We start from the raw sequence: 122,104 nt of genomic DNA on the forward strand, positions 1-122,104 counted from the left end.
AAGTTGAAAACATGTGGCAAAAGTTTAAAATTTGGACACAACTTCAATATAATAGTGACACACGTGAGCATTTTCAGTTCATATCTGGTTTATATTGAGGTGATTGATGACCTGTATCCCGAGTATGAAATGCAATAATTACCTAACACCCTCAAATGATTTTTTCGAATATATGATCATCCGAATTCATTCAAAATGCGACCCTTTCAACAAAGACCCTATAGGCTTACAGCAAAAGAATGCTGTTAGAATCTACTATCTCCAATGTTTACAATGCTTTGCCGGTGTGCTGTTTTATACTGTATAGACTCATTTCGAAGCTTTCACTCCGCGAGTAAACATATGGATAGCTGCATTACTAAATTTCAAAATTTCAAAGATTTTCGGTATTTTGTTTACTTGTTCCATAATTTGCAAGGTGGCCCCTGATTTTTGTTGCTGATTTTGAAATTATTGGTTTAGAGTCCCCTGGAGGAAAGTTTGAGCAACATCTTAAATCTTTCATGTTCGAGGGGCGTACTACCTTAAAAGGCAATATCCATGCCTAAAACAATATCGGAGAACTCTCGATTAGTTTTACAATATGGTCCTGAAGTCTTTAGCATAATGACCTCAACCCCTTGCGTAAATCGAAGGGTCAATTTGAATAATTGACATTCATGGAATTTTCGATTTCTATAAGAGGAAGTAAACTCCGAAAACCCGAAAGTTATCAAAGTCTAGTAACAAAGCACTGAAACCAACCTTTATTCAAAATTGTCTTACTCGAGGCGTAGGCGGAGGGGCTCAAAATTCATTGGGTTTTGCTATTAATATATAATTTGAAGACTGTTGTTATTCACATATATATGTACAAAACGTGTGAACTGGCAGGCTGTCGAAATGGCATCCCTTGTGTGAGATGTAGGGAGTACTGTACGAACGACGCCGAGGGCACACTATACTCGAGATTATGCTTATATATGTACTATACTTAATAAACTATACTTAATTGGAATGATATTCCTCTTGGTATTTAATGAATTGGGAGTTTGCAATATTTTAAAATCCAGTTGTGTAATTTCCTCCACAATAAATTCATTAATCAAACTTTGAATGTTCTTTACTTTATTAACCTTTGGCCTTTTTCATGTTTCTCGGTTTTTGAATTAGTGTGCTACTCACCATTCCCCAGTGATGATATTCATCCTATTGTATTGCATTAGTGTCTTCTTTGTTTGAATAACGTCCTTCCTAAGGCCAAAAAATAATTGGTGTGTTTCTGGTCATTGGCGTGTGGCAAAAATGACGCGGCGACTCGATTTGTTTTCATTTTTTTAGGTTTTAGTGGAATTTGATACATTTCCCCCTCTTTTCACAGGGGCAAATGAGAAACAGGAAAAAAAGTTGACGTGTACACTTTGAAGTGATGCGGGCGGTGACCACAAACAAATCAATTTTTTGGCTCCAATGTAAAGAACAATGCTTTTTTTGTAACTCAGACTACCCTCTTCGAAATAAAGTATAACAATTTTGAAATCATAATTATAATAATGAAGTTCTTGTCCGTGTAATCCTATCGACACCAATATAATTTGTAAATGCGTATCTAAACAACAAAAATAATAACAATGACAACAACAAATACCTTAATTCTATTTGAATCGCGCATGACAACATGACAACGCTTCTTATACCCTCCCCGACCCCCACGATGGTACGGGCACTCGTGAAGTTGTGTTCGAAGTAGTGCAGTATACTCTTATCACACAAATGTGCACTCGACTTCACAAGCGCCTGTGCCCTATGTTTTATCAAAGAGTGGGACGGCGTCAATACAGGCTGAATGTGATCAACAACAGACCCGGAAATATAAATACTAAAACACGGAAGTAATACACGTACGGTGACACTTCAAAACAAGAAGTGTTTGCAATCATTTGCTCAGTCTCTTTCGATCGAGAATAAAGTCAGCCATGTTCATGATAGGTTTAACATTACTGTGGGCAGCCTGGATGTTGTCACAGCCGCCGTCAAGCACCAGCAGTACGACCGTGGAGATTGTGAACCGATCGCAGTGGGGAGCGAGACCACCTACGAAACGGGAATACATACCTATGCCTGTGCCGTACGTAATCTTACATCATACGGCAGGAAAGCGCTGTTTCACGTACGAGAATTGCTCTGCAGTAATGAGAGGCATACAGGTACTCAATCCTTTTGCAATTTTCTGTGACATATTGGAGAAAATATTGAGGGAGGGAGGGGGGGGGGCTTTAGCAAACGATCAGGCTCACTTCCTCCGAGTTGTGATATGGAGCAATCTGATTGATCAGCGTAGTCTATTGTTTGCCAGCTTACCTCCATTACAGCTTGCAACAACGTCAGTAACGTTTGAGAAAAGAGTGTACATGGCTGCCATGATGAAAATATAGTAAGGCAAAAACATAAGAAGTATGTTTCTCATCCTAGACATATTGCAAAAATGATGCGGTGACGCGGGGGGTTTTCTTCTCATTTTTTTTTATTGTTCAACCAACAACGCGCAAAAAACATCACGCAGAGATAATGCACAGCAGTGTTGCTTTAGTATTTTTGTATGGCAACAGTTCTGCCGTGTGACTTTTAATGCGGTAATGCACACTTTTGACACCTTAATATAACAGTGTGTACAGTTCTGAATGGAATGTTAGTGTCAGTTATTTTGTTCACAGTTCTGTTTCATACAGCTCTGTGTTATGCACTATCGTCGCGTATTTTTGCATTTTTTTTTCATTTTATTTCCTCTTGAGCAGGAAAAAAGGTTGACGCGGTGGATCTGAATCGACGCACGCCCGAGGATGAGAAACTAACGTTTATTTTTCTTGGCCTAGTCAACAATGTTGTAATTTAACAGTCCAGTGCACCTATTTTTACAATATGGACATAACTGAAACATAATTCTATCTTGACTTTTATCACTACAGTAAGAAAGTATTGAGCAAATTTCACCATCTTTTGCACAGAACAGAAAGCAGTCAGCATAGATACCTGCACATTAAATTTTAAAGATGTTGGACTAGAATTTTACAAAACATTACACGATTTTTTACTCTGAACATCCAACTGACACAGCAAAATACAGCAAAATGTAAGCTAATACTTGTATAGAAATTGACAATCATTATATGTCACACTCCCTCTCCATTTACATTTATGACGCACTTGTATACAAATCTGTAGACAAAACATGCACACTACTCTTCTCTCATATTGTTGAACTCTATGTTACAATACTGTGTCTTCTTCCTTTTTTTTCAAACTACATTAGGAACACTGAAGTTGATGTTAATGTTTTATTACATGCCTCGATGTGAGTGAAAACCAGTACTGATTTGAATAGGAACATCCGGGGAATTAGCGGGCTATGTGAAGGATGTGCGGACCGGTTTCCATAGTTACCCGGTCCGGTGAAGCCCTTCGACGTTTTCGACGTCAAGGTAGACGCTTAACGCCAGATGTAAAATATCCATGCGCACACTACTATTTTGACTTTCGTTAAAATCTGTTTGTTGCTAGTCGATAACGGTAAAATTGCTTGAGAATGCCCTGCATGTCACTAAATGTCATAAAGCGTTAACTGTGAAGAGGCATGTAATAAAAATATTATTGCCTGAATACATGGGTTTATGTGCTCTCGCAGCAGGAGACAATTTGCCCTCCTTGTGTCGGGCAAATTGCCACCTGCTCTCGGGCACATTAACCCATGTATTCAGGCAATAATATGTAATATCACTTGTGTGATTGATTTGTGAAGTTGTTTCCAAAGTTGCTTTAGCTGCACTTGTTGCTTATATAAATCACAAAGCATCAGAAGTCTTTGTCATAAAATCCTAGTAGTCGAGTACAAGACACAGGATGATTTAATGTTCTCTCTTCTGTGATTAATTTTTTTGATGGTCACCCTGCACTGTAGTTTCTGTGTTCACAAATATCAGGCGCAAAGCAAACTTTACTTGATTTGTCATAAACAGTAGATATCGCCGACTGGAATACACAACACTAAAAAATGTTTACATTTTGCTCATACACCAGATAAGACTTAAGTGATGAGATTTCAACATCGCACAACCATATTAAAACTGTGTAGAAACCCTATTGGGAAGAGTAAACATTGTCTTTGTTCTGTCTGCACCTCCTCTGATACATGCATCTAGAACAGAAACTTTTGGAACAACTTGCCAAGCAAATTACACGAATGTTAAAACTTTCAGATTGACTAAATAAGCATTGTAATGTGGCGAAATATCATAACCTTTCCATTCTCAGGACCCAAATCGGCCTCTTTAACTTATGATCATTGTTAATTGCGTGCAGGAAGCTGTGCGCATAGGTCATATGCCACTAAAGGTATAGCTGAAACGTCCCGGATTTTCATGAAGAAAATTGGATGCGGTGTGTTACAAAACACATATTGACGGGCAATATTCGGGCAACAGCATGCGTTTGTTTTCCCAAGGTCCTCGGGCTTTCGTGTCTCCCAAAACAGTCGTTTGTCCGAGTCTGCCAAAGGCCAAGTGAATCTATAACTAGTGTTTTTCGAAGGTCTATGATTTAACTAATTTTTTCTGTCGGATTTTACATTTTGTTTTCCAAATTTCTATATTTTTTTAAAGCTGACCGTCATACAGGCACTTTTGGTCATTTGAAATCAGCATGGCTGAACATATTAAAACAAATTTTGCTAGATATTGACCGATTTTTGACCATCCAGATCGAGTTGTCCAGTCCTTTGGCGTTTATGATTATTATAATTTGGCAGTGCTTGATTGCCACACTACTTTCTTGCGATTTCTCTCAATTTAAAGGACTATTAATTCAATAATTATATTTTTATGTCAAAGATATTCTGTAAAATGAATGCATTTCTTATCACCTGGTCAAAAGCAAACAAAATGTTACCGCCATTAACTTGCAGAATTTTCATATGGACGACCGGAAGTGGTCGGATATAGGCTATACATTCTGCGTCGGTGAAGATGGACGTGTTTACGAAGGACGTGGTTGGAATGTCCAGGGCAGACACACTATTGGGTAAAATAACAAATCCATCGGTAGGTCAAATTTCTACGATAACAAAAAACTAAAAATTGGGACTTTTGTATGTATGTGTTGGGAAGAAATATGACTAGGATACTGTGACTGTGTTCTCTTTGTTACAGGTCTTTGTATATTGGGTAACTTCGTCAACGTATCACCCAAGCAAGTCGCTCTTGACGCCGCCCAGGCATTTTTGAAATATTCAGTTGAGATGTAAGTTTTTTGTTTGATATTTGCAGTGAAATGTTTCTAAATAAACTTCTTCAACATCCAGTGACTATATATAGTGAAGAAGATATTTACTTACAATCTTGTATTTAGCCACTCGCCAGCACCCGAAAAACGAAATGTTTAATTTTTTATAATTGGTTGTTGTTTGATTTTACTCTAATATGCAATTTCATTTACGCGAAACGCTAGCTACATGAATATACACTCATAGCGAAATATAACTCGCGGGATATAAATTACTTGATGTTATGACAGAAACATGAACGACGCCCCCAGCGGCGGTTCAGCTGGTGCCAGTGTTTAATCATGTATTATTCGTTTAACAATTAAGAAGTGCAGTTGCTTTGATTGATTTCGTGTTCTAATGTTAGCTTTATTGTCTATATTATGCGTTCGCTATATTTATTTTAATGTAATTTTAGTCGAAATGGAAAGATTAAACACTTGTTCAGATTTTAACCCGGGAACTGTCATCGTCTTCGGCTTCATCGGGCAAAGTCCTAAGCCGCGCGTCGCAGTTTTACATTTAGCGAACCACGACACTACCCCGAATGGTAAATTACTAGACTAGATTTTGAATGAGAACAGTTATATTTTTTCCTTTTTTTAACAAAAATTCTTAAAAGAAAAAAATGCAACATAATATTATATGACTCGTGCGCACGTTCTACAGAAGAGGAGAGATATACCTTAATAGTTTGTCTTTGTTACTGGCTTATTTCCTTTGTCCTTTACCTAGCTTACGTAGCTTTACAGTCACACTAACATATTTATGAACCATGTCTCTAACAAGGAATAAACTGGCACCCGATTACATCTTATATGGTCATCGCCAAGCAAAGAATGGCACAGAGTGTCCTGGTGATGCGCTGTTCAAGGACATCCAGAAATGGCCACATTGGGTAAGTTATACCACTAAAATGAAGTAACATTTACAATGATTAGAAGGAAAGTAGCTCTACCTTCTGATAGTATATTCATCACTTTTTCTCAATCTCTAAATACCGATTATTGCAATTCAAAATAGCCGCCATCCCTGTGTTAACTATATAGGGAATATTAATTTTTCGGTTTACAAAATTAAGCAGGTGAAAAATTTATTTACGCCATTATTTCCAAAATGAATCTCTGCAAATGGTAAACCAAAAAGGTTTCTTAAAAGTTTGACAGTCCAGAATATCTGTCACTACCGTAACGTACGTTACCGTTCTTACGCTTTGTGCAGTGTTGAACATTATGAGAACTTTATTGCCTGCACAACCGCACATATGATTATCACAAATTTGAGAACCAGACAGTAGAGTAATTGTGCAATGCAAAACTGTGTAATTATTCAACAAGTTTCTGTGCCAAGTCAGTCCATTGAAACTTTGTCCTACACATTCATCAGGTTGGTCTTGCCTTCAATATTTTTGAAGAGCCGTTAATATTTCTGTATTCGTGATTACTAATAGAGCGTCATTGTTATGTTTATAATAGTTTCATTTATGAAATCAGATTTATAGTTACAAGATAGAGTTCAAGCCAAAAATAAGAGCTTTTCCTTTCGGTTGTTGAACGGCATGATTTACGAAAATTCAAACTCACAAAAATTTTTACTTACATAACTGTACTTGTATATATGTGTTTTGTTATTTTCCTCCACAGAAACCTGGAAAGCACTTTCCACCGAAAGGCAGTGAAGGAGATGAATATATTCAATGATATTCTGCAGTTACAAATTTTTTTTAATAAACTCACTGTCAATATTTTGTTTCTTTCAAGTCGGGGCATTTTATTTTTTAAGGACACGTACTTCAGGGACATTGAAATTTTTCTAGCATATTTCTGTTTTCTTGGCAATGTGAAGGTAGTCAGAGATTTTGGAAGGCAGGGAAGTGTGCTAGTAGTTTGTTTTTAATCACAGAATTTTGTGGAGTCTTGATGACGTAATGATATCAACCCGTACATGTACTGAAAGGTAAGCTAGCTCAATCTGTACAGACAGGTAGAGTTATCATTGAAAGGACAAAGTCGCTTTTTTAAGCCCTTTTCACGGATTTTGTTTGAAAAGCCTTTTTATTTGTATTATTTGACTTCTTGCTGAAATACTGGACAACTGTGCACAACCTAAACTTTGCTCGCAGTCAGACAAGATTTACTCTTCAGTGAAACTTTTTACGGTGTGTACCAAAAAATCAGTTCAAAAATTCACGTACAACTCTCACCATGCATGGCTGAACATACACTGCTACATAAAGTTTGACGTGATGCAAGCTTTTGTAATGAAATCTGAATAAGCGGTAGAGTAAGGCAAATCTGACTACGAAAATATTTGTTTGCATTTAGCAAGGGGTAGTTTTTGACACGTTTGCATTTATGTACAGTCATCATTAATTTTGTACCCTGAGTGACTCCATGCGAGTATTCCATGTTTTATTGATCTCATAGAAGGGTCAAAAAGAGAGGCTTTTTCCCTTTAACGAGAATAGAAAGTGTCAAATCTGGCCTTCTTGTCTTTCTTTCATCTTCAGTTTTAGATATCTCTTGTCCTATGGGAGTCTCTTTTTTGTATTTTTAGAAGTGATTTCTAGGATGTTTTAATTTGCTTTTCTCGTCTATCAGAGGCTACCTATGGCAGTGCTCTCGATTACCATGCAATAAATGAATAGTAGGCTACACGTAAATAAATACAACATACTAACTGAAAATGCTCACGTGTTTCAGTATATATTGCAATTGGCTATGAATTTAAAATTTTGGGAGAGGTTTGCAACTTGGTTGAAAGCATTATGATCAACACCATGAACAAATGTCATTAACTATATAAATATGCGATTATAGAAATACTACACTAAACTTCTTTGACTGCTGTCATTGTATCACCACTTTATATAGCAAGTGTAATTGCCTTTAGTCAAGTCCTTCAGGCATATATGCCAAACTGTGAAAGCTCATTAGATAACCAAATTATAATTTAGCTGACATGAAAATGCAAAATATCGTGCATATGTTTGTAAACAACGACCCCTACTGGTTAAAAGAATGCGCAGTACAAATATCTCTCTGCCTGAGATCCAGAGACATGTATTTCTGGTTTTTTACTGGAAAGCAGCGCGAGAAAGATAATATTAACAAGATAAATTAACAAAATCAACGAAATATCGTGCCTAAGGTCTTTAATTTGTTGTCATATATATGCATAGAGGGCTTCTGAATGTCCATCCCAGAGGGTAGAGGCAGGGGAAGGGGCATCTTAGTCTCAGCACAGGTTTCTTTATTTTAATACGTTTGACTATGATATGTATTGGCAATAAAGATTTATACTACCAACCATTGGTGACTTGGTCTCATCAGTCTTAGCACTGGTTTTGTAAAGACTTCTTTTCCTCCTTCACTATTTCTTAAATTTGTCCTTTGACAATCTTACGCGAAGTTTGGTCACCGTGTTGCGTCTGTTATCTGATGCATTTGATTTCCTAGTGCGCCAAGGCAAGCAAGGGTAACTTACTAATTTTTGGACGCTGTCACCAGATTATCACCGGATTAACTTTGACAAAGTAAACAACGAACGCACCAGCCTGGGTATAACAGATTATCTTCATATTTTCCCAATCGCTGCTTGTCATGAATGCTATCACGAATTGCAGCCGTTCTAACTATAATGATTATTTCTATGATTGTATTTATAAGAACATTGATAGGGAGCCATAACGAGAAAAAATCTAAAAGCACAAAAATGAAGAGTTCTCTTAGGAAGGCGAGAGTTCGTCCCACAATTTGGGTCATTCACAAAATCATGATAGCAAACGTCAAGAATGCTCCTCCGCCCCTTGAAGTGAAACTACAATCGTTTCCTCATTATGTGTACATACTTGACCAACCGCCGCTGAAATAGTTGCCATAATTATTTCAACTGCAACAAGACCCTGAACCCACAGTTACTCTAGAGTAACCGTGCTGAACCTGAAAAAAACATACATTACATGTGCCCGGCATACTAAGCAGAGAGCCCTCAATTTCAGCTGACGTGTTCACACACGTGGACTAATGTCGCAGCGATGTCTGTCCATCTGTCTGGCTGCCTGTCTCTGTCTGTCTGTTGGCTGTATATCTCAAAAACAGATCAGAGTCAAATCTGGTACACAGATTTAGTTTGCAAATAACAAGAATTGATTAGTTTTTGGTGGGTATGGCTTGCTTATTTTTTTTGCTAATTTGCGTAATTACGGATTTTGGAAAAAAACGGATATACATTGAGAACGACTGCACACAATTTTATGAGATTTGCTACAAATATTGATCAACCAAGATGTATCAGCCATGAAAGGTATCAAGGGGTGACAAGAAAGATAATTGCTAATTAGCATATTTAATTACTTTTCCTAATTAGGGATATATATCTGAATGGACTCCATCAAAGTTGACGAAACTTGCTATGTACATTCAAGATACTTTGATACAACATTAGTGAAAGTTACTAAACAATTTACTTCAGCCGATTCCTAATTTGCATATTTAATACACTTTTTTGTTAGGGATATATATTTGATAGACTCCATCTAAGTTGTCGAAACTTGCTATGTACAGTAAAGGTACCATGATACAACATTATTGAAAGTAATTAAACATATTTACTTCAGCCGATTCCTAATTTTCATATATAAGAAACTTTCTTAATTAAGGATATATATCTTGATTGACTTGACCAAAGTTGACAAAACTTGCTATGTACGTTGAAGATACTTCGATACAACATTATTCAAAGTCGCCAAGCATTTTTATTTCAGCCAATTCCTTATTTGCATGTTTAATGAACTTTCCTAATTAGGGATATATAAAGGGATTAGGGATACTTGCAATATAAAGTGGTGAACAATGACAGCAGTCAAAGAAATGTAGTATTTTTATCTCAGCTAATTACATATTTGTATACTTAGTGACCTTTAGAATGAATCTATGGTGAATATTGTTCATGACGTTGATCGTAACACTTTCAATGAAGTTGAAAACATGTGGCAAAAGTTTAAAATTTGGACACAACTTCAATATAATAGTGACACACGTGAGCATTTTCAGTTCATATCTGGTTTATATTGAGGTGATTGATGACCTGTATCCCGAGTATGAAATGCAATAATTACCTAACATCCTCAATTAGTTTTTCAATATATGATAATCCGAATTCATTCATTATGAAATGCGACCCTTTCAACAGAGACCCTATAGGCTTACAGCAAAAGAATGCTGTTAGAATCCTACTATCTCCAATGTTTACAATGCTTTGCCGGTGTGCTGTTTTATACTGTATAGACTCATTTCGAAGCTTTCACTCCGCGAGTAAACATATGGATAGCTGCATTACTAAATTTCAAAATTTCAAAGATTTTCGGTATTTTGTTTACTTGTTCCATAATTTGCAAGGTGGCCCCTGATTTTTGTTGCTGATTTTGAAATTATTGGTTTAGAGTCCCCTGGAGGAAAGTTTGAGCAACATCTTAAATCTTTCATGTTCGAGGGGCGTACTACCTTAAAAGGCAATATCCATGCCTAAAACAATATCGGAGAACTCTCGATTAGTTTTACAATATGGTCCTGAAGTCTTTAGCATAATGACCTCAACCCCTTGCGTAAATCGAAGGGTCTATCTGAATAATTGACATTTATGGAATTTTCGATTTCAATATGAGGAAGTAAACCCCGAAAACCCGAACGCCATCAAAGTCTACTAACAAAGCACTGAAACCAACCTTTATTCAAAATTGTCTTACTCGAGGCGTAGGCGGAGGGGCTCAAAATTCATTGGGTTTTGCTATTAATATATAATTTGAAGACTGTTGTCATTCACATATATATGTACAACACGTGTGAACTGGCAGGCTGTCGAACTGGCATCCCTTGTGTGAGACGTAGGGAATACTGTATGAACGACGCCGAGGGCACACAATACTCGAGATTATACTTATATATATATACTATACTTAATAACTATACTTAATTGGAGTGATATTCCTCTTGCTATTTAATGAATTGGGAGTTTGCAATATTTAAAATCCAGTTGTGTAATTTTCTCCACAATAAATTCATTAATCAAACTTTGAATGTTCTTTACTTTATTAACCTTCGGCCATTTTCATGTCTCCGGTTTTTGAATTAGTGTGCTACTCACCATTCCCCAGTGATGATATTCATCCTATTGTATTGCATTAGTGTCTTCTTTGTTTGAATAACGTCCTAAGGCCAAAAAATAATTGGTGTGTTTCTGGTCATTGACGTGTGGCAAAAATGATGCGGCGACTCGATTCGTTTTCATTTTTTTTAGGTTTAGTGGACTTTGATACATTTTCCCCTCTTTCCACAGGGGCAAATGAGAAACAGGAAAAACAAGTTGACGTGTACACTTTGAAGTGATGCGGGCGGTGACCACAAACAAATCAATTTTTTGGCTCTGATGTAAAGAACAATGCTTTTTTGAAACCCAGACTACCCTCTTCGAAATAAAGTATAACATTTGAAATTATAATATAATTAAAGCTGCAAGCAGCGTTGGCGGGGCCCAAGCAGATAACATGGTTGAAAGATCTTGCACTAATGATATTATGTGCAAAATTCGATCTTGGAAAAGTATTATTTTGAACATCATCTCATAGTTACTGTACGTGTCAGTGGGAATTGCATTTTTTACGTAAAACCAATATGGCGGCCAAAAATGAAAGGTGTAGCACTTGTTGTTACTGAATATTGACATATACTCATATTTAAGGGCAAAGGTCATCGAGGTCATGTGACATTTTGTCAAAAAAATTGTAATGCTAAGTTATCCCTATATACCAAAAATCAGACCTCTAGCTCTATTGGCTGGCTCAGAATTAGATATGCGCATAATTAATGAGGTACAGGATGTGGTGTCATGAGGTCTCCCATCATACCAAATATGAAGGGTGTAGCACTTGTGGTTACTGAGTTATGGACATATACGTATATTCAAGGTCAAAGGTCATGAAGGTCACGTGACATTTTGTCAAAAAAATTGTATTGCTAAGTTATCCCTATATACCAAAAATCAGACCTTTAGCTCTATTGACTGGCTCAGAATTAGATATGCGCATAATTAATGAGGTACAGGATGTGGTGTCATAAGGTCTCCCATCATACCAAATATGAAGGGTGTAGCACTTGTGGTTACTGAGTTATTGACATATACGTATATTCAAGGTCAAAGGTCATCGAGGTCACGTGACATTTTGTCAAAAAAATTGTATTGCTAAGTTATCCCTATATACCAAAAATCAGACCTTAAGCCCTATTAGCTGGCTGAGAATTAGATATGCGCATAATTAATGAGGTACAGGATGTGGTGTCATAAGGTCTCCCATCATACCAAATATGAAGGCTGTAGCACTTGTGGTTACTGAGTTATGGACATATACGTATATTCATGGTCAAAGGTCATCGAGGTCACGTGACATTTTGTCAAAAAAATTGTATTGCTAAGTTATGCCTATATACCAAAAATCAGACCTCTAGCTCTATTGGCTTGCCCAGAATTAGATATGTGCATATTTAATGAGGTACCGGATATGGCACCATAAGGTCTCCCATCCTACCAAATATGAAGGATGTAGCACTTGTGGTTCCTAAGTTATGGACGTATATGTATATTTAAGGTCAAAGGTCATCGAAGTCATGTGACATTTTGTTAAAAAATTGTTTTTTGTAGTTATCCCTATATACCAAAAATCTGACCTCTTGCTCTATTGGATTGCCCAGAATTAGATATGACTCTTACATAGGCCAGAATAAGCCATTGTATAGCTTAGCTGCAGAGGTATAGGTGAGGTCAAAGGTCATTGAAAAATAATAAAATAATACTTTAAAAATTTTCTTCTCAAAAACTGCCTGGTTAATTTCCTTGAAATTTATTATATAGCATCTAGTAGTATGGCCTATAAAGTTTGCGAAAAGATTTTGGTGTTAGTTCTGGAGAAGAAGTTTTTGAATGATAAAATTGCGATTTTTCGAAAATCCAATGTGGCGGCCAAATCATGTGACCGATCCAAATGTCTTTCGCAAACTTAAAAGAGATCACTCTAAGGATGACATGAGTAAAATTTCAGTTTAATCGGTGTGTTGGTTCTGATTTTTAATGATTAAATTGCGATTTTCGTAAAATCCAAGATGGCGGCCAAATCACGTGACCGATCCAAACGTCTTTCGCAAACTTAAAAGAGATCACTCTAAGGATGACATGAGTAAAATTTCAGTTTAATTGGTGTGTTGGTTCTGGAGAAGAAGATTTTTAATGATTAAATTGCGATTTTCGTAAAATCCAAGATGGCGGCCAAATCACGCTCAGGTATGTTAATGCATGGGCATAGGCATACATACATGTAAAATCAGTTTGAACATACTTTTTAATCAGACCTGGTCAGAAAATTCTGAAAATTGCCAAAAATATGTTTTGCATTTGATTAAGTTGAAATTTATCATAATATATTACCTAAGTCAGATCACGTGACCATTATCTATTATTTTCCCGCCAAAATTGTATATTGCAAATAACTGAATATTCCAACCGTTAAACATCAAAATATTTAAAATATTATGACCAATTAATGTAAAATGGGATAGGAACTTGTGTTGGAACTAGTGGCAGATGCAAAATTATTGAATTTTGAATAACATTTCTTCACAAAAAACAACAAATACAATATTTTTGACGTTTTACATGAATATTTTGAATATTAGAAAGAAGTATAGATAGAGTTTCATGAGTGCCATGTATTTTTGAAAGAATATGATAGATGTTGTTTCCAAAAGTGCAGAGAAAATCAAGAAAATTTAACGGGTTACGGTTGGAATATTAAAATTAATAAAGACATAAATTTTGGCGGGAAAATATCAGATTTGGTCACGTGACTCAACTCGTCAAGATTTAGGCAGACATTAATTTTAAAGAATTTAATAATTCCAATAATTAGGCCAAATATCAATCAAATCGCGTGGTTTTTAAAGATAACTGATCATTTTCTTACTTTTGGGCTTGATGGGTACAAACACCCATGCATTAACTTACTTGAGCGTGACCGATCAAAACGTCTTTCGCAAACTTGAAAGAGATCACTCTAAGGATGACATGAGTAAAATTTCAGTTAAATCGGTGTGTTGGTTCTGGAGAAGAAGATTTTTAATGATTAAATTGCGATTTTCGTAAAATCCAAGATGGCAGCCAAATCACGTGACCGATCCAAACGTCTTTCGCAAACTTGAAAGAGATCACTCTAAGGATGACATGAGTAAAATTTCAGTTTAATTGGTGTGTTGGTTCTGGAGAAGAAGATTTTTAATGATTAAATTGCGATTTTCGTAAAATCCAAGATGGCGGCCAAATCACGTGACCGATCCAAACGTCTTTCGCAAACTTGAAAGAGATCACTCTAAGGATGACATGAGTAAAATTTCAGTTTAATTGGTGTGTTGGTTCTGGAGAAGAAGATTTTTAATGATTAAATTGCGATTTTCGTAAAATCCAAGATGGCGGCCAAATCACGTGACCGATCCAAACGTCTTTCGCAAACTTGAAAGAGATCACTCTAAGGATGACATGAGTAAAATTTCAGTTTAATCGGTGTGTTGTTCTGGAGAAGAAGATTTTAATGATTAAAATGCGATTTTCGTAAAATCCAAGATGGCGGCCAAATCACGTGACTGATCCAAACGTCTTTCGCAAACTTGAAAGAGATCACTCCAAGAATGACATGAGTAAAATTTCAGGTAAACCGGTGTGTTTGTTCTGGAGAAGAAGATTTTTAATGATTAAATTGCGATTTTAGTAAAATCCAAGATGGCGGCCAAATCACGTGACCGATCCAAACGTCTTTCGCAAACTTGAAAGAGATCACTCTAAGGATGACATGAGTAAAATTTCAGTTTAATCGGTGTGTTGGTTCTGGAGAAGAAGATTTTTAATGATTAAATTGCGATTTTCGTAAAATCCAAGATGGCGGCCAAATCACGTGACCGATCCAAACGTCTTTCGCAAACTTGAAAGAGATTACTCCAAGGATGACATGAGTAAAATTTCAGGTAAATCGGTGTGTTGGTTCTGGAGAAGAAGATTTTTAATGATTAAATTGCGATTTTAGTAAAATCCAAGATGGCGGCCAAATCACGTGACCGATCCAAACGTCTTTCGCAAACTTGAAAGAGATCACTCTAAGGATGACATGAGTAAAATTTCAGTTTAATTGGTGTGTTGGTTCTGGAGAAGAAGATTTTTAATGATTAAATTGCGATTTTCGTAAAATCCAAGATGGCGGCCAAATCACGTGACCGATCCAAACGTCTTTTGCAAACTTGAAAGAGATCACTCTAAGGATGACATGAGTAAAATTTCAGCTAAATCTGTATGTTGGTTCTTGAGAAGAAGATTTTTAAAATTAAATCGGTATTTTTCGAAAATCCAATATGGCCGCCAGGTCACGTGACCAATCGAAATTTGTATACCCAGGTGCACGAGATCTCATAGGTACCTATTAGCCCTGCAAGTTTCAGAAGTTTGCGGTAAGCGGTGTTTGAGTTCTAGGTCGACAAAAAAAGAGCGGAAGAAGAAGAAGAAGAAGTAGAAGAAGAAGAAAGTTGAACTCCTATAAAACCAATAGGGGCCCAGCCGGTTGGCTTGGGCCCCTAATAATGAAGTTCTTGTCCATGTAATCCCATCGACACCAATATAATTTGTAAATGCGTATCTAAACAACAACAATTATAATTAAAGCTGCAAGCAGCGTTGGCGGGGCCCAAGCGGATAACATGGTTGAAAGATCTTGCACTAATGATATTATGTGCAAAATTCGATCTTAGAAAAGTATGATTTTGAAAATCATCTCATAGTTACTGTACGTGTCAGTGGGAATTGCATGTTTTACGTAAAATCCAATATGGCGGCGAAATATGAAGGATGTAGCACTTGTGGTTACTGAGTTATGGACATATACTCATATTTAAGGGCAAAGGTCATCGAGGTCACGTGACATTTTGTCAAAAAAATTGTAAAGCTTAGTTATCCCTTTATACCAAAAATAAGACCTCTAGCTCTATTGGCTGGCTCAGAATTAGATATGCGCATAATTAATGAGGTACAGGATGTGGTGTCATAAGGTCTCCCATCATACCAAATATGAAGGCTGTAGCACTTGTGGTTACTGAGTTATGGACATATACGTATATTCAAGGTCAAAGGTCATCGAGGTCACGTGACATTATGTCAAAAAAATTGTATTGCTAAGTTATCCCTATATACCAAAAATCAGACCTTTAGCTCTATTGGCTGGCTCAGAATTAGATATGCGCATAATTAATGAGGTACAGGATGTGGTGTCATAAGGTCTCCCATCATACCAAATATGGAGGATGTAGCACTTATGGTTACTGAGTTATTGACATATACGTATATTCAAGGTCAAAGGTCATCGAGGTCACGTGATATTTGTCAAAAAAATTGTATTGCTTAGTTATCCCTATATACCAAAAATCAGACCACTAGCTCTATTGGCTGGCTCAGAATTAGATATGCGCATAATTAATGAGGTACAGGATGTGGTGTCATAAGGTCTCCCATCATACCAAATATGAAGGCTGTAGCACTTGTGGTTACTGAGTTATGGACATATACGTATATTCAAGGTCAAAGGTCATCGAGGTCACGCGACATTATGTCAAAAAAATTGTATTGCTAAGTTATCCCTATATACCAAAAATCAGACCTTTAGCTCTATTGGCTGGCTGAGAATTAGATATGCGCATAATTAATGAGGTACAGGATGTGGTGTCATAAGGTCTCCCATCATACCAAATATGGAGGATGTAGCACTTATGGTTACTGAGTTATTGACATATACGTATATTCAAGGTCAAAGGTCATCGAGGTCACGTGATATTTTGTCAAAAAAATTGTATTGCTAAGTTATCCCTATATACCAAAAATAAGACCTCTAGCTCTATTGGCTGGCTCAGAATTAGATATGCGCATAATTAATGAGGTACAGGATGTGGTGTCATAAGGTCTCCCATCATACCAAATATGAAGGGTGTAGCACTTGTGGTTACTTAGTTATGAACATATACGTATATTTAAGGTCAAAGGTCATTGAGGTCACATGACAATTTGTCAAAAAAATTGTATTGCTAAGCTATGCCTATATACCAAAAATCAGACCTCTAGCTCTATTGGCTTGCCCAAAATTAGATATGTGCATATTTAATGAGGTACCGGATATGGCACCATAAGGTCTCCCATCCTACCAAATATGAAGGATGTAGCACTTGTGGTTCCTAAGTTATGGACGTATATGTATATTTGAGGTCAAAGGTCATCGAAGTCATGTGACATTTTGTTAAAAAAATTGTTTTTCGTAGTTATCCCTATATACCAAAAATCTGACCTTTTGCTCTATTAGATTGCCCAGAATTAGATATGACTCTTACATAGGCCAGAATAAGCCATTTGTATAGCTTAGCTGCAGAGGTATAGGGGAGGTCAAAGGTCATTGAAAAATCAGAAAAATAATACTTTAAAAATTTTCTTCTGAAAAACTGCCTGGTTAATTTCCTTGAATTTATTATATAGCATCTAGTAGTGTGGCCTATTAAGTTTGCGAAAAGATTTTGGTGTTAGTTCTGGAGAAGAAGTTTTTGAATGATTAAATTGCGATTTTTCGAAAATCCAATGTGGCGGCCAAATCATGCGACCGATCCAAATGTCTTTCGCAAACTTAAAAGAGATCACTCTAAGGATGACATGAGTAAAATTTCAGTTAAATCGGTGTGTTTGTTCTGGAGAAGAAGATTTTTAATGATTAAATTGCGATTTTCGTAAAATCCAAGATGGTGGCCAAATCATGTGACCAATCCAAATGTCTTTCGCAAACTTGAAACAGATCACTCTAAGGATGACATGAGTAATACTTCAGTTAAATCGGTGTGTTTGTTCTGGAGAAGAAGATTTTTAATGATTAAATTGCGATTTCGTAAAATCCAAGATGGCGGCCAAATCATGTGACCGATCCAAACGTCTTTCGCAAACTTGAAAGAGATCACTCTAAGGATGACATGAGCAAAATTTCAGTTAAATCGGTGTGTTTGTTCTGGAGGAGAACATTTTTAATGATTAAATTGCGATTTTCGTAAAATCCAAGATGGCGGCCAAATCATGTGACCAATCCAAATGTCTTTCGCAAACTTGAAACAGATCACTCTAAGGATGACATGAGTAAAATTTAAGTTAAATCGGTGTGTTTGTTCTGGAGAAGAAGATTTTTAATGATTAAATTGCGATTTTCGTAAAATCCAAGATGGCGGCCAAATCACGTGACCGATCCAAACGTCTTTCGCAAACTTGAAAGAGATCACTCTAAGGATGACATGAGTAAAATTTCAGTTAAATCGGTGTGTTGGTTCTGGAGAAGAAGATTTTTAATGATTAAATTGCGATTTTCGTAAAATCCAAGATGGCGGCCAAATCACGTGACCGATCCAAAAGTCTTTCGCAAACTTGAAAGAGATCACTCTAAGGATGACATGAGTAAAATGTCAGCTAAATCTGCATGTTGGTTCTGGAGAAGAAGATTTTTAATGATTAAATTGCGATTTTCGTAAAATCCAAGATGGCGGTCAAATCACGTGACCGATCCAAACATCTTTCGCAAACTTGAAAGAGATCACTCTCAGGATGCCATGAGTAAAATTTCAGCTACATCTGTATGTTGGTTCTGGAGAAGAAGATTTTTAAAATTAAATCGGTATTTTTCGAAAATCCAATATGGCCGCCAGGTCACGTGACCAATCGAAATTTGTATACCCAGGTGCACGAGATCTCATAAGTACCTATTAGCCCTGCAAGTTTCAGAAGTTTGCGGTAAGCGGTGTTTGAGTTCTAGGTCGACAAAAAAAGAGCGGAAGAAGAAGAAGAAGAAGAAGTAGTAGAAGAAGAAGAAAGTTGAACTCCTATAAAACCAATAGGGGCCCAGCCGGTTGGCTTGGGCCCCTAACAATGACAACAACAAATACCTTAATTAGGGGCCCAAGCCAACCGGCTGGGCCCCTATTGGTTTTATAGGAGTTCAACTTTCTTCTTCTTCTTCTTCTTCTTCTACTTCTTCTTCTTCCGCTCTTTTTTTGTCGACCTAGAACTCAAACACCGCTTACCGCAAACTTCTGAAACTTGCAGGGCTAATAGGTACCTATGAGATCTCGTGCACCTGGGTATACAAATTTCGATTGGTCACATGACCTGGCGGCCATATTGGATTTTCGAAAAATACCGATTTAATTTCAAAAATCTTCTTCTCCAGAACCAACATACAGATTTAGCTGAAATTTTACTCATGGCATCCTTAGAGTGATCTCTTTCAAGTTTGCGAAAGAAGTTTGGATCGGTCACGTGATTTGGCCGCCATCTTGGATTTTACGAAAATCGCAATTTAATCATTAAAAATCTTCTTCTCCAGAACCAACACATCGATTTAACTGAAATTTTACTCATGTCATCCTTAGAGTGATCTCTTTCAAGTTTGCGAAAGACATTTGGATCGGTCACGTGATTTGGCCGCCATCTTGGATTTTACGAAAATCGCAATTTAATCATTAAAAATCTTCTTCTCCAGAACCAACACACCGATTAAACTGAAATTTTACTCATGTCATCCTTAGAGTGATCTCTTTCAAGTTTGCGAAAGACGTTTGGATTGGTCACGTGATTTGGCCGCCATCTTGGATTTTACGAAAATCGCAATTTAATCATTAAAAATCTTCTTCTCCAGAACCAACACACCGATTTAACTGAAATTTTGCTCATGTCGTCCTTAGAGTGATCTCTTTCAAGTTTGCGAAAGACATTTGGATCGGTCACATGATTTGGCCGCCATCTTGGATTTTACGAAAATCGCAATTTAATCATTAAAAATCTTCTTCTCCAGAACAAACACACCGATTTAACTGAAATTTTGCTCATGTCGTCCTTAGAGTGATCTCTTTCAAGTTTGCGAAAGACATTTGGATCGGTCACATGATTTGGCCGCCATCTTGGATTTTACGAAAATCGCAATTTAATCATTAAAAATCTTCTTCTCCAGAACAAACACACCGATTTAACTGAAATTTTACTCATGTCATCCTTAGAGTGATCTCTTTCAAGTTTGCGAAAGACGTTTGGATTGGTCACGTGATTTGGCCGCCATCTTGGATTTTACGAAAATCGCAATTTAATCATTAAAAATCTTCTCCAGAACCAAAACACCGATTTAACTGAAATTTCTCATGTAACGTCCTTAGAGTGATCTCTTTCAAGTTTGCGAAAGACGTTTGGATCGGTCACATGATTTGGCCGCCATCTTGGATTTTACGAAAATCGCAATTTAATCATTAAAAATCTCTTCTCCAGAACAAACACACCGATTTAACTGAAATTTTACTCATGTCATCTTTAGAGTGATCTCTTTCAAGTTTGCGAAAGACGTTTGGATCGGTCACGTGATTTGGCCGCCATCTTGGATTTTACGAAAATAGCAATTTAATCATTAAAAATGTTCTCCTCCAGAACAAACACACCGATTAACTGAAATTTGCTCATGTCGTCCTTAGAGTGATCTCTTTCAAGTTTGCAAAAGATGTTTGGATCGGTCACATGATTTGGCCGCCATCTTGGATTTTACGAAAATCGCAATTTAATCATTAAAAATCTTCTTCTCCAGAACAAACACACCGATTTAACTGAAATTTTACTCATGTCATCCTTAGAGTGATCTCTTTAAGTTTGCGAAAGACATTTGGATCGGTCACATGATTTGGCCGCCACATTGGATTTTCAATAAATCGCAATTTAATCATTCAAAAACTTCTTCTCCAGAACTAACACCAAAATCTTTTCGCAAACTTTATAGGCCACACTACTAGATGCATATAATAAATTTCAAGGAAATTAACCAGGCAGTTTTGAGAAGAAAATTTTTAAAGTATTATTTTTCTGATTTTTCAATGACCTTTGACCTCCCCTATACCTCTGCAGCTAAGCTATACAAATGGCTTATTCTGGCCTATGTAAGAGTCATATCTAATTCTGGGCAATCTAATAGAGCAAGAGGTCAGATTTTGGTATATAGGGATAACTACGAAAAACAATTTTTTTAACAAAATGCTGCATCCTTCATATTTGGTAGGATGGGAGACCTTATGGTGCCATATCCGGTACCTCATTAAATATGCACATATCTAATTCTGGGCAAGCCAATAGAGCTAGAGGTCTGATTTTTGGTATATAGGCATAACTTAGCAATACAATTTTTTTGACAAAATATAACGTGACCTTGATGACCTTTGACCTTGAATATACGTATATGTCCATAACTCAGTAACCACAAGTGCTACACCCTTCATATTTGGTATGATGGGAGACCTTATGACACCACATCCTGTACCTCATTAATTATGCGCATATCTAATTCTGAGCCAGCCAATAGAGCTAGAGGTCTGATTTTTGGTATATAGGGATAACTTAGCAATACAATTTTTTTGACAAAATATCACGTGACCTCGATGACCTTTGACCTTTAATATACGTATATGTCCATAACTCAGTAACCACAAGTGCTACACCCTTCATATTTGGTATGATGGGAGACCTTATGACACCACATCCTGTACCTCATTAATTATGCGCATATCTAATTCTGAGCCAGCCAATAGAGCTAGAGGTCTGATTTTTGGTATATAGGGATAACTTAGCAATACAATTTTTTGACAAAATGTCACGTGACCTCGATGACCTTTGACCTTGAATATACGTATATGTCCATAACTCAGTAACCACAAGTGCTACACCCTTCATATTTGGTATGATGGGAGACCTTATGACACCACATCCTGTACCTCATTAATTATGCGCATATCTAATTCTGAGCCAGCCAATAGAGCTAGAGGTCTGATGTTTGGTATATAGGGATAACTTAGCATTACAATTTTTTTGACAAAATGTCACGTGACCTCGATGATGTTTGCCCTTAAATATGACTATATGTCCATAACTCATTAACCAACAGTGCTACATCCTTCATATTTGGCCGCCATATTGGATTTTACGTAAAACATGCAATTCCCACTGACACGTACAGTAACTATGAGATGATGTTTAAAATCATACTTTTCCAAGATCGAATTTTGCACATAATATCATTAGTGCAAGATCTTCAACCATGTTATCCGCTTGGGCCCCGCCAACGCTGCTTGCACTTTAATTCTATTTGAATCGCGCATGACAACATGACAACATGAAAACGCTTCTTATACCCTCCCCGACCCCCACGATTGTACGGGCACTCGTGAAGTTGTGTTCGAAGTAGTGCAGTATACTCTTACTACACAAATGTGCACTCGACTTCACAAGCGCCTGTGCCCTATGTTTTATCAAAGAGTGGGACGACGTCAATACAGGCTGAATGTGATCAACAACAGGTAGACCCGGAAATATAAATAGTAAAACACGGAAGTAATACACGTACGGTGACACTTCAAAACAAGAAGTGTTTGCAATCATTTGCTCAGTCTCTTTCGATCGAGAATAAAGTCAGCCATGTTCATGATAGGTTTAACATTACTGTGGGCAGCCTGGATGTTGTCACAGCCACCGTCAAGCACCAGCAGTATGACCGTGGAGATTGTGAACCGATCGCAGTGGGGAGCGAGACCACCTACGAAACGGGAATACATGCCTATGCCGGTGCCGTACGTAATCTTACATCATACGGCAGGACTGCGCTGTTTCACGTACGAGAATTGCTCTGCAGTAATGAGAGTCATACAGGAACTCAATCCTTTTACAATTTTCTGTGACGTATATGGAGAAAATATTGGGGGGAGGGAGGAGGGGCTTTAGCAAAAGATCAGGCCCCCTTCCTTCGCGTTGTCACATAGAGCAATGGGATTGATCAGCGTAGTCTATTGTTTGCCAGCTTACCTCCATTACAGCTTGCAACAACGTCAGTAACGTTTGAGAAAAGAGTGTACATGGCTGCCATGATGAAAATATAGTAAGGCAAAAACATAAGAAGTATGTTTCTCATCCTAGACATATTGCAAAAATGATGCGGTGACGCGGGGGTTTTTCTTCTCATTTTTTGCGATTTAATTCAATTTAAAGGACTATTAATTCAATACTTTTATTTTTATGGTATAGATAATTTGTAAAACAAACGCATTTCTTATCATCTGGTCAAAAGCAAACAAAATGTTACTTCCGTTAACTTGTAGAATTTTCACATGGACGTCCGCAAGTGGTGGGATATAGGTTATACATTCTGCGTCGGTGAAGATGGACGTGTTTACGAAGGACGTGGTTGGAATGTCCAGGGCGCTCATACTATTGGGTACAACAATAAGTCCATCGGTAGGTCAAATTTCTACCGTAACAATTAACTCAAAATTGGGACTTTTGTTCTGTATGTGTTGGGAAGAAATATGACTAGGATACTGTGTTCTCTTTGTTACAGGTCTTTGTATATTGGGTAACTTCGTCAACGTATCACCCAAGCAAGTCGCCCTTGACACCGCCCAGGCATTTTTGAAGTATTCAGTTGAGATGTAAGTTTTTCGTTTGATATTTGCAGTACGACAGATATTTCTGAATAAACTACTTCAACATCCAGTAACAATGTATAGTGAAGAGGAGATTAAGTTACAATCTTGTATTTAGCCAATCACTAGCACCCGAAATACGAAATGTTTTAGTTTGCATAATAATTATTGGTTGTTGTGTGATATTACTCTTATATGCAATTTCATGTAGGCGTAACGCTAGCTACATGAATACACTCTCACAGCGAATTATAACTCGCGAGATATAAATTAGCTGATGTTTTTACTGCAACATGAACGACGCCCCCAGCAGCAGCTTTGCTATCGACCAGGTGTCTGTCTTTTGGAATGGTCAGCTGATGCCAGTGTTTAGTCATGTATTATTCGTTTAGCAATTAAGAATTGCAGTTGCTTTGATTGATTTTATGTTTTAATATCGACTTTATTATCGTTATTATGCTTTCGCTATATTTATCTTAATGTAAAAGTCAAAATAGAAAGATTGAATACTTGTTCAATTTTGACCCCGAGAAATCGTATTCGGCTTCATCGGGCGAAGTTCTAGACCACGCGTCGCAGTTTTACATTTAGCGAACAACGACAGTACTCCAAATGGTAAATTGTTAAACTGGACTTTTTGAAATAAATTATTTTTTTTGGTTTCCTATTTTAAAAAAAAAATCTTAAAAGAAAAAATATAACACATAAAATTGTTTGAATAGATAACTCGTGTACGTTCTACAGAAGAGATCAGATTGATCTTAGTAGTAGTTTGTCTTTGTTACCAGGCTAATAGCTTTATTGCCTTCGTCCCTTGCCTGGCTTACGTAGCTTCACTGTCATATTAAATGTCTCTCTTCCTTGCCAACCGTCCCTCACACTAACATATTTATGAACCCATGTCTTTTACAAGGAATAAACTGACATCCGATTACATTTTGTATGGTCATCGCCAAGCAAAGAATGGCACAGAGTGCCCGGGAGATGCGCTGTTCAAGGACATTCAGAAATGGCCACACTGGGTAAGTTATACCGCTTTACCGCTAAGTAACATTTACAATGATCTGAGGGAAATAGCCATGTGTATCTTCTGATAATATATTTACCACTTTCTCTTCATCTCTTAATACCGATTCTTGCAATTCAAAATGGCCGCCATCCCTGAGTTAACTATATAAGTGATAATTAATTTTTCGATGTTCATAAAATTAAGCCGGTGAAAACTTTATTTACTCCATGATTTTGAAAATGATTCTCCGAAAATGGGAGACCAAAATGGTGTCGTAAAAGTTTGAGAGTCAGAATATCTGTCCCCTACCGTAAGGTACGTCACCTTTCTTACGCTTTGTGCATTGTAACATTTTGAAAACTAATCAAAATATTGTTAATCAGAACTTTATCGTCTGCATAAACGCACATATGATTTAGGAAATTTAAGAACTTGTCGGTAGTGTAACTGTGCAATGCAACATTGAAAATTATTCAACAAGTTTCTGTGCCAAGTAGTCCATATCAAGCTCAGAGAAGACTCGATGAGAATCTTGTAGAAGAGCAGTTAATATTTCCGTATTCGTGATTACTAATAGAGCTTCATCGTTATGTTTATAATACTTACATTTATGAAATCAGCTTTATCGCTACAAGACAGAGTTCAATAAAAAACTAAAAGCTTTTTTCTTTCGGTTGTTGACCGATTTAATTACGAAAATTGAAACCCAGAAAATCAAACAGCTTACTTACGAACCTCAGTGAAACCACCATATTTACCATCCTTGTATGTGTTTTTTTCCTTTCCACAGAAACCGGGAAAGCACTTTCCACCGAAAGGCAGTAAAGACGATGAACATACTCAATGATATTCTGTAGCTACATAAATTGTTGAAACTCACTGTCAATATTTTGTTTCTTTTTTGTTGGGGCATTTTATTTTTAAGGACACGTAGTTTAGGGACATTGAAATTTTTCTACATATTTCTGTTTCCTTGGCAAGGTGAAGCCAGTCTGAGATTCTGAAAGGCAGGGAAGTGTCCTAGAAGTTTGTTTTTAATCACAAAATATTGTGGAGTCTTGATGACGTAATGATATCATTTCGTACATGTACTGAAAGGTAAGCTAGCTCAATCTGTACAGACAGGTAGAGTTATCATTAAAAGGACAAAGTCGCTTTTTTGAGCCCTTTTTACGGATTTTGTTTGAAAAGCCTTTTTAACCTGTATTATTTTAGTTCTTGCTGAAACACTGTCAACTGTGCACAGCCTAAACTTTACTTGCAGCCAGACAAGATTTACTCTTCAGTGAAACTTTTTACAGTTTGTACCAAAAAATCAAGTTCAAAAATTCACATACAACTCTCACTATGTATGGCTTAAGATGCACTGCTACATGAAGTTTTGACGTCATGCAAGCTTTTGTTATTAAATCTTAATTAGCGGTACAGGAAAGCAAGTCTGAATAGTAAAAATAGTGTGCATTCATGTATCGTCTTCATTTTGTACCCTGAGCGACTCCATGCAAGTATTCCATGTTTTATTGATCTCATGGAAGGGTCAAAAAGAGAGACTTTTTCCCTTTAACGAGAATAGAAAGTGTCAAATCTGGCCTTCTTGTCTTTCTTTCATCTTCAGTTTTAGATATCTCTTGTCCTATGGGAGTCTCTTTTTTGTATTTTTTAAAGTGATTTCTTGGATGTTTTAATTTGCTGTTCTCGTCTGTGAGAGCGCTCTCGTTTACCATGCAATAAAGGAACAGTACATGTGAATAAATACCAGACATTAACTGAAAATGTTCACGTGTTTCAGTATATATTGCAATTGTCTATTGATTTAAAATTTTGCGATATGTTTCAGCTCAATTGAAAGTGTTATAATCAACATCATGAACAATATTCAACACAGGTTAATTTTAAAGGTCACTAAGTATACAAATATGTAATTAACCGGACAAAATACGAAATTCTTTGACTGCTAGCGCTGTTATTGTATCATTACTTTATATCGCAAGTGTAATTGCCTATGGTCAAGTCCTTCAAGCTGTATATGCCAAACGGTGAAGGCTCATTAGCTATGCAAATTATAAATTAGATGCTGTGAAAATGCGAATTGACTTTCAATACTGTTTTAACCTGGTATCATCAATGTACATAGCATGTTTTGAGAACTTTGATAAAGTGAATCCCGATATATCCCAAATTAGGAAAGTCCATTAAATATGCAAATAAGGAATTTGCTGAAATAAAAATGCTTGATGACTTTATATAATGATGTATCCATTGTATCTCCAATGTACATAGCAAGTTTCGTCAACTTTCATGGTCAAGCCAATGAAGATATATCGGTTTTTAAATTAATGTGCTACTCACTATTCCCCAGTGATGATATTGATCCTATTGTATTGCATTTGTGTCTTCTTTGTTTGAATAACGTCCTTCCCAAGGGCTCTGATGTAAAGTACAATGCTGTTTTTGTAACTTGAACTCCCCTCTTTGAAATAAAGTATAACAATTTTTAAATTATAATTATAATAATGAAGTTCATGTCTATGTAATCCCAACGACACCAATATAATTTGTAAACAGCGTATGTAAACAACAACAATTATTACAATGACAACAACTAATAGCTGAATTCTATTTTAATCGTCCATGACAACATTGCAACGCTTCTTATCCCCCTACGATGGTACGGGCATTCGTGAATTTGTGTTCGAATTAGTGCAGTAACCTCTACCAAACAAATGTGCTCGACTTCACAAACGCATGTGCCCTATGGTTTATCAAAGAGAGGGACGGCGTCAATAAAGGCAAAAGTGATCAACAGCAGGTACACACGGAAGTAATGCGCGTACGCTGACACTTCAAAACAAGAAGTGTTCACGAACATGCGCACAGTCTCTTTCGATCGAGAATTAAGTCAGCCATGTTCATGATAGGTTTAACATTACTGTGGACAGCCTGGATGTTGTCACAGCCGCCGTTTAGCACCAGCAGTATGACCGTGGAGATTGTGAACCGATCGCAGTGGGGAGCGAGACCACCTACGGAACGGGAATACATACCTATGCCTGTGCCGTACCTAATTTTACATCATACGGCAGGAAAGCGCTGTTACACACACGAGAATTGCTCTGCAGTAATGAGAGGCATACAGGTACTCGTTTCTTTTACAACTTTCTGTGACATGTTTGAGGGAACATTGATACACTTAAAAATATTTTGTTTAACTTTTGCCAAAGATCAAGCCCCTTCCTCCTTGTTGTTGAATAGAGAAATGAGATTGTATTGACACATCACTGTACACTCTATTGTTGTTGTCTGTACCTTCTCGTCTTCTCGATCTATCGATCGCGTACTCCTTGCTCTACCATCCACTGCAACCTAAAATACGATTGCGATGCAGATCGAGTACGTGGTCGATAGTTCGAGCAGTACAATCGATAGATCGATCAAGCAGAGTACCCAGCCCACATGCGCCTGTGTACATACAACCATAAACTGTTACCCTATGGAATAGTAAACATTGTTTATATGTATGTTCTGCCTGCACCTCCGCTGGCACATGCAACTAGAACAGCAACTTTTTTTGATCAACTTTCAAAGCCAATTACACATGTGTTAAAACTTTCAGATTGACCTAAAGCACTTTTACTGTGGCGAAATAACCATAACCTATCCCATTGTCTGGACTCAAATTGACCTTTTCAACTAACGTGGCCTATTCAACAAAGTGTGCAAGAAGTTGTACCAAAGAGACACTTGTTTACTGAAAGAGATACAAAGGCACAACATTGCCATGAATTGTAATTCTCCGAAACTTCTCGATGAGGTGTGTTACAAAGACATATTGACCAGCCGTATTCGGGCAACAGCATACGTTTTTTCCCTATAGGTCCATGGGTCAGAGAGTCGCTCAAAGCAGTCAATTGTTGTCTGTAAAGGCCTCATAGGTATTCCTGACCTCAAAGGTGTCTCCGTGCTAAATTGTCGTGTGATAGGGGGTTAAACTGAAGTCTTACAATATGGAGAGGACTGAGGACTAGAGGACTAGTGTCTGTATAAAATATACCTTCACTATAAAACGATGCATTTGAAGTCATGTGGACATTTTTGAAGTCATACTAATTGCTGTTACTTAGTAATTCAAGTTTGATATGAAAACATGGGATTAGGGCATGGAATAGAATTAACAAAGGGAAGGGCTAATATTTTTGAAAAATATACCTACTCTGTATAGAGATGTTGTTGAAGATATGCACAGTTTTGAAGTCATAATAGTTGATGCTGATTACTTCTTAAAAGTTGACATAAAATACAAGAGTAAACAGAAATACCAAAAGAGCTAATGATTTTCACAAATACTCCTACCCTATAGAGAGGTGCCGTTGAAGACATGTAAATTCTGAAGTTAAATAGAAAACGAAAGGTTAAGGTTATTTGTAGAAGAAAAATCTTGCTTACATAAGACAGAAGTAGTTAGATATAGCAGTGGGAGCACACAGTCACTATTATTATCATCAGAATGATCTTGGGACACTTTTGAGGTTATGGGACACTTTTGGAAACAAAGATATTTGCTGAAATCAATACTAAATGTTAGGCAAAGCAGTGCAAGTGTAACAATAGTTCTTTAAGTGACTAAAACTTGTCCAGTCGCCTTGCACATTGTTGAAGTCAAACAAATCCTCTCAAAAATTTGATTTAACACTGTAATTATATAACCAATAAATATTATCCTGCGACACTTTTGAGGTCATGGGACACTTTTGGAGTCAAATCTATTGTCTTAATTCAATACTAAATGTTGGACAAAGCCAAGGAAGTATACCATAGTCCTATTAGTTTATGACACTTTACATGTCACCCGGCACATTTTTAAGTCAAGTAAATCCCTTCAATTCCATAAAAGTAGATGGATATAGCAGTAGGAGCATATAACCATCAGAATTTTCTGGGGACACCTTTGAGGTCATGGTGACACTATTTCAGTCATATTTATTCTTTTCATATCAATACTAAATGTTGGACAAAACCATAGAAGTATACCATTATCTTATTCGGACATTAGCTCAAACGTGTGAGCACATGAGCTCAAAATGACTCAAACAACAGATCACTACAGAGGAAGTTAAAAAGTTCTACAACTTCATACCTCAATATGAGTAGACAGCAAGAAAATCAAGTTCAACTGAAAACATCGGGAAACCCTTGAGGTCAGGAATACCATAGAGGTCTTAAGGGTCTCGTAAAAGCAGTACTTTTTAGGGTCTATGATTTGACTTATTTTTTCTGTAGGATTTTAACTTTTTATAAAATTGCATAATGTTTTAAAGTTGACCGCCATGTTTACACTTTTGCTCTTTTCAAATCAGCATAACTGCATATTTTAAAACAATTTTTGCTTTTGGATATTTACCGATTTTTGATCCTCTTGCCCAAAGCGAGTTGTCTAATCCCTTGGCGTTTATGAATATCATACCTATATGTAACATAGCTTGATTGCCTAACAACGTTCTTGCTATTTCTCTTAAAAGAAATATTTATTCAATATTTTTTGTTTTATGTTATTGAGGTTTGCAGAATGAACGCATTTCTTATCACCTGGTCAAAGGCAAACATAATCACGTTACTTCTTTTAATCAACAGAATTTTCACATGGACGACCGGAAGTGGGGGGATATAGGTTATACATTCTGCGTTGGTGAAGATGGTCGTGTGTATGAAGGACGTGGCTGGAATGTCTGGGGCGCTCACAATATTGGGTACAACAACAAATCCATCGGTAGGTCAAATATCTAGGGTAACGCGACGACTCAAAATTAAGCATTAACCCCTGCCTAAAGCGGATGTACACGAGAATTGTACAAATTCTCTTATATACCCAACTGCAGCTGGGGTTATTGCTATTATATCATGTAATCTTATGTATCTCCCCTGCGCTAAAAGTAGAGAGACATTTCTAAAACCAGGTATAAACTCAAAATGTTAACCTGTTTCAGTATATATTGCATTTGCCTGTGAGTTTTAACTTCTGCTACATATCTGCATCTTTATTTTAAGTTTCAATCCAGATTTATCCCTAAATAATAAAGTTAATTAAATATGCAATTTAAAAATTGGCTGATGTAAAAATTGCTAAATGACTTTCAGTAATGTTGTATAATATTCTCTTCAATGTACATAGCAAGTCTCGTCAACTTTGGGCTGGTCCACCAAGATATATAACCCTAATTAAGAAGGTCATTAAATATGCAAAATAGACATTAGCTGAAGCAGGAATGCCTAATGATTTTTAATAATGTAATGTCATAGTATCTTTAAAGTACATAGCAATTTTCGTAAACTTTGGTCAAGGCAATCAAGATTTATATCCCTACTTAGGAGAGTTCATTAAATTTGCAAATTAAGCATTGGGTGAAGTGAAAGTGCTTAATGAATTTTAATAATGTTGTATCATAGTATCTTCAATCTTTATAGCAATTCTGGTCAACTTTGATCAAGTAAATCAAGATATATAACCCTTAGGAAAGTTCAGTATGGGCTGAATTTAAAATGCGCAATTGCTTTCAGTATTGGTAAAGCATAGTATCTCAAATATACTTATAAAGTGTCGTCAATTTTGATTGAGTCAATTCAGATAAATATCCCTAATTAGGAAAGTTCATCAAATATGCAAATTAGCAAATTGAATTCATTTTCATGTTGCACCTTTATGTCTTTCATGGCGGATAAATCCTTGTGTAATCGACATTTGTACGAAATGTCTTCGAATTCTCGTGCAGGCAAAATATCCTGCCTTTCATTTGTTTCCTCGTTAACCCTCTATGTTGGTTAAGGGGTCCGATTTAGCACTGCTAGAACAGTACTTTAGCATCGACGGAACAGGCTTTAGTGCAATCAGAATGACGAATGACAGCATAATATATTATAATTGTGATTTTTGCATGCAAGTGTCGAGAAGAAATATGATTCGAATACTGTATTCGCTTTGTTATAGGTCTGTGCATATTGGGCAACTTCGTAAACGAATCTCCTAATCGAGCTGCTCTTGACGCTGCCAAGGGATTTTTGGATTATTCAGTCGAGATGTAAGTTTTTTAGCTCATGTGTATAACGCACGTGAGCTGATGTCGTACCGATGTCTGTCTGTCTGTCTGTCTGTCTGTCTGTCTGTGTCTGTGTGCCCGCACGCGCATGAGTCTGTCTGTTTACACGATATCTCAAGAACACCTGAACAGATTCAAGTCAGATTTGGTACATATATTCTGTTTGAAATTGGCAAAATCGATTAGTTTTTTATGGTTGTTTCTATAGAAAGAAAAAATCATAAATGAGAACTTCCCCCCAAATCGGATGAGATTTAATAAAAAAATGTAGCTCACGAAAGGATTGATCTGCCATGAAAGACAAAGTTGTGACATGAAAGTTAGTTGCTAATTTGAATATTTGATGAATTTTCCTAATTAGGGATATATATCTGAATTGACCCCATCAAAATTGACAAAACACTTGTATGTATATTGAAGGTACTATGATTTAACACTACTAAAAGTCATTTAGCATTTTTACTTATTATGATCCAATTTCTAAATTTCAGATTAAATGAACTTTCCGAATTAGGGTTATATATCTCGATTGTCTTGACCAAAGTTGACGAAACGTGCTATGTAAATGAAAGATACTATGACACAAGATGATGGAAAGTCATTTAGCATTTTTACTTAAGCCAATTCCTTATTTGCATACTTAATAAACATTCCTACATTCCTAATTCGAATGATATATTTTGCTTGACTTTACCAAAGTTGACGAAACTTGCTATGTCCAAAGAATAAAACCATGATGCAACATTGGTAAAAGTCATTAAGCTCTTTTACCAAAGCCAATTCCTAATTTGCATATTCAATTAACTTTCCTTGATTGATTTGACCAAATTTGACGAACCTTGCTATGTACATGGAAGTTAGTATAATAGAACATTGTTGATAGTCATTAAGCTCTTTTACTTAAGCAAATTCATAATTTGCATATTTAATAGACTTTTTCTAATTAGGGATAGATACTTGGATTAACTTGATCAAAGTTGGCTTAACATGCTATGAACTTTGATGATACTAGGTTACAACTATTAAAAGTCATTTCGCATTTTCACTTCAGATAATCACTAATTTGCAAATTGATCAAACGGCGGCTTAAAATTTGCTATCGTTAAGGCGATGTCCTCGGGCTTCTTCATGGCCAACCATACCTCACAATAATATTTTTATGTCTTTTACAAGGAATAAACTGACACACGATTACATCCTATATGGTCATCGTCAAGCAAAGAATGGCACAGTATGTCCTGGTGATGCGCTGTTCAATGACATCCGAGAATGGCCACACTGGGTAAGTCCTACCGCTTTACCATGAAGTGACATTTACAATGATTGTAGGGAAAATAGCGGTACCTTATGATAATATTTTCCTTATTTTTCATTGTAAAATACATTTTCTTATTCAAATTGATCCTCTTGCGGTATATTGAATATAGATATTCGTTTTGCCAACACAAGACATTGTACAGTTTGAGATGTTATTATTGTATTATCTGATCAACTGATCACAACTGAAATTCAACCGACGAAAATATTATTACATGTTACCCACGCAGTTGAACACTACTTTCGACATGATGATAGTAGAACGGAGAATTTATGTGTTGCAGACGACATGATAAAAATATCTGAAAAAACGTCAAAAACGTATGTAGCTAATGAAACTTGAATTAACTGCGAGTCTAAGCAGTAATATCGAAACTGAAAGACAAAGTCTCGTTCAAACTGATCGCAAGGAAACTTCAAATCATACCCTTTCGAAATCAAGAATAAAAATACGGATCAATGTGCAATAAAAAAATACGGGTCACAAAATTAAGGGTTGAAAAGAATATTTACTACATACTTTTCAAAATGAACCCCCGCAAATGGTAGACCAAAATCGAGTCGTAAAAGTTTGATCTGTCGTCGAGGCGCATTCTACCGTAACGTATGTCACCTTTTTTACGTTTTGCACACTATAACATTTTGAAAAGTAACCACAATATCGTAAAATAAGAACTTCATGCCGGCATACACTCACATATGATTCTAGCAAGTTTGGGATTGAGTCGAGAGAGTAACTTGTAACCCAACACTAATTATTCAACAGGTTTCTGTGCCAGGTAGTTCGTGGGAACTTTGTTCTTCACTTTCATCAGGGTTGCGTGTTTCCTTCATTTTATAGTGACAACATATAGCTCAGAAAACGATCTACGAGAATTTTTTTGAAGAGCAGTTAATCTTTCCGTATTGGTGATTACTCAATTGAGCTTAATTGTAATGTTAACAATACTTTCGTTTCAACACGATTGGAACTAATTTGGGATAATTGGATTTTCATATTTTTCAAATGTCTCAAAAGCGTTAAGTGCAATTTAGCTGAATGTTGCAATACTGCAAATTACTCATAAAAACAAGTGTGTAATGTAAAAAGAAAAGCAGATAAGATTACATTTGTAGATTAAATCCGCATTACTTCACCATCCAATTATTCCAAATTAGTTCCAATCGTGTTTTTCTTGGCGATGAAATCAGCTTTTTGCTAAAAGATAGCTTTCAAGCAATACATTTTTCCTGGTTGCTGTTCGGCATGATTTCCGGAAATTAGAAAAGAAAAAGGCAAACAGTTTATTTACATTAATGTCATCATTGTATATGTGGTTTTTATTTTCCTCCTCAGAAACAAGGAAATCACTTTCCTCCAAATTCCAAAGGCTGTGAAGACCATGCATATCCTCTATACTCAATGGCGTGCAGAGAAATTCAAGGTAATACTCAAGTGTTCATACCTTTTTTGTTAGTAACCTGTGGCGATGTTAGGCTTAATCCCGGCCGTCCAAAATCTAAGTTACTCATAGACATAAGTGTATAACTTAAAAATAAAAGTAGATTAGCTTACATTTGCACATCACACCGACATTACTGTACGATCTAATTATCCCAAACTCCAATCATGTTTTTAGTTTCAAGGGGTTTTAGTATAATTTGGAACATGCACACAGTAGGTTAGGAGTATATCTTCTTGTCTGAAATAAAACAGAGAACACTTGATATAAGTATTCAACGATGGAGAACGAACCTAGAAACATATTCATAGCTAGACACATATCGCTTTTGATGCTTTAGGAAACCACTGTGTAAATTTCGAGTATCCAATCACAGTTTGAATATTGAAAGTGGACGGATCGAAAAGTTACCAAAGGCAAATAGAGTATGTATGCTATGTACAAGTGCATTAAAAGTGTATTAAACCAAGTTCAAACCGAATTCCGTTTTTGTCTCATTTGCCCCTTGTATTTGATTCGCGCAAAATATTTATATCTGAATGTTACGACAAAACCCCTACACTATTGAAATTAAAAAGATTAGTCAACATCCAAAATCCTCAAGCTCTCATATATGTGTTCCCGTATGGCATAGACTTTTCTCGTATATTTACCACTTAGACTCTTTTCAGTCAGGTTGTGTTTCAATTGCAACATTGAAGAAACGCTATGATATTAGAAAAAGTGTGTCAAAATCAGACAAACTTCAGCAATCCCTTTCCGGTTGATTAATTTAGCTACATTCATACTAACATGTAACTTTTGTGAAAACGATCGAGCACAGGTAGAAGAAAGTGGCCGGCGTTGGCTACGTATACATTCAGAATGACCATCAGTAATCTGACAGAACTAATTCCGCTAATCGAACCTGGCACACCAAATTTGTATATAAAGGTACTAAATATTATTGTGGAAAATACTCCAATATCGCCAAACGAAGCCATTAAATGATTCGAAATTTATACTGAATGCACATTCGTCCACCATCTTAACGATTATTAAAATCTGTTGGTGTATTTGCTCTGAAAATTTAGGAAATTTCTTCGCGATCAGATATTTTAAATGTCGTACAATATGGATCTTTGCACGTCATATTTTTATCTTCGTTTTTGTTACAGAAACAACGACGATGGGATTTGACAACAGTAGCGAATTAGTTCACATATCCGCCGGTAAGTCATCTTCTTGTTTATGATTTTACTTCATCGAGTATATTTGAAGGCAATTCTTTCTTGGTCAAACGATATATATTCTGAGCAACAAGTATGCAAACATAACTTCTTATTCTCTTCCAGAATCAGTTAAATTATAGTACACGATGTATGGTTTATAATAACCATAATACAACGTCTACCCCAACGAGTTGGCTGAAAAAAAGACTATAGGCTTATAACATGCATAACTTATTTCAACGTCGGCTTTTATATATCAATATATATATTTAGTACAAAGATCATTGCGATTATTTGAACATTTACCTTGTAAGTTTGAATATAATTTAAGATTACTATATGCTCATAACTGTAAATAATTTAGTCCCCTTTGTAATCTTCAAACATAAGCAAGCACTAAACTGTACGTTGTTGACTAATACTGTCGTTGTGAGGTCCAAGGCGAGGAGAAGATACAGCAAGCATCTAGTCAGCTACTCATGGACATATCTGTTATTATATTCTATACAAAAATTAAAAGAAAAATTGTTCTTTGGTTTTTAATGGTCAGTACCTAGCCTAAACATAGAAGACGACAAGATACAAAAATTCATGTCTTAACAGAGTAAAAAGCGCTTTAGTATAAAATTATTAGAGCTATGGTAATCAGTTGATATTGTTTCTCTGTATAGCACAACGATTGTACAAAGCGTTAGGAGTTGTCTTTCCACTGGTAGTCATTGTTGTGACGTCATATTTGAGTAATATGGACAAAATTGTAAGTAGTTTGACTTCATCACAAATTTCAAATACGTGTGTCTATGATTTAGGCGAAAGCTATTAACAGACAAACTAGCTTTCCATAACAGTGCAAGTAACGTTCAATCATTGTAACATAGAAATATGTTGACTGCTAGAGTAACCAACGAACTTACCTTGCACACGCTCTTCTATTGCTATCGCTATTGTACTTATAAATGAGAAAATGGGTAGGCCTATAGCAGTGTGCTTCTCAGGGCATATGCTAACGCTCTTGTAATAATTATATCCGTTCTGTGTAAGTAGTAATTGTTTTTGGCCTCTGAGAGGCTGCCAAACCTAACCTAATCTCAACGAAGAACGCATCTTATAAACTACATTGCCATAGCAACCATGTCGTTATTTTGCTACTTACACAGGCGCCATGTATGCAAAAAGGCATCACATCCGCGCATATAAACTACCCATGCACACACAGGTGGTAACCTAGAATGCATTATGTTACAGTGAATGTTGATGTTTACGAGGGTGTCATAAATTCAGTTCACATATGGTATTTTTCTCGAACGAAAAGCACTCATCGTTGCAAATTCAAATTATACTCCATCCTTGGTACTTATTATCTTTAATCCATTTCCATGAAATTAAGTGCGACACAACGTACTTAAAATTCACTTCACAGCGCTGACTCAGCATTCTAAATTGAAGACATACCCTATTTTATTACTCATGCACGCCCTTGTTGTGTTTATACTATGCCTTCCGTTCAACTACGCTCATTATCTTAATGGAAATATCTTCAAGCATGTATATTTCTGACGTTGTTCACTGTGGCTTCTCCGCTAGGTGACTTGGTGCCATATGTTGTGATTTCAAACGTGATTGAAAGGTGGTGGCATACAAGAATGCATGTACACATCCAAAGAACAATGTGAATATTTTTTTCGCCTCGTCATGCATCAATGCTGAATGAGAAAATCCACATGTAGGTCCTATGGTGCATTTTGGAGAAACCTATATTTCAAAGCAGTATCTTTGTGGCATGATGGTGATGGATTTCCTTCAGAATTGAATTCTCCGAATCCACCACAACTTGATACTTGATCAGCAAAAAAGTGGGTACCAGAAAGAAAAGTATAATGAACTTCCTTACTTACCTACTAACTACCACCAAACAACATTATGACATTGGAAGATCTCAAGACTCGCATTAAACAGGAACTTCCCCAGAAGCCGGATTATCATAAATCTATGCAAATGTAAGAAAGCCACGCTACTGATCGGAAGTGCCATATTTCGTTCCAGGGTCCCATAATTTTTCCATTTGTCATTGTCATTTTATCTTGCATATGATGTCTGTGAATACATAGCGACTAAACTTGAGTCGAAAATAAATTGAAAAAGAGTGTTGGAGAGCGCATGTTTCAAAATGTGTTTCCTGTACGACCATTTGACCCCTTTTTTCATATGTCACGAAAGTGCCCATCATGATTATTCAAATTTCTCATACGATCAAAGCGATGCTATGAGAATTCAAAAACTCCTGCCCGGTGTATGAAAATGGCTGTGTCATCAGCAATCCCAGTATTGTGCGCCCAATGTCCTGTAGCTTCCCGTTTAAGCAATTTAACGGTGATTTTAATGCATTTCAGTGCCGGAGGTTACAGTATGTCTTCTTGTATAATCAGTGTTTGGATACAATTTTTACCCTATTCCGTAGGGAGAAGAAAGAGAAGAAGGTACAAGCAAATATTGTTAAATGGATTAAAGGGAACTGTGACATAAACATGTCGTGCGACCCTCTTCAAAACCTTTATAGGAATTTCAGACATTATCTTCAAATTTTACGTTGTAAATTAAGTTTTGAATGTTCCTAAGCAATTGTAAATATGTGTGACGATATTTTGAGGAGCATAAATTTGATATTAAAGTGAATGCATAGACTCACGGTCTTCAATGCTCATGTATAGAAAGTAAAACTATCAAAGAGTGACCCTGAGATGTCATAAGTTTCCTGTGAATTCAGTGACCCTGTGACGCCATGATAATATCATGTAATTTTCAATGATCCTGTGGTGTCATTACATATCAATGTGATTTTTTAGCTTTGTTCGCCAGCTGATCTGCCAAGTTATAATATTAAAAGTTTGGTCTTCTCCACTCAGAATGGTTAGGAAGACTAATATTTCAAACAAAAAATACGTTTAAGAGTGACAGTACTAAAATCTAAAGTGCAATTACTTGCATCCTTACGAACAAATTTAATTTCACTATTCTGTAACTTGTTCACTTCAGCACAGAATTGAATATTCATATCTTTCGTGTCTCTGTCTCCTATCTACTTTTATGATAACAGAACAATTGACTCTATTTTCTGGTTTGATACAAATTTTATCAACGAGATCGTTCTATTCATCTCTTTAGCTAATTTTATGCACTTAATAAAAATGTACCATTCTGAAGTATTTTCATTGTGTCTGTCATCTGTTGATTGGCTGTATGTAAAGTTAATAAAGCTGAGCCATTCCCCCCCGCCGCCCTCAGCCCACATTTCTTTGAAGTACGTTGTATCCCAAAATAAGCTTGCTCGACCCCTGCTATTTAAATAATAACACATGAGAGCGAGGGCAGCGAACAAGCAAACATGCAAAGACACAAAAGCACAAAAACTTCGAGTTCAGTTCGCCTTTCTGAGTCCGAACCTCAGCGCACAGTCCCTCTATCCACAGGGACTGTGCTCAGCGTAAAAATGTTGTCAGTGCCGAGTCTAGGGTTGCCGCTGAAAGTTTACCGATCTCCTCGGTGGCGTATCCAAACTTGTTGATTGCATAGTCGCTGAACACAGAAATTGCCTTGTTGCCATTTTCGTTCGTTTGCTGTTTACTTGCATCTAAATATCGTCTAACTGTGCCGGTGACAGCTCGGCATGACGTTTCGCAGCCATAGTTGCCGACTGCAAGTACAAGCGAACGACAATTTGTTAGGCGCAGAAAGATGCGCAGTAAGTAAAATGACGTCATCATGTAATATCAAATGCAGAGGGCATCATGAAGTTCTTTTATATGTCACTTGAGTCGTGTTTAACCAATGGCAGTGCACGCTGAATGAGTGAGGTGTAATAACAGTATATGAGCAATGATTCGTTCTGTAGTTTATCCATCTCCGAAGTGCATTATCTGCTTTCATTGTAGTATAAGGATTGATCTTGAGATGAATTGGTAAACCGAGTTACATAATGTATGGATTCTTAGGCGTAAGCCATTTAAATTACACCAAGTCTTCCTAATACATCTTAGATGTTATGCGGTATATTATTGCTCTGTCTCGTTTCATCCCGTGTAAGAGCAAAGGGTATGGGGTTATCTGTAGCTTTCGTGCCGGCTATACTTTTGTTGACATCCAACTAGAAGGCTCAAAGACAAACTGTTTCTCCCATCTTTATATCGGAAGACATAATCCTTATTATGGTTTGTTGAGATCTTTAAACCATTATTAACTTTAATATCACACAGATCTTGAGCTCGAGATTTATACTAGTCAAACCTAGACCGTAGTTATTAGCTGCCGTCATTGCGTATATACAGGAAATTTCGATATTCTCAGAGAGATGATTGGAATGATGCAAAAAATCAAATTTAAGAAAGTTACACCGTCAGGTTGCATTTATGTATCACTGCCATATGCTTGTAACATCTTTTTAATGCTACAGCTAACTTTGTTGACCTCGTCAGATTTTAGGAACCCTTGCTGGAAAGAAGTTCCAGGAGTCCAAAACAAACAAATTCCATCACAGTTACTTAATACATAGTTCATTCAGATTCTATCGATGTCACCGGAAATTATGCTACAAGCGGCGCGAGTCTATTGCAGACCCCATGCATACATTGGAAAACCTCAGACTGTCTACAAATGCTTTCCATCCACAATAGAAAAGAAATAATAAAAGAAATAAGTGACAAGGTAATCTATGACATCGAAAACAGGGCTCAATTTCTATGCCATGAGAAGCGCGGAAAACCCTAGTTCAAAGCATACTTGGAAAACAGATCAAAACAGAGATATAGACAAACTTCAATGACTGGCCCACAAGCTTTTTTATAGAACTTCTATACCGAAGCTGCCTTAACTCATAACAAATCATCCAAAAATTAATCTTCCGGCATTATAGATAATTCATATTTTTGTGTTCGGGGTTTGGCTGATAATAATCCGAGACATTTATCGCAGTCGCATTATTAGTTGAAGCTTCAACATCTGCAGCTCTTAGTTGAGTTCCTGCATGTGTTTGATTCTAAATTTCCCAGTCAGCCTGCAGACGTATTTTTTTCCGACGAAGCAGCTCTATCGTGTTCAAATTTTCCGGGGCTTAATCATGTGTAATTTTCTCTTTATTCCTACTGCTGCAGCCGTATTAGCTGTACATTTATTACAGAGAATACGGTTCCGGAGTAATAAAATATTTTTCTATTCGACGACAGCTTTATTTACAACCTTATTAACCTGTTTTTCATTCCACATTTCTACTTGTTCTACTGAACACTCCTTACCAAAAGTAATGTGTTTTGACCACTTGCAACGATATAGAGTATTTTTATCGTTTCTTTACTGTTTTGGTCGCAACCAATTGCTGTTGGAAAGCCCTGCAGCTCCTGCGTTTAGCCCAGCGGATTGTACAGTATCGTCTATTGTATTCAACATGTTGTCTTCTCTCAGGAAAAAGTAAAAAAAAAGTTGAAATCTGTACCAAAGAATCAAAAACAAAGTCAGAAACAAAATCTATGGCACGAGATATCCTGTGAGCGCAGCTATGATATATATAGAGAATCCATAAAAATTTGTCTGCATATAAGGAGTAATGATGTCATTCCCGATCGCCTTTCAGCTGAATAAGAAACGTGTACCCTCGTTACAACATGCTCAAATAAGCCCTGAACTGGACATAAAACCCCTTCTCATGAACTTAGAAATATACGTAACGCCAACAGATAAGTTTACTATCTGCCGAATGGACATATTCAAAGATAATCACTCATCGCTTGGCTAAAGCAAGCAATTTTTGCTAGACGGCCCGCATATGGAATATTGGGACCAGCAACTGTATTTCGCTGTATGGTGCAACACCACTGGCTGTGCTATTTCCTTTGCCCATCTCTACGACGGCAACTTCCACATCAAATACGATCTTTTTTGTCACTACAGTATGTCGGATCCTTCATGAAATGGAGGTTGCAATCCCAGCCGATGAAATTTCAAAGCCACAGACAATCAACAGATACAAATACAAAAATGAAAGAAAGAACCCATCATGAGGCAATGGAGACACTATAGGGGGTGCTGTGCAGTGGCGGGATGGTGCAGCTGACACTGGCGCCGGAACGAAAGTGGAAGCAGCCCTGGCGGCAGTAGCTGTAGCCTGACTGTTGCGAAAAAAGCACCAGATGCTGTCGCAGACCCAATTTATGAATGTAACAAGAATATAATGAATATAACAAGATGGGTTTGTTATCTTTGGCCGTATTCATTGGATTTATGTACAGTACATAAATCTATACTGTATGTAGTTAAAAATGTTATGGGTCGAGCCGCTGTTCAACATGATTATAAGTGGACCGACGAATTGTGGCAATACAGAATATGTCATGAATCTCCTCACCGGACAGTACTTCTGGAAATTTGAAGATGTAGTTTCATTAGTCCGACATTGATGAACAGCAAAACATATAATGGAAAAAATGTGTTTAACGATGAACATGTGTTTGTGTTTCCGGTCGGCCTAGATACCGTGGATGATACTCTAGCCTTCGTACTTGAGGAATGGACCGGCACTAACACTCTCATAATCCTCGACGACTGCGCATCGTCCAAAGACATGAAGAAGCGCAGTGATGTTTTAATTAAACTCGGTTCCAGTGCCAGACATTGTGGATTATCTGTCTAGTGGGTTCTGACTCAACAATATACTAGTGTCAGTAACATGATTTTATCTAATTTTTGATACTTCGATTATTACAATTTCTCAATATTACACCATATTGGCTTACCATCTTTCATTTTCTATTCAAATTTGCGATGTTGTGCAAATGTTATACGTAAGAATCATTGTATGACACCATCTCATGCTATACCATTCCAAACATGTGAACAATATTTCTATTTGAATAAAAATGTGTCAACTTGACAATACTATCTCCGTTACTGAAATACTATTACTAATCTTGATTGTTACTTTGCATCTACGAAAATGAAGTTTTTCGATCGATTTACAGTTAAGTTAGCCGGGGTCATTTCAAATGTGCGCCCGTGCCCTGACTATATTAAGTGTTTATTCAGCCCTAGATTGACGGAAAAGTAAGGGACATTTCAAAAGTGCCCCGACTTGAAAGTCATCGATTACAGAAATTATTTGCATTTTGTCTCGTTTCTTTATAACATGAACAAAAAAATATGACTTTCTCATAGAAATTAATCCGATTAAAGGGATAAACAATAAACAATGTGTTTTTGTTGTTTTGCTGAATGAAAACATTATTTCGATTTTTACACTATTATATCAATTTGTAAAATTTAAGCTGTAATAAATTGATAATTAAAGTCATCCAATTTTGTCAATTTAGTTCCAATCGTGTTCAGTATACTTGTGGTGTCCAAAATTATTCCATTCTCTCTCCTCTTTTCACAGATGATATAGGGGAACCCTTCAAGGTGACTTATACAATAGTGCGAATGTAGGCATGTTGAAATGATTGTATTTATCTTTTGCCGATGACCTTTCTCTTACGAGTAGTACTATATAATCTGTGTACAGAGACAGCTTGATAAACTTTGTTTGAACTTTAAAGAGTGAAAGTGAAAGAATTAACACAACAAAACCAATATAGTTGTCTTCAGAAAAGGAGCAATACCAAAAAAACCCCCCCAAAAAACAAAAAAAGTAAGGGAAATGAAATTTGGAGGGAGTCGGAGTTGAAAGAGTTTCGTACTTTAATTTTCTTGACCTAACATTGTCTCCTACTGGGAGCTGGAAAATTGCACCGGAAAACATTGCCAGCCTGAGAAATGATATAAAAGCCACTCACAATTTAAGAAATATCTTAGCAAATTCCAAAATTTAAATGTTGAAAAAGCTTTCAGAATATTTGACCAAAAAACTCCCAATATTGATGTATGGTTGTGAAATTTTGGGATGTCATGATTGTAACGGTATAGAACAGGTCCAGGCATCTTTTTGTAAATATAGAGCTCCACGTTAGCTATACCACATGCAAGTCTACTGTATTTGGAGAACTTGGCAGACATTGCCTAAAACAAACACACTTCGTCGCAATATGAAATACTGGTTAAACTTTTTACAAACAGAAAATGATAGTTACATTAAGCAAGTACTATAACTACAAGTTTGAGATGGCAGAAAAAGGCTTTATTTTTGGCTAAAAAAGTCAAAGACATCTTACTTTCAAGTGGTTTTGGTATAATTTGGAACATGCACACAGTATAGGCCATGAGTCGATCTTCTTGTAGATAGCCAATCACAGCATCGTTACTTTTAAGTGTACGGCAGCCAGGACTGATGTCCAAGGGAGGTCCACCACGTACCTAACCATAAGCGACTATTAGTCAATGTGGGGAAACCTATAAAAGGGACCGTAGGTCATTACACGCGCATATCACACCTTGCTTTTATGGAAGAGAGTGTCGAGCTCCACACTTAAATTTATACTAGATGTAAGCTGCGGCTACCGCATGGTAAGCGTCTAAAGCAACATCCTGATTTTGTATGGAAAAACTTGATTTTTCACAATTCTGTCAGCAGTTTTACCTTCTGGTGCAGGAAATAAAAGCGATTCATCACGTCGGCGGCATTCGGATTTTGCATAATGCAAACCTCCGTTTACAGGCGATGGGGTTGAGGTCAAACTCTATTTCGCTTTAATCTCGCGCGTTTTAATTGCCCACGTTCCCCAGTATAGGGAACACATGACTCCGTGCACGGAACTAGGGGTATACCGAAAGTGAAAGCTTATAAGAATGACACATTTTTTAAATTTTCGCTATAGCAGGCGGGAATGCATACTCCCACGAATTTAGCGCCTTCACTTTTATATCTGCAAATGTCGCATCATGCATCAGCCGCATGTCTGATCAAAAGATGCATTTTTTTCTGGCATGATCCCCACCTCAAGACCGAATAGGAGTGTCACAACAACACAACGATTATAGTCGCTGCACAGGTATATATTGTAGTAGATAGACTGGCGTTGGACGTAATATTTGCGACCTCCCCTGCACACAAACGAAAGTAATAGGGACAAATTCATCGAGTTTCTTCTTAAAGCGCGGAGTCAATAAAATGGTGTCAGGTATCATTTGTTATTCATGCATACATGTGACGTCACTTACGGGGAATACCCTTTGCTGTTAGGGGATTTCCCAGAAGTAAATGAAGCCCGGGAACAAAGCAGTCAAAAACCAGCTTGATAATCCTCCACGTTGGTGATCGGTGGAACAAAAATAATGTAGGGATCAGGGAGGTAATTTACAGATATGGACCGTTTTATTTAAAATGCTATACAGAGGTAGCGAGTGTAAAGTATATAGGCATACACACGACGGAGATATAGGCGTGCCGTAGTGTCTACGGGCTTGTATAATAAACACGTTTTAAACTCCAAGAGGAATGTTGGTTGCAATACCCTATGGTGAAACCTTGAAATACCCTGACACAATGAGCTGGAAAAACCCGAACGCTGACCTCAGTACTGACAGTAATATTGCCCCGGAATATTGCCAGCCGAGCAGTGAGAGTCAGTCTTTTCCCTGCCTTGCTCTCCTTGACACCAGTTTTGCTAACCTTGCGTTGAACAGAACCAATCCGAGTCTAGCGACATGGCCGTTGAGATCGTGAGCCGATCAAAGTGGGGAGCGAGGTCAGTTTCGGAACACGACAACATGTCTATGCCTGTGCCGTACGTGATCTTGCATCACACAGCCGGAAGGCGCTGTTCGACGTACGAGAGTTGCTGTGCTGAGATGAGGAGCATACAGGTAACGTCAACTATTTTGTTCCAGGCTATCGACTGGATTGTTGAGAAAATATCAGCGTAAGCTTACTTCCGTCGGGTGAGACTAAAACTGAGACTAAGACTGAAGCACAGCGGAACCTCTAAAGAGTAACGTGATGGACTGTGGTATTGATACAAAATGAGGCCAAAATTTTCAATACTAAATGAGGTGAAGGACACGTTTTCACTTAAAATAGGGCGAAGGACAATGTTATTTGTTCAGAAGATGGTGAAGAACACCATCAGTTTCAGGACAGTGTAGGTTGAGGGCCATTTCCACTGCATAACAGGTGAATGACTGTCGGCGAAAGACAGTGCCGTCAGTGCATTTTGACAGTATAAGTGGGCGAAGGACAAATCCGTCAGTACAGAATATGTCAAAGGACAGTATTTTCTCTGAGTTGCACGAATATATCGTCCTTCGCCTGATTACGAACAGAAAATACTGTTTCACCTTTCTCCGCGCCGTACGACAATCGACCGCGATTGAAACAGGGAGAGGAAAGTAAATTGATCGGTTAAGATTTAATATAATGAAATACTGCGCCATAAAAGGTTCTTCCCGTGCGACTAAGGGAGCGTTCAGTTATTATGGCCGGGGTGGGCCAGCAAAATCCAAGGGGGGTCACCTCAAATTTAAAGTGTATTTTTAAAACAGCTCAAAGGGGGGGGGGTCACTTAATTTTCATAAGTATCCGTCCCGTCAAAAAGCAGTTTCAGTGTTCAGAAATTTTCTTGGAGATACAAAATGATTCGTTGCATGATTTCATTCATTGAAGTTATTCACCTGTAAATCTGAACAAAAGTATAATTATCTGTCACATGAACATCTTGACTTGACAACTCTGAGGCTTGTCTTATTGTAAATCAAGCTCACTGCACTGAGGGCAATGAACAATTCCTATTACTTACATATTAGAGATATAGCAAGTTTTGTCAGGGAAATTATTTAACAGTTACCTGTACTGAGACTACTAGTACCATGAAAAGTTAAATAATACTTTTAGGTGAAATTCCAATATCATAATTGTTGTCCACATCTGAACTCTTAAATACCCTATGTGAATCAAGTACATTTGTATCAATTATCAAACACCTATAAAAGCACAAATTAATTTAGTTTAGCATTGTAAAAAAATTATTCTTAGTTTTCTCATAGACTCCAGAGTATAGTGAATCAGCATTTCGATGAAATTCCAGTATCTAATTTCTTGCACACATATCAACCTTTAACCATCCTAGGCTAACTAAGTACTTCAAAATGAATTATCAAATGTCTATAAATACACAGACTTTGATAGTTTTGTATCGGAAAAAAATTATTCGTATTTTCCTCATAGACTCCCATGCACAGTGAATCTACATTTTGGTATAATTCCAAAATCCAATTTCTGGTTAACACATTCATTTGTTACCACCCTAGTCTAATCAAGTACATTGATATCAATAATCGAGAGAACATAAATACATGGGTTTACCTATTTTTGTATTGGAAAAAAATTATTCATACTTTCCTAATAGACTCCCATGTATAGTGGATGAACATTTTCAGTGAAATTCCATAATCAGATTTCTTGTACACGTAATAAGCTTATTTCGAGCCCTGAACCATTATATTCTATTCAAGTACATTTATGTAAATTATCAGATATCTATAAATGCATAGATATAGTTTTGCATTGAGAAAATATTACATAGATTCTTCATACATGTATGAGAAAATATATGCATACCATGTATAGTGAATCAACATTATCAACAGCTAATTTTAATTAAATCCAAATATCAAAATATGTACACACACGCTTGCGCAAAAATATTTCGATCCACCAGTAATTTCTGTCAAACCCCTTTGAGGGGTAATTTCAAAATTATAGCAAGTCAGAATGGGAAATCTGAGCATTAACACCTTTTGAGTTTGTAAGGAAGGTCATTTGAAAAAATCTAAGCTCTTTTTTGGGGATTCTATCGCTCCATATCCCTGAGGTGTTTCTGTGTGCAGCTAATTTACTCAAGCAATGTGTGTGTGTGTGTGTGTGTGTGGGAGGGGGGTCATGAAATGTTTGTCATCTTGAAAGGGGGGTCATCAATTTTTTGGTACAGTGGGTAGGGGGTTCACTTATTTTGACTGATGTGCAAGAAGAATTTGCCGGCCCTCCCCCGGCCATAATAACTGAACACTCCCTAATTTTGAATTCCGGTATAGTGTCATTGAGACATGGAGGATTTGTCGCATGTTATTGACTTTTGGGTATAGTTTATGAATGAATCCTATTTACCCAAATATTTCCATGACAGTTATATGTGCATGGTTGGATAAAAGTGAAACCTCAAAATTTAAGGTTTTACCCATCATTCGTTAAATTTTTGGCATGGTTATACGATAAATCGGTTATTTAAATTAGCAATAAAGCGCACCCAGGGATGGCATACCACGAGATTTTGACCAATTCACGACATATATGCACGAGTGATAGCGAGTGCATATATGAAGTGAACTGGTCAAAATCGAGTGGTATACGGTTGCTGGGTGTGATTTATTACTTTATATCATAAGAGTATATTGAAATTCTGGCGTTGAACGTCAATTTTGTTTTTTTGCTCCAGCTGACAGCTCGCGCGTATGTCAGCCGTGGTATATCGCGATTATACCACGGTTCTTTTCTCGTCTCGAAAAATCGGATCGCTGTATTTGCGCCATCAATATACTGGTATGATATAATACCATTATCGCGTGTTCCTTGCGTAGTATCACCATTCATGTTATTTGTGCTGCGTCAGACACTCAGCTTCGTTTCTTGTATGACGCAGCACAAATGGCACTCACGCTGATACTACAAGGAACAGGCGATATTATAGAAATAACGGGCGACGCGCTGACCATTAACGTTTATTTGTGGGCAAGGGCGAGACGAAAGCCAAAAATTAACGGGCCAGGCTTGCCGAGCCTGTTAATTTGGCTTTCCTCGAGCCCGCGCCCACAAATAAACGTTAATGGTCAGAGCGGAGCCTGTTATTTCCATTATATTATCAGCGAACCCAAGAAAACCGTCAAAATATTCCGAAAATTTCAGGAGCGAACGACAACTGGGCCCCAGAAACTGAGCAATACGCGACGCACTGTCACGCGCACTGTAAAAAAAATGGCAAATCCGGAGATGTTTTCAGAAAAAAGTATCTCAACTTGACCTACAAGCGCTCCATATTATCTTGTGATTGATTATGATTTACGTTTGAGCTATAAAGTTTCTATACTTTGAGTTGCTAATCTTAGTATTCATATCAACAAACCATTACTGTGTATTTGTGGTCAGTCACGTGGTTCAGCTCGCCCAATCAAAATGCGACGGGCAGGGCATCGTAATATAATGGGTAATAACCTCTACAAATTGCCCGGCTAGTTTAACTGATATAGAAACTTAAATGCAAGCTCAAAATCATCGAAATCATTGCTGTACATGTAAATAGCCGACAAATCACATCTTCTTAGTGTTACGCGGTATACACAGTCTCCAATTACAGTACCTTGTATGTTGAAGGACATGCTTTCACAACAGTTCCGATGTAATTTGTGCCAAGCCTGTTTAAAGCAAAAAAATATTATCACCCATATAACTAGAACTCGACGCACTTCTTTCTTTGCATGATGGATTCCGTGGCAAGAATGTTTTCAGGTCACCAGAGACTTTCCAAAATTTGAAGCATTGCCAGTGCTACTAGCTACCGTAGGCGTTCACAGAATTTTCTATGCTTGAAGCACAAAACCCCAAAAGTATTGCCGACATACTTACTGTACCTTCTTTCGTTTTGTTTTTGGCTTGATTAATTTTTTTCCCTGCATGCAGAATTTTCACATGGACGGTCGCAAGTGGTGGGATATAGGTTACACATTCTGCGTTGGTGAAGATGGACGTGTTTACGAAGGACGTGGTTGGAATGTCCAGGGTGCACATTCTATCGGCTACAACGCTAAATCAATCGGTAGGTCGAATTTCTAGAGCGACAAATACAGATTGGTGCACGTTATAAGACTGTTGATAGTCCCTAATGCCTTCTGTGCCCAAAACATTCACGTATACTGCGTATAGCCACTGTGGCTAGTGCCCTGTATTGTGCTTCCCAAACAACCGACAGCCGAAGGCTCAAGGGCCAATGCCGATGGATGCCCTCCGAAACGTACTGATTGGCCACGGTAGTACATGCATCTGTCGACAGACAGCACTATATTTCTGGAGGAAATAACTGAAATATTGTATGCTTTTCGTTGCAGGTCTGTGTATACTGGGTAACTTCGTCAACGATTCACCAAATAAAGCTGCCCTTGATGCAGCACAGAAATTTTTGGAGTATTGTGTTGAGAAGTAAGTAATTATTGTTTTGATATTTCGCTTCACTCAATGTCGACAGTTACCGTAGACCTGCATGGTCGCAATGGAAATCACATGACAAACCACAGGGGACTGTGGACAAACCCTATATATGTTACGTAGCTGCCGATGAAATTTGGCTTGAAACGTCAGAATTTTCGATGCCCGTTTTCCAGTTTGTATTCTACTCATGTTGATAATGTCAGTTATAATGCCAATGTCACAATTTTGGCAAAAAATTTATGAACATGCCTTCACTGCACGATTTCGACGAGATCACCGCAGCGACACATACGCATACACTACAGCCGTTGGGGGCGTTATGCATAGGTACCCATTTTTTTTCATGTAAATATAAACACAGAGTAACATATAGGGCAGAGTCGCAGCGCTTGCATGCCTTTTGTTCAATGGTCGTCTCGGTAGACTATTGGCTTGTCATATTAAAATGAGCTCCAAAGGTGTTAAACTTTTTGGAGGCTTTGTTTGTGGTTGATAATTTAACGAGACTATGCGAAAAATACGACGAGATGACATCGTACTGCCAGTCGCGTAGCAACCATAGTTACTTTGTGAGCTCTCAGGCCAGAAACACTGCTTCACGCCAACACAGTCCCTCCACCAAAGGTGGAGGGACTGTGACGCCAATCAAAACATTAACACGCCAGCACTTTCATAAACATGTCCTTCCTTGACGCACGTTAAAAGAGGGTATGACTGACCGTAAACCATTGAGTAAAACCAGACAGTATCGATAAAAGACTTTCAAATTTGGTTCAAACATGCTGATTATATATTCATAAAAATATGAGAGGAATTTTTAAAACGGTAAAACTCACTTTCCTGAAGCTCAAAACACTCCCGTTTTCGCCAGCACGTCAATTCTGCTCAGCACCACACGAAAACAACAACACAAACTTTGCCGAACATACTTTCGCTTAACAATTGGCGAAAATCCGAAAATTACCGAAGGATTCATGGTCGGCACTCTTCGGAAAAGAGAGTCGACAGCAACCTTAGTCTGGTTCCCTGACCCATTTCCCCGGTAGAGGGCGTGGGGAGATATAGGGTCAGGTACCGGGTAGCCATCTTGAACAGAATTTTGTTCAAGATGGTGGAGTTAGTCACCTGACAGAACGATCTACAACAAATATGGCTGCTACCATGAAAACGCCGGTCAAAATTCGACTGGATCAGAATTATGTTCGAACACTGGTATCCGAACCAAAACACTGGCACACGAGACGGGAAACATAAACTGAAAGGATTAATCCAGAAGTACGGGGAAATAGAGGTGATTGAAGGCTGGCTGTGATATCGCAGCAGTACTTGTGGCGTGTATCGAACGCGCTAGGGTCATTGAGGTCATCGCCGACTGTGGCGTGACCCCAATGACCAGAGCACGTTCGATACACGCCACAAGTACTGCTGCGATATCACAGCTAATTGAAAGCAAACTTTGTTGGAACTGTGAACGACGATTGATTTCGGTGGATAGAATGGTGTCCGAATTTCCTGAAAAATGCCAGACATCATGTCGACGTTCTAAAAGTATCAAGAGGTGTGCTAAATCACAGTGGCTAAATCATGGAGGTAAAAAGTCTTTCTTTCTACCTCGACGGCTTTGTGGTACAAACAAGAAGTTGGTGTCAAGTGAGCCTGGAAGTGCGAAACCCAAGAAACATGAGAAAAACGTTACAAGTGTTACTTTAATCCAATCACAGCTTGTTTTATTTAACCCAATAGCGTCCATGTTAACATTAGCCGGTACCTGACCCTATATTTCCCCACGCCCTCTACCGGGGAAATGGGTCAGGGAACCAGACTAGAGCAACCTGAGGCGAGGCGAACATGGATAGGTTACGTAACCGCTTCACGCCTTAAACAATACCCGTTGCCACTCTATGTTTCTCTATGATATAAACAAGTCATTTTATTGGACTTTCCTGAGATACGAAACGTTTTAATGGCATCTGGAGGATCCTTTAACGCCAAGAAAATCGACGAGCTTTAGTTAAGCCCATTCCAGAAAGTCGATTGATAGTTTTACCGTTTCACAGAGATGTTCTTGGTAAAATTACTCAATTTTGATAACAGTGAAAACTAAGGGCACGCGTTATTACCCACATTCCCTGCTTCCAATGTACCCGTTAGAGGTGGTGATTACTTCTTAATTCTCATTCAAGAGACCACGCGTACGCATACGTATTAAACAAAATATTCCGCGATATTCCCCAAATATTCTGATGGTTTGTCACTCAATTTCCTGAAAGCCGACTGAAAGTAATGGCTCATCCCCACAGAGATTACTAATTCAAAACAAACGTATCCTCCCGGATGAAATGCTATCCGCAGTTGTTCTACATGGGAAATGACAGCTGTAGTATTGTAGTTTTTTTGGTACACATTGTTGCATTTACAAAGTCTGCCCCCTCCCTCCTCTCAACCGCAAGTATCGAAAATATCCTTGAAAAAGATGGACCGTGAAATAGAAAGATTTCATCAAAATCTGATTAGTATTGTGAAACACTTCAACAATTACAAGTCTAGGGTCCTCTCGACAGACAGAGAAAAACTGGTCAAGGTTAGTCTTTGGTAAATAATATAGTGCTGCCCATGAAACTCACGTTTTAACACCAATCGGTAGCGATGAGGTAATAGTCTTACTGCTGCGTTGGCCGGTCTTCAACGGCTTTGTCAAAGTAAGGTGTATGTGGTAATCGTCTGAAGTTGGACAGCTTTCGAATATTTTAATCAGATATTGTACAAGGTTTTCAGGGAACTTCGAGACCGGCTAAATTCCTATATGCCATTGGCGAGCGTTTCAAGGCATAGAAAATATATCAGAGCTTGTGTAATGTTTACTGTACAGCTACTTCCCTGTGGGAGATTGTCACACTAGCTCTGAGTATGATGAGCGTAATTTGCTTTGTTATGCTTTCTTTCCACAGAAATGAGGAAAAACCCACAAAATATGTCATGTATATTTGACTATAGACTAAAAAAAATCATTGTTTGAGGGCGCTGTCTGCGCTCTCCCCTTTAGAGGGCCAGGGAGAGCGTAGACAGTGCCCTCAAATTACGTTTTTAGCTCATATTTGGTATGAATATAAATACCAAAAAGAGCTTATATGATGAGTCGGTGGCGTCTGTATGTCTGTATATTTGTGGGTATGTATGTGCGGATGTATGTCCGTCACACGCAAAGGCTCCCATACCGCCAAAGCTACCATCTCAGTATTTGGTGTACAGGTAGACGAAATGAACATGTCAGTGTCAAAAATGTGCAAATGAGGTAAGAAAAAGGGAAATCCTGCAAATGTGCAGGAGTGGTGGCATGCCAGTTAAAGACAGGCTAACTCCACTGACTTGAGTCATTTCCTGTCATTGTTTATGAACTGTTACATATTAACAGACCTGCTCAAACCATAGACAATAGAGGGAGGAAGACCATCAGTAGAGGGGAGAGAAGACCGGTCAAACTAAGAGGGGCTAGCTGCCTTTCTGCTATGCATGTTGCTAAAGTTGACCTCCAGTACCTAAAGTTTCAGACCTTAATTACTTTTGTCATTCTTGTTTTTCTGGTTTAAATATTTCTTGTTGTTTTTCTGGTTGTACTGTGCAGAAATCATTGTCATAACATCAACGTAGAATTTTCCTGCACTGAATAGATAGAAACAACATTTATTGTTGATCTTTGGTACCCATACTCGCATATACCAATTCTGATCAAATCACACCGTATAATTGCGGTATTTTTTCAGTCTTCTTTTAATGTAATGAGAAACTTAAGGTTACTCATTGTACTGTTTTTTATACTTCAATTTAATCTTTTATCTGCTATGAACCCGATTTTAGTTATCTTGTGAAATCTTCCCGTAAAAACGCATTATACTTCATGCTAATGGGTTTAATAAATCCCTTTTCTTTCATAAGCAACAAACTGACACCCGATTACACATTGTATGGACATCGTCAATCCAAAAATGGTACCGTCTGTCCCGGTGACGCTCTCTTCAAACACATCCAAACCTGGCCACACTGGGTAAGTCACAAAAAGATATAGCGCTGATGAAAAAAAAAAACTGATGCGTAACTTTACTGATCAACTTGTGTACCGATCTGTTCGTCGTCAACACCTATGCATTTGGGGCTCTTTTTATATGCTTTTATTTAGGGTTTATGGTCAGAAACAGCTCTGAAACAAAATGTTACCCCTTCGCTATGAATATTAATTGCACAATTATATAACATTGTGCATAAAAAGTAAAACGAAGATTCTATATGGTAAACTGAACACAACGTAAGGTTCATCAAAACGAGGCTATACGATGTCATCGTGGCATTTTCCTAAGAAATCTCCACTGGCTGTAAACTTTTACTTATTTTCCATTGCTTTTGACATTGTTCTGGTGGGAAAATTGCACATTCTTGTTATATTGCGAAAATCATGTAGAAACGCTCATTATGTTTAATATGTCAAAATACTCTATATTTGAGAAATGTCAAATAATATTGTTTACACACGATTTTCAGTCCAAACTTGAATTCATTTGTTAAAAACGATATGGAATATTGCATGCATTGTGTTTGCCAAGGCTATATAGTGTGTACCTTAACGTGCTCTAGAGAGAAGCCGAAGAAAAAATATACTAGTCTCCTATAGAGTATTGATAATGATAATATCCTCAAGGTTACTGTCGTCCTTTTTAATGACTTAACAGTGCAAATGTTAAACAAAGTAATTATTCAGAAATTGATATATCTAACAAGTTGAAATGTTTTAAAATATTACATAGACATTGCATGCACATCCCATATTTCTAACTGCAAAATTTCAGAACTTGCGGCAACATTTGCAGGGCACTGTTGCGCTACAAATACTCCGCATAGTAATAGGCATACTGCCTCTTTCTAGAGTACGTATTCACCACTACATCATGGTGTATCTCACCCTATATTAAATAGATATGGGCAAATTTGTTATGACATCGTTGCTCGCGCGTATGGAAAAAAATGGTGCAAGAATGGTAGATATAGGGCTTAATTCTTTACAATGCCATTATTATTATTATTATAATGTCGCTAGAATGGTTGTGTGGACCGTACTTTAAATTATTCATTTTAACCCACTGCATTTAATTTGCGACAAGGACGTATGAGGATGTTCAACTCTTGTCCATCATTGTCGTGAGCGGTAGACAGTGGAGAAAACGATATCACAAGCCTACTTTTAATCATTACCTTCAATGGCATAATTCATTCGCATTTCATTTTACAGAAGCCTGGAGATCACTTCCCGCCGAGCAAATAAAGGTACTGGGGCGATACATATTCGCACTAAAGTTCTGAAATTAACCAAGATGAAGTCTTTAAGTTAGCTCAATTGTTAAAAGTTTACTGCCTTTCGTGTGGAGATCTTTGTTTTGTAGTTTGTCGATTTTGCTAGTTAGGAAACAGCGTAACCCGTTTTTTACATCGAGTCAAAAAATTCTGGAGAAAATTGTTTATTATCAAATAGATTTGTTAGCACAATGTAAACAAAAACATGACTAAAGTACATAATTGCAAAATCGAGAGCGGCTTAGAGTTTGCCTTGAAAAAATGTCTATCACATGCATCATTAATGAACGCTGTCTGATGAATAATAAATATAATCGAGAACTGTCAATGTAGTAACTGAATATTATTGGGTAATCAATAAAAACTAATTGCTTTGCTATATCAATTTTTATGCTTTAAAATGAATGAGTGCGTCTTATTTACACGAAACAATGCCACACGGCATTAACAGCAGTAATTGTGATTATCGACTAAAGAAATTCACTTATTACACTTCAACCTTAAACTGTGTTTGTTGAAAACTTGTTGGACTCTTCCCGCAGCACAATTAAAATTGTTTAGAAATTAAAAACAGCTAAACGCGCTTCGTTCGATAACTCTGTAAAGGCGGTGTCAAAGCGGGACTTCTCATCAAAGACGACATGACAGTCTCTTCTCAATGATTTTCAAAAAGCAGAGAATCTGACGTTTAGTTCTGTAGCAAAACTTTCCTTTTGTATTCCTGTCAAATAGCATAACATTATGTTCTCATATTCCTGGCCACTGGGAGTGCGGGATCGACGGTGTAGCAGAAATCGTCCCAAACTCTGCAGTACATACTACACAAGCTCTGATTGGATGATAGACAGCATTTCGTTCCACGCGGAAAATATTATCCAATGGCACGATGAGTAACACACGGACTGGAACTACAAAGTAAGCAGGTCAGAGTACGGGGACAGACGATAGCGTTGTCACGATTTTGGATAATGTTGTACGCTGTTGGTGACAAAATATCCCAAACTCATGTGAGAAATCACATCCCAGGTCCCTTGGGGTGTGAGATTCCATTATTCTCGAATTCACAGTGGTCTCGGAAACAATAAATCAAAAAAGTAATTTACAGTTCACCTGTAACGACTAAATCTCTTCCGAGAAATTACTGTATATTGAACGTCTTTGACAGTCCCAACTTTATGATCAACGTTGTGCTAACGACGGTCATTGTAATCTTGTGGATGATATTTGCTTTATACGATATCATATAATTTACATGCCCTCCTGCAGTGTTTCAGTCTGACTGTGAACTGCGACGCGCTGTCTTAGAGTACAGTGCTTTAACCGGTTCCTTGTCGTTACTTTGTAATAGAAGAGGAAATTAAAAGAGAACACATTTTAGCTAATAAGTCTCTAATTCCCGTGTCAATACTTAAGACTGAGCGCTCACATAATATAAGCTTAAAATGTTGCGGTGAGGGAATTAGAAGTGACATAAACACAGACACAACTTTTATCGCACGAAATAAACAGAGCGAGTGCGACAAAATGAAAGCCTTTACATGTTTGATGGACTGAAATGAGAAAACTAAGGTGAGTGGTACTATCCAATCTCTATTTACGCATTTCTATTTTCAGTATGATACTTGAAAGCAATTACTGTAAAGCTTGGTCGATAATGAGAACATGATCTCTTCAATTCTCAATATTGAGTTTTTAGAATTGCTCCTATATTCACTCTATGACAATACACGCATACAAGCTAGACACTAAATATAAAGAAAGCCATATAGAGACTGAAAGGGAGCGTTCAGTAATTATAGGGGTGGGCCGGGCGAATTCCGTGCGCACCTGTACTGTAAAATATGACCCTCCCTCTATCCTTGTGTCTAAAATGTGACCCCCTTTTTCCAACATTCTAAAACTTGCGGCTGACTTGCAGCGTGTTTGCAAGGTTATATCTGATTGGTCGATTGTCATTATTCACAGCAACTTAGGGAGTTTATTTTCATTATCAATTATAATGGTGAGATTCTGCCAAGCAATTGGATAAAAGCTTTCAAATCGCTGCAAGTCGCCCCAAAACTTGACCTTCCCCCAATCACTGCAGTGTTTTCCCTAGGAATGACCCAGAAACAAAATCAGCTAATTTACATTACAAAACGTTTAATTGTTATGTAAGTTACAGAAATTATAGGGGGAGGGCTGGCATTTTGGGAGGGAGGTTGCAATTTACCACGCAAGCATTTTTGAAGGGTCTTGCATTTGCGGTAGGGTCACCATATTTTGCGCAACTATAAGGAGGCAAGATGTGGCTGATATAGTGCTTCACCCAAAAATATCAAATCATAATACATGGGAGTCTATCAGGGAAGCTATTGACCATTGTACCCCACAAAACAAGCTATATATTTTTACATTTATATATGTTTGATAATATATGTAAAGTTTACAGCTAATGATCTACAAATACTTATTAATTTTAATCAGAGCGTATGGCAAGCAATTTAATGAGAAGAAGGAAAACGTACCTACACATACCAACCCTGCAAGCAACGCCATTATATCTATGAAAATGGAAACACGGGAAGGGTACGTGGTAAGGCAACTGTTGGCGAACTGAAAGAAATCATGAAAGCATTGTATAGGTACTTTGGACGATAAAAACAAGTCGAATACTAACAGATTACCACAAGTGACTTCATGGACGTGTGCCATTTAGAAACATTTCAATTTTCGGGCCGTTCAAAAACGGACTCGAGGAAACCCGCAAGTTATATTGTACGAGATTTCCACGACATTAAACGTAATACGTGAGTGGACTTTATTTTCAAGTTTGATAGAAAGGTATCTAGCTTGTAGAACGAGGCATTGGGGTGATTTTTAGTGAAGACAGATGCTGCGAACTAATTTGTCTTCCGTAATTGAAAGTTTGTGTGTCAGTAAAGATTTTTGACTTTGATGTTACGTAAACTGGCTATACCTAAAGGCCATAGTTCAGTGAGGTTGACTTCTGTCACGAATGGTCGTTATTCTCCCGTATTGCACCCGAAAGTGTTATTGTCAAACACATTTTCTGACACTTGAGCTATACCTCTTCTGTTCTAAAGGCCCTAGGAACCAGTAATTAAGAACTAAGATAAGTGCTCATGGTATAACCCATCCTCTCAGAACGAACAGTCTGAAATCAAAATTCATTTTCTTGAGTCACAAAATGTGAAAGTTGCAAAGGGATAAGTTCATGATATCAAGCACGGTATACAGTTTACATATTCATTTGAAACGCAAAGGAAAGATTACAAGCAGTATATGTGTATGCTAGAAATTGACGTAAAATTTTCACACAGATTAATATGATACGCGATAGTCTTTTACTGGCATGATCATTTCACATGTATTGGAGTCGTCAAGTTGTCAAGAGATGGCATCGAGAAAAATTATAAAAAGTACAAGATGAACAGTACTTGAGAGCAATTACCTTACACGCCCATGACGATATACATAGCAAGTTAGTCGTAGGAGGAATAGGAAACTTAAATTCATTAACCAGAGAGCATTACTGAGTAACACACCATGACTGAAGAGTGTCATCAGACGACAGGTTTCCTTTGTTCAAAATAAAATTAATAGTAAGGGAATGTGGCGAAGAACCATAATGAGTCTACGCTTAGTGATGCCTAAAGGTCACCTTCCGCCAGTAAAAGATGAATAAGGTTAAATCGGGCGGATCATTTCGCCTGAATGCAGCTCCATTGTTTCTTTGTTTCGAAAATTTACAGTCCGTCAGCGAAATATTGAATTGCCGATGGTAGGTTTGATACACGTTCGTGACTCCTGCGAGCGCACATTGTCTACAGCTACTATATCTGTTACGGAAGTATGTGCCTCGAAAATGAAAGACTTTGAACTTATGCTCGAACTTTCTCTTTCAAAATCAACAATCGAAATCAGAGGACAAGGTGCCTATTTTAGCACTTGAGAAATAAATTTACAGGTATTCAACGATATTTCAAATTCAAAATTGCCGCCATCAATGTGTTATTTTGTAGGGGAAATAAGATTTCTGATGATTTATCAAAGTTAAACCGGTGAATACTTTATTTACTTCAAGTGGTTGGCAAAATGAACACTACCTTAAGAAATGTTTGCACAAAATGAGCGGTGCAACACATCGTATACAATGGATCTAATACGTAAGAAAGATCAATCGACTCCGTTTTCATGAATATGTTGATGAAAATAGCTCTGAAATGTATGGGATGATTAATTTACTGGCATTGAATAACCTCATGTTTGGTTATATTGAGGCGTGTGTCAATAAGAACCAAGACCGGAAAGACACTCACCGATAGAAAGACATAAGAAAATACGATATAGAAGACTGACGTCATCCAGAGAATAAAATGCGGCCTTCAGAAATAACATAGATCTACGTCACCTTACAGTACTGCATGTCAGATCTAAGTGACAGCGAAAGTATTCAGTTACCATTTTTATAAACGATTTGTTATGGTTATCACTCAATTTTAATATGTGCGATTGTATTCTTGACCGCGGAGTGACGTCACTTCACCTCACGCACGCGAGTGAGGTGAAATGGGATTTGACTATACAGGACAGAGAACAATGCAGAAATTATGTGACAAAGTACAGAACTTAGTGTTTATCATTGACATAATGTTGAAACTTTGAATACTATTGTAAATGTTGAAAAATCCACACTTCATATTTTGTTCTCACGGCAGTTTGACGCAAAAATGACGTAAAAATCCGCAAGTTCCCGGATGTCCGCGGTCAAGAATATGTTCATTGTACTTTAGCATTAGATACGATTTTAATGATACGAAAGCGTTTTTTTTTTGATAATGCACGCAACATTTCTCAGTTGTTGAGTAATTAGGCGTGCAGCTTTAAAGACAGCTAGACGACGTGGGCATTTTACTTATATTTTATTTTATTTTATTTTATTTTATTTTATTTTATTTTATTTTATTTTATTTATAAAGATAAATACAACGTTAACAGTTAAAAAAAGGTCTAAATATGACTGGGTGACCGAATCAAGTGCAAATTACCAACACTACGAGCAAAGAGAAAAGCTTAACAATTTATAATTGAAAATAAAACAAAAATGAAAAAATATAAAAGACCAATGTTTATGTAGGTCTACATTTATTACAAAAGCAGCGGACTGTCCACGTACAAGTGTTTTGAGGATCAAATAAACTATGAAATTCGGTAAAATACCATTTTATTGCTATGTTTAAAGCAAGCGTTTAATTGATGGTCCTTAATGCTCTAGGTAAATTATCCCATAAATTGGCTATGCGAATAAATAAGAGATGGAGGCAAGAAAGAGTGTTAAAGCGATTTAATTAAGCGCAGGGTATTTGAATCAGCACTAGGACGGGTGTAACTGTTAGAAGATGAAAACTCAACAAACTTATGATTTTTTTATGAAAGAACATAAGGCTGAGCTTGACTTAAGCGGAATACGTGCAGATGAAAATCATAAAGACAAATTTAAGACGATTTGTATGAAGGAACAGTATCGGTATCCGGAGCATTTTGAAATTCCAAACATATCGTCATCAAAATACTACTTAGTGTCTGATTCTCATCATGGTATAGTGTGAAGTCATACACAGTATAAATTAACTTGAGGTGCTGTTGTCATTGGTCCTAGTTGATGTCTTTGACTTTTTGTGAAGCAAATTGTCTATAATCAAATAAATTTGTTAGCGTAAGGTAAAGAAAAAGTCTTATGTACATACTTGTAATCGAAAGGTAATATCGAAAGTGGGTTAAAGTTTGCTTAAAAAAATGAAACATTAATTAAGTGAAAATGCATACATCCCACATCATTGCATTCATAATTAATGAGAGCTATTTTATGAATTATAAATATAATCGACAATTGTCCAGATATTACTGAATGTTATCGAGTCCCACTGAAAACTAATTGCCTTCTAGTCATCAAATAGCTTTTTATAATTGTAATTGAATGAATGTTTGTAATCTACATGAAAAAACGCCATAAGGCATTAACATCAGTAGTTGTGTCGACAAGAGAAATTTACTCAAACACACTTCAACCTTTAATTGTGTTTTTTGAAAACGCTTTGTACATTTCCTACAGCACAGTTAAAGTCATTTAGGTATTAGAAAGAGTTAAAGGCGCTTCGTTCGAAAACTCTGTGGAGGTGGTGTCACATCTTACAGACAAACAATTTTTCAAAGCAGTATTCCTCAGCAAAGATCACATGACAGTCTCTTCACGATGGAGATTTCCAAAAAGCAGGGAATCTGACATTTAGCACCGAAGCAAAACTATTCTCAAAGAATGAAGGAGAACAAATTTTTTTGTAAAAAATAACATCTATGAAATATTACATTTTATTTGAAACGTGAGATTATATTATTGAAAAAAAAACAGTAGATTTGTTTTGAATTTCAATTCTTGAAGGGCAGGAATAGAAAAATATACTTTCAAAAAAGTGATTAAGTCATGGAAGGGTAATTGGGATTTCTCTTATTCTCACTGTAAGTAGTTTGCTGATGACAAAAATACCGTTCACAAACATAAAATTATAATTATTTCTCACCAAAGGGTTTTTCATACAAACAGGTAAACAATAAGGATATATCAATCAGCGATAAACTAATTACTGAAAACAGAATGCATTAAAGTAAGTGATATCTGACAAAAAACTCTGCATTTTGTGCAACAACCCTTTAACACTACACTTTTTAAACCCGGATATGTTGATTACGCAAAATAAACAAATGTGGGTTTCCGGTAACTTGACACTGAAAATTAGGGTAGGCAGGTCAGAAGAAATCTTTATTGTCTTTTCTTTTGTTGTTCGAGACCCAAACATATTAATATACTATTACTAAAATTCATTAACAAGAAAGCCATACTAAGTAAGTGTTATTGAAATATAGAAAGCATTATTGAGTAACACATCATGAATGAAGAGTGTATCAGACAACAGGTTTCCTTTGTCCAAAATACAATTAATAGTCGGGGATATAAATGTGGCGAGGAACCATAATGAGTCTACTCTTAGTGATGCATAAAGGTCACCTCCCGCCAGTAAAAGATGAATAAGGTTAAACCGGGTGGAACATGTCGCCTGCATGCAGCTCAAATTTTTTCGTTGTTTCCAAAATTTACATTCCGTCAGCGAAATATTGAATTGCCAATTGCAGCTTCGATTGGTATTTGCGAATCCTGTGAACGTACATGGTCTCCAGCTTCTATATCTATGAAGGTAGCTCGCGCCTCGAAAATGAAAGACTAAGACTTTTCCTCAAACTTTCAATAAGCAAAGTTAACATCAACTATTATCTCTCTTAATACAAAAACGAAATCAGAGGCCACAGTACTAATTTTGGTACTTGAGAAATAAGTGTGATTATAGTCATGATTATATTTATGTGATAGTTTTTATTAATTATTATTATTATTTATGATAAAGATTATGTTTATCTTGTTGTTGTTGTTGTTGTTGTTTTTTGCTATTGTTGTTGTCGTTGCTGTTGTTGCTACTGCTGCCACCACTGTTGTAGTCTTTTTTGGTCGCTGTTTTGTATTTGTTTGTGTAATTTACACAGCGTCAAAATGTCAGCTCGCATCCAAAAATATTCAAATATTTATTTTAAAAAAGGGACACGTACCCTGCCAAACAAAAGAGCAGAAAGCTTATATCCATGAATGATCTAGACAGTACACTGCAGTTCGTCAACACGGTATCTGCAGCATTTTGAAGAACTGACTGTTGAAAAATATGGATAAAATTCACTTGACACTCTTTTCAGATCAACTTTGAAGTTTGATTGAATTTATTCTCCTTGTGGGATTTGCAACGGCAGATAAAAATGAAGTTAGAACATGAATGTCCTACGGTTTGGACGGAAAATGCAGCCTCTAGCTCTAAACCAAATTAAAGGATGTCTAGTTTACAGAAAGAACGCCTCAGGAAAAAAAATAATCAAAAAGTCCTGCTCGTATACTAACCTTCGACTCCTTTCCAATGGCCATAATTGTTGCTTGACCCTACAACTAGTAGTACCCCATTGTCCTAATGAAACACGTCAGATACAAGAATTCTTGTTGTTAAGTGAACATATTAAATTATTGATGCACAAGAGCGGCAGGGTTTGACGGCAAACAACTGCTCAACAAAGAATCTATATGGGATATGAATACGTTTGCTCGTAAGATCGTGTAAAACTAATATTTTGCATGAAGAAAGATGAAAATGTCACGCTTTGAGACCCCGTTAACCACATATTTTATGTTTGTATGTATTTATACTCTGTCGAAGTGTGACACTCTCGAGAAGTGAGACATGTACATATGTATATTGGTGGCCGACGATTCATGACTATAGCTGTTAAAGCTGATTTCTGCACGTTGCAGCGTGACATAAACCGAACGGACAAGTGGAAATGTACTAGTTTACACTTACATTGAAACCCATTGCCAATATATTTCCTTACAGGAAGTTGCCAAGCATTTTACTGTCAAACTTACACATTTTGTAAAGATCACCATGCACTTTTGCTTATTCTTACCGTAGTCAGTGCATTTAAAGGTCAAATGCTTTATATTACAAAACTTCATAATTGGAGCAGGTAACAGTATAGCGCTTCCTGGATATTTAAAATTATATTACCATGCCCTATCCATCGCATTTTGATTGGTCGAGCTGAACCACGTGACTGACCACAAATACACAGTAATGGTTTGTTTACATGCCCGTGAATATGAATAAAAAGATTAACAACTCAAAGTATCGTAACTCTACATAAATCATAATCAATCACAAAATAAAATGGAGCACTTTTAGGTCAAGTTGAGATACTTCTTTCTGAAAAACATCTCTGGATTTGCCAACTTTTTACAGCGCGCGTGACAATGCGTCGCGTAATGCTCAGTTTCTGGGGCCCAGTAGTCGTTCGCTCCTGAAATTTTCGGAAATTTTGACGATTTTCTTGAGTTCACTGATAATATAATGGAAATAACAGACTCCGCTCTGACCATTAACGTTTATTTGTGGGCGCGAGCTCGAGGAAAGCCAAATTAACGAGCTCGGCAAGCATCGCCCGTTAATTTTTGGCTTTCCTCTCGCCCTTGCCCACAAATAAACGTTAATGGTCAGCGCGTCGCCCGTTATTTCTATAGTTTTTGGCCATCTTTTCTGTTGGAATTGATGTGAAACATTCTCCCATCTGGTCTCATTTCTCTTACTTGATACTGAAAAAGGAGGGTAATGACAAATTTATACAATATCCCAACTCCATCTCCATTTATGTCTGTCGTATACATTTATCTGTGTCGTATTGAAGGTATAAATATATATAATTTCCCCCGTGATTCCCCTAGTAGCCGCCATATCCCTCCGAGCCGTAGGCGAGGGGGATATGGCCGATACACGGGGAATCATGTGTCCGCGACGCAGCCACATGAGTAAGGATTACAGGGGGATGATATATTTATCATATGCATAGAATCAGTATTCCGTAAATAAATATTTCAGGCATGACATTTAACGCCAACGCGGGAAAAGAAGGATAGCTAGGGACTATTTTTTAAAGAATTCATGCGCTTGTGTAATGCAGTCGTGGCTAGGTCAATGAACACTTTCCTCTCGCTCTTGCCCATGAATAAAAGTGAATAGTCAAGGCGTCACCCTTTATTACTATAATGATACGTTCCCGGCCCGTTGTTAATTCAAGGTAGAATGCGCCCAAGGACAGAGATATTCGTATGATCAATATTTTCCTGTACTTTCTGGTCCACCACGTGGCAGGGCTCATCTTAAAGCTCTTGGTCTGAGAAAAAAAATTGCTGTCGAAAACGATATTTTCCCTGTTGTTTTAACACTGGGATGGCGACCAATATTTATTTCAAATACCAGTTATTGTATTACACCACCTATTGTGACATTATAGCCTTTACAGTGTTGTCATTGAAAGTTTATCGATGATTAAATGTTTGCTAATTAATGCAATTTTTTATAATACACAGACTAGACCTTCAGGGGATATAACTTTCTGAGCAATGGATTCAACCACAGAGTTATTTAGCCTGCGGTATAGTGCCATCTTTCCTAGTTCACAAACGCATCAGTAAGACTAATTTATTTTGTGTCTGTGTGCAGGTATAAAAAAGGGAGCCGAGTAACACATTTCTGCGGCAACCACGTTCCTGATCAAAGTTTACCGTTTCTGAGAAAATTGGTTGAAGCTGTCCTCACGATGTTGTAGTCTAGAGAAATAAACCACTCCTTAGAATTCCATGTGATAACGGCGAGGCTTTCAAGATTTCCTGTCATTGTTCTTACGCTGTCTACATATATGCAATATTCGAAAATGAAGAATGGCTCGCTCCACATCAATAACTTTGGTGAAAACATTTAATGACTTTGTTGAAAAGTTAATTTCCCCAATGTACGTGCATCCATTATTATTCATGATGCGATAGCTCACCGAACACTGGATTAGGGACTCTTGCATCTAGTTGGCTGCACAACACGTTCAGCGATGGCTAAAAAGCGGGGTCGGTATCTACGCTGCAGAGAGTTTTCGTTATGGGTTCTCTGTCTGTGCGATGTACTGGTTGTTCAAGTGGAAGGTGAGCAAAGTATACTTTAAATTTTTAATTTGTACATCCGTCTTTGACCTAAAACATAATCGTTATTCCCATGACATCACTAAATTTTTCCGTCAACTTGTGCATGATTATTCTACTCGTCAAGTCCTTGCTGGAAATGTTTGTATCCCAAAACATAATATCACACTCACACAAAATCAAATTACGTTCGCTGCCGCAAAAAATTGGAACTCACTTCCCTCCTCAATTAAACAGACAACACCAAGGCAAAAATTTAAAAAGGAGTTGAAACAATCCTCCTCCATTCTATGGTTGATTGATTTAGTTTTTCTTCCTTCGTAATTTGTCAGACTTCATTTCTTTTCCATAAGTATTTTCAGTTATAAGTGTTGTTGTACTGTTTCTTTTTTATTTCTTGATTTCATCCTTTTTCTTATATTATGATATTCTTTGTTGCTCTGTTTTCCCCACCAATTCCGATTATTTTTTGAAGCTATTTCTTTATGTATTCAGTATCAGAGTATGCACCTATTTTGTTCTAGGCTACATGTATAATATTTTTGCAACTCTAAATACCTTCATTATATAAAAATTATTGATTTCATATATTTTGTTGGGGCCATGAAGGAAGATTAATTCTGCTGAACTATATTTCATGGTCCCCACCAATTGTACATACAGTCATATTCATGAAATGTAAAATATTTCTTATGGTGAAATAGATTATTATTATTATTATTATTATTATTATATTTATGGTATTCTCTATTACCTACCTCCGTTTAGTAAAGGAAAGAAAGAAAGGAAGGATGAGTTTAGGAATGTATCGCCTCGCATTAAAGACGAGTGGTGAAACGGTCGTTACGCAATTAGTATATTCCAAGCTCGGCATTGAATATATCAGGACCATATATTTATTATACGCAAACGACGTCTTTATTTTTGCAAGATATATTGAATTCACTTACAACTGTTTTACGTTTACTAAAAAAATTGTGATGATAAGCAAACACAGTAAGTGGGCATTAGCTATTGTCGTGGTAAAATTAGAGTGTTCAAACGCATCAATTTTAATAAAACACACGAGGATTTTATTTATTTATCATATTAGTAAACGCTTGACGGCTATCGATGTCCGCTTTTAATCAAGTTGACGTGTCATCGTGTCAAAAGAGGTCTCTGTCACGTAATAAAATCTTTCAAAGCACAACTGTTCATTATGCAAATGATCTTCCTAAATTTCCTACTTTGATTTGAAGTTCAAGGACAAGTATTTGCCAAACATTGAATTCTTTGAAAACAAATCGAATGAGCTCATAACACCATTAAAGTGTACATTATCTGAAATCCTGGCTATTGCCATATGCTGAAATTTGTATGATATACCATTCTTTACACAGGAATCTGGGGGAAGTGAAATCGAAGAAATTCTTCACAAAATCGGTTTATCTTTTTTTGAACAAACTCACCAGACTCAACTTTTGCTCAAACAATCTGTACCGAAATTTTAGACCATTCCTCTTCGACATGAAGAATAAGATTTAGGGGCCACCGTGCAAAATTCGGTTCTAGAGAAACAAATCACCCAATTACCGACTGTAGAAAACGGCCGTCTTCTCTGTCTTAATAATCTGAAATATTCAATTTTTAATTTTCACAAAAGTATGCCAATGAAAACTTTAGTATCCGAATGACCTTCAAATAAGTGGTAGAAAGAAGTATGTTAGAGAGTAAAAATAAGAGGCGCATTGCACCTTAAACATTTTAAAATACTGCTGTCTTACTTATGAATGCGACCAATGTTTTATCAGCAATCGGAATCGGTAGCTGAGTGCAATTTGGTCAACAAATGTGTGTTTGAAGACAAAGAAGCTAGCCAAGATAAAGCTGAATCGGATACTGTCACGTATCTTGCGGTTAAAGAAAGCATTGTTACTTAGAATTACAGTATAGTTTGGAAACTACAGATTTCTGACCCTAAAATTGCTACACATGTACAACACATTTGCAGCCAGTCATTGCCCTTGAACTCAATTTAATTTTGAAAGATAAGTCACTATTAAAACGTCGTCTATCATGTACAACATCAATATTTCAAAATGCGTTAGCGGTTTTAGTATACCGTTTCCAGACAGTAAATTCGCAACAAAACCAAAAATCGGAATCTGGCAAGTGTACAGTAGACATTTGGAATTATTCATTGGCAATAATTATATTCAATTTCAGTTGTGACATAAGTTCGTCAGGAACGGAACTGCAATCGGTAAAAACTGCAAAGACGATGCGCTAGTATGGAGACATGGCCTTGAAATAGAGCATTTTGAGTTCGATCAAACTGTGTACAAGCACAACATAACCAAATAGAATGTCATTTGGGTTCTACCGTGGCGTAGTCCGTAAAGTCGAGACAGGTAATAGTGAACAGCGGAGCTTTGTTTACGTCGTATTTGAAAGGTAACGAGTTTTCAAAGTCTACGGTTTTTAACCTGTACATTACCAACGTTTCGATTACCCACAGGAGGTTTTCTTCATGGTCAAGAACAATAGAAAGGACATATAAAACAGACTTGACACCCACAAGCCGAAAATAACAACCACAATAAAGTGAAAAGAATCATAATTGGATAATTTCATTCCAGATTCTTGGAAATATTCTCAAGTTATTCTTAATTAAATTTATTTTAATTCATTCATATTGAAAGCTTTTTTGTGTCTGTTTATGTATATTTTATTAGTATCGGCATATGGTCTAAAATAAACCACTCATGACCTACTAATAATAAATGGGGGTAACATGGAAATTGAACTTTATGCTCTTTTATTGAAATGTTTAAACGGAACGAAAAATGCATATATATAATATATGTATATATATAATATATGGGTCAAGTCAAATATGTTATTAAATTTAGAGGTAATAAGATCTACTAAAATTAACACAGGTGCACGGAAAGAAAGATATTAGGAAAATCAATTTATATTAATGGAAAGCTGTAAAAAACTAATATTCGATGATGGTGAACAGAGGCGAATGGCTAAACTGATCATGATAATGCTCCTTACAGGGAAAAAAACACCTCAAAGAAAGGTTCCCTTGTTGAGTGAAAAAAATGTAAAGGGCGAAATACAAACTCCATCAGTATTTGAGTTCATCGATCATTTTGAGTTCTATGTGTTTTCTGATAGTATCTTTCTTCGGAAATATCTTGCAAGACGCACTTAAACGAAGCTGACTGATGTTATGTTTCTGATTTCTAAGATTACGCTGGACACTGATGGACAAAACACTCTAGCGCGTCCCGGCTGTGGGGTAACTCTGTTGCCGTCGAAACTAAATAGCATCATTGACCGTTGCCAACATTCTTGCTTTTGCTCGACCATTAAATCTTTAAAGTGGACGGTGGAAAGTGCAGAGACAATCTGCGAAGCAAACTTAAGTAAGCCTCTCTGGCTTTTAAAAAGTATGTGAGTCGTAAAGAGTGTTCAATCCTCGAAACAAAAGGATATCATGCACATAGCACGTGGTAAAGTATACTTGCCTAGACGAAAACTGAGCTATTATGTAGGCAGAAAAACAGAAAATCGAGACAGGAGAAATCCTGCACTCCTCTCTGTGGGCAAATAGTCAACTGCCCTCGCGTACAGAGTCCCTTGTCGTGGCTGTACCATTATATACATTCTGTCGTACTTTCATCTTCAAAGGCACTCAAGAATTTGGAAAAAGGTGGAGAGACGATTGGCGATGTGGAATGGACTACCCTCTCGAAGATGGAAACCAAGCAGAATGCAAACCGACTCCATATCCATGCTGTTCATCCCTTGACTGGTGTGGCAATACGACTGATCACTGCTTGTGCGATGGCTGCGTTGATTACACAAGTGAGTATGCATGCAAGCTGTTGAATATACACAAATAATATGACAGAACTCCATGACCTTGCCTTGACGTTTGTGTGTTACGGAAGTTATTTTCACGAGTGATGCGGTGTATCCTGCGGCCGTATTTTCACTCGCGAAGCGAGTGAAAATACAGCAAGGATACGCCGCATCACTCGTGAAAATAACTTCCGTAACACACAAACGTCAAGGCAAGGTCATGGAGTTCTGTTATTATTACATATGTTCCCAATTTACACACGTTAGTAACTTCGTCGAGCAAGTAAATTCTTCGGGTCGGCGGATAGATATTACTTAACCAATAGAGTTATTCGCCCCTCAGCTGGTACAATCAAACAACGTCACTCACACGTATGACACTACAAAATGTTTTCAAGCGAAACCGTTCGTATTTTACATCATTGTAATCGAAATTCATGTACACTGGAACAAGAACAATGAGTAAAACTTCAAAACGAGAAAGTCTAATTATGTTAACAATTGAATAATTCAATCTGAGTCGGAATCGGAGTAAATCACTGCAGGTCGGCGACGTTTGGAGGCTATGCAAGGTGGCATACAAGTGAAGACTGTTTGGATACGGAATTATTTCCGGTGATTTTGAAGGTAAAGTTGAACGATCCACCACTGATGTGTGCATTTGAGAACATCAGTGGTAGTTGCAGCAACTGATGGAGGGCATTTTGATGCATTGACGACAAGGGGCCTCGAATAGCATACGAAGGACCGGCCACCGGTCGCGGTGTATGTTCGGCCGGCGTCAGGCTTGTACTTCCGGTCGCGGTCGGTCGTGGATGCAGGTTGTGTACCGGCGAGTATGTTGTTCATCTGACGCTGCTGGTCTGCACTGGCCACAGAATAACGGTTGAGTTTTTGTGCCCGCTTTAGCTTAGTTGTGAAGCCACAGTTGGTGTAACGCCGGCATGCGGCATCGAACAGTCGTTGTACGCAGGCTTTACGAGTGCTGTGATTACTCAATTTAAGTGAGTCCCGTCGCTCAGAAAAAAACGGGCCAGCAATTGATCTAACTCAGGTGGTGGAATGTTCAGGACTTCGCAAGTTTATTGTGTCATGGTGTGAAGCCATTCCTTGAAAACTGCCACTTCGCGTCTTGTTTTCATTTCCGTGTTTTGGTTTTTCTGCGCTCCGACTTGGACGTCGACATCAGCTGTGTTGACATGGGCACATCTCCCTGTGCTCGCAGTCCCAGACGGCACTGTCAACGACGCTACCGTCGCGTTATCCTTAAAAAATACTTGTTTCTCCGTGTCACAAGGTGTTTCCATTGTGTCTCCGTAATAAAATTCAATTTCAAAATGATCAACATATTCGCAATTTTGCCAGTCGTAATGCTGGTCCTCAATCGAGCTGGTTTCAATATACAGCAGACGACAATTTTTACCAAAGTATAAAGTAGTCCGCCAAATTTGATACTCATTTGCATAATTTAACGTGAAAATACCGCAAAATTATTGAATGGGCACGTGACCAATTTGCATAGTTATCTGATGGCTTGTGACATTCTCCTTCAATCTGTGAGTACGTTTTTAGCTGTTTGACAAGGAGTTTATTGTTAACATTTTGTATTATTATGATAAAATTAATAAAGTGTAGGAAGCAACTGTGTGGTCAATATGATATGCAATTTATCCTGCCTAAAGACGAATTTTGAAAAGGAACTATTTTTCTCATATGCATATTACTGAGATTCAATACCAACTTTATGTGGTGGGGCACAATAGAATAATCTGCAGTACATATGTAATAATGTACGGGATATTATGTATGCACATGCGTCTACTACACGCGAAATGTAAAAAAAACCCCATTGAAACGCGTTCATCAGGACTATGCTTACAGCCATGCATGATTCCGCACATATAATGTTATAGTTATGTAAAGGTTTCACTGAAGACTTATTAAATCACACTCGTCACTTTCAGTCATATCATAAATTAAAAGAAAGGGCAATAAGCATTTTGTCACCTCACACGGCAATATGGTACGTACTCAACAAATCATAGCAAAAACCATTCCAACGATAAAGTTCTGTGTTCCGACTGATTTTTCCTCAAGAAGAACTGTTAAGTTATTTTTCAGACTTTGCTCTTTTATTACGTGATTTCTTACTTTTTTGATGGCGCAGGGCAATTTTAGGGAACTTAAATTCGCTTTAATTCTTCCATAATTTGCGATAGAAATGTGGTACATATCTGTGAAATCTAAATGTGACAACATGCGTGTATGTATCCAAGTGACAGTGAAAACACGAACAAACAAGCTAACATGGATACATAGAGTAATATATACAGAGAAAAAACATACATACATACATACATACATACATACATACTTACATACATACATGCATGCAGACGCATGTGCGTATCTCAGCAACGGTTGAGTAAACGTGAGTTAATAAATACAAAGGCTGCGTTCACAAAAAAGGTTAAGGCAGGGCTGGAAGAACTGAGGGCGATTCGAAAAATTGGGGGCAGAGGGGGGACTTGCAAGAGTTGCTCTGCCTATCGGGCGCCTGAAAATTTTTGGACCTTTTTTACGATTCCAAGGTTTACAAGTTTTTTCATATAATTCAATGAAATTTAATAACAATTTAATGTCATCCAATAGTTTTAATGGTAGTAATAATTAAACAAGATCTAGAACCGTTTTGTCTCATTCCATTACTTTTATCTCGCAAAATCCTAGAAAGGTATGAATTTTCGTAAAAAAACCCCAAAACAAATAAGTAGGCCTATTATCGGGGCAGAATCTGCAACTGTTGACATATTTTCAGTTTCTTATTGTCTCCCTGCAGCATGCTGAAACACACAATTCAACATTGACTTTTGTTGCCGACGAAAGCCCACATATAGGAATATTGGGTGATAATTGACTTAGAGTCAAGACTAATTTAGTCATTTGTCAATGATACAAATGCGGGGTACGTCTACACAGGCTGTGTCGGGCAAGTGAATAGTGGAAAGTTCAATACGCTGTAGGAAGTAGAACAAGAATGCAGTTGTGTAAAGTTAGCAATATTATTTTGAGAATTATCACAGCAACTGCTACTGCCTACTGGCAGTGTCTGGTAGTGTCATTGTTACTAGCACTGACGAAAATAGCTCTGATTATAAGGTTATGACCTGAAGGACAGTTCGGCTCATGACTGTGAAACATACTTGTACACAAGATCAGGCCAGAAAGCAACACATTGTAGACCAGAGAATTTGAAAATTATCAAGAATTTTGAATTCTGGCAAAGGAGAATAATCAAATATCAAAGAAAAAAGATGGGGGTCACCTGCTTAATTTTCTAAATTTTCACATTCTCATCGTAAAATAACACAAAAGTAAAACTTTGTACATTAAAGACTCTAATTTACTCTGGAATTATTTCAATTTTACCAAATTTACCATCAATAAACCAAAAGGTTCAGAGATTAAAATGTTTATTTGATGGAATATTTTAGCCTTCCATTATTGTCAATTTTCTGAAAACTTATAAATAGCATCTAATGTAACCAGAAATTCACAATTTGCATACTCTCTCATGATCGTCATTTTATATGCCCTTCAGCAGGTGCCATTGGCCTGGCCAGATCGAGTTGGATTTACTCAAGTCTGCTTTGACCGATAAATCAAAAAGGTCCACTGATGTGGTTAAAAATGAATCAATTTAAGAATTTGCCTTAGGGATATGGCTCTACAAACTAGTAATAATAGACAGGATTGAACATCTGTAAGCCGCACTGTCCAATACATGTTCTTTGCATCCCTGATAAATATGCGGCTATATGATAATATTGGGGGGACTTGAAAAATTTTAGCGGGTATTGAGGGGGGATCTGACAAATAAGATTTCAAACGCGATTCCTCCAGCAACCCCAACCGTTATTTGTGAACGCAGCCTAACGTACGTGAACGCTTATGGCATAGGTACTGCAAGTATTTGAAGAATACCCATGGCTCGTTTATTGATAAATACGTCGCGATTAACGGTGACGGGTACGTGTTTCTGGCTACGTGCAGCCGCAAGGGGTGCAGCCGCAAGGGATGATAAATGGGTGCTATAATCTAAATAGAGACAAGGTTATAGGGTTTTTTATAATATGCGAAGCCCATTGCCCTTTAATTACCCGGCATTGTATCAAAGTACCCACCATCCTGAGCGTGTGATCATGTGACCGAACTTCGTCTTCAAAGAATGTTTCCCTTGGAAAGAGTCTTTCAAAGATACTTTTTGATGTCACTTGTTACATATCCATCAACAGGGAACTAGATATATCTACCTTTCCGTTACGTCAGACGGGGAAGGAGCATGTTGCGTGTTATAATATTTAATACTCTCACACACACATCTATGTATGTTCTGATATTATAGATTTTCCTTCTACTGTCAAATTACAGCGACTTTGCCATGCTGTGTTGAGGACAATGCTGATCTACTCTACTATGATCTACCTGGCAATCCTAGACATAAGTCATCCCCTGAAGAGTGCTATGTGGCTTGCCTGGACACACCAGGATGTCTAGCATGGACCTATGGGAAGTCAGGCTACTTGGAGGGTTACTGCTCGTTGAAGTACAGTGTGGCACAAACGACAGTGAATAATGACTCAATGTCAGGATTTTTGCGAGGTATGGTCACGTTTCATTGGTCACGAAAGGACAGAGTACAGTATCTTTGGGTACGGAGTGTAATTCTGGATTGCTGAATGTACCCCTTTGCGGCAAAGTGATTATGAACTGGGATAGCAATATGAATGACAACCTATTAGCGCTGAACGTGTGTAAGACGACCATCTGACAAAATTCGCTGATCTGACAAATCCACCTTACTTCACTGTAACCCTACACCAGCTGAAGAACACATAGAATGACGATCATTATGAGAGAGTTTACAAATTGTGAATTCCTGACTACATTTTACCAGATTGTGAAAACTTAATACAGTGACCCACCAAAAATAGTTGTTTCCAAAGTACGAGACATATATGACTTAGATGCTGCTCAAAATTTACAATACTGGAAGGTTAAAATATTCCATTAAATAAACTTTTTTATTTCTGAACGTTCGGGCGTAATAATGGCAAATATGTTAGAAAATAAATAATCCCATTCAGTCACACATTTTTTCGTTTGAATTGTTGTCTTTACCCGGTCAAAGTTTTACTTTTGCGTTATATTATGATGAGAACGTGAACATTTAGATAATCAAGCATGGTGGCCCAATCGTGTTCAAATATTTGATCATATGCCAGAATTAAAAAATCCCTGATAACTTTCGAGTTTTCTGGTCTTCCATATCAAGTGTTGCTCTCTGGCCTGATCTTCTGTACAAGTATATTTCACTGTCATGTGCGTCATTTGACCCAAACTCTTCTCCAATTACATCCCTCAGAATCAGAGCTATCTCTGTCACTGCCTAGAGGCAGTGACAGTGCCACTGCAGTAACAAGGCAGAAGCTGTATTAACTTTGATTATTTTGACAATATTTTTGTTCAGTTTATGCAACCGTGTTCTTGATCTATCTACTCACGACAGCATGTTGAACTATATAGTATTCAGCTTGCCAACATAGTCTGTGAATGTGTGCTATGCATTTGTATCACTGACAAAGGACTTTCAATCTGGACTCAATTATCATCCAATACATATTTATATATGCAGGTGTTGTCGACAAACTGAATATTTGTGTTTCAGCGTACTGTAGGGAGACTGCAAGAAACTGTATTTGATATATTGCATAGGAATATCTAGACTACTCACAATTTTGGTGTGTTACAAGTGCTATGCTACTAGTACTAAAGTAAAGACTAACTGGTGAATATTTCATTTCTTTAGCGAATGCAAATGCAATTTCTGCGCTAATGGAGCAAATATTTAGTGAGGCAAGGACTGTTACTCCATGTCACATATTTCAGTAAACACAAAACGGATGTCATTATACGTTGATTCCTTACGCAAAGGTCACTATGTAAACGTGTTTCTGCATCACGTCTCTCAATTAGCTGCTGTAAAAAGTCTGGGATGTTGGACAGATGGCAACCCTAGGGCTATTGTAACCCTTGAAGGGCGAGACATCTCACTCGATGGTCACTACACAGAACGTGATGATCCGATAAGGAAATGTAAAGAAGCGGCCCTTTTTCGAGGGTTCAATGTATTTGCTCTTCAAGATGGAGGAATGTGTGCATCAAGTGCCGACGCAGAGACTACCTATCAGAAATACGGTGAGTCAACAGCCTGTGAAGATGATGGTGAAGGAGGTCCGTTAGCAAATCAAGTTTATGAAGTAATTAAACGTAAGTAAAATATATTTTGATAAAGTTGTGAAAGTTTTACAAAGAAATACTTTACTTTGATAAAGACATGTTTATCAATATTTGTCCATTGCAACCATTTAATTAAGCAATAACCCTCGTCGGAGGCGGATAAACATGAGATTTTGTTACAATGCGCGGCATATAACACGAGTCGATATTCGAGTGCTATATGATATGGAGCGCACTGTACCAAAATTGATTGTATACCCGACTGCGGCGGGGTTTATTGCTACATATACTATATTATATCAAGTTGTGTATCTTTGTCGTTTTAGTTTAATAGTTGCAACACTTTAAGCCGCAAATGTAGGAAACGGACGTCTTAGAGATCGAACGTCGGAAATTCAGCGCCCTAGACCGAACATTTTTATAAGTTGGCACTACGTTGACAACACACGCACACAGTATACGGAGTCAATATACGGATTTCGTTCATCAATATTGCATTTTATTAACATTTCAACGGGAACGATAACTTGTGATCTGCTGCAGACACAAAAACCGGTCAAGAGTTCAAAGCTAAAGAAGAAGGAACAATCTTGTTCGTAAATTTACATTAGAACAATAGTCCTTGCATTTTTGCTTTACACTAAAAATACATTTGTCCAACTGTACCGTACGTATCAATCGTCGTACGGTGAGATCACAGGCGCTATCTTTGAAAACATATAGCAACTGTGATTAACAGTTGTACATAGTGTGCAGTCCGATTGAGCGAGAGTTGGACGCTGACACTTCTCGACGCATCTGATGTCAACTTTCGCCGCAGTTGTACGGGGCCCGGAGTCATACCCTGGTCTCTTGTAGCCCAAAATTTGCGAAAGAATATCTGACATACTGTTAAATTAAGGCAGTGTCAACTGATTTGTCTATAAAAGCCCGGTGCCGGGTATAAAAGACAGTAGCTTAATTTTAAAGAGCGGCATTATAAAAGTACATTATGTGTCGCATCTCTACTCCCGCTGAATCAAGCAAAGAGCACGGTGCTCTGTGCTCTGTTGCACTATTATGTACATCATACCACATTGTTCTGCTTCGGAAATTTCTTTCATCATCGACCTGAACGTCTCTTCACTAAGAGGTGAGTTACAGATCCATACTTTAGCTGTGTATCGAAATTCGGACGTTGGTCTTTGAAACAAAGTGGACCGTACGTATACGTACGTTCAAATGCACCGACGGGGCAATTTTCGAATATACTGGTTTGGGGGCCCGTTTAAGCTGTCGTCCAATCAGAATGGCGCATGGTAGCATGATGTAATATAATAGAGCACATTCTTGATTTAACATTCATTGTGAGTGTAAATTTGGCGTAAATTTTGTATGATATAATTGATATTTCCAATAAAGGACTCTATTATTTATTAACGGCATCCTCTTTCTTGAAATTTGAACCCCTTCGGTCCATTAACAATGCCCACTGCAAATCTACCGTGTTGAATTCAAGCTTATCACGCGTATTAATCAGTTGGCCAACGCCTCTCAATATACTACTAACCTGAAAGAAGAAAATAAGTACATCGCAAGATGTTGATGACTGACTTTATGCCCTGATAAGGTCAACACTGTAGCCCGGGAACAAACAGCTCATGGACAAACAGCAGTGTCTGGTCAAGCAATCACGGCTTTCGATCAAATTGATCAGTATTACAAAGGTGGGGGGGGGGGGGGGTCAACTGAAAATACATATATTTATCATATGACATGGAAAATATCGTTTTCAATCGTAAAGTTTACCGCAAAACATCCCCATGCGATGGGAAATGTAATCAGATTTGCGTTGACCGGCAGTGCGACGTTCAGCTAGCACAGTAAAACCATGTAAACAGAACGAATTCTTTTTCCTTTTATACAAACCATTTAGAAATACCGTTAAAGAAAATATCTTCTTCAGAAAGGATGAAATTTTACTAAACGTGACGTCATATAACGTCATGGGTATCATCGCACACTCATTTCGCTTCGTTTGTGATGCGGCCTCTGACATCGCTCTACATAACCATTCTAGCATCTCTCTTAAAGTTTGATAAACAATCGCTACCATCAAACTAACATATGGGAAAACAAAAAAATGAGCAATGGATGATGAAACCGCACTTTGGTTCAGAAACCCCATTAAGACGAATCACTTTTACATATGACCGGTTTTCAACGGGACCCAGATCACATGGCCAGGGTTAAAGCCCCATCAATTCAACGATGTCTCGCCATATTTCCAGTTATCATGAAACCACACTGATCGACTCAATATACCGCATCACTAACAAAGGTAGAAACGATGTGTAAAGTGGCCTTGATTTATCTTCTATTTCAAAATCGTGGTTAAAAATTAGAGATTTCACTTGATAAATTTTGGTACCAGATAAACAGCTTACTAAATGTTTACCGATATTTGAAACACGGCCACCATCCTTTTTGTTATCTCTATAAGAAAAAAATAAATTGTTGATTTTTGTAACAATTTGACGTTAATAATTTTATTTTCTCCACGACCTCCAAAAATAAGCCCCTCGACACATTAGGTATATCGGAAATGTGTTGTACAAATTTGTGAGTCCAAAAAATATGTCCCTGAGGCTCATTATGCCTTGAAACTAGACAGGTGAAATAATTTCAGATAAATTATTAATGGTCTCAATTACCTAGTTCATGTTTATGAAAATAGTGTGTGGTTTAGTACCTGCACGATGAACTTCTATTTTCTAGTACCAACGCAGTGTCAAGTGGATCCCAACCGAACGTCTTCCACGATGATACCCCTAACTGCTGACGAAATTGAAACTATCACGCTCGATGCTTGCACTGTTAAGATGTCAGCGATACAATCGATGGATGCACCAAGTTCTGCCTCCTCATCATCAACAGTCAGTGTCTCGCCTACTACAAGAGATGCACGCAGTTTACATATCAGTGAGGTCGACCAAAACAAAGTTATTTGCTTATCCAGGAAGTTACCAGTAATATTTGTATGTCCTCCAGGCATGGAAGTAAACAATTCTGCGTCGCTTTCAAATTCCAGTACCTGTTTTGATGCCGATCAGAGGAAAATATGCATAGGTACGAATTACATAATTCCTTTCAGACAAAATCAAGGCAGAGTAGGATAATTATTATGTTTATAGATCACGCAATTCTACCAAAAGTTAATGGATCATCACACTTTAATCGACAGATATTGATGAGTGCAAAAATGAGCAAAATGGCTGTGGTTTTGAAAGAAAATGTCATAATACAGTTGGCAGTTACCAATGTCTCTGTCGGGATAATTATTTCGATATGGATGGTCTTTGTGTGCCAATACAGGCGGTATTAGACGATACAGATCACCAACACAACAATAACAACGGTAAGTCTCCCACTATTAAGATGCAAAATTTTTTATCACGTTGTTAGAATGACCTCGTGTGCAGTCCGAAATGCCAAAATAAACACTTGATTTGGACATCCACTGGCTTAAAGCATCCGTTTTGGCGGGTCAGTTCTCGAATACCTACTTAACGAATAAGGAAAACAATATTTTGTGCACATCCAACGATGCTACAAACGCACTTCCTGACGCTTTTCGTGTTTAAATACGTTACACGTTACACTTTTTTGCCTACGACATTGCGTTATTTTATATTAATTTATAGCATTGTCAATGCCAGTGAATTTTATGACATCATGCCCTCAGATTATTACTGATAATGTATCCGATTATCCAGCATTGTGGCCCCTGATGTTTCTCCACATCTACAAATACATTGGCATCGCCAAACTATAAAATAATGGCAATAATGTACCCCCTCCGATCCCCATAATGGACTCAAGAAAACTTGCATTCCATGACGTACTCTGCTTTGCCTCTTACATTATATAACGAAAAGTTTGCTTTCGTCCATTATTGGTCCGGAGGGGGTACATCATTGCTTAAATAGGCAATAAAGCGATAGCACGACGATTTTTTTAGATGGCAGAGATAAACATTGTTCAGTAAGCGAAGACGGACTTTGGAAAGTTACTGTAGTGAATCACTACTCAAAATGGATATCCTGTCCCATCGGTAGTGTAGGTAGGTTTGATGTAACTATAAGTCACTGTATAGTACTTGTAAAGTATAGATCAAGTATATCTCACTTTCTTTCACAACCAAGATCATTATTATCATCATGTTTGCCTACATGATTATTCTCACTACTGTCACTGCCAGCATAAGGAATAGTAAAATTACCTGAATCTGCTCCTCATAACCATTAAAGCAGACATACGACAGTTTATTAGAATACAACTCTTTGAAGACTCAATGAAATGTATTTCTATTTTTAAATTTAATTAATCCTCATATGATATGACAAAAATGACGATGTTTTGTATTTCATCTACTTGCCCCAATTTATGGTTGTTAGCTTTTATTCTGTTGTTGACTTTATATTCGGAATTTCTCTTTCTTGTAGTACATTAGAATTTCCCTGTACTGCAATAAATCATATAACAGTCACAAATTCTGTTGACCACTATTCTTATGCCATGTGTATGTTTAGTAAGCTTTATTTTGTTGTTATTGAAAATTGAATAGGTCAAAAACTTCAAATGTTGAAAATAGCGATGATAGCACTATTGACTGGCTTCACATACAGTAGTCTTTTTACAGTCCAAGTTATCATATTTGATGAGCTTTGATGAGTCTGGAGAAAATACCAAAGGAATCCTAATCTAAAACTACAGATATTTCCTTTCTTAACTTTCTTAAATACCTAAAAGGGAAGATTCCGTGCGTTTTGTCAAGGAGAATGAATGTGGGCGGTCTCCTGTTATTAGATAAAGGAGAAATCGGAATACCAGGCCGAGTAAATTTTGTGCAAGCAAAAAGTATGAGATCGACATTTTCATCATATTGTCTTAAAACTTAAAAGCCCATCTTAATTCCGCCAGTGAACTTAATTTTGATGTATATTCGATTACATAGTCTTTCGTTAAATGCAACATTAAGGTTCAATTGTTCAGGACCACATTTCATTTTGCTTCAATGTGTTGCTCATTTCTAGGAGTGATGAGACGGTTCTGTAATGCCAATGGAGAATGGGACGAGGTGGATACAACTGATTGCAAGACCAGGAAATTACTTGAACTAGCAAAAAAGGTGAGAACGATAGCATTAACAATATGATTATCCTGATATATTTATTTGTTTTCGCAGTGTGTTGCATTTTCTGTCAGAATTTTGACTCGAAAATGCGTTTCTGATATTCTTGTCATATAAAAGGGTATTGCAAAAGGCACATTTTCTAATGGTAAACTTGAAAATATACTTAAATGGACCATCTTATCAGACTATTTGAGAGAAACTTGTAAAAACAAAAAATAGACAATTGAAGTAACAATTGAAAAACAACATTCCAGAGTCTAATTGAATGCCTTAAAATGAGCATAATATTAATACACCACAGAGACACAGAACGTAGGAGGTAATTTTATATGGAATTCTGTCAATAGGGACAAACAGCTTTAAAGATTTGTCCCATGATAATTGTAGAGCAGTTTAAGAAAAGCCTGCTAAAGCCTGGTGATAAATGGTTGCTGAACAGTAAATGTAAGCACTGGACACCTAGTAGTGCGACTATTTGGAAATATAAATACCAGCAAAATACGTAATGTTTACCACAACCTTAAAACGATGCAAAGGTTGTCTAAAAACATTTTGTTGTTCATGCACAGATTGCTAACATAACTAGCATGGCTGATGCAGTGATAGCTCTGGATTCGCTAACCGATGTCACCGAACATCTCAATATAACCCATGGAGGCGATTTATTGCTCGAGAGTGACCTCATGCTAAACATAGCGACAACTGTATCGTCTCAAGAATTAGGAGAGTCTGTCCTTAACGTTACAAACACGTATTTTCAGGTAAAAAGTAATAGAGCACAAAGTATGAGATATTGACTCTTTGTCTTTATCAGGCAACTTGAAAAGAGTCGGTGGAAAATATTTTTGCAATACATGTATTGTTATTTTAGATGTACAAATGTATCTATACTAAATATGCTTTGGAAAATTGCACAACGTGTGTCCAAACTACCACGAGAGGTTGAGATAGGTTAAGGTGAAAAACATAACCAAGCGAAGAGAATTCACGAGTGATACTGTAGAGGTGTTCCCTCCGAGCATAGTACGGTTACCTTTTCAAGCATGTAGTCACTTCTAATGTTTTCATTAGCTTTGATCCGGCATATTTGATTCTTCACTTTTTGACGTCCAAAGCAAACGCTATCGGTCGATGAAGTATTCTGCCTTATTTCAACCAGGGATGCTTACTTTTTCAATAATAGATAGCTCAAAGTGTCAAATCTCTGAAAATGTGATTTACTAAAAATATATAATTGTCTACATATGGCTTTATCTAACCTTGAACAACACAAAGTCGTTGACGAAACTTGAAATAGCTGCTTTTTAATAACTGCATATTCAATAACGATTTTTGTTCAGACACTCCTCTTTGACCATCCCGGTAAGGCTTGTGTATTTTGCATTTATCGTAACCACACCAAACAATAGTGACGGACTGCATCCTGGGCAAATTATAGAAACAATTAACAAAAAATAAGGCGTTCATTTTACGTGTAAATACTTTTCTCCACAGCAATTCATGGATCAAATTGATCGACTCTTGGCAGTAAATTTGGAGGGAGTATGGGCACAAGTACATAAGGTGAGATAATTGATTGATTGTGAAATTATATGAAAGTATACGATTTACAGGCGTCTAAAACCATAAGAAATGTGTGCTTCCTATATATTAGCCCACCTGAAACTTTAAGAGGTACACGGTAGAAATGTAAAGGACGCAAGGTTGTTATTTTTCCATTCTCTTAAGATTAGGGATTGTTGTGATTTGTCATCGTGACGATACTAAAGCAGTAATTGACGTAAATGTGTGCTCCTGTCGCGTCATTCTGAATACATTTGTCATGTCCATTTCATTAAAGGAACACGGACCAAACGAGGGAGTGTTGAAGCTGTTTTCTTCTCTAGAATCATTCGGTGACACATTGTATGACTACATGAGAATATCAAGACAGGACGTGACCTTGTCAAGTGGTGCATTTGGTAAATAGACGGCTCTCATGTAATCGATTGGATTATATTTGAATATCTTGTTGACTTCCCAAAGTGCATTGTTGTGTTGAGATGCTGTCTAGAATTAGAAATGTTTTAGCATTCTCACCCCACTGTATAATTATTATATTTTGTAGATTTTAGAGGTGTTTTTGTGAAATCTCTCGACAAGCTCATGATTGATTTTACCACAAACACTGTACCGACGGAGAGGCGTTTATTAAAATGGAACAGCTCAGACTTTCAAGATAGTTACCTACAGATACCCAAGGCAACACTGGAAAAGATAAACGTATCTACGTCTACAGGTACTGAAAATTGACTAAATGGAGGCAAAATCAATTTTCCTGTTTTAGGAATAATGTGTTAGCGAAAATAACATTTACCTCATCATTGAAACAACATATTATTCGTTCAAGACTAATGATTTTTATTGTATCTGTTAACTCTAAGAAGAATCGACTTTACTGTGAATACTATACATTTTGAAAAAAATGCCAAAAATACTATTTTAGGAAATTTTAGCTGTACAAAAGTTGACATTCTCTGCCTCTATAGGATTAAACATAATACCCTGGATTATAATTACTTTCTTTCGATGTCGATCAATGCAAATGAAAGATGAAAAGTGATCCGTCAGGACGTATTTTACTGACAGATACAATGAAGGCTTACTATCGAAAATTAAGTAGAAGTTTTTTTTTTTGCAACGGGTAGCGATGCCGTTTGTAGTGATATGCTACATCTATCGAAATCCGGGAGATATTTTACCAGCGGACGCTGTCACAACAAGGTGAGAACATTGTAACGAAGTTGCTTTTTATAACATTTTGATTAGGATCTTACTTTTGTTGATTATTGTTGACCACAGTGAAAATACGTTTGCGGGCTTTCCTGTGTAATTTGTGTATGATTTTAATGTTATTTCTTATCTTGTAACTTTGATATGCGCAAAATGAATACTACAAATCAATCAAATCAAAACCTGAGAATTCATCTCAACATGTGATTCCATTGTTTTAATTTACTCGTGTACATTCCCATGATCTTTTCTCACTGCTGTACTGACTTCTATTTTTATCCCTCAACGTTATTTACAGACCGCAAAGAAGACAATCGGTAGACTCAATCACTGCTGTGCAGAAAATAAGGCGGGTGAACACACCTGTTTTCTATTTTTCAGTATATCCTAAAACGCGTCAGAATATTGATGTGGAATTTCAGATGAGATTCTATTTAAAACAGGTGAGATTTGTGGTGCTGTGTTATAAATAAATCTCTGTTTGAGACAGTAGAAGATATAATTTGAAGTATCTGAATTTACTCTTTATCAGTTATCGGCCTTTTACAAAAAAAATCCCATTTAAATAATATAAGTGTGATTTTTACTTCACAGGAAGGATATTCCCCAACCTGTTCATTCATGTCTCTTGGAACCAGCTATGGGTATGAGCAACTCTTATTAGTATAGATTCCTACAATGGGAATACGTTGTACTTCGTAGACCTATAACAACTAGTTGATAGATGCATTTACCAAGTAGAGCTTTGTACTATCAGTCTGTATAAAGCCAACCAGGACTCTTTACTATCAGTCTGCACATGGTTGCAACGGATTTCTGAGATTCACGAAAATATATGATAAAGTAGTACGCAACTACATTGTATTCAAGTGCACAGTGACACACAGCAAAAAAGTGACACACAGAAAGATATTGTGACGCAGATATTGTGACTTCATATTTATCACTGCATGGTTAATACCTGCTGTGATCAAGAAGCAAGTACGTTCACACTGGCTATAATATTCGCTAGGAAATCAGAAAGGAAAGGGAAAAGAAAGGATTTTCTAAAGCGGACAACACTGAAATCTTAACGTCTTCCTACAGGATGTGGAGTAATCATGGCTGTAGTGTCAGTGAACGTGGTGTCGACGAGGATAGGGAGTATGTAGGGTGTAAATGTAACCACATGGCAACCTTTGCCGTCATCACAATTATGGGCAAGGAGCCTAAGGTTTGCATATCCAATTCATAATGAATTATTTTTTGCTATGTGCTTCTGTATGTTAATAAAGAAACTGCACCCTGCCATTCCTTTCAAAGTAAAACTATATAAATAACGGTATATGCCTGAAAATAGGCGCCTGACATGGACTTTGTCATCCAGGCCAGACAGTTAAAAAAGTTTTTTATTGTTCTCACACTAGGTGAAAAGGTGACCAAAATACTACATAATACAGAGGTTTTCAATTATGTACCCAACTAAGTGTGTGATGGATACATTGTATGTACTCAGCAAACGATCGGCTTGGGTATTATGACATATTTTTTAAAGTCACTGACTAATTAATAATAGCAAACCAGCATGTGGTGTGGCAGTCGCTTTGTCTGGACTGAGGGATATAAAAACGATTACACTTTATCTACAATGTAGCTGTTTTTACAATTTCAGCTGAGAGTCGAAGAGCTGAAGAGGTTTCTTAGGCCAAGAAAAATAAACAGTGACTCATGTGTACAGTTCTGAATGGAATGTTAGTGTCAGTTATTTTGTTTTTACAGTTCTGCTTTATACAGTACTTCGTTACACACTATCGTCACATATTTTTGCGCCCCTTTTCCATTTTCTCGTAAGCAGAAAAAAGGTTGACGCGGTGGGTCTGAATTGACTCAGTTGAGGATGAGAAAAAATTTGTTTTATTTTCTTTGTCTCAGCTGACAGTAAATAAAAAACCACACATTCTCTTGTTTCTGCTTTCAATTGAAACTGTAACACCAACTACATTGTAGACAAAGTATAACTAACTGTTCAGTTCCCGGTCTATAGACAGAGCGGCTGCTCCATGCTGGTTTGCAGTCATCAATCAATGAGTGATTCCCGAGCTAATCGTTTATCGGACGTACACTGTATCTGTCTCACATACCGAGTTGTGGCACCGAAGTGAAATCCACTTTAAAAGATCAAGTGCGCATATGTTCGCCGTTCAAGGGTGATACAAATAAATTTACTTACGACGTCAAGTGTTGTCGGAAGTGCAGTGAATATGGACGGCAGTTATAAACTTTTATTGTGGATGCATGTACAACCCATTATTCAACAATGATTTCGAGCCTATGAGAAATTTATTACACAAAGATATTCGAAACTCCTGATTACACCTCATTGATTCACAGCCTTTTCTAGAAGCCGCCGCCAACGTTATTTTGACGATTTGCTGTGCTTTATCCTTGTTATTCATTTTAACGGGCGTCTTCGCTATATTTATGGCAAGGTAAGTATAGTCATGATATTGCATTAGATGTCTGATTTTTCAACAAGCAGATAGAAGTCTGAAAACGTGACTTCTATTTTCACGTGGAAAAGCAAAATTAAGAAACCAGTGTACTATTACATTCATTGTGTCTTGTCGTCGTCATGTACGTGTGTGTATGTATCAGAGCAATAAACTTACGCGAATGTATTACTTTGTACGATGTGAGAACTTACCAGAGTAACCATTCTCAAGTTCCCAGTACGCCGGAAATCGATCCCAACCACTTGGTTGGCATCGATTTGTTCTGCTTATGTCCTTTGCTATTCAAGCCCAAGCAGCGCTTATTATTTAACGACTTGTCTGTCGCCTTAAATAAAACCGGACCTACAGTGCGACGAGGCGACAGAGTGCAATGGGATTTGGTGATAATATGAATGATAATTGACCAAGCACAATGCCAACTGGTAATTCTTATTAAAACTTCTCCAAATTATTAATACTTATTGCTGTTAGTGCAGCGAAAAGAAAATGTTTATATGTATAATCATGTTTCGTATAGCATTACATGTGACTGGATTTGGAATATGTTTTTCGAAGTGAAATGATACAAATCAAAGATTGTTATTGGTGACAAGGATGTTTCTACAGTAAAATACGATCCTACAATAAAATACGATCAGTGCAGTTTGAAGTATTGAAGGGACGTGAGAATAATAATCCTACACCCAAACAGATATTTCACATTCGTTTGAGAATTTCTGTCTCACATGAACCGGAAAGAAATTCCCCAACTCTATTATTCTAATCATAAACAATTGTTTTCTTATGACAGTCGAGGAAAAATTACTTCTCCATTGGAGTATCTAAGCAAACCTATGACAAACATTTGCCAGTTAATACAGATTTTTCTTTCTATTTGGTCTCATGAAGACAAATGTTGATGAGCCACTCAGCGATATGAATCACACCTCACAGTCAGCCCACTCTTAAACAATAGCCACAAATCAAGGGGCATGAATGTACGTTCCGAACTTTTTCGAAACGATGCCTGTTCATCTTACTCTACCCCTATGGAATGCATACATACCTGTGTACCACATATTATGCCTACACCATATATCATTCTTTCTCTGTGTGATGTTAATGACAACAACCACGAGTTTGCGTCATTTAAGTATGTTTGGAAATTCCAGGCTTACATCGGACTTTTATGTGGTCCTATGCCAGGCTATCCTGTCACTTGGTTTCTATCCCGTCTTAATTGCAATTGAAGCCAACTTAATCGAAAGAGAGAATGAGGTAATAACCTTTATCTGCAATCAGTTGTAAGTTGATGGGTTAACTTTAGAACATGACATATGAAATTTACCTGTCGGAAGCTGTTGATAAATGTTGCACTGAACAATATTTTGGATTAGACGAACATATAAACAGACATCTCTAACAAGCCACTTCAAAGCTGCTGTAACCAGATAGCACGAGAGGGTAAAGAAATTGTCAAATTCTGTCTTCATTCTTATGATCAAACCTTTGGTGCTCAGATGAATACGATAAACATCAGGAAGTCATTTTTGATCGATAAAATTGTCATTACTTTTTTTGTCTTCCTGCAGAATACATGCCGACTTGTGGCGGCCTTCAGTCACTTTGTACTGTTAAGCAATGCTTCCTGGATGATGAAAATGAGCATTCAACTTTTCATCCGTCTCAAGCATTACGTATATCGAAGTACTGTGGCAAGGTAATTTTTGATTTAGGAGTCTTTACAATTGGACTGGGTAACAATGTATGTCCGTTTATGAACACATTTACTTTTGAGAGATGCTTTTATCGTTGATGTTCAAATTGAATAGAGTGTACATGTTGTGTTTTTCTTAAAAGGGAAAACAAGGTAAAAAGGACTAGGAGAGCGCAGGTATTACTGCAGTTTAAGTAAGGATGGTGTAGAAACCTTTCTATATATGTTACTTGAGTAATACACGTACTTCCTGCATGGTACATTTATTTTAAAGGCTTCAGAGAACACAAGTCAGGATAAAGTATTTCTTTAAATATCCTTAACATACGAAACATGTTATTTTCAGTGCGAGCAAAGGATTTAAAATATGCGATAATCCTTTCATATTTCTCATCTGTGATATATGCATAAAATAATTATTCGTCATCTTGCAGAATCTCTTACATCATTTGTGGTTGGATACTGCCCAGTGTTGCCTTTGCTATTTTGAAAGCAAAGTTTCCCGATCACCGAGAAGTGAACAGGTAACCAATGTTTTGTATTGATGGTAAACAAATAATTTAACGAAAATTCAATCTTTCAAAGGTATGTTTCCTGAAAGGCTGAACGTCCTGAGTTTAGGTTTATCAGTAAAAAAGTATTTAATTCATACGCGTATGACTTAAGGTCGTCATGTGAGGGAAGGGAAGTAGGAAGGAAGGAAGGGAGGGAGGGAGAGACAGACACACAGACTGACAGACAGACAGACAGACATGAAGAAACAGACAGAGACAGAGATGAGGGACAGAGACAGATTCTATTGCCAAAGGCACGCTACAATATGCAGAAAACCATTTTATTTCTCAACAGTTGTCTGGTTGTAAATCCATCAACTGATTATATCTTCACATCAACGTTAGCATCACTTATCGGAATGGTGAGTACCGTTCAAGGATGAATATTTTATGAAAGATTTTAAACAGTATATTTTTAAAATAATAACATAACACCACTTACATTTTAACGTCACCATGTCTCGTCAAAGTATAACGAGAACATTTTACTACATTAGAGTTATGCTAACTGTCGATAGCTAATGTGTATAGGAAAATAAAGTTAGTTGATGGAAGGAAAACTTCTGTTATGAGCTAATTGATAAAAAGCCAAAAGATCTGACCATCGGATTTCTAGAAGTTTTTTGCCAGGTATTGACCTAATGTTCACACTACATTAATTGTCAAGTATATTCACTCTCTCTGGTCAATTTTCCTCTCGATATTTACGATTGTTCGGCATATGAGCTATAAGAATGAATATTGGGGCATAAATCTTAACCTGCTTGTTTCGAGATCCCTGATGCAAAAGTTACCGAATAAGTCCACCTTCTCCGAAATTAGTCGAAGATATGGCGATTTTGAGAAAAACGTATTAACCATCGGCAGGGGAATTTTGTGGGTAAATCACTGTGAACGTTTCTCATAGTCGACGTCTTTGACATTCCTGAAGTTCAAGACTAAACGTGACAGTACTATTTTACTGCTTTTGACAATTCAGGTAACGTGTTCTATATACTGGTGTGATTACAAGATGTTCGTTAACTTGGCGAAGGTCATTAATGGCCCAGAAGAGCAGCTATTATGGTAAGAAATAAGTTGTTTGAAGTGTCTAATCCGATTGAAAACTATCCCTAGTTTTAGGACGTTAGTCACTATGAATTGATTACTTGAATGCAATAGGCTATTGAAGCATTTTAGATTTTGCGTTCAACTTTGATGTAACATGTGCAATAAATGATAGAGTTAAATACATTGCATTGTGTGGCATTTATTTAAGGGACAAGATAATTACTTCAATACTTCTCCACGGTATATTTATCTGTGGGCGAGGCGTCAATGTTATCGCAGTAGTGACAGATGGCAATCCATACCCGATCTATTTCTTAGCATTTCTCATTTTAGTGGAGGTAAGTTATGACATATTCAAGAAGTGCATAGTTAACCGAACTATCGAGCATTTTGTATAGGTTTCATGGATTAATTATTGACTGTTACACTCTGAGCTAATGAGAACACTTCCTAAAGATCATATTTTAAAATCTTAATTGCCATAATATGCATCTTTCATAATGCCTTCATATTGAGACATCGAAGATGAAAATCTACTGTCTTTTAGCTTTGCAGGCATGTGCAAGAATTTTGAAGCGAGCAACTACCACTACCGTATCTTAATAGAAAGATATCATTACTGTGGAGTTGACTTGTGTATGATATTCACGATCTACCATTTAGACGATGCATAATCATACTGAAATTCAAAGGAATGCAGTTTTGAAATGTACATTCGAGAAAACACTAAGCAAAATAAAGTTGTTTAAACCCTCTTTTCACCTATGCATCATGCATGATCAACACCAAGACGCAATACCATTGAAAACATAATCGACATGATGCATTAACGCCATTATGTTCATCGTATTTGTTTAAAAGGGATCTTTCGTTTTCCTTGGACATTTTGCCACAAATCAAGAGGTGAGTCTGACGATCGTTTTTATGAAGCTTGTATGAGAAGTATTTTACAAATAGCGAGGAATAAAAGCATATATTGAATAAATATACAAACATAGAAATAAAAAAACAAGTAAAAAAGGAAACAAACAAATCAATCAATAAATAAATAAGTACATAAATAATAAATACACATATAAATGAATAAATAACTTAATCTACCTTTATCTGCAGTGTTTCAATAAGTCATTCTTGTCTATTAGTACTTCTGAAGGCCATATTCTTGGCTCGTATGTAAGTTTGTATCGTTCTCTTCGATATTTGCAGCTGCTTATTGTCCTTAGGACCCGATACTTTGATTTGGACGAAGATCGAAAACAGGCTTTGAACGACTTTGAGGTAGAAGATGCTCAGCGATTGCAGATTCAGAAAGACGCCATATGCAAAAGGAGGAAGAGAAAGCAAAGTTTCTCGGAAACTCGACCGACCTGTTCATTTGTTAAGGTACGATTGCCAAAAGTAGCTGGCCTTTTAATGTTTCAGCATCTGAACGTTCTTTTTAATCATTACCGATAGATGTAAAAGATTGTATTCGAACTCACAATCTTGAAATTCTTGATCAATGTGCAATTAACATGGTCTTATTTTCATACCTGTATTATTAAGGTATCTCTTTGATTCACCAGCGATGGTCATATGCTTCATATTTTCAAGATTTTTTTCAATCAAACACTTATTATATTTAAGTGCATGCTTTTCTTCTCTTGTCATAAGGTCAATCTTGAAGTGAAGAAGAAAAACATTCATCAGTTGACGAATATGGGTGGCAATACCAATGAAGCGTTAGTGTTAGAAGACACTTCAGACTAAGATTGCATACTAGGTGACAAAGCTACATTTAGTATACGGCAGTATTCGACCATAGACTTCAGGGACGAGACTATTATGTATATCTTAACTTTCAAATTTACTTTGGTAAAAGGCATAGTTACCCACATTTTAGGAATCGCGTTACTTTATAGTTGTTAGATGTGATTAAAGGTATACCAGATAAATGAGAAAGATATTACAGATACTGTGTAAAACGAATAATTACTCCTCGTACTAATATATGTTTTAAAAATCTTACTTACGTAAGCGCTCTTCACCTAAGCTAGGCAAAACTGTTTTATGGTGCATGAATGATGAATACGTGATGAAGTTGTCATGGTATCATTCAATAGATGAATTTAATATTTAGATTTAAGCGTCGCTGTCTTTGAACCATGAGAGTCTTTCTAAGGAAAACAGTACACAACATTTAATTATAATTCCCTTCGAAAGACGACAAAAAGCATGACGAGTTTTCACTTCTGCTACAACTTGGATATGCTCATATTTTTGTTGCTAAGCGCACCTTCAACAATCAGTGTAGCACAAAAAGTGTCTCCATGAGCTGGTGCTTATGGTCGCCAATGTAGGAGTAATATTGAATCTCCTTCACGGTTATCATTATGACACCGCAAAATGTAGTAGATACAGTTCAACACCCAATACGACGATTGGAATTAAATTGGGATAATTGGATGAGAAAGAAAGTTTAATGAAATCGAAATTCTAACAGCTTAAATTTTACAAAATGATAGAATACTATAAAAACCAAAATATTGTTTTCATTGAACAAAACAAAAAAAACCACATCGATTATTGTATATTCATTAATTCATATTCTTTTCTTTGAAAATGTTTTATTTTTGTGTAAATGTCATAAAAACGAGACAAAATGCATAAAATGTGTCTAATTGATAACTTTGAGTCAAGGCACTTTTAAAATGTCCCTTACTTTTTTGTCAATTTGGGGCTTAATAAACTCTTATTGCGGTCAGTGCACTCTTAAGTGATTCTGACAGACTAAACTTTAAATTGATCGAAAAACTTCATTTAGGTGAAGCAAAGTAACAAATCGAAATTAGAACTAGTATTTGAGTAACAAAAAAACGTATAGACAAGTTCACACATTTCCATTCAAATATGAATATTATTTATACGTATTAAACAACATTTGCATTTGCTACAGTCATACAATTATTCTTACTTACATCATTAGCACAACATCGCAAATTTTGAATGCAATTTTAAAGATGGTCAGCAAATATGGCGTAATATTAAAAGATCCATAAGCTATTTCTTTTGGCTATTTTTTCAGAACTATTTTTTGTAGTTTTCCAACACTTTCTGCATTGAATCCCTAAACTTAAATTTAATGCCAAGTATTGAGCATATCAACACAACCTATATGAGTATAATCTCCATTGTTATTGTTGAAAATTGTATTCAAGTTCTAACTAGAATTCATTTGTAAACAATAAACAATGATCACTACACAGAAGCTGTGTTGACAAAAAGACTACTTCAATTTTCTGCATAACAAACGGAACACTGAAAAACATACCACAAGTTAAAGCTTATGTCCCTTTAAACAAATTTCTTGAATTATTGATAAAGTTTCAATAAAGTTTTGATAAATTTGAACTATCATATTGAGAAATTGTGCCAGCCCAATTATCCAAAGTTAGTTCCAATCGTACTCTATGCTTCCCCTCATACTTAACACGGGGGTACTTACAATCTAGCGAAAGACATCAACATAACTTTAGTTGTATGTGACAAGACACCTGACGGCACCATGGAACTAATTTGTGATAATTGGATATCGTATTAATGTTTCTTCAATCAGCAAATGTAAGACAATCTACTTCGGTTTTTGTTTTTTTTTGCAATATAACTTGTTTTAAGAGTAATTTGTAATATTATAAGTTTCAGCTATGGCGCCGATCAATTTTGATAAATTTGAACTATCATAAGAACCCATTAACCAAAACTAGTTTCTATCATTTTCGGCATATGTATAGCTGAAGAATATAATTATAAACATAACTATGTCAATAAAACTTTAAGAAAGCTCGTGTGCCATGTGCCGAGGATAAGGACTACTTATTGATTAAAAGAAAAAAATCACAAACAAACAAATATTTATCATGGTAAACATGAATGGCTCATCATCCGTGTCATCACAATCTTCTAATATATTGCCATTGTCGTACTTTTTTGCAGACCGAGAGGGAAGGCTGAAACGATGACAGTGTGTTAATCCCCGAATTATTTCAATATGTTCCCATTACGTTGACAGACCTAAGTAACATAGGAAATGAATAGTGTAAACGAGTATTACGCCCCGAAACTGCACACAAACTTGTTTAATATGTTTTATATGTCTCATATATCATAACATCACCGTTCAAACATATAATAAATAAATTCACTTGCACAAACCACAGGAGATCTAAGTTTTTCGCAAAAACATGATACCTATTACACTTAATCAAAAATTGTACATAATTGCTGTACTCATTTCCTATTTCCTGTACAAGAACGGTAATTATCTGTGGTAAATACTTTAAGCCATTAGGTAATTTTGCGTTACTAAAATGTAAGGCAATGTGGGTCTTGAATGACCTAATGCTACCCTGTCTGGAAGACAAGTATGTTGCAATGAGCATTAATTAAGATTGAGCTGCATGTTGCCCATACAATTTTTTTTCAAAGACAAATATCGCATCAAAGATGACAAAGAAACCCCTCTTACTATAAATTTTCAAAAAGCAGAGACTCTAAAGTTTAGTACGGTAGCCGTAGTTAAATGTAAAGATGAGGTGGGTGTATATTGGGGTAAAAACCCTCGATTTTGGTAATAATGATAAATTTAAGAAAAAACCTTGACGCTATTTTTTGAAATGTAATATTTCACTTGAAAGAAGAGTATATGTAGAAAAGGACTATTTTATTTTGCATTATCTATCCTCGTTCTAAAATGACATGGGTTGAAAGACTGAAACTCAAAATAAATGATTAAAATCATGATTAGCCAAATTAAAATGCCTCTTATTCAAAATGTAAGGACTGTATTGCCAAACAATATAGTTTTTTGTTATATAACATTAAAATAAAATAATGAGACATTTTCAGAAATTTTGACCCAGAATGGAGTTGAATTCTTTGAAAATCTACAAAAAAAAGAAAAAGAAAGAAGCCGGGAAATCGGGTGATTTGTATACATTTGCATAAATTAACATTTCTTTATCACTCAACGTACGACTGCTTGTCAAGCAAAAAGTTGAACCCAACCAACATTTTAATCTTGGGTTAACAAAGTCATTAAAATTGAATGAACATTTGCAAAGAAGTGATTTTTGAGCAAATATGTTGTGTTAGGTGCAGCGCCCTCTTAAATGAGGGAAAGGTATGGCACGAAAACGTTTTATAATCTGTCTGTCTGGTATCATTCATATAGTGTTATTACACCAGATGACATCGATAGAAGCTAACGCCTTAATAGCTTTGCCAATAAATTGTTGCTTGTCGGCTCATTCAGGAGATTAATTCAAAATTAATTCAAAATTAATTCAAAACACTATGTATTGCTCTGGCTGAAATAAACCACACGAATACTGCTAAAACTCGAGTAACTTACTCGCTATATAATTCTTATCAAGGAAACCTTATTTACGCAAGACTGTTTTGAATCTAGCAAATATGCGGGAAAGTAACAATTTGCAACGTTTAAGAAGAAGTGGTGAGACCACACTAATGAGTACTTATAGAAGTGATGAAAAAAGAGCGCAACTAGATAAATAGAAATTTGACAGTGATAGCTGATGATTGATCAATGATGTATTTGAACAGCTTGATCACCGATGTGAGTGAACAGCTACAGGATAGGGGCGATAATAGGATGATGAGCAATAACTTTATATCTGGAAAAGCAATGACTTATGTAGAAGACAAGTAAGAAGAAGATTATTGTTTTTTATTGTTGCTCATTAACAAACGAAGTTATATTACAAACGACCAATCTTCCGTTGCTGTATGAGCTACATGCCTTGTTCAGAAACTATATTTTATTGTACGTATTTCTGTTACAGAGGTCATTCACTTTTGTGTCAATTCTTTATAAAAGTTAATTATCAGGATTACAATTGTTAATTACATGCGCACGTAATTGTTCTGGTTTTATGATCTTCGAAATTGATATGTACTTTGGCAATGAATACGTCATTATCTGGGAGAGACACTAATGACGAGTTTACTTTTCAAAAGTTACTGTTTCTGTACCCCGACGTCCTCTCGCTAGCTATTCCCCGATTGGATACGGTGATAGGTAATACAGCTCCTAGTCAGAGTTTAGACACTCATAATGATGATGATGATGATGATGATGATGATGATGATAAAAACGCAGTTCACATAGGTTTAACGGTTAGTAGTGATAATAACGATAAAGCCAAAATTTCGGTGGGCGTTGAGAAAGTTTTGAAGGTCGTAACAGAAATGGTCAATTGCAGTATTTAATAAAGTGGAAGGACTATTCACACAAACGTAATACCCGGGAAGATGAACGTAATTTGAATGCAGCGCGAGAGTATTTGCAGAAATACCCTGTGAAAATAACAGGCAAGGCTCTGTTGTCTTTTTTATCAATTGTTGTCTTTTACGAATTTGTTAATTGGTCATGTAATGCGGTAACACGAATTTGCGATCACCGGTGAGTTTTGGATGTATGACAGGTGTGTATGCTAGGGGCGCCCAAGTGGGAGTGAATACTGTGAGTGTTGTAACTTAATACGCCTACCTCTATTTGTGATTCTAACTACGGAAACATATAGTATTGCTTTGTATTGATCTACTACTGAATTTATCAAGAATGAGTCATTCCACTTAAAGCAATAACGAGATAGGTATAATTGAGACTATTTAAAACTACGCCCCCTGATGGGAGCTACTCGAGGTCAAAAGGACGGGAACAGTTAAAGCCATCATTTTCTAGAACTATGAATTGAAAAATAAGGCGATAAAACCCACCCTGCCTCTAATAATGATGGATTTCATGTGACTGAAGTTGTATAAATTATGAAAAAGAAATGTAAGTTTCGAAAAATAGACGTTATTGATGGTTTTGTAATACGTAGTAAGACAAAGTGTTGAAGATGGAACAAAAGAAAAGGTGAACTCTTAATTATGAAGGGATTAAACCCTTCCCCTATGGGTTTGCATGGGTTACCGATTAGCAGTGTGGCACCTACTTGTTGAAAATGTTACACAAGGGTTCTATACTTTTAGAAAAAAAGCATCATATTACTCAGTATATCAACTGTGTCAGTAGAACTATTTATAACATTTCCGTGAATAATGTAATTTTTCGCATTTTCTATATTTTATAAGTGGTTGTATGTTTTTTATTTCACGTTTTTTTCGAATGAATTTTTATGCGGGACGCATCAAAGAGGAGAGGGCAATGTTACGGAGGTCATTCACTTTGACGTCAATTCTACATAATGGTCGATAATCAGGTTCAGAATTGTTAATTATGTGCAATGGCGATACGTACTGTAAGAAATCTAACGAGTATATAATTTTTATGGTGTTTATCGTCTTGGCCCTTGATAGGTACCTTGGCAACAAATACATTATCAGGGAGAGATACTTATGGCTAGTTTGCTTTTCAAGTGTATGTAAATAACCACTGCAATTTTCAAAGATTGTACTGTGCAGTAGGTGTCTTCATGAACAAAGCATTCGAGAAAAAGAACAGTACCTGTAATGATGTCCTTGTATAAGAAATAAACGGTGTTAACTTTGAAAACTTTAAGCCTCTCCACTGTTTTTGTATCCCGACGTCTTCTCCATAGCTATTCCCTGAAGGGAGACGGTGAGCGGAGATGTCTCTTTTAGTGTGTATCGATTTGATGTTAGTTTTTTAATGAGTTTTAGTTTTTTTAAACTTCAAGTATCCACTACTCGTTTAGCTCTTTCTGGAAAAGAGATATGGTCCTTGCATGGCTGATTGTCTTTTATATGCTGTCCCCGAGGCGCGTTCTAAATTAACTGAATCTTTTGATAACAAAGTTCTACAGTTTGTTATCTTGAGTATCTTAACTTTAGGTGTTTTAAGTGTCACAACCAAGACATGTAACATAAAGTGCCTGTTGGATGTATCACAGACAAACAGAGAAACAGACTAGCAACGGGTATTGTTCAAGGCGTGAAGCGGTTACGTAACCCATCCATGTTCGCTCGCCTCAGGTAGCTCTCGTCTCTCTCTTCCGAAGAGTGCCGACAATGCATCTTTCGGCAATTTTCGGATTTTCGCCAATTGTTAAGCGAAAGTATGTTCGACAAAGTTTGTATTGTTGTTGTCGTGTGGTGCTGAGCGAAATTGGCGTGCTGACGAAAACGGGAGTGTTTTGAGCTTCAGAAAAGTGACTTATACCATTTTAAAAATTCCTCATATTTTTATGAATATACAATGAGTGTGTTTGAACCAAATTTGAAAGTATTTTATCAATACTGTCTGTGTAACTCAATGGTTTACGGTCAGTCGTACCGTCTTTTACATGTTCGTCAAGGAAGGACATGTTTATGAAACTGCTGGCGTGTTATGTTTTGATTGGTGTGAAGCCATGTTTATGCCATGAGAGCTCACAAAGTAACTATGGTTGCTGCGCGACTGGCAGCACGATGCCATCTCGTCGTTTTTTTCGTATAATCTCGTGCAACCACAAACAAAGCCTCCAAAAAGTTTTACACCTTTGAAGCTCATTTTAATATGAAAAGGCCATAGTCTACCGAGATGACCATGGAACAAAATGCATGCCGCGTTGCTAGTCTGTTTTTTCTATTTGTCTGTGGATGTATGATTACTGCAATAGTAAGTGTCTTCACATTCTTTTCAGGAAGGCCACAAAATAAGGCAGTATTTTATGGCACCGAGATAACAATGCTTTCAGAAATAATAATGTCCACAGTTTATGGTAGTTCCTCAGCTTTGCTGAAGGAGTAAGTTTCAATGCATAGAAATATCGGAGCGTGATACAAGCTTGCATAATATTTACAATAAGCTACTCCCCTGGGGAGAGTGTCATACGAGCTTTCAGTGGGATGTGAGTAAAGATTTTGTTATGCTTTCTCTCCGCATAAATGTGGAAAAAACAGACAAAATTTATGAATGTATATTTGAATAAAGACTAAAAAATCTGTCATTCGAGTTCGCTTTCTATGCTCTCCCTTTAGAGGGGGGGGGGGCGTAGAGAGCGCCTTCAAATGACGGGTTTTCAGTCTATTTTGAATATAATGCGAAACTTTAAGTTACTCCTTATACTTTATTTTAACTTAAGTTTAATCTTCCATCTGCTATTCATCTCATTTGATTTTCTTGTGAAATCTTCTTGACTTTTCCATAATCATGCATTACACTTCATCCAAACAGTCTTAATAAATCTCTTTTCTTTCAAGCAACACACTGACACCCGATTACATAATTATATTGACATCGCCGATCCAAAAATGGCACCGTTTGTCCTGGTCAGGTTCTCTTCAAACACATCCAAACCTGGCAACACTAGGTAACCCATTAAAATATATGGCCATGATCAAAAAAAATAATGAGTAACTTCAACTTACACATGAACCGATCTGTCTGTCGCCAACACCTAAGCGTTAGTTGCTGTTTTATATGCTTATACTTGGGATTTAGAGTCAGAATTAGCTCTGAGACAAATGTTACCCCTTTGCCATGAATCTTAATTGGACAGTTATTTGACATTGTCTAAAACCAGGTAGACTGAACGCTACACCGGGTTGTTCTAAACGGGACTACAAGATGTAATTATGGCATTCTTCCCAGAAAGCTCCTATTGCTGTAAATGGTTACTTATTTTTCGTTTATTTTTAACATTTTTTGGAGGAAAAAAGGGCAATTTTTTGTTTCACTGTCAAAATCAACATGAAGAAACGCTCGGTATATTTAACCCGTAAGCATATTTTATAGTTTAGAAATGTCAAAATATTATGAAAACAGACTGGAATTAATTTGTCAATAACAATATGGACTATTGTATGCATTTTGTTTGCATAGGCTAAATACTGTGTACCTCAACGTACTCTAGAGAGAAGCTGAAGAAGAAAGTATAATAGTATCCTAGAGTATTGATAATGCTAGTATGCTCAAAGGTTACTCTTATCCTTTTAAATGTGACTTAACAGCAAATGTAATGATGAATAAAAGAATAATTTAGAAATCAATATTTCTAACAAGTTGCGATGTTTTGAAATATGATATAGGCAGTGCATTTGCATTCCATGTTTTTAACCGTAAAATTTCAGAAATTGCGATAACATTTGACACAGTTACACTTCAGATATTTCCCATAATTATAGACCTACTGCCTCTTTCGAAAGTATGTATCCACGAAAACATTCCATTTCCTCATTGTTTAACTCACCCTAAATTTAAAAGTTATAGGCAAATTTGTTATTACATCGTGGCCCGCGTCTTTGGAAAGAACTATTGCGGGGGTGGTAGATATTGCGCTTAATAATTGACCATGCCATTATCATTATTATGTGTCTAGAACGGTTCAGGAGACCGTAGTTTAAATTATTCATTTTAATCCACTCTATTTAATTTGTGACCAGGACATATCGCATTTGTTGGGGATGTTCTACTCTTGTCCGTCGTTAGACATAAGCAGTAGACAGTAAAGGAAATGATATCACAAGCCTCAAAGGCACCGTTACTTTCAATGACATAATTTATTTGCATTTAATTTTACCGAAGAATGGAGAGCACTTCCCACCGTGCCAAATAAAGGCATTGCGGCGATGCGTATTCTTACTGAAGTTGTGAAATTAACCACGATGAAGTCTTTAAGTTAGGTTCATTGTTAAAATTTTACTGCCTTTTTTGTGGAGAAGTTTGTTGGAAGTTTCTCGATTTTGCTCGTTGTTAGGAAACAGTGTAACTCGTTTGTGACTATCACATGAAACGATTTTATGAAGCGAATTGTCTATGATCAAATAAATTTTTAGCAACACGTAAATAAAAAGTCTAATGTACATAATTGTTATATCGAAAGTGAGTTAGAGGTAACTTGAAAAATTAAATCTTAATTCTTGCTAAATGAAAAAATACATGCATCATATATTATTAAATTGACCATTAAAGCTATTTGATGAGTAATAGATATGCAAACGAGAATTGTCAAAATATTTACTGAATATTATTGAGTGCCCAAAAACTAATTGTATTCCTAACCGTCAAAATGCTTTTTTTTACAATTAAAAATGAACGAATTCGTGCAATCTACACGCAACAATGTCACAAGGCATTAAGAACTGAAACTGTGTTTGTTGAAAACGCGTAGCACATTTCAGCACGGTGAAAGTTATTTAGAAATTACAACCACCTGAACGCGCTTCGTTCAAAAACTCTTTAAATGTGGTGTCACATCTTACAGGCACATACTTTTTCAAGGCATTACTTCTCATCAAAGATGACGTAACAGTCCCCTCGCAATGGGGATTTTGAAAAAGCGGAGAATCGGACGTTCTGTACTGTAGCAAAACTTTCCCCAAAGGATGAAGGAGATACACATTTTCGGTACAAAACACCACTATACATAATTTATTATTTTTTATTTGAAACAGGAGCTTGTATTATTGAAAAAGACAGTTGTTTTAATTCCCATTCTTGAAGGGCAGGAATCGAAAGATATACAATCAAAGAAGCGATTAAAGTCATGGAAGGCCCAATAAAAATTTCTTTTATTCCAACTGTAAGTAGTTTGTTAACGACAAAAATACCGTTTGCAGATATTTTCATGAAATTATACTTCTTTTTCACACAACCGCTTGTCATACCAACAGGTAAACCCTAACGATATATCAATCTGGGATAATATAATTACTGAAAAAAGAAATGCATTAAAACAAGTGACGTTTGACAAAAGAGTGCATTGTGTGCAACTACCCTCTAGTACTTTTTATACCCGACTATGTTGATTACGGAAAATAAAATAAAAAATAAATAACGCTTTTCCTGGTAACATGACTCTGAAAATAGGGTAGGCAGGTCGGTAGAACTTTTTATTTATTTTTCTTTTGTTGTCCAAGACCCGAGCATACTGCACAGAGGATCTATTCAACATGCTTTGGAAATGCTTAAATAATGTCTAAGGTTGGCTATTTTTCTGGGGTAGGTCGGGTTTCCGGAAAAACAGCTATTTTCCTGTTTGGCCTAGGAAGGTTAACATATAGTGTATCTACTTTATTCCTACTTAATTCCTACTGCCAAATAGCATGGCATTATGTTCTCGAATTCATAGCTGTCTCGAAAAGAACAAATCAAACAAGTAAAGTTACAAGTCACCAAGGCAATGTAGAAATCTCTTTCAAGAAATTACTGTATCGTTGACGTCTTTGACAGTGCCAAATCCATTTTTATGATCCACATTGTGCTAACGACGGTCAGTGTACACTTGTGCATAATGTTTGCTCTGTTTGATATTATATAATTTACATGCATGCCCCCCTGCAAAGTTTCAGTCTGACTATCAACGGCAATGCCCTTCTTGGAGAATAGTGCTCTTACCGGTCCCTTGCAGGTACCTTGTAATAGAAGAGGAAGAAGACATTTTAGAAAAAAATGACGTAATAAGTCACCAATTCTGGCGCCAATGCTTAAGATTGCGCGCTCACATATACTAAAAATGTTGAGGTGATGGAGATTAGAAGTGTCATAAACACAGACACAACTTTTACCGCACGGAAGAACAGCGAGTGTGGGAAAATGAAAGCCTTTACTCGTTCGATGGACTGAAATCAGGTAGGTAAGGTAAATAGTACCGTCCAACCCCTTTTCACGCATTTTTTTATTTATTTACTGAAAAGCTCGGTTGATAATTAGATGGGAGACTATTCTTAGATCTGTTGCGTGTAGCAAATGATTTACCACTTTCGATTGCAATGATATATTTGAACTCTCTCTAATTTAAGAAGCAATTTGATGACGTCAACAGAAGGAAATTATTGCCAGTTATCAACATTTTTCCGTTGCGTAAATGCATGAACAGCAAATTGCCTACCTCTTCGTTGGTGAGTACAAAACCGAGAAAAATCTTAGCACGTGGAAGAAAGAAGACAATATAACAGTGGAATGATAAAATAAATGTACATACTCATACAAATGCGTATAGATAGATAAATAGATGAATGTTTATAAACAAGATTGTTAACAAATACAACAAACAAAGAAGCAAATGAATAAACAAAATATATAATGTAACTTATTTAATTAGTTGATAGTGTTACATGGCCATTTCAAGCTTCTCACTTGATTGCAAAGAGCAACAGCATTACAATATAAGTGCAGTAAAAGTTTGAATGATAAAAAATGATAAAATTAAAACTAAGATAAAACCTAAACAAAAATCAAAAGACTTGTCAGTTAAATTTTACCCGTTTTAATCCAGCTTATCATAGACTAAACCTCACCAAAGTTTCTGGTGAGGATCAAGCTGACAACATTAAAAGATTTTTCATTACATTAAGTATACATGCCATGTACACATAAACGCAAACTGTGCTTGAATCGATCTTAAATCAAAGGAAAGAGTTATCATGGTAAAATGTTGACAAACATAATATCTTCTCTTCTGGCCCTTTGAAAACTTTGATCAATTGTGTCGATAATGTGTGACCTATCCGGTATAACATCGTTACCTGTAATGTGGACAAAAATATCAGAAGTGTAAAACCTCGACTGAGCGTCAATTAAGAACACCTCCATAGATGTTGCTTGCATAAACTAAACATCAATGGCCGTTTATGTGTCAAAGTATATGTTGAATGCACGCTCGATACCCGCTGAGTGAGAGTGTAAATAAAACGATGTTTGTGAATATTTACACTTGTATAAAGGAGAATTGAAAAGATATATATCTCTGAAAACTTGAAATTTCAAACTTACTTTAAATTAAAACACCCGCGAGCCGTCGAAATTTCGATTTGCGACAAAGTTGAACTTATTTGCCGGATACAGCTACCGTACAGCACAGCTTACACTATCAGTTGTCTCATACCTGTTCAGGTAGCGCTGTTATTTTACTCAGGCACTGATCGTCAACTACACTTTTTCTGAATCATTTAAATCACCACAGAATTTTAAGGAACGTTTGTATAAATATTTAAAGGGTTATTAAATTGAGGGACATGTCAGGGACCTACTGTGCTGTTGGATTAATGATATCACTTCATTTCGGTGAGATAAAGCTAAATTAACATAAGTCTAAGTCGCTCAAAAGTCGGGCGCTCATGACTTTCAATGTCTGTCCAGGATAGACTACCTTGCTTATCGCATAACCATTATACAACGTTACAAAGTCTACAGCTACCAACACTACCAGCAACGCCACATCGATGACAAGGGATAAGGCAATGGTTGGCGAATTGAAAGAAATACTGATAACATGGCATTGAAACTTTGGACAAGTAAGATTATTTGAGTATTAACGATACAGACTACCACAAGTGACTTGGGAGACTTGTGCCATTTAAAAACATTTACGTGTTGTTCAAAACGACTCGAGGAAATCTGCACGTTATATAATACGAGATTTCCACAACATTAAACGTGATGCTAGCTTGAAGAAACAGCTTGTCATGTTTGTTCGTCATTGTGGATATCAAATATTTGTCCATCTCTGCCCATTGCATTGCTGGTATGTCCGGCAACGGATTGGCTCTGGACGACATCCTTGTTGTCAATCAGGCTGAAGAAAGAGGTGAGGTCATCTTAATTGTTGACGGATGTTAACAAAGCTGGTTCCAGTAACGTTTGTACCTAGGTAAAGACAGCTAAACCTTTAATGTTAAATAAATTGGCTAGGCCTAAAATATTGCAGAGAAATAGACTTCTATCACGAATGGCCGTTATTCTCCTGTATTGCACGCGAAAGGAGCGACAAATATATTAATTAATGGCTGTATGGGTAACTATGACTGTTAAAACTTACAATTTACAAGTTGTAGCGTGACATAAACCGAACGGAGACGTCAATGGAAACGTTTCCTTATTTGAGACTGATTGTCAATATTTTTCATTAGACGAAGTTGCTAGGCATTTTAATATCTAACCTAAACAGGTTGTACATTTTGTAAATGATCATGGTGTGGTTTTACTTAATCTTCATGAAGGCGTTGAAATGCAAAATGCTTAGAGTTCCACACGGATGGAACAGTATTGTGTTCTCTGTATATTTTAAAAGCATTTGGCCATCTTTACCGTAGGAATTTACAGCTGATGTGCAATTTGTTGGCTGAATCTTACCGTTATAATTAAATAATACAAAAAGACTCCCTAAGTCGCTTTGAATAGTGAATATCGATCAATCAGATATAACCTTCCGAGGACGCTGCACATCAGCCAAGAATTTATGTTAAACATTCTCTCATACGGTCTCCTTTCTCTTATCTGATACTGCAAACGGTGAGTGATGACAAAATTTATAATATATCCCAACCCCATCTCCACTTATGTCTGTCTAATTAATTTATGGGTGCCGTATTGAAGGTATATGTATAATTATTACTATTGTAAATGTAATAAAAAATAATAATATATTAGCTCTACGACCCCGATACAGGTAAGAGAGCACATTTAATGCTCAAAGATTAAAAAGTGCGTAACTATGAAATAAAATAAAATTTTTAAAAGGCAAAAATTCGGCAAAGATAAGACGGAAAAATGACCGAAAAATAGTAAAATTAGCTCTCAGACGTATAGAGAAACATTAATATACGTCGTAAATGCATAGTCACGCTCAAGGGCAAACGGTTAAATTTAAAATAACAAATAATTTTGTATCTGTATAGTTTAATTAAAGGCATTTCTGTAAATTGCACATCTTTTGCCAGTGATAAAAATGTTAGAAATAGGACAGTACATACCGCTGTAGAAATAATTCCTTGAGGCCGTTTCATGGATGTATCAGTCAATAAAAAGTTCCCTGCCAGTTGTCATTTCAAGGTAGAATGTGTCCTTGTGGCAGATAGCCATACTCTCAAATTTTTCCAAAACTTTCGGTGTATCAAGTGGGGTTGCTCATTTTAAAGCTCTTGGAACCTGCAAGGGAGACCACCCGTGCCTGGCTGATATTATCAGGAAGGACGCATTACCCAAATCAATCATATTAGAAAGTGATAATGAATATCTGCATGGGATAGCAGTATAAAAAATTGCCTTATGAAAGTTACGTATATTTACTAATCAATAAAGTAATGATGGGCTCGCACAATTATGAAGTACCTCAGTCGCTTGTTTTCCGAAGCGTGTATAACGGTGTTCACTACAGCACGGCCGGCCAACATGTGTCGCAAAAGAAGCAACTGAGTGACGTATCAAGTAATTCACCTCACATTACATAACACACAAGAAGCAGACGATGTGCGATAGATGAAATATGGAGAGAGTTGGTATTTTTTTCGCGGCAATTGCTTGCCAAAGAATTTTATCCATTCACTAGTATCATTATTTTGTGTCATTTTCCCTTTGCCGGCACGCGTAGAATATACCATCATTCCGTGACGCATACCGTACATCCATTAAACATGTCAATCATGACATGGTGTTAACAACATAGCCATCGTTTCGCTATTAGGGTGTACATGACAAAATTTCTCTCCGGGAGGTTCCTTAAGTTGATCAACTCGTTCTCGCATTTTGCTCTGATCCGGCAAACGGCGGTTTTGGCCGCCGTTTGGGGATCACAGCCAAAGGTGAGAACGAGTGAACCTACAACGTTTGTGCTGGCTTGGTTTGGCATGGACGTTATAACTGTTACATTGTTATCAGTAGAAGAATTGTGGATTAGTACATGTTTGCTAATGAACTGCAATCTATCTTATAATACATAGACCCTTCAAATTCGTTAAAAATGGATCTCCAGAGGATATAATTGTTTTGGGCAATGGATCTGAGAGTATGGTCATTCAATCTGATGTTTAGTACTTCTTTACTAGTCGTTCATAAACTCATCAGTAGGACTAATATATTATGGTGTCTGTGTGCAGGTATAAAAATGGCGCTGTATTAACTCAATCATTGGCTCTATTCTGTGACGCACACGTTTCCGGTCATAGTTCACCATTCTCTGAGAAGATGTCCTCGTGATGGTGTATCATAGAAAAATACAAACCGACTCTTAGAATTCCTCGATAATTGCAAAGCTTTCAAGATGTTTTCTTATTATTCTCAAGCTACTTACATGAATAGAATAATCGAAGTGACAGTATGGTTCACTTCACATCAATAACTTAGTTGAAAACAATTAATTTCGTTAATATACGTGGACTGATTATTATTTTGGATACGATAGCTCACAGAAAACTGAATAAGAACCCTTGCATTCAGTTGATTGCACTGCACGTACAGCGATGGTGGAAAAGCGGGGTCGGTATCTCCGCTGCAAAGAGTTTTTGTTATGGGTTCTCTGCTTGTGCGATATTCAGGTTTTTCAGGTGGAAGGTAAGCAAAAGTAAACTTTCATTTATTCTCTAATTTCTGCCTTCGTTTTGCCAAGGAAGGAAAGAACGAATGTATTTATTAACTTATCACCTCACATCAAAGATGAGTGGTGAAACTGTCAATGCACAATGATTATATTCCAAACTCAGTGTCGAATAGCGTATAAAGGGATACATTAATATTTGTGAATGATCTCTTTTATTTGGGAAAGATACATGTAATTTACTCAAAAACGCCCGCTTATGTATTTTAGGTATCGCTCATTTACTTATTAATCAGTCGTTTAGCGTTAAAGTTTGATTAAGAAAGAAAAAATAAATGTTATTGCTTGACTTATTAGAGTAAGTACGTGCACCCGTGCTGCAATATATGTCTTTTGTTTTCCTCGAATGATCGAATTTTGACAGTGATGACTCACAAAAACTATGAGCGAAATGCAAAATACAAGAGAATGGTATTGGAAATAAATACTTGATGGCTATCAATGTTCTCTCTTTGACATTTCACAGAGTCAAAAGACTTCTCTTTTCCGTAATAAAATCTTGCATAGCGCATCTGTTGGTGCTGAACTGACGCGAATAATTTCTAAGAAGTTCCCACCTTTAATTACGGTTCAGGGGCAAGTATTTGGCCATTCCAAATAATGAGTTCTCTGCAAACAAATGAGCTCATAACCTCATTTAAGTGCATATTTTCTGAAAGCCTACCTATTGTAAAATGCTGTAATTTGTATGCGTTTCGTACATGAGGTTCGGGTGATATTAAATTTGAATAACCCTCTAAAATCGTTTTTTTTTCCATCCTTTGTACAAACACAGTAGTTTTTTCCTGTCAAAATGTACACCAAAGCTAGTGATCAATCACCAGCCAGAAAAAATGTCGCATCGTAGAAAATGATCTATAACCTTTAAGTAAAAGTGCTGCCACAATTCTCAAGATTAACACAACAGCTTTTGAACGATAAACTTTGGACCAGATACTTTGTAGAACTTGCACTCGGGAAAGTAAGCGCTTATATATATTTTCATTTTGTATAACCGAATAATTGATTCAAATAATCCAGATACTACGTACCTTTAAGGGCACGCTGTGGATATTTACACGTAAACTTATACCAAAGAAATTTGGTTGTTCTACATGACAGCAGTATTTTTGACGGAAAAAGTAATGCGATTTGGACAAGAGTGAGAACTGAATCATTTTTACTTGAAATTGTCTGACTCATCACCGCAATCAAATAGTACAACTATTTCGTCTAATAGAAATTGCAATCCTAATGTGTAAATATATGCCCCAATGACGCTCATGAATATCACGTTTTCTAACATACTTCTCACATTTTGAAATATTGACGCAATCTGGGTTAGAAGAAATATAAGATCTGAAAACTGATCCCTCAATAAACCGAAAAAAAAATCAAGAAATCCCATGTTTCGCACACTTACATCACTAAAATGTGATGTAATGACTTACTACCAGTTTCTAGGATATCGGAAAATTGATAGTATTTGTCAAAATTGATGGGAAAATTTGAAATACATTTAAAGATTGTAATTTGCTTTCATTAGGCAAAAGTTTGCGCCTCAAAATTGAATGACATAAACTTTTGATCAAACTATCTGTAACGAAATTTAAAATATTTCCTACGCGAAGAAAATACGGATCCACCGTGCAAAATTCGGTACTACAGACTGAAACAAATCACCAAATATTTACCGAAACCTGAATTGAAAATCGCCGCCTTCTATGTTAACACTATGAAAAGTTGAAATTTCAATTATCACAAAACTAAGTCGGTGAAAACGTCATTTACTCCATGATCTTCAAAATGAGTCCCAACAAGTGGTATTAGGGTCCGAATATGAGGTGCATTCCTCCTTAAACATCTTATCATACTGCTGTTTTGCTATGAATGCAACCTACCTTTTATCAGCGATCAGTTGTGTTTTTAGGTCAAACAATTTGTTTTTGATACAAAGATGCTTGTCACTATAATGCCAAACTGTATCATAAGTATTTTGCGGTTAAAGAAAGCATTGTTACTTCCGTTATAATGAGAGTATACTTCGAAAATTACAAACTTCTAACATGGAAGTCACGAATCATGCACGATACATTTGCAGCCAGTATTTCTTGCTTGGCTAGTTAAAATAATTTTTGCAAGATGAATAGTATTAAAAAGTTGTCTACGATGTGCAATATCAGTTTTCCAAATGTGTTAGTGGCTTGGTGTTCCGTGTTCAGACAGACATACGCAACGAAACCGAAAATCGGAATATGGGAGACGTATAGTACACACTTTGATTAATTCAATAATTATGTTCAATGTTGGTTGTGACATAACCTACTTTACCGAGTTCGTAAGGAACGAAACTGCAATCGGTCCGACTACAAGGAAGATGCACCAGTTTGGAGACATGGCAATGGAATAGAGTATTTTGAGTTTGATAAAGGAAACAAGTTCGGTAGTCGACTGTTAAGCCTTGATTACAATACCAACTTCTCGACAACATGAGGTCTTCGTTAGGGTCTTGAACATGGACGAATAAAATAGATTGAAGACATACATGCCAGAAAAGATAAACCACAATATGGTGAAAAGAATCATTTTTGGATAAAAGGGTTAAACTGAAGATGAACATTATGTTCTTCTATCGAAATATTAAAACAGAATGGAACAATGCATAAAATAATGGTAAAATTCGTAACTGGCTTGGTATATGTTACTTAAATTAAGGATAATATTAAATAATTAAACTCGGATACAGCGAAAGCACTCGGATACAGAGAGTGCAAAATATTGGGAAAATCAACTTATCAAAATGGAAAGCTGTAGAAACTGATCGTTCTATGATGCTGAACGAATGATAAAACTGTTTTTTTTTTTTAATTTCTGATACTATCTTTTTTCGAATACATCTTGAAAAGTGCAAGGAAAAGAATGTAATGGATATTATGTGTCTGATTCTAAGTTTACACTTGACAAAGATAGACAAAACATTCTTGTGTGTCCCTACTGTAAGGTAGCTATGTAGCTGTCGAAAGTACATAGCGCCACTTACCAATCTTGCTTTTGCTCCACCATTAGCTCGTTGAAGTGGATGGTCAAAAATGCAGAGAAAATCAGCTAAGCAAAATCAAGTAAGCCTCTCTGGCTTATAAAAAGTATTTACATGCAAGTTGTCAATAGTGTTCAATCCATGAAACAAATATGCATATCATGAGCAAAGTACGTGGCAAAAAGTACAGGTACCCTGACGAAAAGAGAGATATAAGACAGAAAAAAAGGCAGGAGAAAACTTGCCCTTTTATCGTTTGGCACAAATTGTCACTTGTCGTCAGTTTCTCTTGTTGTTGCTATACCATTATATTTATGGTATCGTATTTTAATCTTCGAAGGCTGCCAGGAATTTGGAAAAAGGTGGAGACGCGATACCCGATGTGGAACTGACTACCCTCTCGAGGATGGAAGCCCCTCAGAATGCACACCGACTTTGTTTCCTTGCTGTTCACCCAATGATTGGTGTGGTATTACGCGTGCTCACTGCTTGTGTAATGGCTGCGTTGATTACACAAGTAAGTATGTGCGCAAGCTGGCGCGTATGCTTACGTAGTGCTAGGATATTACATGTGTAGGATGCACAAAATGTAGTACTATTGAGACGCGTTAAGTTAGTCTAGGCATACAGCAGTGTCTGATTCTGCGCACATAATATCTCTGCAATTTGAAGAACTCACTGAAGTCGTATTCGATCCATCACACTTTCCGTTTTCAGTCCCATATTACAGAAAAGAGCTATTTGCATGCTGTTACCTCACACGGCATTCTAGTACGTAACAAGCAACATATCAAAGCAAAAACCATACCAAGAAAAATAATTTTAATTGACGTTTCAGAATGATCTTCTTCTGTCGTTACATTATTTTTATATTTTAGGGGTGGGGTAATTTTTCATTGAACTTAAATTCGCTTTAATTCTCATAATTTGCGAAGTATGGTACATATCTGTGACATCGAAAGTTAACAACGTGTTTATATGTGACAGTAGAAAAGGAAAACACATGAGAAAACAAGCTAACATGTCTTGCTTACATAGACGGGTGGATCCATAGAAAAATACATACATGTTACATAATACATACATACATACATACATACATACATACATACATACACACATACATACATACATACATACATACATACATACATACATACATACATACATACATTTGCAGACAGACAGACACTGTCAGACAGACAAGCAGACAGTGTCAGACAGACAGACAGACAGACAGACAGACAGACAGACAGAATCAAGGTTTGGGTACAGTAAGCGTGTCTTAATAAATAAGAACATACACATAGGTACTGAGGCTATGTAAACGGGGCATTTCACTCGTTTATTACCCCGAGGGGCCTGTGTCATCATCAATACGTCGCTATTTATGGTAATGGTGACGTTTTCTGGCTCCAAAAAGTCTGAGGTACAGGGGAATAAAAGAGCGCTGTATCCCGAAATAGAGACCAGATTGAAAGAGTGTTTATAAGACACCACATGCTCATGCCAATATTGTTATTTTTTCAAGTGCCAGAATGTATTGCAAGAACACACTAAGAGAAGTTTACCGTGACCCCACAACGATAACAGTAGTGTCAATTTCTTCCAGAAAAGAAGCAAAAATGTCCTTATCATGCCCCATAACATCATCGGTTGCTCTCGAATCTTTGTTGTCAATGAGTTCCTTCAGGTTTCTGCGCTCACGAAATTGGAAATCTTTCTGTTTGTAATGGTCAGAGTCTCGTCGTCCTCTAATGGTCACGTGACCGGGCACTTTTTTCGATTTTTTCCCCTGGGTAAAATTCTTTCAAACATACCCTGTGATGTCACTTTTTACAGGCAAGTGGGAACTGGACATGTCTACTTTTCCGTCATGTGACGCATTCCAGCGAAACGAGACGGGGAAGGAGCATGTTGTGCATTATAACATCCAATCCAAACACATCTATATATGTGTTATAGTCTAAATCTTCCTGTTTTTGTCATCATTGTTTCAGTGATATCGTCGTGTTCTGTTGAGGATAACGTTGACATGTACGGGTATGATATGCCCGGCAATCCTACAAATAAGTCATCTCATGGAGATTGCTGCGCGGCTTGCCTTGAAACACCGAGATGTCTGGCATGGACCTATGCGAAGTCGGGCCATATGGCGGGTAACTGCTGGCTAAAGTACAGTGTGTCAGAAACGACAGTGGATTATACGTTAATATCAGGATCTTTGCGAGGTATGCTCACATTCAATGGCTTACGAAAAGACAGGATACGGTAACTTTGGGCGCGGTTCGTAATTCTTGTTTGCTGAAAGTCCCCCTTTATAGCAAGGTGGCTATGAGCTTGGATATGAAAAACATACTATTAGCGCCAAACGTGTGTAAGACAAAAAGATCCGTCCCACTTCGCTGTAACCGTACTCGATGGTAGAAAATATTATCTAAAGACAATATTTTAAGCGAGAATACGATAAAATGATATCAAGCGTAAAACATCCCGAAATTGCAAAGTAATCGTCAAAACACAGCAAAGGAGAGTGGCTGTAGGAATATCAGTCAACGTCTTGACTTACACACTGTTTGCTGCCAATATACACTCACCGCCACCTTAGGGGGGCGTGGATAATGAAAACATGCACACGGTAAACGCAACTAATTGTCTTCGGCCTCAAATCTCCTCCGCCTCCCGTAAACGGAAGTTTGGAAGTACGAAAATCCAACCAAGCCTCATTCTGTATCGGTATACCAACAACCGGTAATTACATCCCTATGAAATTTCGCATACACTACAGACCCCCTACCCCCTCTAAAATTAATCTTTGTTAGGCGCCAACTCAACAATGGCGCAACCAATGGAATGAAATGAAAAAGTGTACCCAAAATGATTGTTAAGCTTTTTCACTAGTGCCCTGAACAACATCAATGTCAAAAGAATGTTAGTGTAGCGCCGGTGCCGTACTGGCCTGGTACACGCCTAACAATATATATAGCGCGATATTTTGCGATACATAAAAGACGTGTAGCCAGATGTTTGGATATGATAGCATGTAGCGCGATTTTTGCGTACGATAGCGATATACAAACGCCCCTAAACACAGAATTTGCGTTTACCGTGCGCGTGATTTGATTATGTACGGCCCCTTCAGGTGTCGGATTGGAGCTCTGCTCGTGCCCCGACTTCTGGTGACATTGAAGTCTGAGTGGGTCAAATGAGCGACATTTTCTGCTGCACGAGGCTGGTATTTTTTCGTCAATAATGGAGGGCCTTCTGTGAGTTGTTGTGATATTCTTCGTAATGTTCTAGTATGTGAGGTTTCCTGAGTGACGTCTTCTAATGCTCTACACGGTCGATTGCGGTTAAGTACAAGACGAAGGCGAAGGCCGCTGTACCATAAGCTTAAAGCCAACGTAATTAAATTCTTTGTTTATCGTCCCCGCCCGCTTAGGTTTTTAAGGTTTTCATGGAAAACACACACAGTGCATTTGAAGAGGAAATTTTAGGACATAACTGCTTAGCTTTTCTGAACTAAAAGTTTTGTTACAATTTTTTATTTGCTGCAATCAAAATACATTGTGTTAATTTTCTTGTGTGTTTTTTTCAGCCGCTTAGACGCGTACCTTTCCCCATTTTGAGTGGACGCAAAACAAAGAATTTAATTACTTTGGCCTAATGTGATAATTGTAACCCTCGGGTCTTGCGCTAGCAGTGTTGTAGCGCTGGCCCTACCAGCGCCACACAGCCAATATGACAGAAGAATACATCGCAGGACCCGAAGGCTATTGCTTATACCTGTGACGCGTCGGTGGCGCTCTCAAAGAAAATAGGTACCGAAGCGTGTCCTTCAAATTAAGGAAATGAGGGAGATTTTTGTTATTTCATCAAAGTCCATGAAAACAAAAAAGAACTTTTTTGTAAAAGTTTTATCATTTAAAGGATTAGAATATCCCTTTGACGCCGATGAATCATCTTCTTAGATATACAGCCATGTCAACGCTAAATTAAAATATGCATTTTTAATAGGGGCGTTGTGTACACTCTATTGCTCCAGACTCAGTGTAATGCAGGTTAACTGATACAGGGAACAACAGTCCGCATTGATGTGTCTAAAGAAGTTGTTCTTTATGACACCGAAATGGTTGTGTTTGCAATTTGTGTGCCGGTCTCAATGAATGAGATATGGTATAACAGTGGTCTCAATAAATTATACGGTATTTCAAATTTACAGCAACTGGTACTTAAATGAGTAGAAGTGTGAAAAAAGTAAATTTCCAATTATTTAATGTTATAAGATACTTTGTGCTTCTAAACTTTGTATGCCATTCACAATATATTTGAATAAACTGTCCTGAAGCTTATTTCACTACGACTACTGTATAGAATTTTACTTACAAAGTCGCACTTTGAATGTGGTTGTGCAGCAATTTATCGAAATTTGGCTAGAAGCGTTTATTTTAATTTCGAAAATCTTCGTGCCCATGGCCGTTAAATAAAGCAATGGCCTACTTTAGCCTTATGTTACTAAATGAAAATTATTTATCATTGACATGTATAATTACCACACTTTCTACATGTTCAGTTAAAATTAGTTAATATTTATAACAATACATGCGTCGACACATTCATTGTTTTTAACCTTTAAACATGTAAAGTCTTAGATGTGAGAATTGTTAGATTTGAAAATGTTTGGAAATGAAAGATGGAAAGAGACAGGATCAAAATCATGCATACGGTGTAACAGTGAAATGACACGATCGTCGAATACGACAAGATTAGAGTTATTCATACAGACATCAATAATTGTGTAAACAAACATCGAAAAATCGTCCATTAAAGGAAAAAGTTTGACCGCATTTACTGTTACAGTAACGTATAGTAAAGTTGAGATTAGAACTACTTGATTTGCTGTAATCGAGATAGGGGAAACCTCAGAGGAATTTTAAAGCAACCCCCTCCGAGAAAAATCCACAGTGTAATGATACATTACTTGAGGAGCAGCGATTTAGTATAGAGACTCCCTATGTTTTGGTAATGACGTTAAAGCGTGGTGGTGTCAGGTAGTCGTCTTCCAGCTATTTTGAATTTACTCAGCACTTTATTAGCCACTAATAGTCACATTTAAGTAAAGCAACCATAAACCCTGTGAGATCTGACAAGTCCTGGCTAGTCAGCTATTCAAGCTACTAGCCGATTTTAGCTGTTATCAGTTAGCTAAATTCCACACGTCTAAGAAGGCCTTGCTTCCCAATTATATCAGACGATTATCCTCTTAACTTTTTCTAGCCATTAGCTGGTTTAAGCTGGTTTTAGCTGACTACCAGTTAACCAATGGCGACCTCAGAGAAGGTCTAGTGGCTTGAAATGTATCCCAGCTATTAGCCAGATTTAGCTTTTAACAGTTGTTAATGGCTAGGAGCTGGTTACCGGCTAGCCAGTGGTGAGATCTGACAAGGCCTGGCTAGTCATCTATTCCGGCTATTGCCTGTTTTTGTCACTAATAGCTGTTACTAGTTAAAAATTAGTTGGTTAACGGCTAACTAGAGACGACTTCGGTTAACACCTACCAATAGTTAACTTCTTACGTATAAATGAACGAGCCAAAAGTTCACAATATGTGTCTTAGAAATGAGGTGAATAAATATTTCACAACGTAAAACGCTGTATCAAGTGTTACGAGGTCATTGGTTTACTTATTAAGATGTAAATCTCTACTAGCCATGAAACCTTCATTTGATTTTGGTATCAAGAGGTAAAAGTTGTTTGGTTTACGTAATAGGGGCGTTTGCTTTTTTCAGTCAATAATTCCGTACGTAACAAGTCGTAGAATAGCCTAATGAATTACATTTATTGTGATTGGTCTTCGTTTCAAAGTGTTTTAGTTGATCCTATGTAGTGTTACGTGAAAAGAACGTTGAAGTCAGCGATTTTCTCCAAATGAAATTTTTATTACAAAAGATAAAAGTATTCACTAAGTCAAGAGATATAATACCAACTGTAAAAGTTCACAGGTTACTTATCTCAGCTGGGACGATACTGAGCTCCAGAGTTGGGTCAGACAGTGAGACACACCGATGAGTGTACAGTCGCAGGCTTACAGGCTTGAGGGTTGTCCGTGAAAAGTCCACAGTGTAAATCCAGCATCGCTGTGAAGGTTTTGAAAGGTCTTGATATTAACACTTGCAGTGATCCGAAAGCCTGAAGTAAAATTTGTCAGTGACACAATCCAAAATGTCTGACTGAAAAACTGTGCCTACGTATTCTCAATGATTCAATATAGAGAGTATAAGAACAATCCAAAACTTCTATTGATATGCTAATTACCTTTCTAAAATATCTTCACTATTAATAAATACGAGTAATTGAATTTCCAGAAAAATTCTGAAAATGACCAATTGATTCAAGGTCATGGAGGAGAATCACCTGAAAATGCTCTATACTTATTCAACTTAGGTCATGAGTAGGGGAAACTGACCAACACAACAGTAGGGACATTTACTCAGAGACTTGATTAAATGTCAGTGGTTTTCTTCGCGTCATCTTTTGTTTATAGATGTTGCTATGCACGCCTTTGTGTGACCAATGCAAAAAAGGTTTGTTTGTAAAAAATGTAGTGACATAGTTATTTTGCAAAGAATAGCGAATGTTTCTAAAGCTCGTACAATATCACAGAAGCGTTTTCGGTCAAAAATCTTCTGTGAACGATGGTCGAAAAGTAACACAGAAAAATGTCGTTTGCAGAATTTAAAACAAGATGTAAACAAACTGGTTGCGAGAAAGGTGGGCTGAAGAAATCATTATTTATTTCGGGGGAGAGGGGTGTCGGCAGAGAACACCAGTTGTATGACAAAGCTCTAAGCCATACAAAGAAATGGTGACGATATCATTGGCGAGCGAATATTGATGTAAATAGGAACCCAAGCTATTGCTCAATGCTGAATTTGTAAGACAGTATCCTGAATATCTTCTTTCAACTTCTGTATTTCTGCTCCCGAACAAACTCATGTTGACATTGAACTCTTATGTAAAGTAAGTCCTTAGCTGTCTGTTTAAGATCTCTATGAGGGAAGAAAATAAAGCGACCAATTTTGCAAAAATTGTTCTATAATATATCCTGTATGTGTCTTATAAATTATGGCGTTTAAGGATTACTGAAGACGTAACAGGTTGGAAACTATTTCGTATATTCATATCTACTCGTATTGTTGGTGTGTTATAACTTCAATGGCACTGGTTCTAAACCTGGTATGCTGATGAATTGTTTTAATAAGTCTTCTAACTGTAAAAATTAAAGTTTTACTTGTAACATGCATGCTGAAGTTTCAACAATATTCCTAAACTAATTTCATTGCAAAATACAGTATACATTACTAAATACGAATACATGGTAACGTTTAAATATTTAATATGTCTCATATTTTAGTAAACACACTATAGATTACAGTATAATTTGATTTTTACTCACAAGTCACTTTGTAATAGATGTATTTTGCCTTTCTATCAGCTGCTGTAAAAAGTCTAGGATGTTGGGCAGACGACAATCCTAGGGCTATTGAAACCCTTGAAGGGCAAGACACTTTACTCGATGGTAATTACACAGAACGTGATGATCCGATCGCAAAGTGTAGAAAAGCTGCCTTTTCTCGAGGGTTTAGAGTATTTGCTCTGCAAGACGGAGGAGAGTGTGCATCGAGTGCAGACGCAGAGACGACCTATAAGAAATACGGTCGTTCAACAGCCTGTGAGGATGATGGTGAGGGAGGTCCGTCAGCAAATCAAGTCTATGAAGTCTTTAAACGTAAGTAGAATATATTTAGGTACAATTGTGAAAGCTCTACTGTGTTGTACACCTCTCAATATACTAATGACCTGAAAGACGGTCATATGGTTACATGGCTGCATGTTGATGACTGACTCATCCCCTGACAATGTCAACACTACAGCTCATAGACAAACTGCCCATGGACATATAGCAGTGCGGGGTCAATTAATCATGGGTTAAGATTACAATGACCGAATCAAAAAAGAGAGGATACTGTTGATGAGAAATATATCTTTATCATATGATGTGGAAAATATCATTCACACTTGTGATATTTACCATAAAATACCCCCTACCCGACATAAGGTGATAAATATCATAGATTGACCATCAGCCTACAGCCTGCACTACTTCCCGGACGTGAGCTGGGACCGGCAGTGCAACGTTCAGCTAATATAGTAAAACCATGTGAACGGAATGAATTCTTATTTTTGTAAACAATTAAGGAAAACAGTTTAACGACAAGTATTTATCGAGAAAGGTCGATATTTTACTAAAAGTGACATCATATGATGATGTCATGGACCGCATCACACACTCACCTTTGCTTCGTACATGATGCACCCTATGATGTTACTCTATTAGCAAAGCTGCACTCACAAGTGATATTTTGGATAACCCCAGATTATTGGCAATATCACAGATACCATTAAAGCCCCAGTAAAGCTAACTTTTAACCTTTTTCACGTTCCAAATAAGATGTCATTCCTTTAGATTAATCGTATAATGTTGTTCTGTGAAGAAATAAGCCCAATTTATGCTGCTCTAGTGACATACAAACGCTAAATATTGCCCGATCGCGTTGGAAAGCCTCGCTGGTTTGTTTAGAACTTCTATGTTGTGCACCTGGTCGAGAACGCGGGTACTAATGAAATCCTCGAGCTTGCAACATCTCTAGCGCCATGGCACGTCACACCGCGCCGCTCGGGCTCAGCTTTTCCCCACAGAAACCTTCAAAATCCCCTTTAAAATCACGGTTAGATATCAGGAGTCAAAATTTAAATTTTGGTACCAGAAAAACAAATTACTAAATATTTACCGATATTTGAAATCAAAATGACGCCATTCTTGTGTGAACTCTGTGAGAAAATATTTAATTAAAAAAACAAGATAGAATAAGACTTAGCATTTTAATTACCCCAAGAGCTTCAAAATGAGCTTTCCACATGAGGTAGATCAGAAAGACGTACAAATTTGAGAGTCAAAAACTTTGTCCCTTTAAGCCAAGCCTAAACACATGAAATACTTTCTTCATGCAATATTAATGGTCTCCATTACCAGGTCAATGTTAACGAAAATTTAATGTGGTTGAGTACTTAACAATGGACTTCTATTTTCCAGTACCAACGAATTGTTCAGCGGGTCCCAATCGAACATCAACGATAACACCTTCAACCACTGACGAAATTGAAACTACTACGCATTATGCTAATAAAGGAGATACATGCAGTTTCCGTATCAGTGAAGCCGGCCAAGGCAGAATTGTGTGCTTATCAAGCAGGTCATCGGTAACATTTGTGTGTCCTCCGGGTATGGAATTAGACAATGCTGCCTTGCTTTCAAACTCGAGTACCTGTTTCGATGCCCATCAGAGGAAAATATGCACAGGTATGAATGAAGTAAATTCTTTCATAGAGAATAACGACAAAATAGGATAATTATTCTGTTTAAAGATCACATAATTTTACCATAAGTTAATGGATTATCTACACTTTAATCGACAGATATTGATGAGTGCAAAAATGAGCAAAATGGCTGCGGTTTGGAAAGAAAATGCCATAACACAATTGGCAGTTACCAATGTCTGTGTCGGGATAATCATTTCGAGGTGGATGGTCTCTGTGTGCCAAGACGAATTGTATGGGAGGACACGGATTACCAACACAACAAAAACATTGGTAAGTTTCTGAAGATTCAGGTGCACAATTTGCACCGTATTATGACTATAACCCTGTGTTCATTCCGCAATAAACACTTGATTTAGACATGCACTGGACTTATGCAACCGTTAGGGCGAGTCAGGTCTCGCATACATACATAGTGGACAAGGGAAACGATATTTTGTGCATACACAAAATGCTAGTAACGCTGTTCTTAATTCTTTTCGTGTTTAAATCATGTAAATGATATAATCGAAAACACTGCTATTCCTACGACATTGTTTTATTTTGAATTTTATCATAGTTTGTCAATAGCAGTGTATTTTGTGACGTAATACCCTAAAATTATTTCTGATAATTTATTTGATTACACAGCATTGTGGCCCTCAGATATTTGTTGCATCTACAAATTCACTGGCATCGCCAAAACTATAAAATAATAGCAATGATGTTCCTCCTCCGAGCCCATGATGGACTCAAGCAAACTTTGCACTCATAATGTACTCGGCTTCGCCTCTTACTTTATGGTGTGCAAAGTTTTCTTGAGTCCATTATGGGCCGGATGGGGTTCATTATTATTTCAGTAATCAATAAAGCGATAGAACTCTGATTATTTCAGATGGCAGAGGTAAATACTGTTCAGGTAGCGAAGACGGACTTTGGAACGTTACTGCAGTAAATAACTACTCAAAGTGGATATCCTGTCCAAGTGGTAGTGTAGGTAGGTCGCATGTAGCTGTAAGTCATTGTATATAACGTATAAATTAAAGATTAAGTATATCCCACTGTCTCTGCCACAGCCGACATCATTATCATCACCATGTTTGGCAATATGATCACCATCACGACTCTCACTGAGAGCATGAAGAGTAAAATTGATCTAAGTTTGTTCTTTATTACCGAGATAGCAGACACACAACCGTGCATTAGGTATAACAACTCATTGAAGACTTGTACACGTGATGAATCTTCATGTACTATTCCACATATGACAATGTTTTGTACTTGCCTCGATTTATTGTTATCAGCTGTAACTCTTACCGACTTTATTTCGGAAATATCTTTTTCTTGTGATTAAAACGAGAATTTCCCTGTACTGCAATAAATCACATTATTATACACCTGCGTCTGTAGCCTATGGAGTTTTGTCGTACAAGAAGTTTCGGTATCAGAGGACGCGGAGTCCAATAACTTTGACACAGAGTACAATAACTTTAGGTGTTATTGGACGTTATCTGACCTTTGACCTCGCAACACCTTTACGTCAAAACGGAGAAAAAGAAGAGAAAATTTTAGATTTTTTACAAAAACATATACTTCTTACCATTCAGTACTTCTGAAATAAAAATCGTGGGCAATCCAAAACCTGTGAATTCGAGTGAAATTTTGCTGCTGACGAACAATGTCTACCATGTGCACTGCGCACTACGGGTTGAATTTCGTTCTGCGCACTTAGCGGACGCGTTCCCAGTCTGCTCGCGATCACTCAATACATTGCGCGACGAGTATCCAAAAGACGCCTTAATTTCGACGTTTTTCTTGTAAAGTTGGACTAAAAAGGTGTATTATAATAAGGTTATTCCCAAAATACCGGGATTTATGTCCTCGTACATCGTACGCTTCGCTACACGTCTCGGACAATACCTCCGCTGCACTATGTACTCGGACATAAACCCCGGTACTTTGGGAATAACCTAATATTACTGCATTACTTTTGATGAAACGTGCCACATATGTTGTTCTGGTAGATATCCCATTGTTCCATGAGTATAGAGCAGTGTCAAGCTAATAAACAGTTCATTTGTATATCAAATGAAGTTTTGTCATTAGTGATTTAAACTTCAAGGGTACTGTGCGAAAGTGGGTGAAACCTGTTATATATAATAATCCGGCAGATATCTGAGTGTTCTGTGAAGCGTACTACTATGTAATGAACCTGTTATAAACCACGTGAGCACATTCAGATCACATCTGGTGTTATTATTGACAGTTGAATTTGTCAAAAACCTGAAATGTCGAAGATAGCTATGATAGCACCTTTGACTGACTTCACAGACAGTTGTTGTTTTTACAATGCAAGTTATCATATTTTAATTGG

At 36.9% G+C, this 122,104-nt stretch overlaps 3 protein-coding genes across 7 annotated transcripts; all 3 read left to right on the forward strand.

The window, feature by feature from the left end:
* Positions 1-1,847: 1,847 nt before the first annotated feature.
* On the forward strand, positions 1,848-27,464 carry LOC139144030 (peptidoglycan-recognition protein SC2-like). 4 transcript variants are annotated; one of them, XR_011554718.1, is made up of 5 exons: positions 1,848-2,186; positions 4,937-5,072; positions 5,181-5,271; positions 6,083-6,191; positions 6,937-8,638. XR_011554718.1 is itself a non-coding variant. In XM_070714675.1 (5 exons), the coding sequence occupies exons 1-5, from the start codon at positions 1,956-1,958 to the stop codon at positions 25,743-25,745; spliced, it is 624 nt and encodes a 207-aa protein (XP_070570776.1). In that variant the 5' UTR covers positions 1,873-1,955; the 3' UTR covers positions 25,746-27,461. The 4 variants fall into 4 exon arrangements, 2 of the variants coding, with proteins under 2 accessions (XP_070570776.1, XP_070570777.1); XR_011554719.1 differs by lacking the exon at positions 6,937-8,638 and adding an exon at positions 25,689-27,214 and having other exon boundaries at positions 1,873-2,186; XM_070714675.1 differs by lacking the exons at positions 4,937-5,072; positions 5,181-5,271; positions 6,083-6,191; positions 6,937-8,638 and adding exons at positions 23,566-23,701; positions 23,805-23,895; positions 24,803-24,911; positions 25,689-27,461 and having other exon boundaries at positions 1,873-2,186.
* A 292-nt stretch (positions 27,465-27,756) lies between these two features.
* LOC139144470 (peptidoglycan recognition protein 3-like) lies at positions 27,757-55,439 on the forward strand. Its single transcript, XM_070715169.1, has 12 exons — positions 27,757-28,034; positions 30,527-30,662; positions 31,878-31,968; positions 33,160-33,268; positions 34,640-34,727; positions 35,903-35,956; positions 36,628-36,713; positions 45,557-45,736; positions 49,599-49,734; positions 50,024-50,114; positions 54,057-54,165; positions 55,402-55,439. Exons 1-12 carry the CDS (start codon positions 27,804-27,806, stop codon positions 55,432-55,434), a joined length of 1,344 nt encoding a protein of 447 aa, XP_070571270.1. The 5' UTR covers positions 27,757-27,803; the 3' UTR covers positions 55,435-55,439.
* A 2,227-nt stretch (positions 55,440-57,666) lies between these two features.
* On the forward strand, positions 57,667-97,034 carry LOC139144031 (adhesion G protein-coupled receptor B1-like). Of its 2 annotated transcripts, XM_070714678.1 has the most exons (27): positions 57,667-58,252; positions 65,612-66,084; positions 69,766-69,942; positions 74,371-74,601; positions 75,976-76,269; positions 78,997-79,347; positions 79,463-79,636; positions 80,240-80,341; positions 81,315-81,409; positions 81,985-82,176; positions 82,910-82,978; positions 83,256-83,376; positions 83,523-83,693; positions 84,103-84,178; positions 84,486-84,630; positions 84,782-84,831; positions 85,274-85,400; positions 86,558-86,655; positions 87,831-87,936; positions 88,251-88,378; positions 88,810-88,899; positions 89,225-89,291; positions 89,909-89,994; positions 90,188-90,317; positions 90,841-90,882; positions 91,186-91,362; positions 91,633-97,034. In XM_070714678.1, the coding sequence occupies exons 2-27, from the start codon at positions 65,994-65,996 to the stop codon at positions 91,726-91,728; spliced, it is 3,486 nt and encodes a 1,161-aa protein (XP_070570779.1). In that variant the 5' UTR covers positions 57,667-58,252; positions 65,612-65,993; the 3' UTR covers positions 91,729-97,034. The 2 variants fall into 2 exon arrangements, with proteins under 2 accessions (XP_070570779.1, XP_070570780.1); XM_070714679.1 differs by lacking the exons at positions 57,667-58,252; positions 65,612-66,084; positions 69,766-69,942 and adding an exon at positions 70,332-70,566.
* Positions 97,035-122,104: the final 25,070 nt, after the last annotated feature.

The sequence above is a fragment of the Ptychodera flava genome, chromosome 11, assembly GCF_041260155.1.
Source record: "Ptychodera flava strain L36383 chromosome 11, AS_Pfla_20210202, whole genome shotgun sequence".
NCBI classification, from domain to species: domain Eukaryota; kingdom Metazoa; phylum Hemichordata; class Enteropneusta; family Ptychoderidae; genus Ptychodera; species Ptychodera flava.

What these genes read in the sequence shown, in the direction of transcription:
- LOC139144030 (XM_070714675.1), top strand. Translation starts at nt 1,956, where the DNA reads ATGTTCATGATAGGTTTAACATTACTGTGGGCAGCCTGGATGTTGTCA. An exon ending in CAGTAATGAGAGGCATACAG is followed by an intron (nt 2,187 to 23,565) that starts GTACTCAATCCT and finishes GTTAACTTGTAG; the next exon opens with AATTTTCACATGGACGTCCG. An exon ending in TTCAGAAATGGCCACACTGG is followed by an intron (nt 24,912 to 25,688) that starts GTAAGTTATACC and finishes TCCTTTCCACAG; the next exon opens with AAACCGGGAAAGCACTTTCC.
- LOC139144470 (XM_070715169.1), top strand. Translation starts at nt 27,804, where the DNA reads ATGTTCATGATAGGTTTAACATTACTGTGGACAGCCTGGATGTTGTCA. An exon ending in CAGTAATGAGAGGCATACAG is followed by an intron (nt 28,035 to 30,526) that starts GTACTCGTTTCT and finishes TTTAATCAACAG; the next exon opens with AATTTTCACATGGACGACCG. An exon ending in TCCAAACCTGGCCACACTGG is followed by an intron (nt 54,166 to 55,401) that starts GTAAGTCACAAA and finishes TTCATTTTACAG; the next exon opens with AAGCCTGGAGATCACTTCCC.
- LOC139144031 (XM_070714678.1), top strand. Translation starts at nt 65,994, where the DNA reads ATGGCTAAAAAGCGGGGTCGGTATCTACGCTGCAGAGAGTTTTCGTTA. An exon ending in GCGGACGCTGTCACAACAAG is followed by an intron (nt 84,179 to 84,485) that starts GTGAGAACATTG and finishes CGTTATTTACAG; the next exon opens with ACCGCAAAGAAGACAATCGG. An exon ending in TTATGGGCAAGGAGCCTAAG is followed by an intron (nt 85,401 to 86,557) that starts GTTTGCATATCC and finishes ATTGATTCACAG; the next exon opens with CCTTTTCTAGAAGCCGCCGC.